This window comes from Echeneis naucrates, chromosome 9, assembly GCF_900963305.1.
Source record: "Echeneis naucrates chromosome 9, fEcheNa1.1, whole genome shotgun sequence".
NCBI classification, from domain to species: Eukaryota; Metazoa; Chordata; class Actinopteri; order Carangiformes; family Echeneidae; genus Echeneis; species Echeneis naucrates.
Window position 1 is genome coordinate 1,690,260 of NC_042519.1, and position 106,796 is coordinate 1,797,055.

The window sequence follows — 106,796 nt, forward strand, 5'->3', positions numbered from 1 at the left end:
TCTCCATAAGCCTGAAATGGTTTTCTTGAAGGATCTGTTCAAAGGTGTCCAATGACTCACAGGATGAATGGATGATTACCCTAAATTCCCCATAGTGATGAATGTGAATGAATTCTGTCTCACTGTGTATGCCCTGTGACTAACTGGCAACCTGAACAGGGTATACTACCTTGTATCATCTCTGACACCCAATTGACCCTTAAAGCCCAAAGGAGAGGAGCATTGTAGCTGTAATGGATGGTACAAAGGAGTTGTTCAAGTGTGATCTCAAAGAGTGCTGTCACCAGATAAAAGCTGGTCCTGCTAAGACATTGATCAAATCAAATCAAATCAAATCAAATCAGATTTATTTATATAGCGCCAAATCATAACAAAGTCACATCAATGCACTTTACGTATAGAGCAGGTCTAGACCAAACTCTTTATAAATGTATTTAAAGAGACCCAACAGATCCCCCGATGAGCAAGCACTTGGCAACAGTGGCAAGGAAAAACCTCCTTTTTAGAGGCTGAAACCTCGGGCAGAACCAGGCTCGAGGGGGGGTGGGGCTATCTGCCTTGACCGGTTGGGTTGAGAGTGAGAGAGAGAGAGAGAGTGAGATAGACATAGGCAACTATGTTTACATAGTTGTCAAGCTTGCTCACTAACTAGCCTAGCATGCTAGAGAATTAGCAAACTATCCTATTATTGTCAGTTGCAACTTAATGTAAAAAAACAAACAAACAAAATGTAGAATTTGACAGGAGTTTTGATATCATAATTGAAAATCAAAAGTTTGTAATTATGGGTTTAAAAGAAAATTTTCCCATATTAATTGCACAAGTAAAATTCAAGATAAACTATTTCTTTTTAGGTAAAATTCTACAGCCATTTTGAAAAATGGTGTCCATTTTAGAATAGGTTACTAAATTCTTCAAATACGTGGCCTCACAGCTATGATCATACTTAGTTATGTGCTTGTATCCATTTCGCAAATGAATCTGCTGCACAGATTCAATGTTTGTCTTTGTCTCCATGTTCTCTGTTTTTTTTTTTTTCCAAATGGTTTTTGACCATATTTGACCATATGTGACTTAAAAATTGCTTCAGTGGTTTGATATCTACCAACATTCCAGCAAATACTTTCTAGTCTTTTCTATCCAAGTCCTGTGTATTATTCACACATTCGGTAACAATTATAGCCATGAGTAATACCGAAGAGTATTAGGGCCAGGCAGGAGAAAAATATTTGAGAAAAAGATATTTTAGTTCATTATGCACTTTGAGAAAAAAGTCAAAATGTTGAGATTAATGTTTAAGTACAATTTCAAAAATAGAGTTGAAATACAATTTCGAAAATAATATTAAAATACAATTTTGTGAATAAAGCAGCTGTAACTACATCCTTGGAGTGCAACTGCATAATTGATATCTAGACATTTTGACTTTTCTCTCGAAGTGCATAATGGAAATAAAATCTTCCTCCTCTCAAATATTTTTCTCCTGTCTGGCCCTGATACTCTTCAGTATGAGTAATGACTCCAAAAGAACGTTGATGATAACTTCAGCACCAGTGAAATGGATAAAACCAATTAAAAAAATAAAATAATGATAAAGAAAATATGACACATAAAATCTACGTCCATTCAAACAACTAAATCAAAAAGTGAGTGTACCTACAAATGATGGATAACAGGTGTAAAATATGGCAAAAACCTGTGATTACATTAAGTAGGATAAAGGAAAATAATGAGTGTACTTCAGAAAGATGTTTTTTGAAGAATCTACTTATTTTCTAAGAAATACAGCAGTTCTTTCAAGAAACCTTTGGATTTTCTCGTTGTCTTCTGTTTGCTAAACATGTACTTTTGTATCAAGAGTGTGAATTATTATGCATACATGCATTAAAAATGAAAAGCGAAAAAAAACTAATGTTTTGTGGGGCATTTTCCATTGTCAGGGAAGCAGCAAACACAACATATTACACAACAGCTGGGTTTTAGAGCTGACAGGAACCAGAGCAAGGCATCCATCAGTATCCGTAGTGATAGATATTTCCTGAAAATGGCGCATATATCCCACAATGTTCTTGTTTATTCATGCCCACTCCTAGAAAATCACAGCTCTGACAGTGGCTCACTGTGAAAAGATACTCTGTACTTCCAGCTTTCATCAAATGATTAGGCACATTTTTCAAATTACTCTTAAACTCTTAAGTGCAATTGCCACAGCAGTTCCATTGTACATCAAATTCTGTTGCAATGTAGCAATTCACCTAAATCATTTCATTCTCATTTCAAAACCTAGTTTGTGTGTCAGTTAATTGGCCAGAAAAAAGTTTTTTAGTTCTTTTTTGAGCAAAACTGTCCAAAAGGTTGACAAACTCTTTCACTATGATGTAGACCCCAAGAAATGCATCTCATACCAATTCTATATTTTGTTCTACATTTTGACACCATCCTTTATTGTACAATACAAAAGAGACTTTTTATATCTAGCTGAATTCTATTATATATTGTACAGACAGAATTTTTCAGTGCATAATCTTACGCCTTTTCTTACCTGTCCATGAGTATGTAGCTGCTGTTCAGGTTCTTCCATGTTCAAAGAACAGTAGTCATTGTTCTGCGGGCGAGTTGCATATACACATATTCATACACACACTCATTTTCTACTGCTTATCCTTTTCCAGGTCACAGGGGGATGCTGGGACCAATCCCAGCTCACACTAGGTGAGAGTGGGGTGCACCCTGGACAGGTCTCCCTTCCACACAGAGACAGACAGAGAGAGTCAAACAACCACTCAAGCTCATACTCATACTCACACTCGTAATATGCTTCCAAAATTGTGATTGGTTGATTGTGACTCCTAGTACATGACTCTAACCTAACAGGTCCTTACTCAATTTTGCAGACATTTCAAACGCTCAACAGGTCACAGATATTTGTAGTATAGACATGTATACCTGACAGATTTTGATAACTGAATGGATTATTTTGCTTGTGATGGTTCAAATAATGAAAGAATGTCTAAAAGTTGTGAAGAGTTTGACATTTTAATTGAGAATTAAGTCAGTAGTTTTCATCAGTGAAACGTACAAATGGTCTCTGTACAGATTTGTGCACAACTGTTCTGACTCTTTTGCCCACATGTACAGAAGCATGTGGAAAATGTGCAATTATCTTGAATAAATTAGAAATACTAAACAATGCTAAGTGTTGAGAGATTTGGGCCTATTGTTTTGAAAAATGCTTTTCCTATTCAAGAATTGAGCAGAAATGTATGAGAACAACTGCTGCAAATCTGGTTACTGTTTTACCACAATCACTGATTCTCTAACACAACTATTTACAGCCTCTTACCACCTGAAGGAAGCAGATTTACTCTGCCTTGACTTTCAAATCAGCCTCGAACAAGCTGCCAAATTTGATTCGATTTTGCAATGCAAACAATCACAGAGTTAGAAAACTATATTCGAATGATTGTATGGTCATAATAAACAAAAAAATTTGTGTTAGATAGATAGATAGAATACAGAAGGCATTGACAGGCTCAATTCAATTATAATCACTATTTTTTTATTTTTCAGTCTATTATATTTTATGTATTTATTTATTTAATTTGTTTTTAGTTTAGTTTAGTTTGTTTAATTATTATTTAAGATTCAAGATTCATTTAAGAAATGTGATTGGCTTGCGTTAGTCATAAATATGGAGAAACAGGATGGTATGCTAAGGGAAAGTAAAACAACCATAAGGCATGTCAGAGCCTAATGAGAAAGGAAGTATAAAGTAAAGAAGGAAGGAAGACATTTCTTCCAGCTGAGAGGGAACACATTCCACAGCAAATTGTCAACTTGGCCATGAAGAGTGTGAGAATTCAATGTGATAAAAGGTTTTTGACGTCACTTGAAGTCAACAGATGTGGATGGATAATGTCCAAATCGACATCATAGACTGTCTGATAGGGTAGTAGGGAAATGGCCAAAATTAGATTTCTTTGTTGAGGCTAACGCTGAGTGGCTCCTTTTTGTGATGTTTAAAACATTGATGCCAATCAAACCTCAGGCATCACTTCAAACATGCCGCCTGGATGCCACTGTTTGTCAACCTCACATGCAACTGTATAATGTCAACACAATGTTCTGTCTTTCCACGCAAAATTGGGGGCTGAATTCAGTCTTCATGAAACAACCAATATTATCAAAACTAGTGTGATTAATGCGATTTGAAAAGGTTCCTCATTCCTAAAATGATAAATGATTCTCCCAACATTAGTAACTTCATTTGTTCAGTACATTCTTGTTCAGTTTAGTCTAGCCTGTGCCACACACAACTCAGTGTGGTCAGGGAAGACAGGCAGACTGGTTTACAGAAACCAACAAGTCAGGAGGTGTTGTATTTTTACCCCACTTCTCTATCTTGCAGAGACAGTAGCTAATTCAGTTTCAGATTTAGATATTACATTAAATAGTTGACAAAGTACAGCACAATTAAGCAATGATTCATATTATTTTATGGTTTTGGCTGTAAGCAGAGCCAACCAAATCAAATTTGAATTAACTTTCCACAATTTAAATAATCAATTTTAAACATAAAACTATAGAAAAGAAAATAAAGAAATAAAGAAAATAAAAGCTTTGCCATACTTAAGTTATTATGAGATAAGACATTAAATAAACAGTAGATTGCACTAATATACATGCAAAAATGCGTAATCATAATATTGATTAAAAAGGAACTCTTGTTGCAGTTGCAGATGTGTGTGTCACAGCTTATATTAAGATCAAAAAGTCATTCATAAACAAATGCTAATAGGTGTGTAATTTGCCTATCTCTGTAAATTCTTTTCAAGTTTCAAAATTTCAGACTACTTTTAAGTCAATGATTGGTATTTTAGTCAAACAGCTTTATAATAAGTTATCTTCCAAATTAGTTTTGTTATGATCTGTCAGAACTTGTTTTTGTACCCAGGAGCAGGGACTGACATAGAAACCAGAGCATGGTGCAAGGAGCTTTTAATATAGTTTGGAGGGGAAAGGAATGAGGAGAGGATGTTGGTGAAGGTGTTCAGGCAAGTGGAGTGGCTCTTGATAGGGAAGAAATTGAATACTGGAGCATGGGAGAACGGAGATGCAGCAAAGAAAGACTCTTTCACAAGCATACAACCTGCATTACAAGAACAGACAATGAATCTAATCTGAGGATTTGTTGAACAAAACATGAAACAGGACCGTTAACAGCTGTGGAGACAGAGAAATAAAAAGAAAATACAAATTTTAGTTTGAATTGTAGTAATTTGTTTGCTCTGTTTTTTATAAAATTGTGTCAATCTTAGCTAATCACACACATTGAAGAGGTTAAATTGCTCCAGATTTTCGCCTGTTCTCTAAAACTGTACACACTAGAAGCTGTGGTTGAAATTCTACAATGTTACTCTGGTCTGCAGATACTGTTAATGGATGAACATTTATTTGAAACATTTGGTTTGCCCAAATGCTTTGACTTCTTTTCACTGAGACTTTCAGACAGTTTTGTTTTATTTTTGATTTTATTCATTTAATCATGTCACTGAACCAGTAACAGTCATTTTCTGTGTCAGAGTATAACAATGAAAATAGGTACAAATAAAGACTGAGCAGTGGTATCAAACTGAATTTTGTCTCCTGGGGAGGAATACATGGTGGAGATGACCACCATGACCATGACCACAAAGACCTGAACGCGAACATCACACAGCGTTATTGATTTCGCTCTCCCACTCTCTCTCTCTTTTTAAAATATTTTCAGATTTTTTTTCCATGTTGATCAACCAAATAAAAGCTGTTGTTTGATACTGTTACTGATTACAACATGTTTGCAGCTAATCCTACAGTTTATGAAACAAACCTAACGTGACAAACCAACAACCAGTCTGCCATGTCTGGAGTCATCCCACACTCTCTAAGCTGGCTGGGCTGCTGAACTCAATCAAAATGAAGTCATTGGCCCTAACCACCTTAGAAAAGCATTATCTGATCATGTAACCACTCTGGATGGCTTTAGTTTGGCCTCTAGTTCCAAAGAGTTCCTTTGTCCTGCATATAAAACAAGTCTCTAGGACAGCCTTCTTTCACCTACACAATAATTTGGAGATCAGAAACATCCGGTCTCAAGAGGATGTAGAAAAACTAGTCAGTGCATTTGTTACCCTCTGGACTAGACTATTGTATCAGGATGTCCCAACAATTCTCTGAAAAGCCTTCAGTTGATTCAGAACGCTGCTGCACAAATATGAACAGGAAAAGAGATCACATTCCTCCTGTGCTAGTTGCTCTTCCTAGTAAAATTCAGAATAGGATTTAAAATCCTCCTCCTCATGTACAAAGCTCATAATGACTAAGCTCCATCGTGTCTCAGAGCGGTTCCTTGGAGTCCCACTTCACTCTCTGGATGTAGGTTTACTTCTGGTTCTCAGAGTCTCCAAGAGTAAATCAGGAGGTCCTCTTTTATGGAACCAAGTCCTAGTATCGGTCTGGTGGTCCAGCTGTCAAGATCAGGCTTTGAACCTTCCTTTATGGTAAAGCCTACAGTTAGAAGTTTAAGGTTTAATTAGTTTTTTCTTTTAGTTTAGTTTTAGTTGTGCTGCTTTAGGCCTAGACTGCTGGGAGATGCACTGAGCACCTCTCTGATTCTCTTGATTTGATTTTTTTTAATCTCCACTGCTTTTTGATTAACAAAAAGCTGAACAGCCCTTTTCTTTGTGTATTTGCTACAATGACAATAAATCTATTCATCTATCTATCAAAAATGATAATGAGCTTGATTAGGATCGGACAGGAATTCTTTTTTGCACTTTGCCCGTGCTCCCTGGGTGCAGGATCAGAAAAGGAATCATCTACATATTATCCATGTAAGTATAAATATATAAGTGGCAACACATTAAGGCATGACCAACTGGTTTGAAAATTGCTGCCTTAAAGCCTGCAGTTCATAGATTTGCCATTGCCATGTAGTTTCTTTGAAACCAGAAGAAACCATGTTTGTTGTTAACATCTTTAACAACAAGAGAAGAATTAATTTTTATAAAACTAAAATAAAAAGTGACTTTGACTCAAAATTGGCATCTGTCCTCTACAAAACCTATGTATTTTAACATGTTGCAACCATCCCCAGTGTTAGAGAAAGTCACATTTTTCAATAACGGAGATTTTAGAAAGCTTTCCAGTTGCCCTCAGTCAGTTTATTTCACCACAAATGCTGGTTAGGTTAAAGTGAGGTAATCTGGTGGTTGCTTACCAAGAGAAAAATAAGTGTCCCTCACATTTTGAAACCAGCAGTAAGTGCTTTTTCTGTTTGTGTGCATCATTAGCTCGTGTTTACATGCACAGAAAGAGTGAAATCCAATGTTAGAAGACTAAATCATTCAGTCATTTAGCAGCATGACAGACATTATGACACATTTACTTCATTATTTTTTTGTTGTTTAAGTGGACAATTGTGACAGAGGGATTTCATCTTATATATATATTTTCATTTCATAGTCTTACAAGCCTTACAAGAATAGACAAGTGTGGCTTCTCCAATTTCTGGAAACAGAGTGAATAAATACTACTTTTTCTTACATGACACAAAACTGGCAATTGGACCCTTTCTCCTCAAATACAGGCTGCACGTGTGCACCTGTTATAAGTGATGTCAGCAATCTTTTGTACAACTTGCACACTTTTCTAAGCATATTTTTGATGTTCACTACTTCCAAAAAAATGCAATTTTAGCTGACTAAAGCCATCCTCCATGGACACAGAAGATCGATTGCTCAGGGGCACTTCCACTAGCTCCACGTTGTGTTATCTTAACAGGTGTTTCTGGAGATTAGAAGTCATATTCATAGCTGTCAAGTTTTGGATTTGAAAATAAGGGATATTTTCTGGGGCCACGAGCCATCGCACCACCCCAACTAAGCTCCAGTATCCCTTACAATTTAAGACAGATGGACAAGAAAGCTAAAATCAACACTGCAATTGGCTTTATGCTTTAAGCTCCACTATGTCCTGAACTTCAGACAGCTCCTTTGTTTCCTGTATTTCATTATTGGACATATTGATTAATCCAGGTGTGTCTGACCATTGTTGTTATGACTACTGAGGTCAGTCACACCTGGATTAATCAGTTTGTTCAATAATGGCAGACAGGAAACAAAGGAGCTAGTTGCCTGCCTTCTCTTTATTTTTCCCTGCCGTTATTTTTTTCTCTTGCGTTGTTGTCACTCTTCTCTGACAATGTCACACTAACTTCGCGACAACTGCCACCTACAGTACATGCAGTAGGTTTTTGAAGACTAAGTTTCAATCCATGGACCCAACCTGACTTATGTCTACAGTGGTGGTGTTATGGTGCAAGGGATGTTTTATGTTTATGTTTTATGTTTGCAAGGGAGACAACATAAAGTTGTCTCAGACTGATCAGTTTAGTTTTCAAGCCTGGATCCATTAGAACACCTTTGGAATGTGATAGAACTGAAAAGCTTACAAATCTGCAGAAATTAAGTGATGCAATCATTTCAATGTGGAGCAAGGTACTTTATCCAGAATTATCTATGATCAGAATCAACACTGAAAACAGTGTCTCAATTTTAGTTTTACCTTCGTCACTTCGGTTCCACTACATCACATTTGTGTTCGGCGTATATTGTTCCCATTTGCAGAGTCAGGACAATATGCGTTTGTATCATATCATTAATATGTGAAAGTTAGAAGTGAAGCATTTACTGTGTTAATCTCAGAGTGCATCAAGGATAAATTGCTCCCTTATGTTTTCCAGATCTGACCATCAACACAACAGCACTGACTACTCATTTCCCTGCACTTAACATCTCCTGGGAGGAGTGAGGAAAGGGAAAACAAGCAGTGCTCTGAAGCCCTTATCAGTGATTGCCTGACTAAAGCAGGCAGCAAATAAGTAGAGTTTGGCAGTGAAAACAGAGAGCTGGAGAATCAAGTGTTGGTACAAACTTTCTCAGCCTTTCGTTTCTCATCATTCCACACTACTTTTAATATAATAATGATAAATTAAATGACAACATGAGAATAAAGAAATGGAATCTGCGTTGACATAGATGTCCTGAGTACAATTTATATTACCTCTCGCTCAAACTTCAGATCAAATGGTTAGATGCAGGAAGCCACTTTACGGCAACTGTTTTCTGTAACTTTCCAAAAACCTATCCTCCAACGTTCACACTGAGAACACACTGTGGTTGGCCATTCCTCTCTAACTTGACCATCTGAACTGACTGAAATGACTATCTGAACATTTGTAATGTTATCCCCATGTTTTAAGAAAATACTATAAAATCAAATCAAACTTATTTATACAGCGCCAAATTATAACCCTTTACACACAGAGCAGGTCAACACCAAACTTTTTATGGAGTTGTTCAACACAGTCACTCCTAGAGCACTTGGTATCAGTGGCAACGAAAAATGTCCTTATAGAGGCAGAAACCTTGGGCAGAACCAGGCTCAGGGGCGACCATCTGCCTCGAGCGGTTGGGTTGAGAGAGAGAGAGAGAGAGAGAGAAAGAGAGGGTGAAGGAGAGAAAAGGTTGGAGGGACGAGAGCAGGACGAGAGAAGATTCAATAAAAAATGCAGGCAAAACATACAGATGTAAATAATGATTGAAGCCTGGTCCCTGCAAGCGTAAATATTAACAACAATAACTGAGAGAGCCAAGAGAGATCCAGCTCCTTGTAAGTCACAAGGCTCCCCCAAAAAATCTGCACAGTAGGGGGCCTTGTGCTGTGGGACAGACCATTTGGAAAGACAGCTGCTGGCACCCATCCTGAGCTGTTTGAAGACTTTGCAATATTGGCCCACACATCTTGAACGCACTTTGCATGGCCTGTAAGAACTGCTCCTGCAAAGTAACACACTTGTGTGGTCCCAATTCCCCCTCCACAAAATCAGCAAGCCCCAGTAAGCATCCAACCCCAGAAATCCAGCTAAGCAGCTCCTACCTCTAACTTCCTCGAGTGGTGGAAATGGTATAGCATTGGTGCTGGTTGCATCCCGAGATGCGGGGTCTGTTGCTATGGAAACCGCCATCCAGGTGGCAAAGAAATGACCCTCTAGAGAACTGGAGGTGGTGAGGTGTGGGCTCACACATACAGCTGCAGGTCAAGTACACCTGGGTAGAAGATCAAGCCACATTACCAAGCAACAGGCACACAGTTGAAGCCACATTGATGAGGACTGAGAGGCAGCTGGCCCAGGAGCCAGAGTGGAAGGCCACCTACACTGCTCAAGTTCAGGAGATGATCAGCTGCCAGGCCACAATGAAGTTGTGCAAAGACGTCCTACATGCATGGACTGGTCCAGTATGGTACATCAGTCACCTCATCGGACCAAACCCACACTTGTTACAACTCAGATGAGACCTTTCTGGAACAATAGTTAGAAGTTCAGAGGTGCGAATGCTAATGATCTCCTGCTAAAAGGCCCAGACATCCTTAATTCCTCCTCACGCTCCAGAGGGGAGTGTTTGCTGCTTTTGGAGACATAAAGAAAATGTACAATTAAGTGTGGCTTGAAGGCCAGGAGCTATATTTGCATATGTTCCTGTGACATGACTCTGAACAGGGGGAGCTAGATGAAAATGCAGTCACTAGAGTTAACATTGGAGACAAGCCAGCAGGTTGTATTGCTCAGCTGCCCATGAGAGAGACAGCTGATCTTTCCCAGTTCAGCCATCTTGAGCAAGAGCGTTGAGTGTTACAAGAAGATAGCTCTTAACCTCTCAAAACAACTTGGACCAACTTAAAGTCATCACAGCAAATGTTGTGCAGATCCTGGAAGCAATGGGATTCAAGTTGAAACCATAGGTCTTCTCTGGTCAAAGTAGGAGGGAGTCAGGAGAAAACAGGAAAACAGGAATGGGCAGATGCTCCAAAGACTGTGGTCCTGCCAAACAAGCTCAAACAGGAAAACAACAAAGCTTGGAATACACCTTGGAAGATGACAAGCTTCATGTCATAGTGGGATAAACTTCTTTATCGTTTTCCGCCACAACAGACCAGCTGGTAGTCTATAAAGAGCAAGAAACCAGGCTACTGGTTTCTGGTGGGAGAGTTCAGGCTTTTGACGAAGAAGGGTCTCCTGAAGTTGAGAAAGAGAAGATGGGTCATCAATGGAAGAATTTCTGAAAATGTCATTGAAAACTGTATGATCTGCCAGGAGATGTCAGCAAACAATGGGTGATCTGCCTCAAGAGAGGAACAGGCCTGTTGCCCCATCTGAGTTCACCCCTGTTTGGACCTTATTAGGTCAAAGATGATGTGAGTCACAATGCTCTGCAAGAGGACTGTCTGATATATTTCCAGCAAGATAAGAAATTCCAGCTGTAAATTCCAGTCTGAAATGCAACTTGCAACATGAGCCATATGGAAATGTTTATTTTTAGTATGGAAATGGAAAAACTGTTTATTATACTATTTAAAACTATTTAAGCCAGTCTAAACCAGAGATCAATAAAAGGTGGAGCATGGTCCAGATCCAAAACCTCATACACCTGGACGTAGAAATGTTTAAGAATTCCAACGTTTTATCAGTTAATTTTATTTAAACTAGCACAGCTTTTTGGGCCTTTTACAATATTGGTCCAATGATATTACTCAGCCAATCATAGTGACTGAAGATAAACAAGACGCTGTCCTCCACTCTGCTTTTGGCCACCTGAGGAGCTAGGATTCCTTTGTCAGGCTGCTCCTCCTCGACTTTAGCTGTGCTTTTAACATACTTAAGTCAGCAAAGAGCCATAGCATTTCATTTCCCAACATCATACTAAACACTGGTTCCCCACAGAGATATGTTGTGAGCCCCCAGCTGTACACCCTGCTCACATATGATTGCTCTGCAAGGTAACTGAACAATCATACAGTGAAGTTTGCAGATGATACAGCTGTGATTGGACTGATCTTCAACAATGGTAAGTCCATGTAGGGACAGAAGGTAGATTCATTTGTGAACAGGTGCAGAGCAAACAATCTCTGCATCAGTGTGAGGAAGACTAGGGAGATGGTTGTGGACTTCAGTTGGAGAAGGTGCACACTCCCTCACCTTTTTATTGGAGGAGCAGATGGTGTCCACACCACCAAAAATACCTGGACCTACACACCTCCAACAACCTCACATCGGCCACCAACACAGCTAACATTATTAACAAGGCCCACCAACGCCTGTTCCGATGCTGAAGCAGGCCAGCTTCAGCCCTGCTGTATCTCTTTTCAAGGGTCTGTGGTGGAGCTTCAAAGCCAGAAAAAGGCAAATGTGTTTCTACCAAAAAGCAATTTGGCTAATGAACTCTGTTTTATTCTGTATTTGGTAACAAATTTCATTCACTCATGTTTTAACATGGTTTGAACAACGATAAAATGAACCTTGAACCACCAAGACTGACCACCAAAATAGTGTTAGGATTAGATTGTCTCACTTCAAATTGGAGCCAAGTGATTCATGCTTCTTTTCCTTGTCAAGGAAAGCTCCTATAAATATAAAGTCTCAAGTTTTTCTTAAAAAAAATATTGAATAAAATTTGCTGGGCCACTGGAGCCATGGTTTGGACGCAATGGTAGGGGCGAGTGTTACGGTCTGATTTTATTATTCTGCCTTCATGATCTCTGATAGTACCAAAGGGAAGTGGATATAAGAGAAAAAGAAAGAGAAAATGACACGTAAGTTACTCAGTTGTTCAAAAATTAGATGAAAATGGTCAACTGCTAGTTAATTATGAGGAAGAAAAATTAATGGTTGAACTCCACTTTTCATTTAGTTTTGTTCATTTCTAATTTCCCAAAGCTGTCTGCATTTTATTTTAAATATTCAAATAAAAATTTAAGAGTCAGAAAAGATGTCAATTCTATGGACAATGTGTATTTCACCATCTTTTAATACTTCCTCTCACTTATTCACACCCAGAAACACACAGAGACAAGTTCTCTTAAGTCATGAGACTGTAGTGGATTGATTTTCGGCTTAGGACCGTACACTAGACCTTTTAATGTATATTGGTTTTATTGTGTCTATGGAAGAAATGCTCTCAGTCTAGATGCAAAAACAGTTCACTCATAACCAGTTTGAACATTTGCCTTCTGGCTGTTGTTAATTGCCTACAGCTGCCTCCACAAGAACAGTTACCACGGAAACAGCACATTAAGCTTACTAGCGTAGTAATTTCCGTTTAATTTGTTACTTTGACAACAGGAATGCCAATTAGCTGTGTTCACAGAGGAAAGGTTTGACCAGTCTTTGTCTGCCCATCAGATTTTTTCTAAGGGTGATTGGAAGCTGAAGTAACTAAAAACCGTTAACAGTTACTATAAATCAACATGGTTTCTTATTAACACAGTTCAACTGGCCCCTTTAGACATGCATTCCAACCTGATGCTATGGCATGTCTACACATCTGCTTATTTGTAATGGATCTCTTATGTACATCTCATTTTGACTAACCAAAAGGAAAACATTTGTTGTAGCTTGTTTAGTCCGTAGTTGTTGTCCCTGTCTTAATATATTCTTAAAACAACGGAGGAAAAACCTCAGAGCATATTTTTTTAAACATAGATTACAGCCTTGCTGTTTCTGGTCACTGTGTGGTGGGAACCAGTTATAACACAGGACGGTTGTAATACCTTGAATTTCTCCAATCACAAACAAGCTAGAGAGAAACCATTCATTGTGCAAATGCTCGATTAGTCATCTTGCAATCATAAAAGGAGCCACATTTGAAACCACCAGAAAAAGCTTTCACCAACACTTTTTTGTGAAATAAAAATGGAACTTTTCCATCAGAAGCATTTTTAGTACTGTCCTGAGATCAGAAGTCAAGAAATCCAAACAAGTATTATCAGAATCACTGTTACATAAAAACTGAATGGAAAAACAGAAATGACTAAAATGTGTCAAGCTGGCAGTCAAGCAAGTTCTCTCTCATTCACTCATCTTCTACCCCTTATTCATGTCTGGGTCCAGGGGGTGCTGGAGCCAGTCCCAGCTGACATAGGTTGACGGCAGGGCACACCCTGGACAGGTCGCCTGATAGGAGGTCTAACAAAACAAACAATCACTGACACCTACACTCATACACCTAGAGTTACCAATTAACCTAAACATTCATAAGAGGAAATCCACACAAACATAGAAACTCCACATAGATTCCAGGTCCAGGAATCTATCTAATGACCCTCTTGCTGTGAGGCAACGGCACTAACCACTATGTGTATAAGACATTTTTTATGAGGTAAAAACAGGGTTAATGATACAGGGATGGCTTTAAAGCCTTGCTACAACCATCCCTGAGCCAACTAGTCATTGACTTTCTTTTTAATTATTTCTCTAATTTTTTCATTCTTTCATTTTAGAAGCATGGATCATCAACAGCACCAATGTTAATGATTAAATTTTTTTCCGTTGCATTGTTTGATCACCAAATATTGCATAGCTTTAAGAGGTCACAGTTCTCTCTCATGGAAGTTCTTGTTCATTATAATAAAAATAATATAATAATAATTATAATAAAAAACAAATAAGAGCAATGTTAGATATATAAATATATATACAGTAAGGTTATGTATTAGGTCTGTATAAACTAGATTAAGTTAATGATGATCAGTTGCATGCCAATAGTCAGTGGAAATGCATGTTATTTTGTAGCATGCCAAATATCAGAGAGGAAGACGGTCAAGGGAGTGTTACTTCCTTTGCTGGAAAAGGCTTCAAATGAAATAAAACAAGGAAAATCAGTCAGGGGTGTAGCCAAATCATATGACAATAATCACCATAACATGAATGAAAAATAAACTTTTTCATTTGGGGTATTTCATTGATTAATTATTTATATTTTAGACATTTTACAACTTTCCCTGTCATGTGTTACAATTTTCTGTACTCTGGGAGGGTTGTAACAGAGGAGTGGCTGGTTTAAAATAAATTTTGCAACCTGAACATATTTTATAAATCCCCTTTAATACATTCTTTCAGTAGTTGACAAACTGAAGTTTTTAATATAGCAATTTGGCTTTACACTTGCAAACAAATTTTGATAAATTGGAAAAAAATCACAAAAAATTTTACAACTGTCCCTTGTCAGTTGGAATAAAGATTCCTTTATCAATTGCCTTTCATGGCTTGTCATGGACTCTTGATAGCAGCATCACTGAGCTGTAGCCTGCTGAGAATAATACGTGCTTCACTGTTTGTAAAGGTCTGTAAGAGTCCTGGTCAGAGTCTCAAGCTTCCTGTTTTGGATGTATATTATGGTGCAGCTTGTGAAGGATAGGCATGGGGTGTATATGAAACAATAGATCCATATGTTAGAAAGCTGGCCCAGGTTTATTAACACTGTGAATGTATCAAAGCCTTGTAGGATTTGTTTACATTAATCAACTTTTAAAAGAATCACTCAGAAAAGAGCCAGCCTGTCATGAAGGAGCATTAGTTTCACATCTGTATAGCTCACCAAACTATGATGAGAGATAAGCTTGAGAGAATAAACAACAATAAGATGGTTTTTCGTTCTTATGGAGATTAACACTTCAAATATGACACAAAATAGATCAAATATGGAACCTTAATGTAAGGTTGGAGTTTATGTGTTGTCTGCTTGCATCTGCATTGAGCTCTCAGTTTTCTTCAAATTAATTTCATCATTTTGGGGGCATTCTGCTGCATAATGTTTACAGCAAGACAAAAAGGATTGTTTATTATTTGGAAGTTTGTCAAAGAAAAATGAGCCATAGGTCATTCTCCTGCCAACTTTTGGAGCTCAGCCTCTCACTGGTTTTAACAAACAATATCACCCAAATCTTCACTTTTCATTGAGTACACACCCTATTATAAATCTGCTGTACCCCAGTGTAATCTCAACTTTGAACCTCTGAATCCTATGATCCATGGGTAGAGAAAATAGAGAAGAGATGGTTTTGCATGTGGCTTACTTGTTAAAATCACTGTGTAATGTAAATGTTTTGTTACTTGAAAAAACAGTGTAGGCCTCAGTTAATCACTTTAACTGAGGCCTTTTCATGGACAACAAACTATCAGAACAAAAATTTCTTCTGTTGAGAAAAAACACAATTTACAGCCGCAGTTGGGTTTTATCTGAAGTGTGAGGAATTCTAAACACAACACCCCCTGGAGAGTCTGCTGATAAAATGCGGAACATTTACATATTTGGTAAAAGTGTATATATAGCACACATATTGGCCACTTAAAGTCAGCACATAATATATGATACCCGAATTAAAGCATCAAATACAGGTTAAACAATTTATAGATATAATATTACACTGGGAATAAATCACAAGTTGTCAATGTCATTAAACCTATGGCAACCAGTTTGTTGGTCATTGAGCATAAATTATGATGATATATGTTTACATGCACACAACACATTTTTATTTGCAATGAAGCAATTAAAGCAGTACTGATGAAAACGACAGATGCTGCTCCATTTTTATCGTATCTCCAGAAACACTGGTCCATAATAGACTACAATTATTGAATTTATTGAAATGACTCAGTCATTTATTCTGATAAAAAGCAAATTGATCATTTACACTTGACACTTGACAGTTATTTTATAGCCAAGTCTGTAATATTCATCTCAATATATGTAATTTTCTTGGAGTGTTTGTTTTGCTGAGTACATGTTAAACAAACATGTACTGTATTGAAACAAACAGCATAAATAAATAAAGATTTGTTTGTAAATACACGGATATTTGGAATGGTCTCAGCAATTTTCTGTATTTATACAAAAGATTTTTGTCTTCAACAATCTGCATCGCTGTAAGGACCTTCCTTCCTTGTAAAAATCTGGAAGAAGCAAATGCACATGTGCACATCTGCACCCGCGAGAGTTTTAAAATACCAAGAACCAGCAATTAACACAAAACTGAAGATGCCATCCACCCATTAGTCTCATCCTAAGCTCTTAAGCCACCCAGATAACTTAGTTTAATAATATATATTTATTTGTTTATTTTTCTGGAACACTGTATGTTAAGGAACATCAGTATAAAATACAATGTAAAATATAACAAAATACATGATTTTTGATTGCTCAATTTTCACTCAGATGAATCGGCTATGGCCCTACAAAATATCATATGGTGCAACACTGATTTATTTTAAAATTAAACATGCTTAACATCTTTATTAGCAAATAATCAACCTCTGCTCTACACAGTCTCAGTCAACAGCTGAAATGTACAAAGCTGGCTTATTTTCCTGAGAGGTTGAAGTGAAAAGCCCTACATATATAGAATTTTGCTCATACAAAATACAAATACAAATGCTTTGAAATGGTCATACTTCAGCACAAATCACTTTGTGAATTATGTCAAACAGGTAAAAAAAAAAAAAGGATTATATATGGTTCATATATGGAGTAAACATTTTTACTCAAAAAAATGCACTTCGACAGAAAATGCAGGCACCGCATCATTGACCGAAATATAGAAAACACAGTTTTACATTTCCTTTTAAAACTACAGCTTCAGGTACTTCTTTAGTACGCCCAAGTCATTTGTAAGAAAAGGTAAAGAGCAGACAGAGCAGAGCAGAGCAAACACTGGCGAGGTGATACAACTGCTTGAAGAACATGGTTTCCAGTCTGGCTTTGTAAGCTGTCTCTCTTTGTTTGAGAAATATGTCCACACAGCAGCAAGTGCCTGGGAAATGTCAACAGATGCTCCCATGTCCTTACTTGACAGGCTACCGGTCAACTATAAATTCAGTTCAAACAGTTACTGTCACATTTCTCTTCTTAGCAGGCATTAAGATGATGTGAACTTTACAGTGTGATGGGAAACCCTGATGTTTCAGGGAAATAGTCCTTTCCTAGATTGTTTAGCTGGCAACTGTCTGCGTGAGAAGCTTATGTGCCACAAAGCAGCATGTCAGTGTGCATGTAAGCATGTAAGCTTAATGCTGCTGGGATGTTGCTGAAATAAAAAGAATATAACAAAATAGACAGTATACAGCAGTATAAACACACTTTTAACACATTTTCAATATTCAAAATCATTAATTCATCCATCTTCTATCGCTTATCTGTTTCGGGTCCTGGGGTGCTGGAGTCAATCCCAGCTCACACTGGGTGAGGGAGGGGTACACCATGGACAGGTTGCCAGTCTACGCAGGGCCAACACACAGAGACAGACAGAGACAAACAAGCATCTACACCTATAGGCAATTTAGACTGAGTCAGAGTTTGTCTGAGTTTGTCTCTGAGAAAAAGAAGATCCCCTCCTCCAATGTTCATGCGTGGCACTCTCCACCTCTGTCTTTGTTGCAAAGCTGGTTTATGGCCACCTATATTTGTCTCCACTGTTCCATGTAAAGTTTCTTGTCTGAGAAAGTTTGTCAGAAAAACCAAAGGGGAACTCTTGATTTCTACATTAGGACACACAAATAAAGGTTTGTCTGGGCAAGTAATCAGATTGCTAAGTCTTTTTCAGAATCACTAAGATCAAATTCGCACTGGTTGTGTCAGCTTAGCAGATAGTTTACAGAAATAAGGGCCCATTGAACTAAGAACTCTGTACATGGTGGTCATGGTGTTCCAGGCTTTCCTCTTTACATACATAATTGTTCTGATGTGCAAGATTGATGGATACGTAGGATTCTCTTGTGGACATATGAATACAATCATCATTTTGTTGCAGCTGCACCAGAACAACTTTGTCTGTATAGACTTTGATTGCATCAAACTTAAAGTCAAGTTTGTCATAGATGGCATCTGCCATCTCTACTGCGAGAACAGCACCAAAGAGCTTGCACCTTGGACTGGGTTGCTAACTTTGTTATGCCTAAGACAAGCCCTACTTCTGTTTTCCCATCCTCCTGAACTGCTTTCAGATAAGGCACAGAACCTGATAAGGCACAGAACATACCCATAGACAACCGCAAGTCTATGGGTATGTGGGCCAGAAGTGATTATGCTGCACAGTCCTAAATGACTGGATTAAGGAAGAGATTTTTTGTTAGTGTGAGACTTTAATCTACCATTCAACATCAATAAAAACACTTTCTATAAAAAAATCTATATGCCCCTTAATAATACTTTTTCTTTGTACCTTTACCTCTTGACAACCACAATTCTCCTCCATTCATACAATATACATCTCACATTCTGAGTCTTCTCTAAGCTTCCTCTGACTGGCAATCAAGTCGTTACCCTACCAGTATCTGAGCATTAACAATAATGCATTCATACAAATGTTTATTTTATTATTTTAATTTAACCAAAAATGTCCCATTGGGATACAAGATTTCTTCTTCCAGGCCAAGATGTCACACAAATGCATACACAAAATCCTTCACAATAATTACACAAAATAAATAAGGTCATCATAAACACAGCAAAAGAGACAGTAGGAAGCGGTAAAGAGGTCATATCCAATTCACAATTTCACATCAGGTTGAAACTGCTGCATGAGAGCGCATATTTTAAAATAGTTTATTTACTTATATTTACTTTGTCTTTCCCACCAGTACCACCCAGGCAGTTAACATGAAGAAGCAGCACATGCTGGCTGCTGTAGAAAAAATAAAAAAAACAACAAAAACCTGCTGCCACTGCTACCACCCATATCCCCTTCATTCCTTTCAGGTTTTCACCCATAACTTGTGACCTCATAATTAATATTTTTCCCCTGACACTCGCCTGCACATTTTTATCTTCAGGATATAAACAGAGCACAACAAATATTTTTTTCACGCTCTTGTGTCTTAGTCATTTCAAGTTATGCAGTGTAAACAATAGGTGCTAGCTTAAAGTACAGTCATAACAAAATTACATCCCAGAAGGTTTTCATCCACCAATTTTGCCAACAGATCCAACAAGATGCTTATTTAAAACCAACGTAAGTATTTAAACCCAGTTTGAGTTGTTTTACAGCATATTTTATATATCTGTGGAGCAGTAAGGAACAAGCAGTTCGTCAGTCTATGACCAGTGGCTCATTTCATGAAAGAGGTTCGACAAACTCTGACTCAGTCTAAATTGCCTATAGGTGTAGATGCTTGTTTGTCTCTGTCTGTCTCTGTGTGTTGGCCCTGCGTAGACTGGCAACCTGTCCCTCCGTCACCCAGAATGAACTGGGATTGGCTCCAGCACCCCCTGTGACGGAAATGGAAAAAGCATGTGAATGAATTAATGAATTAATGAATTCAAGTATACAGTATATCTATTGGGCTCTGCAACAGATAAACCTGGATTTTTATTCAGATAGACAGTCTTAAATGTGCTTGAGACAGACTGAATGAATGAGAGAATGAGGCAGTGAAACAGAGTTTCTGGCTCTGCAAAGATGAGGTGTCAGGAAAACTCCATGTTTCATGAAGAAAACCTGCTCCTGACCAGGTTAGGTTCACAGACTCAGTTACCATAGAAAATGAGTCAGAGTAGAAGTTACCTCCCTTTCTGAAGCAGAAAACGCAGTGTTTCCCTTAGATCAGGGTTAACCAACTCAGTTTTTACTAAACCCACTTTTTGAAATGGGCCCCAATTCAAGCACTAATTTGTTCTACCTTGATGTGACCAACATGGGTTGCTGTTCGTCACTGGACCTGGTATTATAGCAACACCTAGTGTCACAAAAAGATAACATTTAAATAAACTGCGTAATAAGAGTCCAGTTTATATGTTCTTTACGAAAAACAGGTTGTTAGCTTTTAATGTAATTTTGATCAAGAGTATTTTTCCATCCTCTGTACACCAGGAGCCTTACTTTCAGGCATCTGAGACAACACACAATTTTGTGTAGACTGCTTTAGTCATTGAGGTTAATATCTAATGTATGGAGCTTTTTCAGGACTAGAAAACAATCTCACGAGGCTTCCGATTTCACTGCCATTGTTCTGGTGCGATAAAAAGAAAGTTGCGTTTGTCTATCTGGAAGCATAGAAAGACACAGAGGAAGGAATAAACTTTGGTTGTAGGGATGCCAACTGCTTTACCACCTGCTCTACTCTACTGGTAAATGCTGGAGTTGTTTGAACCACAGCTCTGGCTGTCTAGAACTGCCTACTACCTAAAACACAATGTTCTGTGCAGCTCGTTCTAATATCACTCACATTAGAGTGAGCTGTGGTGTCCAGGGCGCGTTGACATGTTGATGAGATGGGCCTGGATGAATGGATGCATCGTTACTGGTGCCCTGTGATGGACTGGCGACCTGTCCAAGGTGTACCCTGCCACTCGCTCTCGAACATTGACTGGGATTGGCTGAAGCAGCCCCGCGACCCGGAAACGGAAAAGTGGTAGATAATGGGTGGATGGATGAATAATTACTGGTGCTTTCACACTCAGGGAACTTGACAGAAATTTTCATTTGTTCTTGGGTTGCTGTGAGGTGAAAGTCAGGCACTGCAGTGGTAAATGAAGGCTGTCATGCATGTAAATTCTCTGGCTTATCATTGAATTGGTATAGTCCTGTAGTATAAGACCTCATCTTGCTAAAAGGGCTGTGGGAGAGGAGGTGTATTACTTAGAGGTACACATTGAATCATTGCTGATTCATGATGGATTTCACCTTTTTGACCTAAGACTTTGGCTTATCTCTGGTTGGCTCAGGTAGGTTTACTACAGGTAGTTGTTTTTCATAACCTATATATAACCTATAACCTATATATATATATATATATATATATATACACATACATATACACACACACACACACACACATATATGTATATACACATATGTAAGTATGTATGTGTATATTTCCTATGTAACTTCGTAAAGAAGAAAAAAGAAAAGAGAAGATTTCAGTCATTTAATCATATTGGAAAAATTATATGCATCATAATTTATAAAAACCATTGTTCATTTTAATAAATTAACTCCAATTTGTTTAACAGTGGCTTTTATTTTTAAACCCCAACCCACGAAATACTTCCCCACAGATACAATGTGACAGTCTGGGTTTGGCTTTCGAAAGTGAAGATTGGGTACAATGCAATATAAAGGTAAGATGAAGGAAAGTCTTAACATTTCTATACAGGTAAAAGTCAAACTGTTAATACAAACTTAAACATTAACTCAACTGAATATTAAGCTAAGGCCTAATTTATTAGTATTTAATACAAAAACATCACTGCGTTGATGCACCCTATCCACTGACTCTGATACAGTCACATACTTATCCACCCATATCTTCATGACAACAACTTAGACACAATTTTCATAGAAAAAACTGGAGTATGCAGACAACACTAGAGCTATACAACTACAAATTAAACAAGTAGAAAAAAATCCCACACTTTTTACAAAACTGATGAGCTGCTAGATAATTAAGATCATTGACAGGAATGCTTATATTCTTTTAATGGCATCGTCAATTTCTGAAATCTGGTCCTTCAGTTGGTTCCATTGTTCAGGGTTGAGGGAGATACCTACAGGAGATTTAAAATTACTTCAACGTAATTGCAACCCACCAAAATATCAACATCTCCAAAAACTTCTATTATACATCACTTACACTAATTTAAACATTACCTTTCTTCCCTGGTTTCATTTCACCACTCGGGTTCATCCAGTATTCTCTGATGTCAATCAGGACTTTACCTTTGAAGTCCCTGACGCTGACGTACCTCATTTTTCCAATCTGTAAGAAGCAAACTCAGTCATTGGATTCTCTTCCTGAAGTTAAAATGACACTGAAATCCAGAGAAATACACATATTCTATATTCAGAATTTGGCCCTTTAATTAGAAATGGAAATCTGCTATGTTTTCATTTATTCATTACTCAGAAAATTGTCAGTTGATAAAGAGAGACTGAGAGCCTCTGTTATGATTGGTTCATTAACATGTTGCTACATAAGCTTCATTGAGCAGCTAGAGAAATACTAAACAATCCTGTGATGGTTTTGACTCTTAAAACCACCATGATATCTTATAGATATAAGCCATTTTAGGTCATTGGGGGATATTTCTGATTTCAAATTTAAGTTTGAACTCAGCTCTGATTAATTGTCTGTCATAACTGTGTTGTCCTATAAAAATGCACAGCTTCTATGTTCCCCAGGATTGTATCTGTTTGATATGACTTGAGATTGTGGCCCAAAAAAGTAAAACTGACTGGACTTTCATCACACAAAACCTTATGGTACAATCTTTTAGTTATTAACTTCCTGAGTGAGCAATCATTATTTGTTTTAGTCAGAGTGAATAACATTTTACTTTAACCTTAAACCGAGTGAGCTGCCTGCGGCACATTTACAGAACAGCATTTCGAATTACTGTAAGTTAACGAATATTTCCTCTATCTGAGACATTTCAGCTGTTTCTGAAAGATAAGAGGTAGCGCTTCACTGGCAATATAGGGTCAGAACAGTAATTCCACCTGTGCTGTGGCCAGAAGTCGGCAAATCAGCTGGAAAATGGGCAAAAGCACTTACTGACAGGATACTTTCTGGCCCTTTAATGGCTAATATAAGCAAAAAGTCAAGGTGGGCTATATGAATCTCAGGTGTTAAAGGGTAAAGTAAATAAACTTCATGAAAGAAATATCTATTATACATTTATGCTGCATTATTGCCAAAATAATTTGAAACTAAATGTAATTTTTGGAGAAGTTATATATACCCCTTCCAATATACGGATGAAATTTATATAAACTATAGCACACTGGTCATGGGGATGTAGCTCAGTGGTACAATGCATGCTTTGCATGCAGTGACCTGGGTTCAAACCCCAGCCACAAAGCTAAGCAGTGGTAGGCTCGTGCCGGTCCCAAGCCTAGAAAAATTAGTAACGGTTTCGGCAGATAGGGTGTCCAGCATAGCCAAATCACTCAAGCACAGAGCTGACTTGCTGTGGTGGCCCCAAATAGAGAAAAGGCAAAAGAGAGGAAAAATAAAATTGAAAACACACAGTAGAGCACTCCTGTGACTAACCTGGAACATGTTATCATCACCATTACTGCTGCCCTTGGATGAGCCACCTTGTTTGGAGGTCTCTCCAGTCTTTGGTTTCTTGGTTGGTTTCTCTGGCACACTAGACTTCTTTCTCTTTGCCTAAAAAAAAACAAAACATATATATAGGAATAAATTCTAATTCCTGCACACACTACATCCTCGCCTAAAATTATAAACATACATGGGTTATATTCTGGGTTTCTGATACAGAAAACAAATTATGAAAGAAAAAACATTTAAAGATAACAGTTGTACTTAGCTAGCACAATCAGCTAATGTCCTTTACCTCAAGAGTGCATTAAGAGATTTGAAGGAAAAAAGGAGAAAATGACACAAACCTTGGTCTCCACTTCACTGTCAGAGTCACTTTCAGATGTGGAAGATAGCATTTCCTTTGACTTTGGCATTCTGCTGAGAGAGTCAGATGAGGCATCACTGGACATGAGGCTGTTAATTCATGTGTGCGCCCTATAGATTTTAGCCTTAAAGAATCATTTGTCTCTATGTATAGGAGAAACAAAACACCTACAGTGACCTATAACTCTGTTAAAGTACTTACGGATATGTTAATATCTTTGTCTAACAAGAAAGACTTCTTCAGATATCAGAATGGCAAGAAGCTTTTTACTGTGAAACAAACCATACATTTAATATAGTTTTATTTTATTTATTTGAATACAAAAAAATCTGAAATCAGACGTGACTTCCTTTAAACGACCCTGGACGTTTTGCCAAGATCACTCAGGGCTTACTGATAACGTGATGTCCAACCCTTAGGGAACACCTGGAGCATTTTAGATCTACAGCAGTGAGAAGCTGTTCACGTGATCAAGTTTAGCTTGGGGCAGCACAAAAAACGTCATAATGAGGTTTTATGGCACTTCTATTTGCGTTCCACTGACTCCAGACAGTTGCAAAATAGACTCACTAACATCCCATCGAACAAACTCCCAACAGATTTACCAGCGCCTTGCAATACGACTGTACTCGACTACACCACGGACGTTGACTAGCTAAACGCCATTTGGACAGTTGAGTTAGCTTGGAGCTAACATTAGCAGCTGTATGCCTTGTGGTTGGACACAGGCCACCCTGGTTTTCTCTAACCAGTGTATCGTTCAGTAACAGCTGTGGGGTTAGTCACCGACTTGTTTCTATATAAGTACAAACCATCATAAACACATACTTTCACTTTTTAAATTGTAAATGCTTACATGGCGTGATGTAGCGAGTCTCTGTACAGGAAGCGGAAGGGTGACCAAATATCCGGCGCCACTTCCGCCAATTTTTTTAAACACTTTATTGAAAACAAAAGTTCAACCAATCTGCAAGACTGGAAGAATTTTTTGCACTCCCCAGTCAGCTTTCTGTTTAGTTTGTTTGGATTTGTACTTGTTTTTGTTGCTGCAACAATTTGTCACTAAAAATTTACGTGAGAATGTGACAATCTTGAATCTATAAAACATATCAGACACTCACACATTGCAAAGTTATATGTTCTACTTAAATTATAAATAATTGAAAAAGTGAATTAAGAAATAAACAAAGTAATTACTTTTTTGGCATGACAGCAAGAGTTTAACTTTTTTGAACCAGAATTTCTAGAGAGGTTCTCACATCTCAACTTGAGTGCACAACCTACATTTTGGTTATCAACTAAAGATATAATAAAGAAATAATACAAAACAACAAGACACTGAATGATGATATATTTTGTTTTGACGGTGCATGCAGCATCATGGTAGGTGTTTGCCTTTTTGGAGTCAATGAGCTGTGGCCAGTGGTTTCCACTGCTTTTGCTTTCGGACTTTTTATCTTGAACTCTGTTCAGTGGTGCAGTCTCAAGTCCTTCTTACCTTTAGCTTCCTCATCTTCATAGCCCTCATTCACAAATCCATCCTACTAATTATCCTTGGCTCCCTCAGCCAAACTGTTGCTTAACTAATCCTTTTTTTTTTCTGGAAACCATTCATCATTGGCATTTGTTCTACTATTGTGTAGATCTTTCAATTACACTCTGCTCTTATGCACTACAAAATGTATTCAAAATCCAATACAAAAAACAGACAATTGCATTCGAAACACAATTAAAAAAAAAAAAATCAGCCAAAAAAGTTACTGAGGACAAAGTATTTTTAAGCACAACAACAGAGTATAGAATTAGTAGCAGTAAAATTATAGCTCTTGACACATAGTGTGCTTGGTTCTTACATACATCTTTCGATGCACTTGGAGGCATCTTCAGTGAAGAACCTGGGGTCATAGGGGTTTTAGGTCTCTCAACTTCATACCCCCTCAACCAGGCAAATTCCCGGCCTGTGTCCAAATGGCATTAGCCCACTCCTTGTCCCTCCTACTCCACAGCCATCTTGAGGCCTTTTCTGCAGCTGTGATCAAAGTGATCTTCTTGCAAAGCCCCTGCTCCCCACTTCAATGGGCAAACGCCAGGTACGCCACCCCCGTCTGCAACAATCTTCTGTCAGTTCCCCTTCTTTCTTTTGCTGGCTTCCTCCTTCCTCTCCTCCCAGGGTACCGTAAGCTCAAGCATGACCCCCTGCTTTGATTTTTCTGAGAACACAACAATGTCTGGTCTGGGTGTTTTCCTGCTCAAATGAATGTAATCTGGCATCTTGATGGATGGAAGTGTTTGCTCTTGTCGATAGTGCTGCAGATGGACTCTGCGGCCACCTTCAGCACCTGTTCGTTGTGCCACCAATATCGACCTTCACCAAGTGCTTTGGGTCAGCTGCTGAGTATGTGCGCAAGAGTTCCTCTCCCTTGGCAAAAGGTGCATGCTGGTGTTTAATTTTAGCAGACAGATGTTTAATTTGAATTTCCTTCCAATCCAAAATCAATATTAGGAAATTTTAATGATGACATGAATCATTAGATGTTACCTGCTGTTTTTTTCCTAGAATAGCTAATCTGATTGACAGATATTCCAAAGGAACTTGAATTTCCTCACCGTCTGTCACCCATCTTGGTATGGACAAGGGTGAAAGCCCATACAATTAGCTATTGTCACACTACGTGAGGTCAAGTTGGGTCTTTGTCCTGTCTCCATGTTTTGTTTTGTTTTTTTTTTTGCCATTTCCTCTTTTATTTTGAAAAGTAACTCTCAGGTCACTTTCCCTTCTTCATGTGTCTCGGTCTGATTGCTTTCTGAGAGTTTCCACCTGTTCCCCTTTACCTTCTTCTTCTTCTTCTTCTTCTTCAAAGTGAGAGTTTTCTGTTGTAAGTTTTCATACCTTAGTTTACTCCATAGTTAACATTTTCATAACCTTTTGTTTTTTTTTGTTGTTTATGCCTTCTTATTTCGAGTTCTTGCTTCCTCCATACCTGGAGAGATTTTCATTTACTGATGAGCCTTTAATAGCCAATTGTGTGTTTTCCCAATTTTAGTGGAGTGATTATTATTTTGATATTTTTCATAGTAAGACTTCATTGTTATACCTGAAGCCTGCACCTGTGTCCTGAGTCCTAGCCTGGTCGTGACAGTTATAAGAACCTCCCTTAATTTAGTTTATAGATTTGGAAAATTTTTTTAGACAACCCAGTAAACTTTTTGGTCAAAAAGCACCTAGCAAACAAATGTATGTACTTCAAAAATGTATTTTTAAACTCAATGCACTTTTGAAAAGTGACTCAAACTCTGCAATTCATGCATGTTCTCTGTCACACGCTCAGTCACACCAATCTGTCTGCTTGGCTGCAAGTGATGTCAGCAATAATGATGGCTGAGGAAAAATGTAATTGTGTTTGTTTAGAAAAAAAAATGAGGTTAATTTTTTTTTATTTTCATGCTACTTTTACAAATAAAAGTATGTGATAGTACACAAGCAAATCTAATTTAATTTCAAATCACATTTCTAACCAAGATTGCTAGTCAATTTGAGTAACCCCAATGTGTAATCTATGTAATGGTGCAGTTTACACATTTATTTTAGCAACAAATTGACCTGCTTTTTGCAACTTCCCCTGAAAATAAGCTTACAATAATGCATCCAATGGCTTGCCCAGGTGTAACAGTGTAAAGGATGATCCAAATGTGTTAATTTTAGTGGCTGATGTGCAACTATTTATAATACTGGTAAATACAATCACAGGATCTGTTTGGGTCATAGGTATTGTATAAAGAGCATATGCAACACCTTTAATGTCAAATTACATTTGATCCATTTCACTCCTCAACTGACATAGAAAAACAAATGGGCTTGCTAGCGGTTATTTAATATAAGGATGCTAAGCTAAAAAAAGGCAGTAAAAAGATGTTGCACAGGTAATAAAAGAGCAGGTAGACAAACAGGCAAAAAGAAAGAACTAGAAATTGGGGAAATTAGGGAATAGCTTCTCCATGAATGGTGCAAGTGAACTTGGTCTGCAACATTTTTTTGTTGGCATTGTGTGTTAAAGTAACATCCATAAGAATGACAGGAACCAACTCTCCCTGCAAAGCATTGCTCAAAGCATTGCACTACCTCCACCAGCTTATCTACTTCCCATAATACATCCTGGTGTCATGTCTCTCAGTGATAAGTGTGTCTGAAAATCCACATGATTTGACAAATTATGTTTCATCAGAGCCAGCCACTGATCGGAATCCACGGTGTCTCATCACAACGCATTCGTAACACCATTTATTTTAGTGTTATTTCCACCCCTGGTGGCCACATGGCATGATCTGACACCTTTCTTTCAGAACCACCATTAACTCTTTCAGCATTTTGAGCTACAGCAGTTATATATCACTAACGTTGTCTCTACCTGTAGTAGTTGTTTTATCCCTCCAGTCTTTTCTCCTCCTGTCTGCATCCTTAAGGTCCCGAATAATTTCTGCTCCATGTTCCTGCTCAGTACCTGCTGCTGCAATAGCTGCCATTAGTTAACCATTAGAAAACACAATACTAACCAATTCCCATTGTTACTTCTTCAGTAAAAATACAATTTTCACTTACTGCTAATAATAGCACATTAGTAAATAAAATTAGTCATTAGTAAATAAAAGCATATTTAGAGTGACCAGCTTTCAATCTGTCCTTACATACCTCCTCTCTATGTTTTGCTTTCATTTTTATTGCATTTTCTCTCCTCCTGCTCTTGCCACTATATAAATGCATTTGATTTAATTTGATTTGATAATTGATATTTTGGCAGTGAGGCAGCATAGTGCTTAGCGTTGTTGCCCAACAATAAGAGGGCCACTGGTTCGGTTCCCGGGCCTGGATCCTTTTTGTGTGGAGTTTGCATGTTCTCTCTGTGCCTGCATGGGTTTCCTCCCACCAAATTGTATATTTCAGTTTTATTGCACCTAAACTGCATGGTGCTACATAATTTGCATTGCCACAACAAGAAGGCTGTGGGTTTAAGTATGAGGAGTTTGTATGTTCTTCATGTGCTTGTGTGGTTTCCCTCTATGTACTCAGCTTCCTCCTTTTATTCAAACACAGTACATCACATTTAGTCATATGGCAGACACTGTAGTAATTTATAACAAGAACATCAGAAAATCTTCATGTTACAATTTGAAGGTGTTTTTTAATGATCAACTATGATACACATTCCAAAAGTATGGCTAGTTGGAAACAAGGGAATCTTGGATGGTGAAACTTGTGATTAAGTGACAACAGCCAGACCCATATTTTACCTGTTATTGAGCCTTAGGCTTGAGAGTATTTTTAGACACCCCCAAAACTCACAATAAAAACAATAAAAATGTGTTATACACACATTAATAACAGTCCTGGACCTACCAAAAATTTATAGCCAGCAGATTGTTTTGGGAGACACAATGGTGATGTGTTCCTCCATAAGCCAGAAAGAAAAACGACCAGAGGTCAGCTACTGTGTTCTGACACAATGCCTTTTCACCTAATAAGTATGTGCCGGTTTGTCCATGCTATTGTTGCCTCAGAGATCTGGGTCCACGCTGTAGGGTCTTCTTGCTTGGCTGCTGCCTGGGCTTGGTGTGCTCTGGCCCACTTGTCTCTTCCACTTGTTGTTGAGTCCCCTTTGGATGGATTTACCTTTACATCTATATACTTGTATGCATATATAAGTTTAAAGAATCCTGACAGTTTGGGAATCTTTCTTTGATAATTCGTTGTCACAAAGTGCCTTCTCTTCTATTTTTCACTCTGACAAATTACAAAATCTACACATTCCTCCATATTTTAATAGGTTGTTGGTCATGCAGGTGAAGGGTGGGTGGATCGATCCAAATATTGATAGCATTGTTACCAAAGTTAGTATCAGTATCTAAGGCCTAAGGCCCTGCAATAGTGGCACAGGCCACCACTATCACAAGGCCAACACATAGAGACATGCATACTAAAAGAAAAAAGCAGGTATGGTGAATATTTGTGGTCTGTTCGAAGGCCAGGTGCATGTAATTTGTTAATCACGTTAAGTGCAAACATGTTCGCAAAGCCCCACAAAAGCGTTTGGCTTGCTAGATCAGCTTGGGGGCCAGCACATGCAGGTGACTTTTTGCATTATCTGTTGTCAGGGAATGCAGAAGTCAGTTGATGTAACACAACAGCAAGAAGCTTGTTCTAAATTAAAACAATTTGCAATAAACTTAAGAATTAGGCCTACATAAATCAGATGACATTAAACTGATAATAATCATTTACATTTTAAAAGCCAGTGAAAATACATGTTTGTTTACACCATGGCAAACATGAGACAGGACAGGAGAATCCAATTTCCTTTGCTGGAGAGGGTTCAGATTAAATAAAACAGGGTAAATCTGATTAATTATGTGTGTTACAAATTATGTAGGTACACCTGTCCCTTTACGTGCGTGATAACCGTCCCTCTGCACTGACATGGTTGTAACAGTGGAGTGACTGTTTGTAAATCAATTTTGCAACCTGCACATATCTCATAAAACCACTGAAATATATTGTTTCAGTAAACAGTTTGATTTATTGGAAAAGTAACAAAATGTTTTACAACCATTCTTGGTCCCCACTAGTTCTAACTGTCCATTTTGATATAACAGGTTTTTCCATGGCTGTGTCTTTTACCACAGTCAGACTGTGGTCTTTTCATCATAATTGGTACTGTCAAAGTCCACTCCTGGTTTTCCCCTCCACCTGCCTGCTTACCTCTCCTAATCAGGATCATCAGACTCACCTGTTCCTCCCAGTCTCCTCTTAACCAGTTCCTCCCCACACGTTCTCTGCCAGATTGTCATTGCCTCATGTGTTACTCTTCAGCACTCTTTTCCTGATGGACCACCTGGTGCCTGACCTGCTTTCTGGGCAGGTCAGGTACCAGGCTAAGTGCAGCCCCTTAGACAGGCAGATGGGAATCATAAGGGTGATATTGTTTGAGGACAGAAGGCAGGGATCAGGCAGAGGAGATAAATGGAGGAATTGATGGAGACCACTGACAAGTGGCTAGGTTGGGAAGATCTATTGTCATAGTAAATCTCATTTGTGCTGAGGTTTCTTTCATTGGTGAAAAGAAATATAGCCCAATATTAGAACTTTTTTTTTTTGTTTTTTATAGATTTTTGTTCCAAATGAAATCCATATCCATGTTCACTGGGTTGGAGGAAAAAGGAGAATTTTGAGAAATATGTATTTATTTAATAAAATTTGACGTAATTGAGTGGAATTAACACAATTAGTAATGTGGAAACAGACATAATCTTCATAAATTTTCCAATGCAGAGTGGGCCTACTAATTACTAGCCTAATAAATCTAAATAGTCATAAACTATGTTGATGACGATGTTTTCCATCCTAACTTTGTTTTAGATATAATCTCAAATTACGGTTGTTTTCCAAATGATTTGACATGCACGGAAAAGCAGGCATCGCATCGGACCGCACCCGACGACCCCACCATCAGTTTGTGAGCATGCGCCGACCCGAAATTTCCGGGTACGACATGTAATATAAATAAGCTGGTGTTGTAGTCTGGCGTCGGTAGAACAAACGAAACCAATGATTCCTATATGTCCTGTTGTCTCCTTCACCTATGGTAAGTCTCGTTAAAGACGTGCAAATTGCATTACAGCCAGATAGACAGGCTTGAGTGCTCTCCCAATGTAGAAATAACGTTAATACAGTGAGGTGAACGGACTGTCCGCGGACCACGGCTAACCGTTAGCTTAGCGCTATTCTGTATGTCTGTCCTCCGCAGTGCCCAGCCGGCTTGGTGAAGATGCCAAAATGGCTACGGGTAATTACTTTGGATTTACCCATGGCGCTGCCGCACAGTACAGGTAAGGGTACCCAATACGTTTGTCATTATCTATGGCTACGGCACGCTTATTGGATTCTGCTTTAGAGTTAAATAACAGCAGAGCGTGTAAGCTGTGCAGGTTATCCAGCCTGCCGCCATTGTTTAGGCTGGGGGAGGGGCCGGTTGTCCCTTTGCCGCAGCTGTCCCACATCCGTTGGTTTTTACACTGTTACTGGCACTTCTTTGTCAGATCCTCTGAATTTGGTGATCTTTGCACATTGTAAGGCTTACAAGTTTGTGACAATACTACGTTTAACGCAGAGTTCACGCCCATTAACAGCTCAAGGAGCAAGGACCACGTTATACTAAAAATAAGCAATTAATAGAACTCGTAGTACGAGGTCAGATGGAAGAAAGCCGTATGCTTGCAGACGAATTGTAGCGATCTACACAGCGGCAACAAGCAGTAACTTGGAGCGCAAACATTAATACTATTGCACATATGGGCTGCATACACGTAACTTCACTAACATAGCATTATAATGAACATGGGGAAAACTGCATGAACATTCGTGGAATTAAGGTGACCACCGAAGTGCAAAACACAACATTAAACCCCAAAGCACAGTGTCAAGTCAGAACCACAACGAAAAAACAGAACACAACTGAAAAAGTAGGCAGACGTTGCTGATTGGCACTTGTCGCTATTGAACCTGAAGGACATCAAGCTTTCACATGTTTTCAAAACATGAGTGCTCCTGAGGGGTATTCCAGAAAGCGGGTTATGTGAAAGCTCTGAGTATGCTAACCCTGAGATGAGGGAAACACGTGAGTTATCGATTCCAGAAAGAGGGGTATCTGAAACTCCTGAGTCAATCACCATGGTAACAGACTCTGTGAACATACCTGCTCGCTGGCAGGTTATCTTTAAGAACCCTGAGTTTCTCCCTGTCTCCTCCCACACAAAGACAGCTGTTGGACATGGATTGCCCATTCATTCCCAATCCGATGGATATCGAAGGCCAAGTAATTCGAAATGCATTACATTCTTTTGCAATTTTCTTTACAACATCGGTGCTGCAGAACACTTTGGAAAGGCAACTGTGTGTAGAGCTGTGAGAAAAGGAACTTTTGCACTTAAACCGCTGTTCTCAATGTTTGGAGTGTTCCAGAGACACAAACCTAGAAGAACCATCAAAGAGGAATTCAACAGAATTCACAGAATCATATATTCTATTATTTTAAATGATATAGATTCTGCTGCTCTCCCTGTGGCAGCAGACAGGGTTTCTTCTTCATCACCACCATCATCATCCTCCTGTGATGCAGGAAAAGATTCTGTTTCAGAATACTTTGACCAGCCACCTGAGGCAAGATCTGAGTCTGGAATACTTGCAGCTTATTTTTTTTATTTTTTTTTTAAGTTTTATTTTTTTAAAAAGCACCAGTTTATACTTACATCTGATGTAAGTATAAACTTATGATGTCGTGGGGGGTTTCCCTGGGATGTCCTCAGCTCCTCTGGTGGTGGCGGTGGCTCCATTCGTCTGCCTTCTTTCTGTTGGCTAAGCAGAATGCAAATGTTAATTTTTTTTTTTTTTTTTTTTTTTTTTTTTTTTTTGTGGATTTTATTTTGTTCTGGCATACATCACTCTTTGAATTGCTTAAATAAAAATGGGTAAACATTGTATGATGTGTTCATCTACTCAGTGGGCTATTAAATGAGATGACGTGAAAACATTTTGTTAGGGGCTTAAATGAATATTTACTTTGTTAAATACCTTTTTAAGTCAATTTAAAAAAAAAAAAAAAAGTTAAAATCAAAGTGAGGTACGATCATAGCCCAGCAAAATATCCTTTACCTTTTTGAATGAGGTTTTGATATTTTAATTTTTTGCTGCTTCCAGGTACGCTTCTCTCCTGGTCGACTGCACCTAAATGAAAATCTGATTTTATTCCCATTTATATTTATAACTGTAAGCCATGATCTTACGGTTAAATGTAAAATCAATTCAAGAGTACATCCAAACTTATGCGTTGACTCGGGTAGTGATTTTTTTCTCCTGCTATTTCTCCTTCGCTGCTGCAGTGGTGTTACATTTACGGCAAAACGTGCTTATGCTCTCCAGAGTCCTACATTAAGACCTCCAACTCCATTGGGTTGAAATAACTGGACCCCCCTCCCCTCTCCTCGGTTGTCATGGTGACTCATGGTGGGGCTCCATTGATGATGGCTTTTTGTAGCACTTGTGCACGCACGCAACTCAAAGTGAACATACTCAGAGTTGATTGAACCAACTATCAGCTGTTCTGGAACCAGATACTTCGAGTTTCCCCATCTCAAGTCATCTCAAGAGTTCAGGGATAGTTCAGGGATCCTACCTGGAATATCCTTCTGGTGAGTCGCTGCTATCAAAGAAGCAAGGCATGCATACAAGAAGATGGGCTACTTTGTGGCACATCTTCTCAGTCTCACAGCTATTTGAAGCATGTTCCTCTCTTCCAATAGCAGGAGCATTGGCTTTGTGCTGGTGTTGTGTTATGTCTTGAGTTGAGTCCACTCACATAAGCCAAACTACTGCAATCAGCCAGTTGCACACCAGAGATTTAATGCATGTCTTTCTTAAAACTCCTCTTGAAAAGTGGGCCATGAATATGGTTTTGTGGTTAGAGAGCTAACTTCAGGTTCAACCGTTGGTGTCAAGGGTAATGATGAACGTCAGAGGCTCAGATCAAAACCTGTCAACTACAGACCAATCAGGTCTGTTCTTTACTATTAAAAAAAAAAAAAAAGCAATAGAGAACCATGCTGACGATGCAAGGTGGGTACTCAGAGTCAAGTAGAGCAGTTGACTAGCCTTGTGATACAAGTCATTCAGGACAGCTTAAGTTGGGTTAATTGAAGCCAGAATGAAAAAGTTTTTTTTATGTTCCAGATGCAAGTGAGAGTAGGATGGTAAGTGAGCAATATGTTTCAAGTTTCATTAAACAGTTTATTTGTAACATAACTAAATCATGTTTATCTATATAGCGCCAAATCATAACACAGTTCTTATGGAGTTGCTAAAGAGACCCAGTATATCCCTACAAGGGTAAGAACTTGGCCACAGTAGCAACAAAAAATTTCCTTTTTAAGAGGCAGAAACACAGAACCAGGTTCAAGGAGGGCAGAAGTTAAAATGGGAAGTGATTAGTAGTGTCTAATGCTAATCCTCAAAGCTGTGGCAGATTCCGACACCCTGACCAATACTGGGAGTTGGTTCCATAAAAGAGGAGCCTGATAGCTGAAAGATCTGCCTCCTGATTTACTCTTGGAGACTCTGAGAACCAGAAGTAAACCTTCATCCAGAGAGTGAAGTGACCTCTCCTTGTAGTTAACAGTAAAGGGGGGGGGTTCAGGATGAATACATGCATGTACCAAACGTACTGAGAATATTAGCACACTAGAGAAAAGTGTAGCTACTCACCACTCCTTGTTTCCTCTGGGAGAAAACATAATATAATTTTTGTTGAGCCTTCCTAGCTCAAACTAATTTGAGTTAATTGATCTAACGACCCAGTCTAACATTATGAAAATTGTGCCATGCAGAGCAATCTGAAAACTAGTTACCTAGCGTTAGGATAGGGGATTATGAGGCTTGTATTTTCTGTTTTCTAAATTGAAAAAAATAAAATAATTAAAAAACGTAATCCTAATTCTTCAAGTTGTATAGTATTGCCAAAGAGCTTTGTTATTTGAGGAAATTAAAATGCTTATAGTATTTCTTTCTTAAATTGATCTCTATTTTTATTTTCCTACTTAGGCATGTTTTAATTAAAGAAAAAACTAATTTTGTTCAGGGAATAGTGTTATGTTTAGTTTTTCACTTTCTTATGTTTTCAATTTGATGATAAATGGAAAAACAAGATCACTTTTTGGCTGGGGGAATTTTTCTGTACCAAAAATTTACCAAAACATGATTTCAAAACCTAGATGCATATTGAACCGTGACTTTGGTGTACCATTACACCCCTATTTAACAGCAACTTAGTACATGGTTATGTCATGCACAGTGTTTAACCAAAAAGCAGGACCCATTTTCGCAGGTTTCAGGTTGCTTCACCATCTGCGGTTAGGGGCTCCAGCAGATGTACCTTGTCTCCCTTCCCAAGCACCTTGGGAAATTAACTGCAATGATGTATTTCCCTCTATTCCCTCAATCTGTGGCTGTCGCTTATTATAGCTCTAAGTTTGTCATAAAGCTCTATCAGCAGCGTTTTTCTGGCCTGTCCGTCCAGAATAAAAAGGCACTCTAACTTTTGCCTCACTGTGCATCATTTAATTGGTTTTTTACCTATCCATCCATTTATTAGGGCTTCTTATAAATTGCGCACAGATCCAGTCAATGTCACCTGGCCTTGAATCAGCCTTGCTTAAATTAGGCTGGGTTGCATTAGTGGACTGACTTGAGGCCTAGTATGTACTACTTTCAGTCTGGCTTTGCTAGATAAATGTGGCTTTATTTAGCAAAGTTGATGGAATACTCCCATGGTGAAAATGACAAGGGAAATGTCTGCCTCAGTGTTACATGTCACTGTAACTGGTGTAGACCCAACATACCTGTCACTGCCAGTCTTCTTAAAGTATTGTTTTTGGGGGGCTTTTTTCCAAAATTAAGAAGCTATCCCAACCTGCAAAAACTAATTTCAGGGAAGTGAACCAAAGGGATCAGCTGTCTTGCTAGTGTCTTTGACTGTGTAACTGTTACAAGTTCCTGTGGATTTTTCTTTATTTTCTTGCAACCAACCAATCAAGATTTTCTCATTGATTGGCATGTGGTTGACTAGCTCTGGTTCAAAAATATTCTATGTGTCTGTGGCAGGTGGGGTCACTGGAGTGTGTTTTTGGGTTGTCCAGTCGTCCAACCACCGATTCTTGTGAATTCATAACTCAAAAACATCCTAAGCGAACTTGACACAAACATTGATTCGGATTTTAGATTGATTTGATTTTTAGTGATCAAAGGCCAGCAAGACTGCACTTCACACAGCAATTCTGGAAAAATGTCCACAATATTCTCTATGCACAAAGAAAAATTATTTTGTATTTCTTTGTCAAGCATCTTTGAGTATACAGATAGCACTACAAGTTCATTTGCACTAATGTTGAATCACTTGCCAAGCGATGGACAGCAAATGACTTTAATTTTATTATGCATGTACATTATCTCTGCTTTCTGACAGAAGTGGTTTTACAGTTGCATCGTAAAGATGCTAAATAAAATCCAGTTCAACTTGTCATGCCTCCCACTATATATGTATTAGCTGCAGACCACCAACAATAGTAGTGACATTACCAAGTCATAAATGGTATGTTAACCTTTTGATATTTCATGTCATTTCGTTGCCATACCAGTCAGCAGCCAGCTGCCGGGGTAGCATACACACATCCCACCACTGTGGCCAGTTATACAGTTCATCAAGCTCCTGTGGCAGCACATACTGTGGCTGCAGCCTATGCTCCCACTGCAGCCACTGTAGCTGTAGCAAGGCCAGCTCCTGTGGCTGTTGCAGCTGCTACTGCTGCAGCATATGGAGGATATCAGCCAGCACATGCCGCCACTGACTATGGGTACCCTCAACGGCAGCCTGAGGTCCCTCCGCCACCTCCACCAGTGACCTCGCAGAACTACCAGGTATTACTGAGCCATTCAATTTACACAATTTAATTTATATATTTATCCCTGAATGTGTTGTGAGGATTTGATCTGCCTTTTCCAATCTGTGCTAAGGTGAAGTCTATTGTTATCCGTCTCTGTTTTTAATAAGCAGTGCAAGTCCCCACCCCCCCCCACCCAAAGCCTGATCTGAATAATTTTTACCTTGCTTTACAATAGATAGGTGTTATTTAAATGGTACATCAAGAAAGAAAAGTAGCAGAATTCGTCTTTCCATTTTATAATTTTTTCCCAATCTAAAGCCAAGAAGTTGTTAGGTAGGATTTGTTTTTTTGTCGATTTGCCTACTGACTATGTAATGACCTTTACTTTTGCAGGACTCCTATTCCTATGTCCGTTCCACAGCTCCAGCTGTAGCCTATGATAGCAAGCAGTATTACCAACAGCCCACTGCTACAGCTGCTGTTGCTGCTGCGCAGCCACAACCCAGTGTGGCAGATTCGTACTATCAGACAGGTATGTCAAGTACACTCAGTTGCTGTATTACACTCCATTATTTTATTGGGCCTGTCTAATAAGTTGACTGTCACGGAGCCCTCTCCATGAAGTTTATAATATTCAGTTAGTCTTGAAACTGTACTTGGAGGAGCTAATGCACGCTGAACAAACTTCATAAACTGTCTTGCCTATGAGGGACATTGAACACTGACAATATTGTGACTGCAATCCTTGGATTAATGATGGGAATTCTCATTTTTGCATGATTTTAAATTCAAGAGATTGCCTTGTTCCAAGACTTAGAAATGTTAATCTTTGACATTTGTCCTCTAGCTCCCAAACCAGGATATAGCCAAGGGGTAACATCATACACCCAGAGCCAGCAGACCCGACAGGTGACTGTGATAAAACCAGCTGCTCCCAGTCCAGCTTCATCCACCTTCTCCATCTACCCAGTTACGTCTTCAGTCCAGCCTGTGGCTGCTGCTGCATCAGTGGTCCCTTCGTACTCCCAAAGTCCGACATACAGCACAAATGCTGTCACCTATTCTGGTAAATTTATACCTTTAATTGGCAGCTGCCAGGAATGGTACAAAAGATAGGGCTGGGCGATATGGAACAAAATCCTATCAAGATATTTCATATATCACACACAAATCAAATAACTTCTTGTCGGACTTTAAATAGCCAAAGTATCCCCACACTACCAAATTCCTCTGACCTTTCTTTTCAACAGTGTCCCTGTCTTTTGAGCCTTGGGTTGTGTCAGTTGAGGTGCCTTCTTCTGGGATGCTGTCGCTCGTGTTAACATTTTCTGCCATTTTCACAAATTTCGCTCCCACTCCTTACTTACTTTGGTGGCCAAAGCACAAGCACATGGGCTTGCATTTAAGCTGACTGCATCACCTGCTATCTCTGTGTGTCAACCTAGCCTGACTGTAACTCTATTCCAGCTGCGTGATTGTCTCGGTACAGCGTTATTCTCTTTATCATTGGCTGTTCTTGTCTGTCAAAACATGGATGGAATGAGTTCTATCAATCTGGTCTTATATTTATATGTAAATATAACGACTAACTTGTTTTATGTGAGGGCCAAAGGGTATTGAGGAAAAGTTATTTTGTGATAATTATTATCGTTTTATCACCCAGCCCTAACAAAAGATTATTCTTAGTAACTGAAAGAAGAGCAAATGCTACAAGAACAGTTATCCCTGCTTCCCTAACAATACAACTAATTTTCTTCAATATTTAATAAAAGTTTGCTGAAATTAGCAGCTTATCAAAATGTTAGGGATAAAAAAATTCTTTGGTTACTTTGTATCCAATTAAAATTACAAAAACTTGATGCATGACCAGAGAGTATGTGTTGGTTTACCTTTTTTCAGGAACCTCATATTCAGGCTATGAAGCAGCGGTTTACTCGGCAGCCTCCAGTTACTACCAACAGCAACAGCAGCAGAAACAGGCAGTGGCAGCTGTGGCAGCAACTGCAGCTTGGACAGGAAACGCTTTCACCAAGAAACCCCCTTTTCAGAGTAAACAGCTTCGACCCAAACAGCCACCCAAACCCCCTCAGATTCACTACTGTGATGTCTGTAAGATCAGCTGTGCTGGCCCACAGGTGAGACCAGTGTGCTCAGCTTCAGCCACAATTATTTTTAAATATAAAATGATTTGTTCCTTTTTTAAAGTGTTCATACAGGTTGTAAAGGTCATCCTCCCTTCAAACATCTAACAGAATATGATATGATATATATGATCAATACCGACTTGGATCCATTACTTCCCATTTTTATATTTGATGTTGCACCACAGAATGTGCATGTAAACAATTAGAAGTTTTGCATGCATTGGTTCAAAGATGTGCTTCTTTGAGTATCTTACTTTTAATTCCACAATTTTAGCAGCCAAAAACATATTTAGAAAATACTGAGAATTGGGCTATAGTTTGTGAAAATCTTATCAATAAATACATGGACCTTTTACCAAATAAACCCCCTTAATTTTTTTCTTTTTTTTTTTTAATACAGAGAGGTTTTTTCTACTTCAGTGTGCTTAGTGAACAGAAGCATGAGAAAATAAAGGCAATTTCTTTTAAGCACAAAAACAGAACTGGTAGTGACTTGCACAATACATGGAGTCTGTCAAATAAATACTTGTCAATCAGTCTAACTAATCTCTGTCTCCCAAACATATAATACACAAGACTTACAAGGAACACCTGGAGGGACAAAAGCACAAGAAGAAAGAAGCGGCCCTTAAGGTTTCCCAGAGCAGCAGCAGCAGCGGTACTGGTGGAGGGGTTTTGGCCCGCAATACTCAGAACCAACTCCGCTGTGAACTCTGTGACGTTTCCTGCACAGGTGCTGACGCCTATGCTGCTCATATCCGAGGAGCCAAGCACCAGAAGGTATGGATAGTTGGATATCATTAGTAAAGCTGAAGTCTGCCTATGAAAGACAACACTCCCCTGGTGCAGATCTACCTCTTTGAGTTCTTGGGGTAGTGCATTGATTTTTCTATTAAATAGACTTTCAAGACTTCAATGTGTGATCTTTTTGACTGTGCTTATGTTTCTATAACCCCCTTATTTATTTATATTATTATTTATATGAGAGAGAGAGAGAGAGACACACACACAGACACACTATTTCCATATAGGATAATGTGTTGTCTTTGGACTGACTAAATACTTTATTTACACTGAATTCTCTTCTCCAGGTTGTGAAGCTCCATACTAAACTTGGTAAACCCATTCCATCTACTGAGCCCAGTATGGTCACTCAGACATCATCCTCCACCACAGCTGCTCCCTGCAAGACCACCACAGCGACCCTGAGCAGTTCCAGCACCACCGGCAGCCTCTGTGTGACTGCTTCTTCCTCCCCTGCCTCCACCTCCAGCAGCCCCCCTTACCTGAAACCTGTCAACATAGTCAGCAGTGGTGCTGCAGGAACCAAGAGCCTGTTAGCCAATAATCTCTCTACAGTGAGCTCCTTCTCAGCTGGCAAGAAAGTAACTGCACCGAAGATCAATTTTGTTGGTCAGTATGTTGAGGGTACATGCAATGTCAGTTTTACTATTGGTGCTGTAGAAGACACATAATGTGGCTGTTGATGAATAATAATTGGTCTTCTTAAGAAGTTGTTAGTTATGAAGAAGTTATGTCCAGTGTTAAGAAGCATGTCCAGTCAACACATCAGGTTTAAATAATGCAGAAACAGTTTAAACTGTACTTGGTGGTGGGTTGTTTTTTATTTATTTTTATTTATTTTTTTTATTTTTTTTTTTGGGGGGGGGTTGATGGCAGTCAGTTTAATACAATTTTAAATTAAATACCCATTTCTAATAATACAAAGTCAACTATGATGTTGCGTATGAAAGGAGGGGTTGTGCCTGTGCTTTAAAATTTTATGCATTTTCTCAAAGAATTTCTCTTCAGGGGCCTCCCAACAAATATGTCACATTTGTTATTTAGGATGAGGATTATTTAAGATGAGGCTTCACAATCGTACTAATGTACTAATTGTGAAATTCAGGTGGAAATAAATTGCAGACTACAGTGAAGATGGAAGACAATCGAGTGGAGGCCAAAGTGGAACTTTCCAAACCTGCAACATCCTCTTCTGGTAATCAGGATCCCAAGTCTGAAGTGTTAGACTCTCTGTCCACATCGGCCCTGGCTGGACTGCAGAGTGACGTCCAGCCTGTCGGTCATGACTATGTAGAAGAAGTAAGTATTGATATGCCATGTACACCTGTGACATGCTGGAGCAGATGCATTTATATCTTTTAATATTTGAAATTGATTTTTAGGTCAGAAATGATGAAGGCAAAGTCATCCGCTTCCACTGCAAGCTGTGTGAATGTAGTTTCAATGATCCAAATGCAAAAGAAATGCATCTTAAAGGTCGGAGGCATCGCTTGCAATACAAGGTTTGTAGCCAACAGATGAAACTATCCACTCAATATTAAAGCAATGCAGTGTATTTATCTGGTGCTCAGCAAAGGAAGCATAACAGTAAAGACTTAGTGTTGCAGCAGCTTTGAGTCTACTTTCTATGTGATGTTGATTTTTAGAAAAAGGTGAACCCAGATCTTCAGGTGGAGGTCAAGCCCAGCATTCGAGCTAGAAAGATTCAGGAGGAAAAGATGAGAAAACAGATGCAAAAAGAGGAGTACTGGAGAAGAAGAGAGGAGGAAGAGCGCTGGAGGATGGAGATGCGGTATGGTTGTTCATACTTTTATAATCAATGGTTTAGTCTATGATGTATCCAAAAAAGAATATGGGCATGGACTGCACTTTATATTTACAGACGTTATGAAGAAGACATGTACTGGAGACGTATGGAGGAGGAGCAGCACCACTGGGACGAACGACGCCGTTTACCAGACGGAGGGTACCCACAGGGGCCTCCTGGCCCCCCTGGTCTCCTGGGAGTCCGGCCTGGCATCCCTGGCCTGCAGCCTCAGGGTCCTGTGGTACGAATTTATGATAGTGCTACTCAGTAGACTGGTAGGAATCTGGAATTCTTCACATTTCACTGTAGGAAATGTATTCCTCCTTAAGGGTTTTGTTTGTTTGTCCTTTGGTTTATTTTGCAGTTGTCGTTGAAGATGAAGGGCTGTCTGTTACATGTTGGGTAGCTTGTCATGAAATTTTGTCTTTCAGCCTCCCCGTCGCCCTGACTCCTCAGATGATCGCTATGTAATGACCAAGCATGCAGCCATCTACCCTTCAGAAGATGAGCTCCAGTCTATCCAGAAGATTGTGTCAATCACAGAACGGGCCCTAAAACTGGTATCGGACATAATCACAGACCAAGATAAGGCCAAGGAAGAGGACAAAGAGAAGAAAGAAACCTGTAAAGATAGGTGTGATGTTTTGGCTGCCCTTTCATTTCAGGTTGTCAGAATATCAGAAGCCTTTTCTTGCAAAAAAGAAATTTTCTTGGCCTCAAGCAAAGGTTGTTCTCATAGGATGAGTCCTGCAACAATCCTGCTTTGCAAATTTCACTCTGTATAGCTGCAACTAGAACTCGCCCATCATTTAAGGATTTACCACCTCAAACTAAGAACCCGTATTAGAAAAGTGTACGGTCTTTTCCATTTGAAGAATTACAGTAACTTTCCAAGAGACCACACATCTGCAGGCAGGATAAGCTATCACATTCAGTGAGTTTTATCACTGACTGATCCATGCTAGTTTTAGCAGGTTTATTTTATAGCAGGACAAACTACATTAGAGCTGTATCCTGCGCACACACTATATTTACATGATGAACCATGACTGAATATTTAAAAAAAAAAAGGTTTAATCATAATAAAGTCTATCAGAAGCTACTTTGAGTGGCAGATAGCATTTTGAGTTTGAATGTGATTACATGTTTATCACAGTGGTTTCTATTGTCATCTTTCTTCAACTTTTTAGAACCCTGAAGGGAGTGATGAGGGTTGGTGTCCTGGCAAAAGGTCTTCTCCTTCGTGGGGACAAAAATGTCAACCTGGTCCTGCTCTGCTCAGAGAAGCCAACCAAGGGCCTCCTCATCCGCATTGTCGAGCACCTCCCCAAACAACTATCAGTACTATCTTTATTATGCCGCAATATATTCTATTTCTCCATGGGCTATTTCAATGTATACATACTTCAGTCAGTCAAACACCTTTCTTTGTAGTCTAACTGTGGATTTTTAATCAATTTGAAATAAGTGAAATAGAGTAGAAATGTTTCAACAATGAAGAATTTTGATTATATTTATGCATACTAGACATTATGGAGAAATGGCAAAGGCTGTGGCTTTGTGAAAGCTTTTTCATCTTGGGCTTCAAACCTGTGGTCACATAGTGTAGAACAGAAAGGCAAAAAAACAAACATTATTGTGTATGCCTGCATTTGTGCTGTGTTAGCTACCTACACAAAAACGTATCACAGTTCTGTAATGGTGCTTAGCTATTATTATGGGTCCTCTTTAAATTCCTCAGGTACCTCTTTGTATTTCTCACCTCTGTCACCATTGTCCACTTGAACTAATTAATTTGTCAACGAAACCAAGAGGCTACCTCAAATGGCAACCCAGTATGCTCCATAGTTAGGAAAAGACAAACTGTAAATAAAATGCGCCTTGAAGTATCAGTCATTTTTCACCTTTATCTTTCAGATGGTAACATCAGAAAAATATGAGGTGAGGGGATCCGCCCAGGAAGCGGCCATCATCCTAACATCCTGTGCTGAGCCAATGATGCAAGTGACGATCACGCTGACTTCACCTGTCATCAGAGAGGAAAATAGCAGGGATGGAGGTTGGAAAACCATCACAGTTTCTCTTTGCACCCTTTTTCATGTCTTTCTGCTCTTTCTATGAAATCAATTTCACTGTTAGTTGACACCCTGAAGAGCACAGCCCTGCTGGCACATCACAGGGATTGTTCTGGGCATCAGATTACTCTGGACACTTGCACTTCATGTATGATTATTTGAAATCAAATAAGACAGTATGACCAGGAAGTGCAAGCTCATTTTTAATAACTTGTCTATTTCCTTCAAGTTTTGTTTTTTCTGGAATGGCAATCAATTGCTTTGTTTAAACTCAAACTTAAACAAGACTTCAGACTAAATCTGCTTTGACTGGTCAAAGTTGGGAGCCCATTAGAACAACTTTAACGTTTTTCGTCCTTAAATTAATTCTTTCTAATTATGCGCACCAGTTAGCTTCTTACAAAAAATGAAAGGGGCATGTGCCAGCAGTATTGCTCTTGTGCCTATTGCTCTGTAACTCTTACCTCTCAGATGCTATCTTTATCCTTTCAAACAAAGCATGATCAGTGTTTGCATTGTGTTAAGTCTATTAAGTTATTCCCAGATGAGATTCAATTTTGTTTCCTGTGTTCCAGGGGATTCTGTTTCCATTTTACTGTTGGCCATAATCAATGGGAGATGTGCATTTCAGTATCTTCTCTCCAAATTTTCTTTGAGATGAGGTGACAAAAGACAGCTCCTGCACAGGATGAACAACAGGAGGCACTTCAAACTTAATTTGGAATTAATATAAGATGTTTGGACTTTCAGACACTCTACACCAAGATTTGGCCGAAGACAGAGGAAATTGGATGTTGTTTTCCCACAGGAAACAAATCTTCCTTTTTGTGTACTGGTGATACAGCCATGCTGAGGTCCCCTGTTAAGTGCTCCCCTGAGTTTGATACCTCCTTTATACACATAGGACTCAAAATTGGCCTCAATAGGGCAACCTAAGTCTGAGTCATCTTAAATCAAAGCTTTATTTCAAGGTTCTTTTTTTTTCTCCTTTTTTTGAGTTTAGTTTTTAACACTTGCAATCGAAAGATGAGACAAAAGATTTTATAGTTTTTCATTTTTGAATTGATTGACAGCAGAAAGATAAACCATATTATGCATTTTTTTTTTAAATGAAATATTATTTGAAAGTATTCTTAACAGAGGAATCTATAGTTCGACCTGAGGACAGCCTTTGGTATAAAATGATTGTTGGGGTCTTAGTCCAACCTATTGATGCTAGGTATGCATGCAGTGATATCCTAACCCCTTTTGTTTTGCTGTTGTTTTTGTTTTTGTTTTGTTTTTTTTCTTTTTTCTTCTTCAACACCCATTGCTTTCTCCTTTTTAGATTTGTGGTAATGTAAGCCCAGCACATAGGCTCCTTTATTTCTCTGAACAAAAAAAGAAAAACATCCAGTACACTGTCTCCCATCAGAGGTTTAGCAAGGCCCAACAGCTTTGGAAGGATTTTTGACCAAGGTTTTCTCACATCCCAAAAACTTTGCCACACCTACTATTGCAATGCCGCTTTTTTTATCAGGTTAGTCACTTAGCCATTTGCCCCTTCTTTCCCCCTGTACCAAGTTTATACCAATCCATTAGCCACAGAATACCACCTCTGTCCCAGTGAGGGGGAGGGGAAGCAAAAAATCCAAAATTGCCTTGGTACTCAAGGTAATGGCAACACAATTACCTGATAAAATGGTATGGGCTTCAAAAACATTTGTGACCCTAAACCCATAAACCTTACATATTTTATTTGTCCTCTGAGTCACTAAATGCATACTTTTAGAGAATATGACTAAGCATTTTGCACGTTCTCAATTTGTACCTCTTGATGTAATTTGACAACGCAATGGTTTGTTCAGTCAGTATATTTGTAAGCAACCAATTGTAGGTTGTCATGGAAAAGAACATTGGTATGTGTGGCATTGTTTGTTCTTTGCCAGCCCTGCTGACCTGGTCAAACACCCATTCCTCATCACCATTTTGACACTTCAAATCCATTTTTAGATGTAACCTCGGGTATGGTGAAAGACCCAGCGGACGTCTTGGACAGGCAAAAATGCCTTGACGCTCTGGCTGCTCTGCGCCACGCTAAGTGGTTCCAGGTTCGGAACATCATTTTACTTTCTTTTTGTAGCCTTATGAGATGCATTTATTTATTTGTGTTCTGCACATTTGGTTTTTGGTTTTATAATTATGAGGAAAAAATATCTTAAAATATTTTAAACAAGAAACATATTCAAGGATGCCACTTATCAGAAGGATTTGGTCCATTTAGTGTATTGACTATGTATATATGACATAAAGTTAATCTGATGCTCTTGTATTAAAAAAAAAAAAAAAAAAAAAAAAAAAAAAAATCAGCAAAGGACTGGCATCCTTGTATTCCATTTTCAATTATCCAAGTACTGCATTACGGTTACAAGTGATTCCATAAGGCTGCACAATAACTTGCACACAGTTGTGCAATCAAGAAGTGCTTTCATGATCAACATTTGTATTGTTTTTATTCTATATATTTTTGTAGAATGGGGATTGAGAGACAAAGGAATATCTGAGTAGTTTCCTGTGATTCAGCAAGCACACGGGCAAAGTAAAGCAGATTTCCTTAGCTCTTTCAGTCCCTATACTCTCCTCTAAGGTGGCCTCTTGTACTTTTAAGTACCTGTTTGCGAGATACCAGGATAAACCTGGGGTCAGGGTTTAGAAGATGGCAAGGGAAGTTCTCATTTCTTGTGCATCTTGCAAACTTTGAACTCCTTTTACTAACTATGAGGTACAAGACTACTGGGAATGGCAGCTGATTGAAAATTCATTTACACTTGAAGCCATACTCAAGCTTCCATTATGCACAGTAGTGTTTGGACCTCTGGCAGAACTGGTTCATCTGTCTGATTCATCCTTTTGTCACTCTTGGTCACTCCATAAACCTGACTTTTATTACATCAAAAGGCTAGAGCTAATGGACTGCAGTCCTGCGTGATCATCATTCGAATCCTGCGAGACCTCTGTCAGCGAGTTCCTACGTGGTCGCCCTTCCCTGGATGGGTCAGTATAATATTTGAATAAACTAATGAAGGACCTTTTTGAACTGTACTTTGTTGTCCTTGTCAAGAGACAACATAAATGTGGCAGTTCATGGGGTCATACTTTTTGATGACTCTGCAACTATTTATATGGCAGTCAAAACGGCTTTTACATAAACATGGAACCATCTGACCTGTTATAGGCCTGCCGCCTAAATCTAGCCTACACACCCTCACATCTGGGCTAATTCCAGCTTTTATATTCTAGCAATTTTAGCAGGTTTTTTTTTGTGGTCATCAGAATTCTACACAATGTGGACATAACATTTGAAACGTTTGACTGGATTTTTTTAATGCTATTTGGTGAGGGATAGGGTTCCCATTCAGGGTAAACCAGTTTCTCTGTCGTGGAAAAAATTCTTGGTATGCAGTGTGTGCGCTGATCATACAGGCAGTCAACCACACTGTGTGGTTGCTACCTGCTGACTGGGTGATGAGTGTCAACCACATTCTGTGGCTACACACAACCATAGAACTGGAGCTACTCCTACCAGCGAGTGAAAGGAAGTCATGCCACCTCAGGGGTATGGAAATTGTCTGAATTTTTTTCTTGTGTTGAAGAGACCACAATGTTGTGTACAGTTTGTAAACATTGTTTTCTCTTTGGCCAGTTTCTACCATCAACATAGATAAAATGATGTGGTTTGAAGTCTGGTAATATGCCTGAGTTCACTCTTCTTAAACCAATCAATTTTTAGCTCTGCTGTCCACAAATATTGTTTTCCTCGTTAATATTCATGTATGATTTTATAATTTAAACTCACTTATTAATGCTTATTAAACAAGTCCATGTAAACATAGTTTATAATAATCACTTAGGGTTTCACTACAATTGAAACAGATGACACTTGTGTGTAAAACCATCCTCACCATCAACTTTGTTCAGGCCATGGAGCTCCTAGTTGAGAAGGCCATCAGCAGTGCCTCAACCCCCCTCAGTCCAGGTGATGCACTGAGACGGGTCTTTGAATGTATTTCTTCTGGGATTTTACTCCCTGGTAAGTTATTGCAAGCTTTATTATTCGGGTCTTAAAAAATGCAATTTCTGGACCAAGGTTAGCTTTAACAGCATTAGCTTTAACAGCTTTTAAAACTCAATGCTCCCTTCTAAATATTTAAAAATGGCTCAATGTTGGCTTTGCTGGAAGCTGCGGTGTTTTAATGTGTGCCTGTAAAATTAAAGTACAGACAGAGGATGTTGGCTTACCAAAAGGGAAGCAGGGAAATGGCAGTTTTATGGGCTGGTGAATACTGAAGAAGTGAATAATCAGAAATGTTTTTCCCGACATGAACAGCCACATTCAAAGATGGAGTTAATTTGAAAAGCACATATAATTGAGGGGTAGGGGGATAAAAATGAAATAACTTAATTTTCAGACATTGTGTGCTGCTCAGCTGGCCAATCATTGCATGAATGGTATGAATGCCAGATATACAGTGTTGAAAAATTACTGAAATTAAAGTTAGAAAGATGCTGGGAGCTTACAATAAAGCAAGACATTCTGTAATCCTTCACTTTGTTTATCAATGATCTCAAAATGACAAAATGAGTCTGATATCACTAATAAAAGCATGCCTCGTATGTGAAGTACATATTTAAACCACCTGCTGCACGGACACATGAATGAATTTTAACTTATCAAAGGGTTTTCTTCTAACAGGGGGGCCAGGACTGGTGGATCCTTGTGAGAAGAAGCTGGTGGATACCCTAACATCAATGGGAGAACAGCAGAGAGAGGACATCACCTCAAGTGCCCAAGTATAAGCTCTAACATTTATAAACTATCAAACAAATATCGACATTTACTAACTCAGAAATCACAGAGCTGGATTTTTGCTTACATGACAAATAGTTACCAATGCGTAAGTACCAGCTTTCACTCCTACGGGGTGGCATCATCACATATTACAGTTGTAGTGAAAATAATAGGTTTGTAGAGGGGGGTGGGGGGTTGGTTTTATTTATTTTTTTCTTTTTTTTCCCCACTTAAACTCAAGATCATTTTAGCTGCACAGCCTGTCATTTTCTGTACTTCTTTGGTTTGCCCCTCAAATCAGCTTTTTCATTCAAAGTATTTTGTTCTTGCGACCAGTGTGTGAAACAAACTATTTGACTTTCAGAGAGAAAACCATTTTAACCAACACTAACATTTGCTGTCTTCATCCATTGGCCACTTGATTTTTTTTTTTTTTTTTTTCTCTCCACGGAATGAATGCCTTACCAATTGAACTCCACACTGCTATTATTTTGAACATGTCCCTTTTAATTTATGTGTCCTTTTGTTTCATTGCTTGTCTACCTACTCTTTTGTATTAACTTTGCATGTCTGCATTCTTTTTTCTTAGCTTTTTAAGGCTTCTTATGTTAAATAACTGCTAGCTAGCCTTATTTTTTCTCTCTCTCGCTCTACATTGCTTGTTGGCCATGTTGGCCTGTGAAAAGTAATTTGATGTCATAGCTGTTGTATGTTCTTAATACACAATACCTATGAACCAATTATAACTTGATTTGAGCTACCCATTCAGTAATAAAAATTCTGATTCTGTCTCTACAGTTTGCCCTGAGGCTGCTGGCATTCCGTCAGATCCACAAGGTTTTGGGCATGGATCCTTTGCCACAGATAAACCCTCGCTTTAACATCCGCAATAGCCGCAAGCGCCGCCGGGACAATAGTGATGGCACCGACAGCTTTGAGGGTGAAGGGAAAAAAGACAAGAAAGATTATGACAGTTTCTAAGCTCCAGAGTTTATTTAATGTAATCTAAATACAAATATTGTGTTGTGTGCACTGTCGGCTGTGTATTGGCATATTTTTCTTTCAAAACGACAGATGTACCAGTGTAACTGCAGTCTCACTTGGTATTACACAAGAGAAATGTCTGTGTACTGTTTTAGTTGTAGATTTTTGTCAGATGCTGAGTGTTAGACCTCAGTGCTAGATAAGGCAGTTTTAACCTGATGTGCTTCTTTTATAGAAGTGTTGATGAATGCTATTGCTTACCTCCCTGATTTTTTTACATAGCAGGGAAAGGTAAAACCATAGCATCAAAACTGAAGCCAGACATCTGTGTTGAATAAGGATGGAGAATAATGATAAATGTTAATGCCTTGATTCATCTGTGTAGTAGCTTTCAGAGGTGGATTGTGTTGTTGTTGCTATTGTGAAACATTCATTTTGCCAACTGAATGTGACAGATTTGCTTTTGAATACGTATTACTGTACTTGATACTATGGTCTTGTTACGTCCCAGTGCTACACTTGAGATAAGACAGAAAGAAAAGTAAAAAATATAAGGGGATTAACATACCTGGTAGGTTTCAAACTGTGTAGACCTTGTCCCAATACTATACACAAGAATTCCGATTAAAGATGTCTGCACAAAGAGTCAGAAGGTCTGTTACTGTTAATAGATTTTTTTTGTTTGTTGTGAAATAGTTAGCCCAAAAAGTGTTTTTTTTTTTTTTTTTTTTTTTTAATATATATATATAGTTTAGATAAAGGAGCTTTTGGTTTGAGCTTTGTGGAAAACACCACCATTTTCACATTGTGTAGAGTATGGGCTTTAAATTTTAGTTTCCCTGGTTCAACTAAATTGCGTTGCTTGTCTTTTAGCTTAGCTTGGTTTGGTGCTCTAAATCTTAGTTCAACATTGGAAGGAAGAACAAAAATCATGACTGGAAATTGAAGTAATACTAACGTAACTGCCCTTCAGCTTAGTTCTTGTTGTGAGTGACTGCTGTGCTCCCCAATAACAGAATAAATACATTTCCAGAAGAGGAATTGTGTTGTGTTTTCACAGTGGAGCTCCCGTCTCACGCAAGGGTAGTATCAAACTAGCGTTTTACGTTTTCAGTTTCTTTTGTAAATTGCAGTTTAGTTACTTTGCACAGAGTAAATTACCAACCACAGTGGATGCCAGCGTGCATCAGCTGCATTCAAATGACTACTCATACCAAATGATAAATGCAACAGAGGGCAACTGGAAACTCCTGGTGTTTGAAACGAGTTGGACACAGATATAAGTATGTAGGAGTACATTTTGCACACTGTTACTGTAGACTGTGTCTACAGTCGTAACTCATACTTTATGAGCAGCCAATCGCCATTATCAGAAGCAAATCAAATCCCAGAAGTGGACAAACGCAAATTTTCTTCAATAGTATTACACACATACGCCCAGCTTCGCAGCTCAAATCTGCTTCGTGCACAGTATACCTCAGAGGAAACCATTCTGCCTGCAATGGCAGATGAATGGCAGTCTGCAGGCATGGGCCAGAATTGGGCCGAGGACCCTGGTACGGTGCATTGGCTATTTGGGATGCTGCACTCTAGAAACTGCCGTGCAAAAAAAATGCAAATTTTCCGTAGTCATTCTTGGGCTACAGACCATAAAATGCACGGGTGTGTCCAGACGATACAGATTGAACTGAATTACTATATAATCACGATACATTGCTCGACAGGGTACCACGGCGCCATTTAAAGGCTCCACAGGACAAACACAGCAGCATGAACTCTTCCGGTAGATATTCAAAATAAAGTAGAAATAACGCCTCTCAGTTTTGGCGAACAAGAGGGGTCGTACAACAGACAATCGCTTACAGAGAGCGGACACACATTATTATGTGATTTTGGTTCGGTGCTTTGCATATTCGTTAATAGAAAACAGTATAGTTTGATTGCAATGGTGTTGTTTCAATGCATCAGCGTGAAAAAGTGAATATTAGAATATCATAATGAGAAAACACCTAAAATATTATAATGTTGATAAAGTACAAAGACGTAGCTATTTTCACATTGAGTATAAAGCTATTCTTTTAAAATATTTTTTCGGCGGTACCCGGATGACATAGCGAACCTTTAGCTTCAACCGTAGTGGTCACGTGATTCGTGACGTATGCCGTAACAGCTGGTGTCGAGTAGTCTTTATCCAGTGTCACATCTAAAGCTAGGAGGTAGATACAAGATGGATTTTAACGTGAAGAAATTGGCCTCCGGTGCCGGGCTTTTTTTCACACGAGCCGTCCAGGTAACGAAGCACTTGTGCTAATATCTTGTACTGTGCTGACCCGTTCTTAATTTTCATAGCCCATTGACGCTGCGGTACAGTGTTTGAGCTAATGTTAAGGTACATGGTAGCAAAGAAAACACAGTGACATTTAATATTCTTCTACATCCCCACTCAAAAAAGAAGCTTGACGACATTGTGACTACATACAACGCAAAATGCAGTAACTGCCAATTTTGTTTAGTATGTCTAATTCAAGTCAAGATAACGCATCCGTCGTTAGGGTGTGTTATTGAAGGTGTCAAGTGGGGAGGGAGCGGAAGAAGATGTCATCTGAACTGTACCCATCATGATGACACTCCGTACTCCTTAAGGGTTTTAATAATTATCAATGGGAAGTCAGACAGGAGTATTGACTTGTCAGTCTGTATTGTGTCTCTGTTTGGCCTCAGTTCACAGAGGAAAAGCTAGGCCAGGCGGAGAAGACTGAGCTGGATGCTCACTTTGAGAACCTGATAAGCCGCGCAGACTGCACCAAAAACTGGACCGAGAAAATCTACAGACAGACAGAGGTCCTGCTGCAGCCCAACCCAAGTACGACACGCATACACTGATCCTGCCATTATCCAAAAGCATATGTTGCCATCTAGCAGAGCCACTGCTTTGTTCTAAAATACAGGTTACAGATTTTACTGAAAAAGAGAGGACCTAATACTTGAGATTTTTGCCATGTACCATAAATATCAATTATGTACAGCACAAGGAAGTCCAGAGTAAAGCAAGACTTGGTCACAATGATGGGAAAATTAAACATTTTCTGGATTGATAAAATATTATTTTTATCTGTTTGACAAACTACATAGTGAGACATAGTAAGTTTTAAAAAGAAATCAAACTTAAGGAGGGAGTCACAATTATAATGAGGAGATAATACAGCATTTCACCTGTTATCAAGCAGTCTAAGTAATGGTCACATTAAAGGTTTATAGAATCAAAATGTGTTAATCCTTTTTTTTCTACAAATTTCTATTCATGAAATTTCTTTAAAGTGAATTTTTGCATTCATTTTTGCCACTAGGGCCATTGTTAGATAATTAGACAACACAATTGCCAAAATACAATCTTGATAGGATCACATTGGTGCCATTGCTAGTTTTGACCCATAAAATAGATGTAGTGTGTGTACTGTTACTTTTGACCTTGTTGGAAGAGTAGCTCACAACTGAACTTTACTTTGTCATGTCTCATGGTAAATAGGTTGCATTCAGGTATGATTTTTTTTATTTTTTTTATTTTTTATTTTTTTTGCCGCCTTGTTGTAAACATTTTAATGATTCACCTGGTTAAAAAAAGTTATTTGTTTAGATTCAACAAATTAAGGTGTTTACTCCGTGTAAATTTCCTTATCTGTAAACACCTATTCTTTTTATTTTTTATTTTTTTAAATGGCCTGAGTACACTTAAACTATCACCTGCTGAACACTGTTGTTATACAAGCAGTTGGCCCCTGCATGCGTCTGCCAGGACCTCATCTTCATTCCATTTGAAAAGTTTGAGTCAAAGTTTGAATGTTAAATTCCATCAACATATTGTAACCGATTACAGATATTTTAAACATGCGTGCCCTGTGGAGTTTTCTTGTTAACATTCTGTGTTACAAAAATGCAGTAACTGAATCCTTGAATTCAGAAAAATGTGCTGAATGTACAGAGGTGCCAAAAAGAAATCAGACCTCTTGACGTTTGGCCCGTTTGTTGTAGATTTTATTTTAAATGGAAATTAAATATTTCACTTTGGATGAGGGTGTCGTACACCTTGGACAGATCACCATATAGAGACCAACAACCATTCATGCTCAGTCACACTTACAAGCAGTATAGAGTCTCCAGATAAAATAAGGCAGAGGGAGAACAGAGAGAGTCTGCATGTGTTGTATGATAAGTTATATCCTTAGGTATCAGGTATTTTTCAGTCAGTTGTTCTTTGACAAACAGTAGTCATTACATTTCCATGCACAATATTCTCTAGTTTTTCATCATATTCTGAAAAGGACAATATTCTTTCCAAACTGTATATATGGCTGATGAAAATTAATAGTATTTTTTCTATAATAAATATAAAATTTTGCACTTCTATAAAAGCCTGAGACAAATATTTTTAATCAACAGTATGTCCAAAGTCTGCCCTTGAAACAATTTATGAATAATAACTTTATTTGATTTCTTTATTAATACCTTATTTAACAATTACAAACAAGTTGGCAAGCAATTTAAGAACATTGATAGTCAGAGGCAGGAGACAATTAAAGTACAGTTACTGTCTGATGAAGTTGAATCTAGGACACCTGGACTTAGTTGTAGATTCTTAAAGATTTTTCTTTAAATGCTCATCTGGTTTTGGGTTGAGGGGGTAGTAGCCTCAGAAGGGAACCCCAGACACTCTTCACCCTGGCCACTTCCACCAGCTTCTCTGGATCTTGAGGCTTTCCCATGTCAGCCAAGATTTGCAAACTCTGCAGCAGGTCTTGGGTCTGCCCTGGGGTCTCCTGCAAGATGGGTGTGCTCGGCAGCATCCTGGCCAATTGTCCAAACCACCTCAGGTAACTCCCTCTTAATTCCCCCCTTTTTTTTTTTTTAAAGGGGGCAGCCAGTCCACACACACTGTCCCTGGTGTCCAACCAATGTTGCAGAGGGTTGTCACCCAAGAAAGCCTATACAACATCCAGAGTTTTGAGAAACTTAGAGCAGACCTCATTTATCCTTTAAATGCTGGTACCGTGGAGCTATTTGACAGCTGCAGCAACCTCAGCCCCAGTGACGAGAGCCCACGTCCAAGACACAGAGTTCTTTCCTTTTCCAAATACATGTTGGTGTACTGCATGACTCAGGCCACCTGGCACTTCAGTTGAGGTCAGCACCTCCCCATTCACCCTGTGGATAGTGTGGGCACAGATTTTCTTCCCGTCTGAATTAAGTTCTTCCTCCATGGTCTTACTGAACTCTTACTGAACTCTGCTCTGTAGTGCTCATCCCCTACCTCCACCACCAGCTTCAGTGAGTACCGCCATGACAATCACTGGCAGTCTGGCGATCAATGGTTCAAAAATCTTCTTTGACAATGGCAGCGCTCAGATTCCATGCCACCTGCCACCCCCAGGGTGCAGTCAGTCTCTGCTGAAGGTAGCAATTGGAGACCATCCATAGTTGGTGGAGGCCTCCTGCTCTGTTGAGGGATGGTTGCTCAACTTTTTAGGTTTCTGTTGTAGTGTGTTGCTAGGTTTGAAGAACACAAAGTTAATGCTTGCTGATAATCCTCCTGAGTTTCACTGATACTCCAAGCATATAAAGGATAACATGGTTCTAAGAATATTAAGTGACTCGACTATCGATTATATGCCAATTAAAAAAAATTTCTTGACGAAATTAACTCTCAATGAATTGACCATTCTGTAAACCCAACGTACAACTCATGCAAGAACACACAAATATTATTCACTCAAAATGGAGTGCAGTGTGGGATCATTTCAAGCTAATAAATGATGACAGAGAATCCATATTTACACATTGTGGTTCTACGTTTGAGTAGATTTATATAAGTTACCACCAAAAAAAAAAAAACCCTCATATTTATCCGCACTCTAAGTAGTGAGTGCTTCAGCCTCACAAGCTGCAATCACCACAGTGTTAGGGAAGCAGGTTTATGATTTTAGGAAAGTAGATGGCATTACATTTCAGGAATCAATACAAGTGAGCCAGTATGCAATTTAAATCCATTTTAAAACATGTTATATTTTCTTTGTAATTTCATTTTCAACTTCTTATCTGTTCGGGTCAGTGGGGGGTGCGGGAGACTATCCCCGCTGGCATCTATTGTGAGGTGGAATTCACCCTGGACAGGGTGTCCTTACAGAGACGAACAACCATTCACACTCAAAGTCACACCCACCAATATTTTATGGTCAACAATCTACCAAGACGTGCATGCCTTGGGATTATAGGAAGAACCCACCTAGAAACAAGGAGAACATCCAAACTTCACGCAGAAAGCCCCCAGACCTGGGAATCGAACCCATAGCTATGTTTCTGCTTCAGGACCAAGCTTTCGTTTTCTATGTATACCACAAAAACGGATATTGTCTGTAGCTACTGTATCCAAAATGATGATAAATCATTGATTTAAGAAAAATTTTTGGGGGGGTTTTTTTGTTGTTTTTTTTTTTTTTTTTTTGCATTTTGGGACTCTGACTAATCAGAACTAATGAAGCATTTTAGATGAGAGGTCATCTTCACAAATCTATAATTAAGTCCAGTTGCCCTTGGTTAAACTTTCTCAGGAAAATATGACCTGGATGACTGAGAATCTACACAGATTTCCAACAGATACAAGAGGGAAGACAAACTATATAAGTAAGGACAACTACAGGAAGCAGGTGCTGTATAAATATGATCACATAAAAAAACAAAGGAAAAGCAAAATATTTTTTCTAACACAAAAGCAAATTTAAAAAATATTTTGAAGCAGAGATTCAAAAGCAGTCAGATCAATGGGACCACACAGCATAAGTTTGGTCACCTTCTTGCCTCAAGGATAATCAGAAGTGATTGAATTGAGATCTATTTGAAAACAGCTGATTAGGGGAAGCACCTATTTCAGTGACATCTTCTGTAAAAACAAACGACAAATACCAGAGAAACATTGATGGGAACTTTCAGTTCATGGCAAAATCTACAACACAATATAGGGTCTGATTAATTCTGTGGCATTTACACATTTTCTGAAAATATCTTTGACTGTGCACTGTTGTTACTTTTTAGTTGTTGCCCCCCCCCAAAAAAAAAATAAAATAAAAAAAAAATCGAATTTTCCCTATTTGGGGTTGCCCCAGCAAGTCAGCTCTGTGACTTGGATGATTGATTTGGCTACAGTTTTTACGCCGGATAGCACACTCAACCCCCACCATTTATCTGGGCTAGGGACTGGCACAAGTCTACCACTGGTTTGCCTTGTGGCTGGCATTTGAACCTGGGATCTATGCATGCAAAGCACGTGCTCTACCACTGAGCCATTTCCCTGGGTGAAAATTTTGCTTTATAGTACTAGTCACAAACTCCACAGAAATCCATTAATGTTTCAGCTCCTGAATGCAACCTCGAAGAAAAATAAAGGCAAATGAAATTTATCTTTGAAGGATGAAACATACCCAAAGGTATGGTCCTGGATTAGTAAAACAATAACTTTTACACAATGTAGTATAATTAGCGTTACTTATAGGTTTATATGGGATAACAAACTGGAGAGTGGGGAGTGCTAACGTCTTACTTTTTGATTCCTCATGCTACAGTTGATCACACTGGTAAGTATCCTGTCTCCCGAGTCTGGTCTTCTCCTTTGGAAACCTTTCATGTCATAGAATTTGTCGTAGAAAATAAGTCATTGATTAAAATTAAAATGATAAATTATCGTGCAAGATTAAAGCTGCTTGTTCAACACATTTTTTTAAGGATTATTTTTGGGTTGATATCCCTCAGTAGGATGTAACCAACCCTTAAAAAAACCATATCTTGGCTCTCAGCTGAATGTGAGATGACGACGTATAATAAAATGGGTTAATGATAGCTTATGCTAAACTAGTACCTTTTTAATTAAACCTCTTTTACGGGCCCTGACAGTTTAATATTTCTTATTATGGAACAGACTTGTCATTCTTTCTTGTCTTGCTATGAAACTGTATGGCGATGAGGAAACTTGAGGTTTTAAAGTAAAATTAGTATTGTGCCCTGGTAGAGGACATGTCATTAAGGCTTAGTCCTTACCGAAGCAGCCTTAGTTAAAGAGACAGGAAATTTATGGGTTGAGCTCAGTCACTGAACAAAGCAAAGAGAGGTGGTGACAGCAGAATCTTTATGAGAAGCTCACCTTAAAGATCATGTCTCTAAGACAATATAGACTTCTGTTTAAAAACAGCGATTGGAATTAACATAGATAAAGAGGAGACAACATACAAGAATATCAAAATAAACAATTCATATCATACAGTGTAATCCATTCACTTTCCCATCAATTAAAGCAATTAGTTGTCTTGCTGTCTCTGAATAGCATTTGTAGCTGTTTACTTACAAGTCTAGAAGTGAGTTCAGCATTACATGTCAAATCATTTTCTCACAAGTACAGTGTACACTGTTGGCCGGTTGAGTCTTTTTTTTAACTGAGCAATAACTTATGAAAAAAAAAAAAACAAAACACAAACTTAAATCATCAAATAACACAAACAATGTCAGTAAGGATGCTCTGATCATTCGTCTTCACCATTACATGAGGAAAAATTACTACTGTGTAGAAATATAATTGCCACAAAAAATCTTTTGTAGTTTATGCTTGGTGACCATCAGATTAAAGTCACAGATTTTCTAAAAGGAAACGGGCAGGATTTTCCCACACTGAAGTATGGTCAAGTATAGACAAGCAGTCAACAAAATGGAGAATAACCTAATTATGTCTTATGTGACTTTATTGACAGTCATTTGCTTCATGAAGCATGTTGATGGCAAGCCTTTTTTGAAGTCCATAGGCAGCAATCCACAAGAAATAAGTACCACGGTTATGACTATGAATCAGTCAGTGACAGTGAAGCCCTTGTTAGCAATTGACAAAATAAAAATAACTGAACAAATGGAATAAATGAAAAACAAAATAAGAGAATGCTTTAAAGGGAGTAAAATATTTAGGCAACAAGAAACCTTTGAAATTTAAAAAAATATTAAATGTTAAAACATTTTGAGAGATCAGTGACACGTGCTACATAGACCAGACATAGACCAGAAAAATCTTTCTGGTATAGATTGCATGGACTAGGTGGCTGGCTGGGTTATTATATGCAGGATGGAGCTAACAAATTTGGTCTGGGAGTTCCATTACTTGCATTTAACTATGTTTTACTCTGTTTAATGCAGCTTTAATTTTACACCATAAAAATTAGGAAATAGTGGACTTCCTGTATGAGTTTCTCTGTAGATAAAATTTCATATAGAAAACAAACTACTTGGTGAAAATGCAGAAGAGTATAATTAGGCTCAACAGCACTGCAACTGCTGCTTTTAAGTAAATGTCTAAATAATTTAAAACAAAGTGATGCAGTGGCTTTAAAGAGAAATTAAACTTTTTGTGCTTCCAAAAATCCAAAAACTAAGCCTTCAGACCCTCAGTTCACTTGTTTGTAGAAGCAGCTGTGGTATACCTTCGTGTCTCCCTGTCGCTGCTACTGAGAAACCTGGGTGTATGTCGGACATGATGTTTAAAATTCTGCCCAAGGAATTCTGCAGACGACTTCTGGTTTCTGTGATCACTGGATTGTTGGTTCTCTCCCTGACCACGGTTCTTCTTGTGTGGTTACATAGCTTGTCTGGACTCAGAGTCTTGAGGAGTCCTGGTTCCAGGTTCCAGTATTAACTCTGGCCACTGTTCTTCTTCTTGGAATACTTAAATACATTGCCATAGTCTTCTGTGTTCAAATTTGTTTCAATCCCAAAGGTGCTAAATAGCATGTATGATTTTCTCCATGTAAAACATAAAATATGTAATTGAAACAATATCGCTGAACAATTATTTATGGAATTAAAATTGTTTATTTTATTATATAACTGCTATATTTAATGCACATGATTTTTTTTTTTTTTTTGTGTTTTTATGTAATTTGTAAGGAGTAAAAGAAGCAAATGTTTCTTCACCATCTGGGCTGAAAATGTAACTCTTGACTTTCTATGCAGGTTCCAGAATTGAGGAGTTTCTCTATGAAAAGTTGGACAGAAAAGCACCAGCCAGAGATACTAATGCAGAGCTGCTGGGCCAATATATGCAGGAGGCAGCTAACGAGTTTGGTCCGAACGCTCCATATGGTGAGATTTCAAGCAGTTCAATGCAAGTTTGTATACATTATAGGGATGCAACGGTACAATTTTCCCAAGTATAATATACAAGTTTGGTATGCATCACGGTCTTTGGGCCACAGTAACAGTATGGTTTCAATAGCTTAAAATAAAACTACACACTGGAAAAGGCAATATATTGCATGTAAAAATGATAAAAAAAACACTTTATTCTAAAAATTTAACACCCTTCCACAAAAAAACTGAGCAGTATCCAATAAAAAATAAACAGCTGCTACAAACCGAAAATCAGAGAGTAGCACAGATATAGTGAAACCACAAAATGAGCACTTATCTTACTTGCTCGTGATTTAAAAATAGGCAATATCAAAGGGGTAGTATCTTTAAAAAAAAAAAAAAAGAAATTAACCCACTCATAGAAACTGAAATCAAATATGAGAGAGAGAGAGAAGCCTAGGCCTATAGCAGCATAGCTAAAGAGTTGAGGACTTTAACTTTTTAACTATAAGCTCTGTCATACAGGAAAGTTTTAAGCCTGGTCTTGAAAATTACTAAAGAGTCCGCCCCCCCGAACCGATGTTGGAAGTTGGCTCCATAGAAGAGGAGCCTGATAACTGAACGATCTTCCTCCACTCTATGAACCACAAGTAAACCTCCATCCAGAGAGCGGAGTGGCCTGCTAGGACAGTAAGGAACTATGAGCTCTCTGAGATATGATGGAGCTTGGCCATTAAGAGCTTTATACGTTAAAAGAAGGATTTTGAATTCTACTCTATATTTTACTGGCAGCCAATGAAGAGCAGCTAACACAGGAGAGATATGATCTCTTTTCCTAGTTCTTGTTAATATTCGTGCAGCAGCGTTCTGAATTGACTGAAGGCCTTTTAGAGATTTGTTTGGACATCCAGATAGTAATGAGTTACAGTAGTCCAGCCTAGAAGTTACAAATGCATGGACTAGTTTTTCTGCATGCTCATGAGAGAAGATGTTTCTGATTTTCCTAATGTTTCTCAGGTGGAAGAAAGCTGCCCTACTAACTTGTTTTATGTGAGGGACAAAGGACATGTCCTGGTCAGAAATTACTCCAAGGTTTCTTATAGTGGAGCTGGAAGCCAAAGTAATGCCGTCCAGACTGATGAGATGATTAGATAGTATTTTTCGGAGGTGCTTAGAACCGAGTACAATAACTTCTGTTTTGTCAGAGTTGAGAAGTAAAAAATTTCCAGTCATCCAGACTTTTATTTCTTCAAGACATGCCTGCTACTTAACTGCTACAAATACAATCAAAAAATGTGAACATGATACAAAGTTCAGCATCAGTTCAAAATATTTAAACTGCAAAGCAATGCTTGCACACCGTGCTTTGTTTGTTGACCATTTTTCCGTTGTCATAGTGGACACTAAATCCAAAATGGTCTGTTTTAATAGGTGATTGCTGTTTAAATCAGGAATGCCAACTCAAGGTTAAGTGATAACACAAGCTGTACGTGATACCATATTTTTATGAAAGATTTAAGCAGCTTGTTCTACAGTTTTTTTTTATGCTTAGAGACTCATCAGTTTGATTTCATTGGTCAGACTTCACAACCAACAGTGCACCCCCTCCTCCCAATAAACATTGTGCAGTTCAATTGGCAGTTCTTTGTTTGTTTTACATAATTATTTATACTGTGCTTTTATTCTCTTTTACATGTCTGCTGTAATGTGCTAATAAAGGGGTAACTTACGGTTGATCCCCTCCAGTAGGATGTAGCCAACCCTGATATATGTGAATTACAGTTGTGTTGAAAATAATAGCAGTCCCACATCACTAGCAAGATAAATCGCTGTTTTTGTTAGAATTTCAACTTCTACACTGCAAGTACAGGTGGCCCTTATTTAACGATCAAGGCAACTGACCCTGCATATGCGGGCTGTGCATTTGTCCTTGAAAAACAGAGTAAAATGGGTCGTTCAAGACACTGTTCAGAAGAAGAGCATTCTTTGATTAAGAAATTAATAAAAGAAGGGAAAACCTGTAAAGAAGTGCAAAAAAGGCTGTACAGCTAAAATGATATCAAATGCTTTAAAATGGCAGCCAAAACAAGAAGGCAAGGAAGACAAGTAAAAACGACTATCCGAATGGATTGGAGAATAACCAAAATGGCAAAGGCTACGCCAATGATCAGCTCCAGGAGGATCAAAGAAGATCTAAGATTGCTTGTGAGTACTGTGATAATCAGACAACGTCTATGTGAAGCCAAGCTACCAGCAAGAAGCCCCTGCAAAGTCCCATTGTTAGAAAAAGACATGTGCTGAAGAGGTTAGAATTTGCCAAAGAACACATTGACTGGCCTAAAAAGAAATGGCATAATATTTTGTGGACTGATGAGAGTAAGATTGGTCTTTTTGTGTCTAAGGGCCACAGACAGTTTGTCAGACGTCCTGAAAACACTGAATTCAAGCCACAGTACACAGTGAAGACGGTGAAGCATGGTGGTGCAAGCATCATGATATGGGGATATTTCTCCAACTATGGTGTTGGTCCTATTTATCGCATACCAGGGATCATGGATCAGTTTGAGTACATCAGAACACTGGAAGAAGTCATGTTGCTGTATGCTGAAGAGGACATGCCCTTGAAATGGGTGTTTCAACAAGACGATGACCCCAAACACACCAGCAAGCGAGCAAAATCATGGTTCCAAACAAACAGAATTCAAGTAATGGAGTGGCCAGCACGATCCCCGGACCTTAATCCCATCGAAAACTTGTGGGTTGACATAAAAAGTGCTGTTCATGAGGCTAAACCAAGAAATGCAGAGGAATTGTGGAACATAGTACAATTGTCCTGGGCTTCAATACCTGTTGACCGGTGCCAGAAGTTGGTCGACTCCATGTACCACAGATGTGAAGCAGTCATCAGAAACCGTGGTTATGCAACTAAATATTAGGTTATGATTCTCAGGAAAGTTGAACCTTCAAGTATTTGTTTTAGTTTATACAGTAAATTTTTGAGTTTGTAAAGAAAGATGTCAACATTTATGTCAACATTATATTTCTTGACTTTTTTTTTTTTTTTTTTCAAATCCAATTACTTTTTCCAATTTTCTTGCTTTGATATAGAATGTGCAGTGTCCCCAGTGCATTTGTGTTCATTAAAATACAATTTATTTGATGAATTTTTACATTTACTCACCTTTTTAAAGACACTGCTATTATTATGAACGTAACTGTGTATATATATATTGGGTTGTTGTCATTGTTTTTTTTTTTTTCCCTCCCCCCCCACAATTATGACTCTTGTGCATTGTCTTATTATCTTTTGGAAGAAGCCTGTGTCATTTTCAGTCAAAAAACAACCAAAAATCTGTTTTAATTTTGTGCATGCATGCGCCAATCTAATATTTGATTGGATCTAATCAGTTTTAATCTGTTTTTGCAGGGAGCACTTTGATCAAAGTGGGTGAATGTGAAAGGAGATTAGGAGCGGCAGAGAGGGAGTTCCTCCAGACGTCAGCTATCAGCTTCTTGACACCCCTCAGGAACTTCTTGGAGGGAGACTGGAAAACCATTTCAGTGAGTTCAACTAGTACACCAGCATTTTAGGGTTGTCATCCTCATAGAAAACAAACTTTCCCCTTCATTTCACATCTTCTGGATCATTCCAAAGAATTTGTCTTCACATCGTTTCATTTAGTAATCAACACTGGATCATGACTACAGTTACAGAGATAGATTTGGGCCAGAGAAAGCTAGGTCATTCTGCCCGTTCAAATCACGTTGTGAAGATTTTAAAAGGCTTTAAAAAAGTCATGTCACACCACTTACATTGTCTTACATTATCATCCACACACCGTTAAGACCTTTGTCTCTGGTTAGTGAAATTGTAATTCGAACAAGGTCAAGCCACTCAAGCCCGCACTGTTTAAGCAGTATATCCAAGACAGTATTTCACAAACATAGGAGGTCAGAGGGTTAGGGAATAACAGCAAGAGTTTAGACCTTATTGTGGAGTGCAGAGTGACAGAATACAACAGCATTTAACATGCCAAACATGTCCTCTCCATTTATTGATGACCCTGTGGCAGAAGATGCTCATATAATCCAGAGAGTGTTTAGACTACCACCCCCAAGGCTCTTCAGAGACAGAAGGAACCCTCTTGCATTCCCAGATGAGTATCTGCGGAAGAGATATTGGTTCAGCAGGCCTAGCATAGTCTACCAGCAGACTATGGGTAGGTGGAGCTACATGTGGAGGGAACTTGGTGGAAAATACCTGCAACATACTGGTCTCGAGCACCTTGGGAAATTAATCGTTAAGACGTACGCCCCTCAAGCTCAATCTGTGGCTGTCCCCTGTTGGAGCTGAATACTACTTGTTATGCTGATGTTAGTTCTTCTGTTGGAATGCCTCCATCGGTAGCAGTGGCCTGTTGTGGTGGTTGTTTTTTTGATGGCTTAAAATTGAATAAAAATATGCAGAAATACTCATATTTCATTACTGGCTGTTTTTAGATTTTGTCTTATCCTGATGCCATGTTCTTTTTTGGCCTCTGAGTTTGCTCCTGTGGCTTTAGTCAAGGGTCACTAGGTAAGTTGGGTTCCGAAGCCCACACAACTCATGGAATAGCACAAATTAAAAACCTTAATTGTATTGTAAATATGCTGGTTACAAGCCATCATATACCTGTATTTTAAAAAATACATTACACTGCTGATAATATTTCCACTCTCAGTGTAGTGATCTGAATGTTCATTCAAGTTTACTTATGCAGAAAATGCCATATAAATGCATAGAAAGTGCTTTATGGAATACAAAAGAGCATAGAGTTGTAATTGATATTACAAAGTACAGTACACATGCAGTATAAACTGGCACAACATTTGCATGTATCTCACTCAGATGTCTTGCACCGCAATGGTTTTTGGCATTAAAAAAAAACACTGCCCATGTGTCTCTTTTTGTATATGAAAACGTCCCATAAAACAGATTATAAATAAAGAACCTTTAATGGTAGTCTTGATAATGACATTTTGTGTACTTCAGAAAGAGCGACGCCTTCTGGAGAATCTTCGCCTCGACCTGGATGCCTCTAAAGCTCGTCTGAAGAAGGCCAAGGTGGCTGAGGCAAAAGCTGCGGTGAGCATTTTATTGCCTCCATCCCTTGACGTCTCCATATTGATAATAAAGAGATCAAACCTTTAGTGGTGCTGACTAACCGTTTTTTTGTATCTGCAACCTTTTCAGTGTGAGGGTGAAGTAAGTATTGCACATTTTTAAAGACTTTCAGTTTGGTGCACACATCGTCTTTTTCTACGCTATCACTTGTTTTGAATTTATTTTCTGTTCCTATCATTTACTGGTAAATTATTGGAAGAAAAACATTAAAAACATAACTGATAATGACTGGAAGAAAAACATGTTTGACCTGAAACTGACTCTTTGCAGAGAGAGTTTGAAAGAGCATTATGGGAAATTAACACTAATGACTGACTGGCTTTGTCCACTGGTAATTATTTATTCAAAAAATGAGGGAACCTGGATTAATTTAACCATGTGAGCAATTTACATAACATCTGAATGCTCATTAGAATTTAGATAAAACTAATTCTATATGATGAACTCTCTGCTGAAGGATTCATGTTCAAATCACTGTTCTCTCTTTACAATGATTGATTTATTCATGAATGTCTTTTACATTGAGAATTGACTTCATGACAATATTTGTTGCACTCCATCACCTAACATGCATGGTTCACCAGAGCATTTATAAAGTGGACCTGTAAATTAAACAGGTTAATTGAACAGTTTTATAGTTTGATGTTGTAATGCAGGGCTCAGAGATCTGATTTTACCTGAAGTCACCCCACCAGACAGTCAGGAGAAATCTGGTGCTGGACCTCAGTCGGTTCTGATAATCTGATAATAATAGCACTTTACCGATATGGTTTTAAACCCTCTGAATTGCCTGTGGCGTCATCTGGATTGCCACAATTAAATTGAGATGATCACAATTTAATGTATGCCCCAAAGCTAATGACTTATTTTTCACAGGATGCTTTGAAGGCTAACATTGATTTATTGATAAAATCAGAATCAGAAGTTAAAATCACACCTTCAGTTCTGGCTGGGAAAGAGACAACCTTTGTGGACCTTGTCTCACCAATTTCTCTCATCCAGATTTGCTTATCCTTCTGCTTTTGTTTTTCTCACATTACATCTTTTACTCATAAGCAGACAATAATCTCCTGTTGTTTGTACATGGTTCCTTGTGATATCATGTAAGGAAGTGCATTGCTCCCTGAAGTTCACACAGGATTTGGGGTTGTTATTTTGTTGTTGTTGTTTTGTTTTTGTTTGTTTTACATTGAAAGTTCTCAGCGTGTGGCATGACCCCTAATTGAAGGGGAGGACTTTATTTGTGGGCCAGTAGATCAATCAGTAGATCAATCAATAGATCAATATAAACAGCTCCTACCCAGTTGTCAGCCAGTAATGACATCAATTTCTGTTGTTTCTGGAAAATTTACACAAATCCTCAAAGAATCCCACAAGGAGACAAACCACAATCATTTTATTTCTTTTGTTTCAATGTCTTTGAAAATCACCACCAGCTGATTTACGACCCAAGATCTTGTACTTGAACCTGACATCTGTCATTCAGGAGAAAGAGCAGGCTGGCTTTTCCCCCAAAGTTGCCTGAATTGAAAATGTACCTTCATCATTTCACATGATCTAGGAGTGAATGAAGGTTTAGAACCCCTGATTTTCCTGAAGCTTTTTTTTTTCTTTCACTGTTTCACTGAGTTTTATCAGTGCAATGTTGACAGCCATTATGCATGTTAGCATGTGCATGGTGATCGACTGCTGACAGCCCCAGATGATTAGTCAGGTCCATGAATAAGACAAATGAGTCATGGGTTTTACAGGTGTTGGAAAGGATGTTTACACACAGCTGTGTTGTATCAGCTCTCTGCACCTTTTATTAAATCAGGTGAGACATATCTAACATGAAAGTGCAGACATCTGTAGATATTTGCCACTTCAGCATTTTCTTCTGTATAATGTCTCCAAATCTTTTGAATTCTTTTCTGCTCTCTGGTTGTTTTGTTTGCACTTCCTACATGTTTGCTTATGTGTGGTTGCCATATAAAGCGGATCATTGTTGAACAACTTTACTGTTTCTGTAGATGGCACCAGATTTTCAGGAAACCAGACCTCGCAACTATGTGCTTTCCGCCAGTGCCTCTGCGGTAAGGTGACAGTCATTTGTAATCATTTTAAAGAAATCAGAAATCAAAGAAATTTAAATGAGTTTATATATATATATATATATATTGATAGTGTGTGTTAATTTACAGAACTTGGATTTTGAATATAGGGATGTTCATGAATAATGACAGAGAGGCAAAGTTTGCAAGTTGTGGTTGTATGTTTAAGTACACCTCAAAAGGTTTGCATCAGCCTCACAACCTACAATCCACACAATATTTCGGAGATGGGTTTAGATAATTGAAAAGTGGAGGTCATTATGTTTCGAGAGCAAATAAACTGAACAGATGAGCCAGTACACAATTTGTTTCCATTTCATAGTAGCTTACATTTTCTTCTTTTTATTTCATTTACCACCGCTTATCTATCAGGGTCTAGGGTGCTAGAGTCTATCCTAGCGGGCATCTCAGCCAAGGCAGGTTGTCTATTGTAGGGTCGACATAAAGAGACAAGCATTTTGAGACAAAAAAGCATTCAGATGCATAATCACACTCACACCTACACAAATCATCAATCAAACTACACAGGACTGTCTTGTGGACTGTCTTGAGGCAATGGAACACAACATAACAAACTTCACATAGAAAGGCCTCAGGACCAGGAATCAAACCCAGAGCATTCTGGCTGTGTATACTTTAATATTCTATATACAATTTAGTTTTTTGTATTGGGGAAAAATGCCATTATCTGTATGCTACCGTATCCCAAACGGGAATTGAGTAATTGATTAAGGAATATGAGATTTTTTTTGTTTGTTTGTTTACATCTTACTTACATCTGTAATTATTATTTTGAAATTATAAAATTCTCAGTCCACAGAGAAATGCGCAAAGCCTGTGTTAAAAAACTGAGCTTATAAATAAATAATGAATACGCTCTTAGGACTTCTATAAAGACAAAGCAGCTACTTCCTTCATCCATGCCATGTAAACAGTCAGTCAGAAGAGAGGCCGAAAGTATCACCTTCTTATTGACTCACACAGCTGTTTTTACTATCTCTCTAGAAAGGGGCATTAGAGAGGAGCAGCTGTTGGTGGTGGTGGGTTTTTTATATATTTGTATTTTTTTGTTATTATTATTATTATTATTATTATTATTAGTATTATTATTATTATTTTATTTATTTATTTATTTTACTGTTTGTTTTATCATGAAAAGAAACAGCTACTCTCTGATGGACAGAGATTACCTCAAACCATTCTTCTTCATTATTGACTAACACACTAATACCAGTATGTCAGCAGTCAGTTCATATTGTCCTGGCTGATTTATCTGAGTATTTAAAGACAATACAGATGCCTCCAAATGTCCGAGACCAGGTTCAGACTATGCTTTTCAAACATTTACAAAGATTAGGAGTGAGTTTTGGTACCAGAAGGAGAACTCCTTGTAACAAAGATTTTTCTCTTTATTTGTATCCTCTCAGCTGTGGAGTGAAGAAGTGGAAAAGGTGAGTGCAGCAATGTTTTGGTTCTGAACTTTGATTTAACCTTCAGCTTCAAATTAGCCTTTTTTTTTTTTTTGACTATGTCAAAAAGGAAGTGTTTTGATTTGGCACATTCACACATATATATATATACAGTTGTGTTCAAAATAATTGCAGTCTGTTTAAAAAATTGAGTAAAGCCCAAAATCCTTATAATGGTTTTTATTTCCATGCATTGGGGACACTGCACATTATATTCTAAATCAAAACATGAAGAAAAAAGCAGAAATTCTTTACTCACTTTACAGAAAATGAAGAAAAATGAACATTGGGCTGTTCAAAAAAATAGCAGTGTCTGCATTTTACTTTACAAACTCAAATATTTACTGTATAAACTGAAAAATATCCAGGATTCAGCATTCCTATGAATCACTAAACTAATATTTAGTTGTATAGCCACTGTTTCTGAGAACCGCTTCATATCTGTGTTGCATGGAGTCGACCAACTTCTGGCATCTGTGAACAGGTATTCCAGCCCAGGATGATTTGACAACGTTCCATAATTCCTATCGGATTAAGGTCCGGGGATTGGGCTGGCCACTCCTTGACTTTAATTTTGTTGGTCTGGAACCAAGAAGCTGCTCGCTTACTGGTGTGTTTGGGGTTGTTGTCTTGTTGAAACACCCATTTCAAGGGCATTTCCTCTTCAGCATAAGGCAACATGACCTCTTCAAGTATTTTGATGTATCCAAACTGATCCATGATCCCTGGTATGCGATAAATAGGCCCGACACCATAGTAAGAGAAGCATCCCCATTTCATGATGCTTGCACCACCATGCTTCACTGTCTTCAGAGTGTACTGTGGCTTGAATTCAGTGTTTGGGGGTCGTCTGACAAACTGTCTGTGGCCCTTAGACCCAAAGAGAACAATCTTACTCTCATCCGTCCACAAAATGTTTCTCCATTTCTCTTTTGGCCAGCCAATGTGTTCTTTGGCAAATTGTATCCTCTTCAGCACATGTCTTTTTTTTAACAGTGGGACTTTGCGGGGGCTTCTTGCTGATAGATTAGCTTCACACAGGCGTCTTCTAATTGTCACAGTACTCACAGGTAACTTCAGACTGTCTTTGATCATCCTGGAGCTGATCATTGGCTGAGTTTTCACCATTCTGGCTATTCTTCGATCCATTCGAATGGTAGTCTTCCGTTTTCTTCCACGTCTCTCTGGTTTTGCTTTCCATTTTAAAGCATTGGAGATCATTTTAGCCGAGCAGCCCATCATTTTCTGCACTTCTTTATACGTTTTCCCTTCATTAATCAACATTTTAATCAAAGTACGTTTTTCTTCTGAACAATGTCTGGAACGACCAATTTTTCTCAGGTTTTCAGAGAGAAATGCATGAGCAACATGTGCTGGCTTCATCCTTAAATAAGGGCCACCTGATTGACACCTGTTTTTTCACAGATTGAATGACTTCACTAATTGAACTCCACACTGCTATTTTTTTGAACACGCAACTTCAATTCATTATTCAATTACACAGACTGAGGAGCATACATATCATGAATGTTGGCTCTGTTGGTTTTCTATGACCCTACTACAGCAACTGGTAAATTATTTGCCATGCAGTAATATAATTTCTACCAAAAACAGGTTATTCATGTTGGACTGCTATTATTTTGAACACAAATGTGTATATATATATATATATGTTTTGTTTTTTTTTTTCTTTAACATATGTCTGTCAAATTGCATCATGTAGAAACACTGGCTTTTTCTTACATTGTTCCTCTTCTTTCAGGCTGAACAAGAGCTGCGAATGGCACAAACAGAGTTTGATCGGCAAGCAGAGGTCACACGGCTCCTTTTGGAAGGCATCAGTAGTACACATGTATGTCAGCAACAATTTTTTTTACTTTCAGCTCATATCACATTTCTTTCCACATCAACATTTAAAATTTTTTTTTTTTTTTTTTTTTTTTAAATAATCTCTCTTATTACCTTTTGTGTGTGAGTTGTTTCCATCCGTTCCACTAACTACTGTAGTTTATACAGTCCAGGCCAAAGGTTTGGCCACACTTTCCCATTCATTTAAAAAGAGATAGTGTGTCCAAACCTTTGGCCTGAACTGTATACCTTTGGGTTGTTTGAAAACTTCAGTCACACCTTACACCACACACTATATATGCATAATATACCTCGTCAACTTTTCCACCTGAATATAGTTGCAGAGAAAGGCCTTAGTTTGTATTGGTCTTATTCCTCAAAGAGATTTGCTTTAAAGACTAATTAGTTCTGTTATGTCGTTGCTTCCATCCAGGTGAATCACCTGCGCTGTCTGCATGAGTTTGTGGAAGCCCAGGCAACTTATTATAAGCAGTGTCACCTTCATATGCAAGAACTTCAGAAGGAGTTGGGCAGGTGAGACAGTAAAAGTCACTCTGTCAACTTTGTGCTGATTGTACTTTAATTAGAGCCAGAGCACTCAACAGTGGAGGAGCCCTGTTATATCTTCTCAAGACCTTGAAGATGAGAAGACATCAAAATCCTTTTCATCTGTCATACCTGCTGGGGGTGGAGATGCGGCAGGTTCTCAAGGCTTCTCCATAAAACAGGAAGACCTCAAAATTGCAGGATACATTGTCCAGTCGGCCCCAAATTTTGCACACATAAGAATAAGAGCCCTGAACACATGCATTGGTCAATATTGACTCAGAGCCCCACCAACTGGAAACAGGAAGTTAGTTTCATATTGCAAACATCTTTTTTATTTATTTATTTATTTATTTTTTATTTAAGGGTATTATCAAATAAGTGGTGATTGGTTAGTTACAGTTGCTGTTGGATCAACATGCATCTATTGAAAGTTGTGATAGTTGACAGAGCAGAAAATGTATTGCAGGGGCATCTGTTTCCAGAGTCAGTATACACACTCTTCAACAACTTACCACTGTGGCTGCATCTCATAGCATCATCCAACTTCTTGTTTCACATACACTATATTGCCGAAAGTATTCGCTCGCCTGTCTTGACTGGCATATGAATTTAAGTAACATCCCATTCTAAATTCACGGGGTTTAATAGGACGTTGGTCCACCCTTTGCAGCTATAACAACTTCAACTCCTCTGGCAAGGCTTTCCACAAGGTTTAGGATTGTGTTTATGGGAACTTATTTGACACTGATGTTGGAAGAGAAGGCCTGGCTCCCAGTTTCCACTCTAATTCATCCCAAAGGTCTTCTATCAGGTTGAGGTCAGGACTCATACAGACGCATACAGGACTTAACCCACTTTTCAGAATAATTACACAATACTGGAAAACTTGAACACTGTGGACAAACCTCAATATTACAATATAGACATGCATTCTCCACATTATATGCACCCAACCGGTCGAGGCAGATGGCCGCCCCCCCTGAGCCTGGTTTCTGCCTCTTAAAGGAAGTTTTTCCTTGCCACTGTTGCCAAGTGCTTGCTCATTGGGGGATCTGTTGGGTCTCTTTAAATAAATTTATAAAGAGTTTGGTCTAGACCTGCTCTATATGTAAAGTGCCTTGATGTAACTTTGTTATGATTTGGCACTATGCAAATAAATCTGATCTGATTTGATTTGATATGCTACCACATGACATAAAGTTGATGGATGTTCTTTGGTGCCACATGGTGGACATTCCCCCGAACATTGTGCGCAAGCGGCTTGCAAGCAAATGTCAGGGCTCTGTGCAGGCCAGTCAAGTTCATCCACACCAAACTCTCTCATCCATGTCTTTATGGACATGGAATTGTGCATGGAATTGTCCAAAATATCTTGGTAGGCCACCATACCATACCATACCATCTAGTAGGGTGGAATACCAAGAGATTTTTGACAATTCCATGCTCCCACATTTGTGGGAACAGTTTGGGGATGGCTTCTTCCTGTTCCAACATGACTGTGCACCAATGCACAAAGAAAGATCCATGAAGACATGGACGAGAGAGTTTGTTGTGGATGAATTTGACTGCCTTGCCCAGAGCCCTGACATTTGCTTGTGAGTGGCTTGCGCACAATGTTCTGGGGAATGTCCACTATGTGGCGCCAAAGAACATCTATCAGTTTTATGTCATGTGGTCGCATACAACGTGGAGAATACATCCTATAAGTATCATGTAAATCAAACTATCTGTGAGTAATAATGCTGACTTCCTTTGTCCAGTGGGTTGCACTCTGAACTATGACTTCTTCTTTAATTGTGACACATCCAAAATTGTCGCAGCAGGTATGACGAAAAAGATTCTAGGGTCTTCAGATGATACTGAGTGCATGAATTAAAATTGTTGGAGGGGTTTGTTTGCAAGGCATTGATTGAAATTTCAAGCTTTCCTGACAAGCTTCAAAATTTCCAAATTTCATTATACTTTTGGGGATGCTGAAGTCCCCAAATTAAGGAAAGACAGCAGAGGCAGTGGGAAGAACACAATTCCATAGAATTTGGAAGTAGAAGAAATGAGATGTGCAAGAAGGAACAGAGGACATGAAAGTCTGACATCATGACTCTGATTTGGGCACACAGGACTTAACCCACTTTTCAGAATAATTACACAATACTGGAAAACTTGAACACTGTGGACAAACCTCAATATTACAATATAGACATGCATTCTCCACATTATGTTACCACATGACATAAAGCTGATGGATGTTGGTGCCACATGGTGGACATTCCCCAGAACATTGTGCGCAAGCCACTCACAAGCAAATGTCAGGGCTCTGTGCAGGCCAGTCACGCTCATCCACAACAAACTCTCTCGTCCATGTCTTCATGGATCTTCCTTTGTGCACTGGTGCACAGTCTTGTTGGAACAGGAAGGAGCCATCCCCAAACTGTTCCCACAAATGTGGGAGCATGGATTTGGTATTCCACCCTACTTTATGGTATGGTGGCCTACCAAGATATTTTGGACAATTTATGCACAAAGGAAGGTGTTATTTTGCAGAAATGCAATGAAATAAGGCAAATGATCGAAAGGTAAAGGTGCGATTGGCAACTTGATAATTTTACGATTAGATTACGGTGTGAGTAGTATAGATTCTCATATATATTCAGATAAGTCATTTTAGAAATTTGTATCAATATGCTTTTGTTATAAACATTAAAACAATGTGGCAATGTCCTCAGAAGCAGCTTGTCTTACACTTTGTCTTTTCTGAACTATATTTGCTTTCTGATGCTTGAAATCATTGCATGATGTCCAATCAGGAACAGATATTATTTAGAAAAGTGTGATTAAGCTCAGGTTTAGTTTTTCTTGATGTTTTCTTTAGCTGGTGAGAGCTCAACGTGTGCAGGTGCAAATTCAGACATAATGTTCATTCATTTTGGGCATCTTAAGTCAGTTATTGATATTTTGGTGGAATCAGGTCTTCATTGGTACACATGAGGTTTAAAGAACCATGTCTGTCTCTGGCCCAACGTCACTCCACTGACAACAAGAGCAAACAAAGGAACAATATTATTCAAGTCAGACATGGCAAGCATTGAAGTTTTCATTTAAATCCTTGGAGTAATGTGAAGGCAGAAGAACAGATATGTTGATATATGTAACATCTTATTGTAGAAGAGCGTACATTAGTGTGTTTACCTCCACCAAATTACATGCAAATTATGTCAAGCTTCTACTAAATAACTGAAGCACTTGATTACTTCAGTAAAATTTCAGGGCAGTTATGTTTGTAAATTCTATCTGGTGTAAACTGGAGTGTCACTTTTTATGGCATGATGTGGCAATTTATAGCATTAGGAGGACTTAAAAAGCATTGGAATGATCCAGTTGTATAAATTTAATTTAATTTTTTGAAGAATTTGTACATTGAATAAAAACTGTTGCAAACAACATTAATACTTTTAGACCACTGATATGAGATGTAATTATTCATTTCCACACCTTCTGGAATATTTTACACCTAGCACTCCTACACAAATGCCTGACAGCAGTCACATAGACCTAAAATTATGCTGAATCTCCAGTCTTGTTTTTTTCCTTAGAATAATTTTCTCATAATATACTTGGCTTCCTGTGGTGCACTGAACCTTTGGAATAAAATGGAATGCTTTGTCACTGTATGTCAACATACAGAAAAAGTACCTCTCTCTTGCTGTGCATGTGTGCGTGCGTGCGTATATGCTGTATTTTCTGACACCATCACATATGTCTCTTTTACTTCAGGCTTCCCAATGCTTTTACTCTGAATACCACTCCGTCAAATGCTGTTACTGGTCCTGCAGCAGAAGGCATTGACACCGTGGAAACAGACACACTGACAATTGAGGAAGTTCAGGCACCAGCTACAGGAACCCGGAAGGCCAAAGTCCTGTATGATTACGATGCTGCTGATTCGAGTGAGCTCTCCCTTCTAGCTGATGAGGTGAGGTTTCCATTCTCTGAGTCAATGTGTCTGTCTGTTTCAGGGAAAAATTATTAATCATGAATGCATCTTGAGTTTTAGAAAAGTCTGTAAAAGAAACCACAGTGCATTGTGGGCTTATTTGAGAAACAGCTGTTAGCCCACTAGGTACTGATTGTGTTCTGTAAGTACAATGGAGGTATTTCTCTGGCGCACTTGAACTTAGCAAAGTATCGGGAATTTAGGGATGCATTAATTAATAATAATTATTCATTTATCGATGATCCCTGACATTAATCACTAATCATTAATTTATCTCAGGTTCCCTTTCATCTTCAAAAGCAGCTTGAAAATCTCTCTCTCCCATGTTTTTGTTGTCTTTGGTGCTGGGGCACACTGTTGATGTAAGAATCAGTATAATTTTTAACATTTATTCATTATTAATAGTGCTAAAAATACACCCACATAAAGTTTATTAGCTAGTGAAGTAATTCACTATCTACCTATTGCTGCTCATTAATAATAAAGTGAGGTCTTAGCCACTACATTTTAGCAAAAACTGCTTTCAGTCAGTCAATTCAAATGTTTGGTAACTTGACATGGGTGGACCTTGTAGCGCTAGTTTGTCTTATGATCATCATTTTGTTCCTTTTTCATGGGCAACAAAAGGTACATTTGGAAGAAAAATATGTGAACCTCTTGGCATTACCTGGATTTCTGCATATATTAGTCATAAAATGTCACAGCATGTCACATTTAAGTCATAGCAATAGACAATAAGTTTTATTAAACTAATACCACAACAAAACAAAACAATTATGTTTTTATGTTTTTACTGAACACAACATGTAAACATTCACAGTGCATGGTGAAGTATGGGAGCCTTTGGATATACTAACTCGTTAACCTTCCTTTGGCAGCAATAATCTCAACCAAATGATCATTGTGCAGGTCTTATCTGTAGTTGCAGATCAGACCTGCACAATGATCAGGAGGAAATTCTGACCATTCCTTCTTACAAAACTGTTTCAATTCAGTCATCTTTGCAGGATGGCCACTCCCATTGTAAGTAGCAACAGTGCTGAACCCTCTCCATTTATAAACAGTCTGTCTTAAACTTGGACTGATGAACATCAAGGCTTGTAGAGATGCTTGAGTAACAATCTCTAGCTTCATGCAAGTCAACAATTCCTAATCATTGGTCTTCTGGCAATGGCTCTTGAGAATGGCAAACTCAAAACTGGTATATATGTGTATATGGCAAGGCAGCTTTAACTAACACCTCCAATCTCATCACATTGATTGGAATCCAGGTTGGATGACTTGACTCTGATTAACTCTTGGAGAATTTATTAGCCTAGGGGTTTGCATGCTTTTACTGCCCTGCACTTGCATGTTGTGTCCAATATAAACATGAAAACATGTAGTTAGATTAAGAAGACTTTGTCTATTGTTGTGAATTAGATGAAGATCAAATCCCATTTTATGACCAATTTATGCAGAAATGCAGTTAATTCCAAAGGGTTTGCATACTTTTTCTTGCAACTGTAGGTGCTTCCACTACCCATGCAACTTATACTTGGAGTTGAACAGAATTTAAAGTACCGATTCTGAGCAATTGCCAGTGTTCAGCCAGAAATGCCCCCTGCCCCTCAACCCCAAACCCCACCGCCGAACCCCACCAAAATACAAACACAGGAATATATTATATTATTTATGTTATTTGAATACAGGCTGTATACATGACTCTCAGCGGCAAGTTGACGTGATAGTAGGGGCGCCCCAGCGCCCACTCCACTAACTTGACATGAAAATGAGCGTTACTAGTCTGGCAAACAAAAAGTGTTAGCCCTGGTTCAGAACTGGATTTAAATGTGTTAAAGCTCATGGTTTTTCTTGCTCAGTGCTCTTGGCTTTAAGGTTCCAGACCAAAAACCTGACTGTAATCAGTTGCCCACAATGAGACTAGTTATACTTTGTACAGTAATTTTCTAATGGAAATCTACTCAAGCAATGAACACCATTTTTCCAAAAGATATTTCCTCATTTGGTGTTTGCATAATGCGGGTGGTGAGAACGTGGGCTCATGCTTGCGTCCAATAAATTTTGATACATGTTAGTTAATTCCACTCTTTTAGTCTCTAGGTCCTGAGTCATCAGACTCAGTGCAACATTTGTCCTTTGTTAGAACCCCTTTGTGACGGAGGAGAACGGCGACTTCCTTCCTCAGTAGAATCAGGCTGTCATTCAGGCCATTATACTTGCGCAGATGTTTTTTACCAGATTTTGGTTCCCCCCTTTTTTTTTCTTTTTTTTTCACTTCATTCACATTTTCTTCGTTACTCCCAGCTAATAAAGACACAAGTGAAAGTGTGACAAAAGGTGAAAAGGTTGGACATCTGGTATATCTAGTTCTCAAAATGATGAAAGTGAAGATGATTTTCATCCAAACTTAAAAAATACTGCATGTATTTTTGATGCATGTCCCCCTTGAGGTAAATTTGGGTTTACAGTTATTTTATACAGAGCTTCTTTGAAAGGAATCAAAATAAATCTGAGGGGGTCATGTTGTAAGACTGGGATGAAAAAGGAAAGGAAAGTGTTCAGCTGAATGTTCCCTGCTCAATGAGCTGGTCAGAAAATCTAAAACTACTGAACCATTCAGAGAGATGTCGACAGGACTGCTCTATTCTCATCAGGTGATATGATCCAATCAGTTGATGTTTCTGTTGAGTCACTTCTCTCTTGGTCACCCTCCATTTGATGGTTTTTTTTTTTTTTTTTCAGGTCACTTACAGGTCACCACCCACTCAAAGGAAATGGAGTCAGAGATTTGTGGGGAAATTGTAATCTCTATTGTTGAAGGGGGTCAGAAAATATTTGGAAAGCAGGAAGAAGAACAGCTAATTTTAGGTTTGATCATTTAGGCCAAATTTACCTTCACTCAGCGCCTCAGTGCTGTGATCAATTATGACTTTGCTTAGCTAATCCTTAAAGTTTAGATGCAGCAGCAGTGGCAAGTAAATGAGCAAATGACACAAATTCATCTCTGATGAGCAGCAGTAAGTCTAACTAGTCAAAACAAATCAAATTTATTTATATAGCCTCAAATCACAACAGAGTTACAACAAGGCGTTTTATGCACTAGTAAGTATAAGCAGTAGCTGAAAGTTGCTAAAAGTTAGGGCTTTTAGCACAAGTAGCAATGGAAATTGCTATTTCTGCTTTGGAAAAAAGAAATTGGAAAAATAAGGTGAATTGATAATGTAGGGAAGTGATAGGGTTCAAGGGCCTTCTCGCTGTTCAGGCGTCACCATGACCTGTATTTACGCAGAACAGGTCAGAGCAACAAGTAGAAAACATCTGGCGTGTCGGGAAGAGAGAGTGCACCACATACACACACACACACACACACACAAACACACACACAGTGTTGCGTAACCAACATGCTCAAAGTTCAAGATCAGTCAAATTGAGAAATGTTTCCCCCCCTTCCATGGAAGCTGGGATTGCCTAAATAAAACAGGATGAACCCTATTCACCCAATACACACACACAGCCTGTCTTTAGTGTAAAAAGGCATGTCACGTTCTGTAATCTTGCATTTGTCTCTGACTAGATTGTTAGTAGGGCCGCTGTGAATAGAGATTTGTCATTTGACACCTGTGTCTCAACACAGGACAAGGGGAATATGCACAGTGTGAAGTTGTTTTGTCCCTCATGTCCTCTCTCTTCCTGTCCCCATCCTACAGACGCTGAATCATCTCTGCTACATGTTCCTGCTCAGTACCTGCTGCTGCAATAGCTACCATTATCATTACACATTACAACTCACTTCCCATTTTAACCTCTTCTGCTAATATTTACAAGTGCACAAGTCCCCCACCATCTCGCCCTCTCTCAACCCAACCAGTCAAGGCAAATTCCACTATCCAGTAATCTCCTCCACTTCTCAACACGCATACTTATAATGAAGTATTAGGTATATTGAAAATGTGTGCAGTAACATGGAGACATTGTTACAAGTAAAGCAACAACCTTACCAAGATGATGATATTTTTTTTCCACTTCGTTTTTTTATTTATTGGCCTGTGTCCCAAAGCTTCAAATGTCACCTATTTCATAGCTGAATGAAGTCAAGCTATGACAAACTGGGACTAGCTGTCTTCAGAAGGATTTCCAGCCAAAAAAGTGTCAATCGTGATATAAAGGCATCAAATCAATCAGAAATTTTGGATTTTGTGCAAACATAACAATTATAAATATATGTGATTACAGAGTGTTTATGTATGTCTGTGAAGAACTAGCTGATGTTTTTGTTTTAGCTATACACATAAACCAAAGTCCCTGTCTCTGTGTTGCAGTTGATCACAGTCTACACAGTTCCTGGGATGGACTCTGACTGGCTGATCGGAGAGAGAGGAAACCAGAAAGGAAAAGTGCCTGTCACATACTTGGAGTTGCTTAGCTAAAGTAGACAGACAGACATACACATAAATTCTTTGCATTTTGTGGGGAACTATCACTTACATTATGTGTTTCCTTGTCTTACTGCAGCCTGAAACATCACAATGAAATACCTAACCGAAATCTTTAACTGGATTAATTAACCTTTTAAACTTGTTTAAGTTTTCCAACCCTGTAATGATAATAAACAAAACACACACACACATACACAGGTATCACTAAAGCCATGAATATATCATTCACTTAGATTAATTCTGACACTAATCTATCATCTCTTTCCACTCATTTTCTTAAATATAATGTAACACAGTTACAGTGAGTGAGGGAACAACCCCATAGAGGATGGACAACTTCATCAACTTATCAGGATGATAGGGTTATTTTTTCCACTTTTATTTTTATTTATTGTTATTTATCCTTAATGTTCAAAGGTCAGTGGTTGGATCAAGTTAATCTGTAAGAAACTGGCACCCACTATCTTCAAAAGGGTTTCCAGCCGAAAAATTTGTGATTTGATTTTATTGCACATCTCCATGGAGATGTATTTCTTGCTTAAAAATAATGTATACAGCTATGCAGTACCTTCAGCAGTAATGATAATAAATACCTCTACTTTACCTAAGACGATACAACAGGCATGATGTGTAAAAATGAGTGGCGTCCACTAATTAGTCTTTCTGCACTGTTGAAAAGGCACAACTCAGATTTGCCAGCAGTGTGATAAATGACAAGTTATTTCTTCAGATTAAAAAAAAAAAACAAGGATTTGGGATTCAAAATTGTAATCAATCTTTATTTTAGATGTTTAGTGGAGTCAAGTAATACTGTATTTTGTCCCACAGGACAAGGGGAATATGCACAGTGTGAAGCCATCATGAGGTTGAGGACAATTCATATCTATGTGGCATAAACTCACTGATCACCGAACACACCATTCATTCAAATAGATTTTTCTTTTTAAAAATCAGTGAGTAAAAATTAAAAAAAAATGTCAGTTCTTCCTCTTTTTTTCTGATATGACCAGCATTACATTTCTTGTTTTGTGTATTCTTTCTTTAACTTACATTGAAGAACAATAACTACTGCAAATAAAGTTTCTCACTGATGTAAGGCTAAGGCTACAAACCAGAGAATCAATGTCAAGAGACTCCCCGTACAACACATATGGCATGCAAAACTTGAACACCCTCTAATAATGCGTGTGTGTTTGTGTGATTTTTGGTTTGCCCTTCAGTGGTTGTTAGAGTTGCAGTGTTCCATTTTGTCTGTTAATACTTCGAAGTGTATTCAGTCTGTGTGCTGCATGTGCTAAAGTTTCTGATGGACATGTACAGTTGTGGTCAGAAGTTTGCATACACTTATCAGGGTGTACATGTCATTAACTTTGGTTTATTTGAACTGTTCTTTTTTCAGCGTGGAATGATTGTACAATGTAGATCTTCATGTTGCTTATCAAGATTCACCTCAAAAAGACAGTTTTAGTAGCCATCAACAAGCTTCTGGCATAATTCTGGCTGGATATTTGACCACTCTTCTCAGTTGAATTGGTAGAGGTGATTTAAATTGCTTGCTTTCCTGGCATGAGCTTTTAAGTTTAGTTCCCAAATGTTCAATAGGGCTTAGGTTGGGGCTTTGTGACTGCCATACCAAAAGCTAAATATTTGCTTGCTTTATCCATTCCAAAACCAGTTTTGATGCGCTTTGTGGTCATTGTCCTGTTGGGACACCCAAATCTCCCAATCTAGCTGGTGATTTGAGGAGAATTTAAAGAATTTGGAAGTAGACCTTCTTCGTTATTCCTAATACATCCTTGTGTTTTCGAGAAAATCAAAATAAATGTAAACTTGTGCATCCAATTCTTGTTTTTTAAAATCATTGAAAGTCTACATTGTATAATCCTTCCACCCTGGAAAAAGAATGGCCCAAAATTAATGAGACATTCATGCTTATAAGTGTATGTAAACTTCTGACCACAACTGTATGTCTATATGATTTACCTACTTCTGTTAACGTGAGATCTGGAACACAAGAATGCTTGCACAAAACAATCTGTACATGCATGCATTCTGAGTTTTTGTGAAATGAGCAAAATGGTCAAAGAGCAACAATTAGCAGAAGAAAACTTGTGTACTTTATCAGGATGATGTTTTTTCCACTTAATTTATTGTTCTGTATCCCAAAGGTTCCATGGTCAGCCATTCTATGGTTGGATGAAGTCAGGCTGTAAGAAACTGGCATTCACTATCTTTAAAAGGGGTCTCCAGCCAAAAATATGATTGATTTGTTTTAATTTCTACAAGTGTAGCAACAACAGGTTCAAGAGTTGTGATATACAGAAATACTTAATTTCTGTTTAATTCTGTGTTTTGGTTTTTTGTTTTTTTTTGCCACTCGATTGATCTGTCTCTATTTCACAGATCACAGATGCTTTTGTTGTATATTCAGCTAAGTGAGACACATGAGAGCAGGTGGCAGAGTGTAATCCAATTATGTGTCCTGTTCTCTACTCTTGTGCTCATTTCACAAATTTTAGGGGATTTTCTTCAAAAATGTTTTGAATTAATTTTTTAATTAAATGCTGCTGTGTTTGTGTTATGCGTCATCTTTTGTTATAATAATTTTCGTCAAAACATGTATTGCCTGTTCCCTAACCATCCTGAATGAAGAAAATGTATAGAATTTAATAAAAAGCCTGATTTATTTGAATTCTGTGACTTCCATATGAATATTTTAAAGCAACCAAGTAAGAATTGCTCTGGTCAAAAGTAGACATATGACAGTACACTTCCTCTAAATGGCTGTAAAATGCAACTCCAAGTGGAAAAAAACTATCTTTCACTTCAAGAGCATCACGATTTCAGTTGCTCAACAATGTAGTGGTGGTTTTGAGTCATTGCCTCATTAAGGAATCAGTCAAAGGTCCCTTTTAGAATGTCTTAGTTGTCAAATACCACAAGCATCTTGGTTTCCTTGTCCACCATAAGCATTGAAACAGTTTTTAGACAAGCTACCAGTATGGATGCAGAATTCACCTTTTGGTTTCAAATATCTCTAGTTTCCATGAAGCATTGAGCAGAGATTCTAATGTTGAGAATTAATCCTAATCTAAGTTGTGAGATCATTTCAGACTAGTATTAATGTGAAAAGGTCACTGTGACATAGTCTGCAAAAACATCTGGCCATGTACATGTCTCTAGAGATTATGATCACATTTCCTGTAGGATAATTAGTTAATGGGGAAAGCAAACGCAAGAATCTAATTCATTCTTGAAATGCATTACCCTGTATCATAAATTTGACAGGTCATTCAGATCACAGCAAAAAAAGAAGGCCCAGAATAACTATGTATTTGTGATAACGCAGAATAAAACATGACAAGCCTTGATCTATAATCAAGCACTGCTCAAGCATTCTAGCCACCTTCTTCTGGTCATACTGCAAATTCCACAATACATGTGCTTAGAAACACCCACACAGTTAACCTTGTGCTTATCGTAGTGCTTGTGCAATTAAAAGCAAGACCTTTAGTCTTTAGTCCATAACATAATCAAGTAAGGTTTACTGTGGCTTCAAGGAACAAGTAGTTCTTGACTGGTTCCATACTTAGCCCTGATCAAAGTCAGTGTCAGACAGATGCATGGAATGACATGAATGAAGAAAATATATTGAAAGGATATCTAGTAGTATCTAGAAGTATCTAACCCTGTCTTACAGAGTAAGAAGCCAAAGCAAATACACGAACAAATGAAAAATAAGCCTGGAGCACAGCAGAGAGAAGTAAGGTTTATCTTGTGATATAATACGAGCACTTCCATATCACACTCTGACAGGCCTGAAATGCTGTGGCTGTAACAAGCATCTGGTGCCGACAGGGTGAGGAAGCATGAGTGAACAAAGATGTTTGTGAGTAATATGGATTCCAGACCCAAGAGTCAGTGAAGGGCAACTCATGTGTGGTTACAGCAGTGACAGCAATGCAAGAGCTTGAAATGTAGTATGATAAAAGTGATAAAAATAATCAGTTGCTTGGACTGAGACATTCCTGGTGTGCCCTGGATCTGGTTTAGGGCCATGAAACAGTATAAAAATCCTCCCAGACAGACTAAGAAACATTTACTAAACAATTACCTTAGGTGACAAACTCTCTGACTCATTAGTGGCACACAATTCAATCTCTGTCCAGCAGCTTCAGACCTTCTCCACTTCCAGGCCAGCTGGGAGAACTAAATGGTCTGCCCCATGGCATAGCCTAACCCTGTGGTTTTGGCCATTGACGTCTGAGAACAACCTCAGATTTCCCCTCTCTGCCAATGGCAAGCTCCAGAGCATGAGTGTTTCTGTATCATTCAGCAGGGATTTTCCTTGTGTCGGCACCTTGACTTTATTTTTTGACTTTATTGCTGCCATGCGGTATGGCCAGTAAATCAAGTTTTGTCTTGTCTGTGCAGATTCCAGGTTTGAATGTGTCTAGTGTACCAACTGAGAGCGCATAGCTGGCATTGTGCCTCTGTCAGGCCTACTCACAAGCATGGTGCTTCACCAAAAGTCCTACTCCCATTGTATGAAGTGCAAAAAAAATAATATTCCATATTCAAAAGTGGCCATGTCAGGAAGCTATATTAACCTATATATAAATATGATTTATCCTTCCCTTGCTTTTTCATTCATTTATATGCTTATCCATTTCCGAGTCACGGGGGGTGCTGGAGCCAATCCTAGCTGGCATTGGGTGACATTGGACAGGTTGCCAGTCCATCGCAGGGCCAACAAGCAGAGACAGATAGCCACTCACACTACACACACCTACAGACAATTTAGAGTCACCAGTTAGCCCAAATATGCATGTCTTTGGGGGGAAACCGGAGTACCAGGAGGAGACCCACGCAGGCAAGAGGAGAACATGCAAACTCCACACAGAACCCACACAGGTCCAAGACCCGCTACTTTCTTGTTGTGAGGCAAGACCGCAAACCACTGTGCTGCCGTGCTGCCCCCTTTGCTTTTTATCTAATTATTTTAATGCCTTCTACTTCTACTTTTTTCCTTTGATATGATTTTAACATTTTAATTCTTTATGTGACTGGGGAAAGAGTATTTGTTGTCTATGTTCCAAATAGAGTCAGTTAAACAAAACAACCTGTAGTCAGATTCTTTTTGAATCATGGTTGTCTATTTCTCAAGCATGCCCTTTCAGCTCTCAATGTCTTCAACTGCAGTTGAAGAAAAGTTGTTAGGGAAGGTCATGGGAATATCATCACCAAATTCTGAATGAATCTTATAAAAATGTGTCTACTATTAGACAATTACTTGTGTGCGTATGTATATTCTCAAAAGTCCCACTGTTTCCTGTAAAACACACAATGACTCACTCACACGTGACTAGAGTTGCCAAACTTCCTGAAGGCGAAATAAGGGACAATAGTTTTGTGTCTTAAACCCACATGACTGAATTATTACACTTAATGTGTATCTGAATATGTGGAGGGCAGACCGTAGCAACAGCTGATTGCTCTGTATTGGTCAAAGTGAACCAAAGAATTTTCATTGCTATACTAGTGCTGTTTCACTGGTCAATAAGAAGCTCATTCCAGACAGGCAGTGGTGGTGAGAGCCACAATTTCATTGTAATAAAAGTCCAACATGGATTTTTAAAATACAAAACAAAGTGCATCCCTTATCAGTTCAATAAGGAATGCATCTTTCCAAATACAGGACGATTCTGTATATTAAGGAATGATTGGCAATCATGCGTGAATCTATGCGTGATATGTTCCTTCATCACTGTGAACACACTCATATTCACAACCCTCAGGGAATTCTTTCTGTTAGTCATTTTGATATATATATATATATATATATATATATATATACATTTTTTTTTTTTTGGATTATTGTTGGATAGTTTTTAAAACGATTCAAAAAAAAGAAGAAGTGGGTGGCTGGTGTCGCCACACTCTGAGACTGCACTTCAAAGAGTGACAAATGACATACAGGTTTTAGCACAGTTAATTACACTCATCAGCTGATTGCAACACTGCAACAAAGGGTTGGTCTATCTGAGACATCCTTTATCATCACTTCCTATCTAAACTCAAATGTTTATGTATCATTGCAACAGGGTTACATTTTGAGACCAGTACTTTGTTTTTTTAATTCCCTCTTGGTGAAATAATTTGCTGGATTATTACCTTTTTGCTGTTGAGAAACAAATATATATCCCAGAAATGCTTTTAAAAAAGCAAACTGGCTTGTTCATCATAAAAAAGGAAAAAGTGAGAATCTTTTGTGGTTGGGAACTCTCTGCAGCATGAATAACCAAGTACCCACATGATTTCCAAAACCACACAAAGGAAGTTTCTCACTAACAAAGCCAGATCAACAGTGTTCTGAGTTTCAAAATCAAAGCTGTTGGCTTTAATAGCAATAGCAAAGAAAACTGTAAACAGAATTTTATACAATACTTACAAATATAAATATATTTTCATACACTAAAAACATAATAAGATGTACCCTGAAATCCAGGGGAAACTTAGCTGCGCCATTCCCACTCAGTGCAATCAATGTGGAGATAGCCTTTGTATTGATGGTGAAGTCATTTCCCATGTCTTCATCATTGGCTACAACACATCTAAAAACCTGGGGACAAGTATAAAGCAAAAAGCGCAACATTGTTAGTCTGATGAGATTCCGGTTTGGTAGTGTATCTCAAGCATTGTGCAAGGAATTGTCAGTTTAGGGTAATATTACTGAAAAATACAGTGCAACTATTGTGTTAATTTGTTCCCTCGTGAGCCATTTTTATGAATTGCTGCTCTTTTCTAGGTGGTTAGCACTGTGGCATCACAGCGAGAAAGTTCTGGGTTTGAAGCTTACATGGGTTAGCTCAACCAGTGTGTTAGATGTCTTGGTCAGGCTGGGTAGTGGTGGTTGCTGGTTTAGCAGTTAATTTCTGTCTGTTCTGTTAGCATTGGCTTGGTGTCATGCTCTGAGTATAATGAATTGCTGTTCTGATGAATATAAAAACATTGACGTACTTTATTGTAAATAGCTCTGAAGCTGTAGGGGTGAGCTGATATATTTTTTAAACACTTTCTTCAGAGGGAGCCAGGTTTAGTCCATGGCTTTTGCTTCCATGATTTTTGGAAAGGGTTAATTAGCTTTTTCTTTTGTTGATGTTTCTGGTCTTGTCTCACGTAAAGTTGTTCCTTCTACCACTCGTTTTATTTTTGGGCAATAACAATTTCCATTACAAATTACATTGTAATTTTAGGATTAAGGACTTTCATTTAAAGGATCAGGCTTAATTGGAAACCTCCTCGTATTTTATGTGTGCTTCTATTTGCTTTTCACCAGTGGGTGAGAGAATTCAAGCTTGTAAGGTACCCAAAAGTACATCTTTGCTTATAACTGTTAAACTGATTACAGACAAACATAGAAGAAGCAGAGGCTCTACTGTGAGAACCAAAATATTAAGGCATCAAAACAATATCTCCCACATTGTTAAAGTCAACTGAACTACATAGTGACAGCTAGTCAGACATGTTTAGGTATTTCATACAGATTCTAAAAGATATAGACACCCCTGCTCTCACAGACTTCATTAGTTTTTTCTCCCATCAGAAACCACAGCTGTGGTTAAATAGATGGTGCAGAGCCACAAGTTAATCTGAAACAGCATTTATTCCTTAGACTGCACCATTGCAGGGGAGTGAGCGATTTATTACCCATCCCCAGGCAGCAGGGCAGCATAGTGGTTAGTGCTCTTGCCACACAACAAGATCGCAAGTTTTGTTCCCAGGCCTGGGGCCTTTCTGTGCAGTTTAAATTTTCTCCCCATGCTTGTGTGGGTTTCCTCCAGGTAATCTGATATCCTACCACAGTCTATGCATGCATATTTAGGTTAACTTGTGACTCTAAATTTCCTGTAGGTCTGAGTGTGAGTGTGAATGGTTGTTTGCCTCTGTCTGTCTGTGTTTTGGCCCTGTGATGGACTTTGCCCTCACCCAGTGTGACCTGAAATTGGCTCCGGCACCCCCCTGACCCAGAAACCGATAAGCGGTAGAAGATGAAAGAATACCCATATCCATTATCCTGCACAACACTTGCTGCAGTTTTTAAAATATAAATAATATTTTTATATGAATAATAACCTTATTATTAAATATATTAATTAATTCTTAGAATAATGTTACTACTCTTTTTCTTATTAGACTTCTATCTTTATACTATGTAGACCTTTAACATTTAATTCAGAACTTTTATTGAGCCCAATATACATATGTTTGTGTGTGTGTGTTTTTATTACACTTCTGTGTTTTATATGCAAGAAAACAGCACCAAATTTTGGCTGGCACTGTATATATAAATATATACAACAGCAATTCCAGCAATAAGCTTTATCCACATATATGTTTTATTTAAATGAAAAAAAGAAAAAAAGCCAAATTCAACACACTAATTCAGCATTTTTCATGCATCACATGTGCAGAAGAAAAGTCAGACATGTACTGTAACCAGCTCTTTGTTAGTCAGTGTTCCAGAAATCCAATTTTCTATTTATTTTTTACAAAAAAGAGTATAATCACAATTATACTGAGTCTCAACAATTCTGTCAGGGTTTCATCCATATGTACCTTAACATTGAAGAAGTCCGCTTCCTTCAAGCATCTTTTCAGTCTGTGTCTGAGGCTAGTCTTGTGCAGTCTTATGAGTGGTACCTTCCTGAGAATGCTCTCTGCGTTTAAGTCATTTTCTCAGCTTGTCAACTTTTTTTTTTTTTTGCCACTTATCAAGTTTGTCTTTCAATGCTTTAGTCTCTCTGAATTATCTTTTTCTAGTTTTAGCTCTCTTCCTCAAACCAGCAAGCAGCTGAGGCAGAGTATGTAATTCTTTCTGGCCATCCTCTGCTTTTCTTTCCTTCGTTTGATTCTTTCTGTGCCTGTTTCCAATACTTTGTCTTTCGCCTCTTTTCTCTCCCTTCCAAATTGTTAATCTTTTTAATTGTCCCCTCATTCACCCTGTTTCTCAATCTCTCCCTTTCCTTTGACAGGAACTCCTCCGTCAACTGGCTATTAATTTTTTCTCTGTTTCTTTCAATATCCTCTGTTCCTTCTCCATTTCCTTCCTCAACAGACAACTTCTGTCTAGCCATTCTAACCTGAAATGCATACCATTCTGCAATCAGGCCTTTATTATGGATAAGCATGCAACACTTCATTACATATCAGGCTGAGCGGCAGATTTTTGAAAATATTCAAGCACTGTATGTCATAACTAGTTTTAATTAGACACATGAAACTGCAATAGCAATAAAAATGCATAGGAAGTGATATTATTTGTATAAACAATATTAAAATGCTAAAAATAAACACTAAAAGGGCATTCATCACCACCATCAGACACAAATTCTGATGGTGTTGACAAAAAAGCACATTTCTCCTATCACACAGCATTCTCACAGGAGCCATCTTGTTCATCATTTGGTCATGGTCCAGCCAATCGATATAAATAAATGCTAGATTACAGAAAATTCAAATGTTGCCTTTTAGTCATTTTGGAGTTGATATACTATGGTTGTGAAGTGTGCATATTAGTAAATAGAATAGAAAATAGAATACAAAGTATTATTATGAACTTAACAGAGCTAAAATGTTCTCATGTCACCAGGGAGACCAAAGAGGAAGGAAAGGGGACCTTTGAGTTATAGCTGCCCTAAATTATTTCCGATTTTGTCCCCAATTTAAAAAAGTCTGATGGTGTTGACAAAAACTCCGGACACAGTTTCAATTGAACAGAAAGTGCATTAAAAACATTTCAAAGTTTTTATTTTTTTAATGTTTGTGACATAAATACTACTTATTTTAAAAGTTCAATTTTATATTACTTTTAACACTTATTAAATTATTGGAGTGTAATGAGACCTGCTCCCGGACATGGGTTTCTGTAGGCGCTGGTCACATATTATATCATTTAGAATAAAAACAAAACCATCAAAACACACTTTGTGGTACTACCCTTGTCCTGTTTATGATTTTGTTTACATTTTTTTAAAATATATTATGCACATTTTAAGTTAATAAACTGTGATTTATGTCACAGACATGTTTTGTCCCAGCTCTCAAGAATCACTGACATATACTGTATTGCATATTGGCAATATTGCCAATATGCTGGCAAAAATCTATCCAACTTTGAGCTTCTCCCTCACATCTGCTTTCCCACATTCATCCAAATATTTATCATCACATCTGGTCAATGACCCATCTGTCCATATCCCTCTGCTCTGTAAATATTAATGCACTTTTGCCATTAAGCCTTTGGATTCACGTTAACTGTGTTTGAACAGTTTTACAGTTTAAAGTCTTATTTAATTTTCTCTGTTTCTTACAAGAGCTATCCCCTTACCAAGTAGATAGTTTTTCATCTCAGAAGTTTGTTTTCTTTGTGTTAACAAGGTGGTTATTACACATGTACACTGGCAGATACTTAAAATGGGAACTGGTTACAAACACACAAAACCACCAAATTTTGCACTCAACAGAATCAAATTTGCAGCTGCTAACACTAAGGGTATGTGCAATTACATGGATGTCATCATTGGACACAGGGCAACAATGGTTTCATCACTGCATTTTGAGTTATTTTTCCCCTAGATTCCCTCCTAAAAAGTCAAGGCATTAGTCTTTAGAGGTGGGGGAAACTCAAGTAAGGTGGAAGACACAAACAAGACATTGGTCTTAGCAGAATTAATGTGACAGTGGGAATTGGCAACAGGGAATAAAAAGACTGCTACATCTATAGCCACTTTCAAAATCACATTCAGTTGCAGAATTATAGTATTTTGACAAAAAAAGAAAACAGAACTGATCCTCAAGTATTGGACAGTTCAATTTTTTTGAGTAACAAAGACTTTTTCTAAGAAGATTCAGTTCCAAGATTTTTACAAAATGTGTTATAAACACTTGAGTGAGATTAAATGAGCCTGCAGTATATCAGATACCTGTGACATCTTAAACCCATGCTGAATTCCCCCTTCAGTTATCATGGGTTGGATTCTGATTATTGAGACAGTTCGGCACCAAAGAAAACTTGGGATTCTCTCTGAACAATGAGTTCAGTATATGTTGATGTCACGTGCAATGTGCTATTAGTCTCAAGGAAAAATGAGCCAGCAGTATACAGGGTTTTAGTCCACGTCTTCAGTTCACAACTTACTGTGTCAACTGCTTCCAGCAGAGTTATACTGCCAGGGTAACTGTTTGCCTTATAACCCACAGAGATTAAGAGATTCAGCTCGTCATCCACGCACTCCTTGCCTCCATGGTTATAGGTGATCTGGAGGAAGACTCTGTAGAAGCCTTCCCTCGGCACCACAAGCTCTCCTTGGGAGTAGATAAAACCTCCACGACAGTGTGCATTTCCTTCTTCACTTTCCCAATGAAGGTATTTCCCAGCAGTGTTATTGCCGTTTGGAGCTGAGGAGGAGAGCAGAAAAAAAAAAAAAAACAAGGTTATGAATGTTCTAAGTGTAGCCTGCTGCCAAGCCCAAAGCCATTCTGTTGCTCCTATCTGTAGTCTGTTGGATGAACTATTAAAATCTACTAAAAATGTAAAATTTTTTCTCAATTTTTAAAAACTTTATGGACATATTTTGCTTTGTTTTTCCTTTCACGGTTGGCGTGAGAGAAGCCCTTGAGCAGACCATCACATCCCCTCTGAACTTCACTGTTGCAGAGTTTCCTAACCCTTAATAAAAAATGTATTTAATAAGGTCAGAGTCAAACTTCCTGTTTCCAAGTGCTTATAGTGTATAGAGTTTGAAAACAAGTATATCTCACAATGCTCACTGTAGTGCTTCACAGCTTCTCTAGTTTCCTTCAGGCAATTGTTATATATTATCATTGTGGTTAACAATATTGTTATATCACTATTGTTGCTGTATGACTACAATCTGAATAGTCAAAATAATAGATTCATTAACAATCAGAATAAACACATCTGGAAAATGTATAGATGGCATAGGTATAGATGGTATAGAAGAGCAAGATACGACAGTTTACTGTTGAACTATCGTAGGTGTTAGTTATTTCAACGATGTATCATACAATGGCAGTTGTACTGGGAACATTAAAGGGGTAAGAAAAAAATACTTAAACGAGAGACACAAAAAAAGAACTAATTCCAGCTTATCGAAATCTATCATTTAACAGCAGTAATGCTAAAGACAACAGACGTGCAGCAGAATGGGATCAGGACTACAGCTAATAGTACAGCAATTACAGAATAAGCAGTAGACAAAATGCAACAGGACTTAATTATCAGGATAATAATACAGGTTAATGAGCCAGTTGTTGTCTCTCATGCATTGTTCAACAAATCATAAGATTTAATTAATCCTCTGTTTACTTCTCTCTGAGTGACACGGGTTCATATAAAAAGGTTTCTCCTGTAGGTCCAGTCTATCCCTGTCTCTGTTTAAGACATGGCCTTATGGAGAAAAGCAAAAAATAAATAAATAAATAAAATCATGAATCCAGAGATGTTCACAAGGCTTGTTTTGCAAGTCCAAGTCAAGTCTCAAGTCTTTCTGGGGCATGAATTGGTCAAGTCTCAAGTCTTTGGTCACATGTCCAAGTCTCAAGTCTCTAAAAAAATAATAATATCACATTTCTTCTGGTTGTAATAAGCGTTCTATCATCTGCTCCTATTTGGTCTGTTAAAGAATACTGCACAGCTATATCCAAGAAATTCAAAGCATTTACTGTATTATTATCATCACTACTTTATCTATGAGCATACAGTATCGGTAACATTACAGAAGCAGCAGCAGGTGTGCCGGTCGCCATAGTTACCGTTATCTGAAGTACGAGTGCGAGAGGCGCGCCCGATGCCGAATATGATTTATTACCATGACAAAAGGGACGTAGTGACTTTAAGCTCGTCAAACATTTCAAAGTTTCCTCAATGTTAATACGCCAAAAAAGAAAACATAATGATTGTTCACAAGTCCCAAAACACGAGTCCGAGTGGAGACTGAAGTCTTTTCAGTACGAGTCCATGTCAAGTCTGAAGTCTCTGAAGTGTGTGACTTAGGTGTGTGCGACAAACTCAAATCCCCATCTCTTGATGAATCACAGTGTACATTGCTGAAAATCAAATGAAAGATGAGTCAAAACTCTTACTGGAGCATGTTGTTTACATATTCTGCAACAGACCAATTTATGGATCATTACACTGCATGTTGTCCGTATACATTTTCATTTATCCAGGCCATATTCATATCCGGCCAACAACTGAATCGAAAGCAACTGGTCTTAGGACTTAGGTTTGTCAATGACGTTTCGCCTCCTTATCCCAGAGGCTTCGTCAGTTTGGAACACATCGGTCTGACGAAACCTCACTAGTCTGACAAACAATGGAGTTGAACCCAGGTATTTAACCTCTGTGGGAGTGTCCACACAGCTCCTGGTGAACAATAGCTCATTAGTGCTGACCACTGATTGTCACCACTGATTGTTAGGAGCCATGTGAGCCCACTGGTGAACAACAGTCGTGGTCGTTGGAGTCGCATGAGCTTTGTGAACACCCCCACAGAGGTTAATTACCTGGGTCCAACTCCACTGTTTTGTCAGACTGGTGAGGACTACTCAGACTGATGTGTTACAAACTGATGAAGCCCCTTGGGTAAGAGGCGAAATGTCTTTGACAAACCTAAGTCCAGTTGCTTTCAATTCAATTTCTGGCGGTATACACTCCATGTTGTAATTGTTATATACGCATATAAACGCACCAATTTTCAAGTCTATTTTTATCCTGTGGAACAAAACATTTGTGTCTTTCTAGGAAAGAACAGTGAAGTTTTTTAATGCTCAAAGGTTTTACCTGTTAGCAAGGAGCTTGGATTCTCTGCAGGTCGCTGCTGTTTGTCGTCGTTGCCTATGAGAGAGATTAAAAAATTAATATTTAAGACAGGCTTTTCTCTTTGCTAACCAGAATCAAGACATGACTGAACAAGACATTTACCTTGTGAATTTTTGCTGGGCTGATTCATGAGCTGAAAGTAAACAAACACAGCCTTAGCAACATTTCTTAAAAGGTACTTAAGATAACAGGCTAAAAAACAAAGCATTCAGACATGCACCATTTTTACATCACATTATGATTCATGTTTTCTCTCATTGGTCTTCACTTAATTTCCTTTTATGAAGTGAAACTACAATTTCAAAAATACATTGCAAAAGAAAAATGTTAAGACCCTTTATTATGATTCCTGAAATTTAAAAGTCAGGTTTTAACTGTCAGGATCATCCATGAGATGTTTCTACATCTTGACTGAGGTCTATCATAAACTCTGATCAGACCTGATGCAGACAGACAAATGCCAGTTTCTGTGAGGCTTTGCAGATGGTAGTGCAGATAACAGCAGAAATCATGAAGAGGAAGGAGCTGCTGTTGAGTTTGAGACAGAATAGTGTCAAAGATAATTGCATGTGAGGTCATGACACGTCAAAGAACCTTGGTGATGGAAGACCAAGAACCTGATGGTGATAGCCTGAGAGCTACAGTGCTCAGCATAAATGAGTACACCCTATTTGAATATTTGATCCCCTTTAATCAATTTCTCAGTGAGTGAGAACAACTCACTGCAATGCAGTTTTATGAAGCATTATTTTCTAAACATTAAGGTGTGTTCTTTACATTTTATAACTTGAATAGAATTACAATACATTTTACACAAATGAGGGGTTACAAAAATGATTACATCCTACAACAAATTCTACAAAGCTAATAATTTGTATGGCCTCCTTGATTTTAACAAACAGAACCAACTCTTCTCTGAATTAAGTTACACCTATCTTGCTCCATTAGTGCAGAATGAACTCCTCCAGATGGCAGGTGCTGAATTGAGAATGACACCCAAGCTGTCTTTTTAGAATGCTCCACAAGTTCATTTTTGGCTGATATTTGGTGACATGCTTAGCCAGTAAATCACTTTCATTATGTTTCATTATTGTTATGAACATGCTGGAAGTATTCCCAGTGGCACGAAGTGATGGATCTTTTTTGGATGAATACTATTTAACACTACAGATGTAAATTAATGATACTGCCAATGAAATGCTTCTTCTGCGGCATCTCATGCAAATACAAACATTGTCGCCAACATCCTTTATTCTACCTATTATCTCTTTTCCTCCTCGCCGTAGTGAGGTCATAGCCTTTGGAATAAATAAGTGCCAAAAAAATGTATCTTTCACTCATTTCGCCAAAGTGTAGAGTCTCAACAGTCATCAGCTTTGTCAACAGCAAAGACAACGTTTCTGAGGTAATGATCTGCAGTATATTGTGGGATATTAAGCAAATAGAAATACATGCTGGGATGGTAGCATGGGGGAGTGTGGTGCTGATAGATCTGATGACTAACACAAGGGCAGCACCAGAAGGAAAACCTGCCACAAATTCTTAACATTAGCAGACATCTTATTAGCAACGAGCCAACACCCCTAGTCGCTATTCTAAAATGTGCTTAACACAATTAAGAAGACACCGTGGCTGGATAAACAAGTTTTCCCTGCTTCCCCCATCCTCCCCCATGAAACGCCGCAGATTTGTTCCCAAACAACACGCCTCCAGGTAGACACCTTCTTCGCTTTAACACATGGCGAACACACTCTTTCACAAACGGATCCAACTGTTAGCTAACGTTAGCAAACTCAGCAGTGGAAATAAACCTCGACATGCGCTATAAACTGAAACACTTCACCCAGCAGCACCTGGGGCGAGCTATCCACAAGTTGCGCAGTTGCATAGAGTGAACATGCCACTATGCGCTGTACTAACTTTGAATTGTGATCCATTTGTTCCTCCAAGCTGTAAAAAGCAGATGTGTTTTACCTGGCTGTCCGGTGACTCGTAGCTTCGCCCTCCCAGTCCAGCCAGCAAAGCCACAGCTGTTGAGATGAAGAGCAGGGTCGCCACGGCTGTTAAGAGAAGTGTGCGCTGAGTTCGCGTGTTGTTATGGCGGAAAAGTTGAAATGAAGTGTTCTGCAGATAGAGTGTTGCCTCCACTTCTGAGTAGCCGTCTTCCTCCATGCCACTGATTTTCTTATTCAAGGGTCAGCCACTCCATTTATCGGCGTTGGTACCGCCCAGGTGGAAAACCGCAAGTCTGGCGAGGAGTCTTGATTTAACCGAGTTTCACCGGATTTCTGGACTCAAACACAAGCTTCCTTCTCTGTGAGTTTTGTTCAAAATTCAGCAAATAACTTCGTTTGGCCTGCAACAACTGTTAAACTGCACGTCGAATCAGTTTCCACTGTCCCATAAGAGATCATGGTTTGACAGAGCACACCCTTTCAGATCTGAGCCTCGGTGAAGGAGAGCCACAGATCAGCCCAGGATGACATCGAACTGCCAAAGAGCCGTTTCCTGGAGTCACGCTGTAGTGTCCGCAGACTCCAAAGCGGTTAATGAGATTCAATCATTCAAATCACAACGACCCGAGAACTGCAAAGACTCACTGTCATTTAGACCTCTCTTTGTTGTTCAGAGCATTTTCACACACGGCGCTTGCATGTAATGTTCTCCAACGATCGCTGAATAAAGAAGTGTCACCCGGTTTACTTGTCTTTATTTATTTTAGTCACTCATTCGGACTTTGGGACAGCAACCATGAGAGGAGCATAGCAAGTGCGGTTGCAACACTAACTTAACTTGAAAACACGATGGCAGCCATGGCTTTCTCACGACAGATAATTCTCAAGAAAAATATACATTATTAAGATCAAATTACATTAGTCGCAAAAAAAAAAAAACAAAACCAAAAACTAAAACCATTACCTACGCAGTTAGTATCGCTGCTTCCTGTTTAAAAAAGTATTTATCACCAAACAAGACAGTCCATAGTAAATATGAAGTCAAATAGCATCCTCTTAATATCTGTTGCAACCGCACTTGCCATGCTTCTCTCATGGTTGCTGTCCAAATGTTTAGATTACATAGGCTGTTCTGCTTTGCTCGAGCAGCTCCTCAAGGTCATGATTACGTAAGCTGTTCTGCTTTACTGTTACACTACCAGATTATGATTCAAACATTTTATATGAATTCCTCACATATCTGATAAAAGTGTACACATTCTGTTGAATCAATCTCAATGACGGACGTTTAGAATATGAGGTATAAAATGTCACGATAAAATCATTTTAATAAAACAGCAACAACAACAAAAAAGCCACACCTGTGAATAACCAGCATTGTCAGTAGCCAGAAAGTTTGGAGTACTTTCCACTGGCTATTTTTGTAACTACACAAAATAGAGGTTAAAGCAGGAGCTCAAATAACTGTTGACTTTTTTTTTTTTTTTTTACATTCACCTGTTGAGATGAAAAGTCACCTGTGATCATTTTACATTTTAATTGTGTGAATGGACAAGCATCAAACACTAGGGTTTGAAAATTAAATCTACACAGGTTGCATAAATCAATGATGATTAAGATAATACAGGGTCATGCTTTATTAGTTATTCACTGGGGGTATTTGTACATTACAGCATCAGACATATAAGAGGGAGAATATAAGAGCACAAGAATAACTAGATTAGATGAGGTAGTAAAAATAAATATATATAAAACAAACATTTTGCAGAGAGATATGAAGAATGAATTGGCAGGCAACTTGCACAGCTCAGCTGTTATTGCAAATAAGATATGATAACCTGAGGTGTCGTTGTCATTGATATATTTCTAAAGAAAAAATCACTTATCTTTCATAGGTTTTTCTTTCAACCCAATAAATTCAAATGGTAATATCTGCTTTGTGAAGGCTCATTCAAGATCTTTATTCAAGATTCAAGATTCAAGATTTATTTGTCACATGTGGTGCACCCACAGTGAATTGTGTATGTGTACAGCAACCCTGTGAAAACTGTGCACATGGGAGAAAGAATAGAATAAGATAAAATAATAAAATAAAGTATGTATAAGAAAAGAATATAAATATAAAAAATTAAATACAAAATATAAAATATACAATTTAAATAAGGGAGGAGTGAGAATGGTGTGTGTTTGGGGGGATGGGGGAGCAGGGGGGCTGAGTGTTATGTGGGGGATTGAAGGTTCAGTGTCCTGGTGGCTGATCTGTTTTGGCCATGCAGGAGCAGAGTGTTTTACCAGATGGCAGCCAGTGAAAGAGTTTGTGGTTGGTGTGGTGAGGGTCGTCCAGGATCTTCCAGGCTCTGGTGGTGCAGTGCCTGGTGTAGATCTCTTGCAGGGTGGGCAGTGCTGTCCTGGTGGTGCGTTCAGCACAGTGGATCACTCTGTGCAGAGCTTTCCTGTCTGTGGCTGTACAGCTGCTGTACCAGGCGGAGATGCTCCTGATGAGCACAGGCTCGACTGCTGCGGTGTAGATGGTCCTCTGCAGTGCTGTGGAGATCTTAAATTTCCTCAGCCGTCTAATGGTACAGGGTGGAGATGTGCGCTGTCCATGTCAGGTCCTCTGAGATGTGGACGCCGAGGTATTTGTAGGTCTGCACTCTCTCAACCGGGGTCCCATAGATCCTGAGAGGGGTGTGATGGTTCCTCTGCTTCTCCCTCCTGAAGTCCACGATCATCTCCTGGACGTTCAGGTCCAAGTTGTTCTTCTGGCACCATGACGACAGTGATTCCACCTCCTCCAGATAGGCCGTCTCTCTGCTGTTGGAGATAGAGGGGTGATTGGCCTTGCAGTCATGGGTGTAGGGGGAGTAGAGCAGGACATGATTGATGGCGTCATCAGTGCTCCTATTTGGGCGGTAGGAAAACCAGAGGGGGTCAAGTGAGGAGGGCAGTGATGTGCAGATGGAGTCCTTGATCAGCCAACACTACTGGGCGGTAGTCATTGGGACAGGTATGATTATGGACTTTTTGAAGCAGGAAGGTACAACAGAGAGCGCCAGGGACAGGTTGAAGAGTGCTAAGCAGGACTGGAGGCAGTTATGTAAATTATTTACTAATAAGCAATAAATATAGCAACTTCTGATCAACCCATATCAGTTTCATGCTTAAAACAACCCACTTCCGGTTTAAGCCCCCAATATCAGGATGCTGACATAATGTTTGCAATTTTAGTCAGAATTGTTTGTATATGGTTGTCCCATGATAATGTTTGATCAATGATCAATCATTATTCCCAACAATTTGAGGCCATTAACTTGTCTAATTGGTTCATTGTTAATGAAAAGGTCAAGCTTTGGATTAGAGCACAATGTTCATGGTTATTGTTTGTTCCAATAACCATGTAATAGGTCTTTGACACGTTCAAAATAAATTCATTGCTATTAATCCACTCCAAAATTGATGTCATTTCCTTATTTAAATTATCATTCAAATCACCAATTGCAGCTTCAGCTAAATAAAATGCGGTCTTATCCACCTATATTGCCATCTGAGCTTTATTTAAAACTGAGGGGAAATCATTTGTAAAAATGGAATATAGAAGAGGTCCAAAACAGCTCCTTTGAGGTACTTTTTAACATGTTTAATTTCAGACTCACTTCCGTTAATCATTTGCTGTCTGTCACTCAATTGCCTTCAATTGATCGCAAAAAAGAAGAAGAAAAACCATAGTATTTAACCCTATCCCTAATTTTTCCAGTACTAATTTGTGATCAAGTATATCAAAAGCTGCAGGAAAATCAAGAACAATAGTTCCAATAATTTTCTTTTGTTCAAAATCATTATACCAGTCATCGACCATTTGGGTCAAGGCTGTCGCTGTGGAGTATTTTTCCCTGTAAGCATGTTGGAAAATGGTAAATAAGTTATTATTTGAAAAATATGACTTATTGGTCAACAGTGTGACTCAGAAAATTGCATCTTTGTATTTTTGTATTGGTATCATTTTTGCAATTTTTCATCCCTTGTGGCCATTTCTTTTTATTAAAGCTTAGATTAATTATATGTGTGATCAACCCCTGGAGGTTTATTCTTACCAGTCATTAACATCAACTCCACATTTGATACAGTAACATTTACAGACTACATTTTTTACTCTCCATAATCTGATTTATTAATTTAAATGCAAGATTAGTGTTATTAGTGTTGTCCTTAGATTTAGTTAAGAACTCCCTTCTGGTTTTAAGTAAGATGGCATGGACTTTACTTTGCCTTTCACTAAGTGATTTAAAGCAATCCATAATCTTTTGCTATCGTGTTTAATTTCCTGAATTACCCTAACCCTAACCCTTTTCTTTTTCTGATTTAATTTTGTCACAAAATTTCTTAACTTACAAAAAACTTGTGAATCTGATTTAATACCAGATGATAAAGTTATCTGTTTTGCTTGGCCCCTTTATTTCAAGATGCAAGATGATTTGTAACATTTGATAAAGTTTCATCAAAAACCTGAAGGGAAGCCTCTGGATCATCTAATAGCAAACTATTTGATAACTTGGCATTTTTTAAACATCTATCACATATTTATCTTGTTTGAGTTTTGATTTTTAAAAGTCTCTTTTGAACTATCTTAGAAGCCTCTTTTGGCACTTTTGTTTTCTTAACAAAGTTGTGTACTGCATAACTCCAACTTACCGTCCATGATTACCTGCAGCTAAAGACAATAGAGAACTAAATCTGAAACCCTACCTGCTTAACATAATCAACAAACACTGTTACTATGGGCCTCACAATTCAAACTTTACCAACATGTGAGCTTTTCAGGTTCAAAACCAGACGAGCCCCCATTTGTTATGCTCTGTGGAGAGCATAACAAAGGAAAGGAGTCCACACAATAACAGCATTTAAACAAATAATGAATTTATTTAAGGTATAGCAACATAGAAAACCCAAGTAATAAGTAAGAAATCAGTAGTGTAATGAAGGTGTTGGGTGCTGTGGATGTGTGTGCTAACATAAGCTATGTGTAGAAGGAAACCCAGACTAAACTAAATAAGGTCAAACCAAACAGACAATAGGTGCCTGAAAGGCACCAGCCCTCCAGGAGGGAGAGAGAGCCATCTTGGATTCTCCCAAGCTTTTAAGGGTTTTGCCCAGGTGCAAGCAATCCCCAACGAGGAGGGAGGAGCAATCAGGGAGGGAACCTGCAAAAAGAGAGCAGAGGCAGGAGCAGGAACTGATCTGAGGCCTGAGGCCATCACAATTGCAATTAAATGATGATCACTACATCCTGCTGGTGTAGTTAGAGCTTTGTTGTATAGCTATGTTGCCACTTGCTTGCCATTACTATTAAAACCGATTCTTCTTGTCTTATCAATTGCTTGAGATAATCCAGAAGCTGCACATGTATCTGCTATTTTTCTTCTCATGGGACGAGACAGACTTCCAATCTACATTCATATCAGCCATGAAGTATAATTCTGGTTTAGTGCTACAAGCAGAGTCAAGCATATCACACATTTTATCTAAATATTCATAATCAGCCTTGGGGGGTCTGTAACCACATCCTACAAGTATACAAGATGTTTCAACCAGAGAACTTGGTATAATTACCAAATCCGTGCCTTAAAGCAGACATCAAGGAAATTAGAAAGAAATTGGCATTCCAGTAAGTCAGAAGAGTCTCACAGGCCTGGAAAATGTATAAAAAAGCTCTCTGCAGTGCTAGAAGTTCATATTACTCAGCACTCATAGAGGAAAACAAGATCAACCCCAGGTTCCTCTTCAGCACTGTAGCCAGGCTAGCAGAGAGCCATAGCTCAGCTGAACCAGTGATCCCCTTAGCTCTAAGCAGTGATGATTTTATTAACTTTTTTACAGATAAGGTTCTCACGATCAGAGAAAGAATTTATCAGCTCTTGCCTACATTAGATAAAAATCTCCTACTGAATACAGCTCCTCCTCATGTACTGTAGTCAGTTATGGAGTCCCGCAGGGTTCGGTACTTGGACCAATCCTCTTTACGCTTTATCTGCTTCCTCTAGGCAACATTATCAGGAAACACAGCATCAACTTCCACTGCTATGCAGACGATACTCGGCTGTACCTATCAATGAAGCCAAATGAAGTCACTCAGATAGTCAGAGTGCAGGCATGTCTTGAAGACCTAAAAGTCTGGATGACTGGAATTTTTTTACTTCTCAACTCTGACAAAACAGAAGTTATTGTACTTGGTCCTAAGCATCTCACAAAAATACTATCTAATCATCTCATCAGTCTGGACGGCATCACCTTGGCTTCCAGCTCCACTGTAAGAAACCTTGGAGTAATTTTTGACCAGGACATGTCCTTTGTCCCTCACATAAAACAAGTTAGTAGGGCAGCTTTCTTCCACCTGAGAAACATTAGGAAAATCAGAAACATCCTTTCTCAGGATGATGCAGAAAAACTAGTCCATGCATTTGTAACTTCTAGGCTGGACTGCTGTAACTCATTACTATCTGGATGTCCAAACAAATCTCTAAAAGGCCTTCAGTTAATTCAGAACGCTGCTGCACGAATATTAACAAGAACTAGGAAAAGAGATCATATCTCTCCTGTGTTAGCTACTCTTCATTGGCTGCCAGTAAAATATAGAGTAGAATTCAAAATCCTTCTTTTAACATATAAAGCTCTTAATGGCCAAGCTCCATCGTATCTCAGAGAGCTCATAGTTCCTTACTGTCCTAGCAGGCCACTCCGCTTTCTAGATGGAGGTTTACTTGTGGCTCCTAGAGTCTCCATGAGTAAATCTGGAGGCAGATCGTTCAGTTATCAGGCTCCTCTTCTATGGAACCAATTTCCAGCCTCGGTCCGGGGGGCGGACTCTTTAGTAATTTTCAAGACCAGGCTTCAAACTTTCCTGTATGACAGAGCTTATAGTTAAAAAGTTAAAGTCAACTACTCTACTCTTTAGCTATGCTGCTGTAGGCCTAGGCTGCTGGGGGAAGGACTGAGTCTCTCTCTCTCTCTCTCTCTCTCTTTCTCTCTCTCCCCCTCTTTCTCCCTCTCTCCCTCCCTCCCCCCTGCATGTGCTGAACCATGCTTCTTAAAAAACACAGTTTCACCCAGTTCTAAGCATTTATACTGCATTTACTAACCATGTTCTGCCAAAGTCTCTGTCTCTCCCAGTTCCTCTCCTTTCTCTCCCTGTCCTCATCCTGCAGGTGGTGACTCATCACCATCCCATGTTCCTGCAACACCTGCTGGTCTCATATTTCATGAATTCTGTATTACAGCTCAACTCCATGAACTTCATGCAGCAACATGTTCCTGCCCACACCCCCCCCAATGCCTCTCTCTCTCTCTCTCTCTCTCTCTCTCTCCCACTCTCAACCCAACCGGTCGAGGCAGATGGCCGCCCACCCTGAGCCTGGTTTTGCTCGAGGTTTCTACCTCTTAAAGGAAGTTTTTCCTTGCCACTGTTGCAAAGTATCTGTTGAGTCTCTTTAAATAATTTTATAAAGAGTTTGGTCTAGACCTGCTCTATATGTAAAGCGCCTTGATGTAACTTTGTCATGATTTGGCGCTATACAAATAAATCTGATTTGATTTGATTTGATTTGAGAACTTCATTGTCATGTTGCATTAGATCATGCCTTACTCTAACAGGTAGGTGATGCTGGACATAAAAACAAATCCCTCCTCCGAAAGCAATTCTATCCTTCCAATAAATATAAATTCCATCTATCATCAAGGACGTGTCCTCAAAAGTAGAGTCTAAATGTATCTCAGAGACCGCTAAGATATGAATATTATTAGATAATAGTATGGTTTACACTTCCTTTAATTTGTTTCTAATACTGCATATGTTTATATGGGCCATTTTTAGACCTTTCCTTGGTAGTTTATGTGACATTTGACAAAATATACATTTCCTTCAATCTTATTTTCCTAGATTCAGATTTGGAGCAGCATACAATGCACAAATACTGACTTAATATTACCCTCATGTTGTCATTTATTGTATTTAACTGATTTAACTGAAGAGGAATATCCATGCATCCATGCACTACTATTATAGGACAGACTATACAGGTTGTCCGGGACTGTCACTGATAACTAATTGAAATTTGAAGCCAACTGTGGAGCGAAGGGTCAATGGGGTTGCAATGTTTAAAGAAACTCTTGCACTTTACCAATCACACTATCACACTATCATGACCATATTTTATTGTGCCTCTATTGAGTCAGTGTTATCTGTTTCTTTGGTGCCATGTTTCAGTCACTCGTCCTTAAAAGAGAGGAATGATTTGAACCAAATAGTCAAATGGTCCACTCGATTGATCGGTGAGTCTCAGCTTTTCCCAGCATCCCCATATTCCAGACAGTTACAGAGGATTGACTCCTTTTGAGTCCTTTGAATTGATAATATCAACTTTCAACCCATCCAGACAGAGGTACTTGGTCCCTAAATGTAAGACCAAATGTTATGAGAACATGTTTTGTTCCCGTTGCTACTATAGAGCTCAACAAGCTGTAACTGCATAATGTGAAGTAACCAGCTCGACCCTAGTACAGGAAGAGGTTCCCTTGGCATCATCGCTGGTGTTAACTGGTTCCGCTTACCTGCATGGGCTCAGGCTGGTCTCTGAGGCGCAGCCATTTAGTCCCCTGAGGAAGGAGGTGTCTGAGTAAGAAAGCGCTGGTCAAATAACTGTCTTCTTCTCACGTTTGGCCTGGATACGTTGACCCCTGTGTTGTCAGCTCAATCAGCCAATCCAACAACATGGGAATATCATAGGGGACCAGCTGGTCATATCATCTTGACATATCTCTCCAGGCCCAGCAGGTAAGCATCACATTGTGCTTTGATGTTCCAACGGATTGCGAAAGCCTATGGAGTAGTCTGCCGCAGACCGGCTCCCCTGGCATAGACTCAGCAGACCTCTGGTGGAATCTGGGCCCCAGGAGACTTCCCCAGATTCCTTGTAGAGCAGCAGAGCTTTGGAAGGAGGTGCAGACTGGAGTCTCACAGATGGGCCCATCCAATGCAATGAGTAATGGAAAAGAAGGCAAAAACGAATGATGAGGTGCGGCCAACTGCAAAAATAATAATAAAGCCAATCTTATTTGTTTGAATAAAATATTAAAAATCTATTTGCATGTTATAGGGCCGCACAGTGGCTGAGAGCTTAGCACTGTTGCCTGACAGCATAAAGCTGGGTTTGATTTCCTGGACTGAGGACTTTCTGTTTGGAGTTTGCATGTTCTCCCCATTTCCTGCATGTACTCCGGTTTCCTACCACAGTCCAAAGACATGCATGTCGAGGTTGATTGGTGAAATTGCCCATAGGTCTGAACGGTTGATTGTTTCTATGTGTTGCTACTGCAATGGGTGGAAATGCTAACTGTCCAGGGTGCAGCCTGCCCTGGCCTGGAATGTTGGCTGGGAGTGGCTCCAGCACCCCACCTGACTCTAAATGGCCGTCCACACCAAGAACTGTAACGATAAAATGCCAGCATCAACACCAATGAACGATATCGTTGTGTTGCTAGGTTACGCTAAATAACCGGCAATTTTAAAATAAAACTCTTATTAATACTGAGATACACCTTGTGGTGCAACCTGGACACATCTTCAGTAATGTAACCAGGGTCACGTGGTGTTTCGGGTCTGACATCAGACACCCTCACCCAGGTGACCCAGCCAGGGGTAATAATGCCCCGACTTGTGTCCAGATTATGCACTACACCACATCAAGATGTCTGTTATGCTGTTGGTAATTTCTGTTGAACAAAGTATGTTTGATAATGTATTTCATGCCTGAGGTAGAAAGATGTATTTTCCCAGAGGTTTAACAAGTCAATTATCAGAGGTGTTCAGAAATACCATTATTTGTGATACATAAAAAAAAAAAAAATCACACAGTGCAAACTGTAATGAACTCAGAGAATTGCCCATTTATTAAATACATATGTTGATTGTCATGCCTCATAACAGTTCTATAAAAGCAATAGCAGATGAAAGGCACTTGGGTCATATAAGGGGGGGTCGAGCAACGCCCCTTATCTGTGATATTATAAATGCGTTCCACATGAGCTATTGCTGAAATAACTAACCTGTTTACATTCCCTCAAGGATAGAGGTTATGTAGAATTGTATTTGTGGCTTTAAGTGACAGGCATTTGAGCGAAACAGAGTTTGTATAGAATGTGATTCAATTTGCTGAAATTACCATGATTTTTTGTTTAGTCATCTGGTTTTAGTGGATCAAGGGCTCCTTCCTTTAGAGGTAGTAGATATTTACCACTGGAAGCTATGAGTCATGTAATCATTAAATCTACAATGGGCAAATTGCAGGCTTGTGTAAAATGTGCCAATAATGTGTAATAATGTACATGTGCACATATATGTAACAATAAATGTGCTTTGACTTATAGAAATGTTCATGAAAAGAGTAATGTGTGTAGCTCTTCTTTTGTTCAATGCTGAATGAAAGCCACCCATATGACTGACCAGTACATATTCAGTGCCTTACAAATAACGATGGGACACAAAGTAAAGAAAGCCTTCCACTCCTCATTCACTACAGTGCCCACTTAGTGCCCTAAGTGCCCAGATTGCCTGAATCCACCAGTTCCAGTGAAGAGCAGCTGAGCAGTGATGTGAACTAAAGCCTTAACTCCACCTGTTTGCACATTTTCAGACTATCTGGGAATCAGGGCTGGAGTCAAAATATTTCAAGATGGTGATGGTGGAGTAGCTTCCTTTAATTTTGAACGCAGCTCTTCAGAAACGTTTGGGTAATTTCATAACAGCTACTGCCATCTGTAG

The 106,796-nt window shown here is 38.6% G+C and overlaps 4 protein-coding genes across 13 annotated transcripts; 2 read left to right on the forward strand and 2 right to left on the reverse strand.

Moving 5' to 3' along the window:
• Positions 1 to 21,784: 21,784 nt before the first annotated feature.
• On the reverse strand, positions 21,785 to 25,203 carry sub1b (SUB1 regulator of transcription b). Of its 2 annotated transcripts, none has more exons than XM_029510792.1 (5): positions 25,159 to 25,203; positions 24,283 to 24,352; positions 23,924 to 24,043; positions 22,522 to 22,630; positions 21,785 to 22,418 (listed from the first exon to the last, which is right to left on the reverse strand). In XM_029510792.1, exons 2-5 carry the CDS (start codon positions 24,349 to 24,351, stop codon positions 22,339 to 22,341), a joined length of 378 nt encoding a protein of 125 aa, XP_029366652.1. In that variant the 5' UTR covers position 24,352; positions 25,159 to 25,203; the 3' UTR covers positions 21,785 to 22,338. The 2 variants fall into 2 exon arrangements, with proteins under 2 accessions (XP_029366652.1, XP_029366651.1); XM_029510791.1 differs by having other exon boundaries at positions 24,283 to 24,355; positions 25,159 to 25,201.
• A 6,622-nt stretch (positions 25,204 to 31,825) lies between these two features.
• Positions 31,826 to 51,452, forward strand: zfr (zinc finger RNA binding protein). Of its 3 annotated transcripts, XM_029510421.1 has the most exons (20): positions 31,826 to 31,936; positions 32,099 to 32,180; positions 37,536 to 37,815; positions 38,175 to 38,313; positions 38,629 to 38,847; positions 39,681 to 39,916; positions 40,502 to 40,705; positions 41,017 to 41,338; positions 41,835 to 42,028; positions 42,112 to 42,231; positions 42,376 to 42,521; positions 42,612 to 42,777; positions 42,968 to 43,170; positions 43,727 to 43,877; positions 44,454 to 44,595; positions 46,604 to 46,701; positions 47,549 to 47,644; positions 48,569 to 48,680; positions 49,344 to 49,441; positions 50,238 to 51,452. In XM_029510421.1, exons 1-20 carry the CDS (start codon positions 31,900 to 31,902, stop codon positions 50,418 to 50,420), a joined length of 3,228 nt encoding a protein of 1,075 aa, XP_029366281.1. In that variant the 5' UTR covers positions 31,826 to 31,899; the 3' UTR covers positions 50,421 to 51,452. The 3 variants fall into 3 exon arrangements, 2 of the variants coding, with proteins under 2 accessions (XP_029366281.1, XP_029366282.1); XR_003841091.1 differs by lacking the exons at positions 46,604 to 46,701; positions 49,344 to 49,441; positions 50,238 to 51,452 and having other exon boundaries at positions 48,569 to 48,607; XM_029510422.1 differs by lacking the exons at positions 46,604 to 46,701; positions 48,569 to 48,680; positions 49,344 to 49,441; positions 50,238 to 51,452 and having other exon boundaries at positions 47,549 to 47,678.
• Positions 51,453 to 52,591: 1,139 nt separating this feature from the next.
• Positions 52,592 to 82,817, forward strand: LOC115048679 (endophilin-B2). Of its 5 annotated transcripts, XM_029510358.1 has the most exons (13): positions 52,592 to 52,713; positions 53,145 to 53,286; positions 60,456 to 60,584; positions 64,000 to 64,133; positions 65,605 to 65,697; positions 65,806 to 65,817; positions 67,749 to 67,811; positions 69,257 to 69,280; positions 71,061 to 71,150; positions 71,580 to 71,680; positions 72,495 to 72,512; positions 75,467 to 75,665; positions 80,009 to 82,817. In XM_029510358.1, the coding sequence occupies exons 1-13, from the start codon at positions 52,651 to 52,653 to the stop codon at positions 80,114 to 80,116; spliced, it is 1,176 nt and encodes a 391-aa protein (XP_029366218.1). In that variant the 5' UTR covers positions 52,592 to 52,650; the 3' UTR covers positions 80,117 to 82,817. The 5 variants fall into 5 exon arrangements, with proteins under 5 accessions (XP_029366218.1, XP_029366216.1, XP_029366215.1 ...); XM_029510356.1 differs by lacking the exon at positions 72,495 to 72,512 and having other exon boundaries at positions 79,397 to 82,817; XM_029510355.1 differs by lacking the exon at positions 72,495 to 72,512.
• A 6,029-nt stretch (positions 82,818 to 88,846) lies between these two features.
• On the reverse strand, positions 88,847 to 97,080 carry LOC115049280 (lymphotoxin-alpha-like). Of its 3 annotated transcripts, XM_029511359.1 has the most exons (5): positions 96,006 to 97,080; positions 94,134 to 94,164; positions 93,993 to 94,046; positions 93,186 to 93,256; positions 92,550 to 93,152 (listed from the first exon to the last, which is right to left on the reverse strand). In XM_029511359.1, the coding sequence occupies exons 1-4, from the start codon at positions 96,201 to 96,203 to the stop codon at positions 93,219 to 93,221; spliced, it is 321 nt and encodes a 106-aa protein (XP_029367219.1). In that variant the 5' UTR covers positions 96,204 to 97,080; the 3' UTR covers positions 92,550 to 93,152; positions 93,186 to 93,218. The 3 variants fall into 3 exon arrangements, with proteins under 3 accessions (XP_029367217.1, XP_029367219.1, XP_029367218.1); XM_029511357.1 differs by lacking the exons at positions 92,550 to 93,152; positions 93,186 to 93,256 and adding an exon at positions 88,847 to 91,585 and having other exon boundaries at positions 96,006 to 97,068; XM_029511358.1 differs by having other exon boundaries at positions 92,550 to 93,256; positions 96,006 to 97,079.
• Positions 97,081 to 106,796: the final 9,716 nt, after the last annotated feature.

What these genes read in the sequence shown, in the direction of transcription:
- LOC115049280 (XM_029511357.1), bottom strand. Translation starts at nt 96,203, where the DNA reads ATGGAGGAAGACGGCTACTCAGAAGTGGAGGCAACACTCTATCTGCAG. An exon ending in ACGAGTCACCGGACAGCCAG is followed by an intron (nt 94,165 to 96,005) that starts GTAAAACACATC and finishes GTTTACTTTCAG; the next exon opens with CTCATGAATCAGCCCAGCAA. An exon ending in GCCCAGCAAAAATTCACAAG is followed by an intron (nt 94,047 to 94,133) that starts GTAAATGTCTTG and finishes TCTCTCTCATAG; the next exon opens with GCAACGACGACAAACAGCAG.
- zfr (XM_029510421.1), top strand. Translation starts at nt 31,900, where the DNA reads ATGATTCCTATATGTCCTGTTGTCTCCTTCACCTATG. An exon ending in TGACCTCGCAGAACTACCAG is followed by an intron (nt 37,816 to 38,174) that starts GTATTACTGAGC and finishes TTACTTTTGCAG; the next exon opens with GACTCCTATTCCTATGTCCG. An exon ending in GAGGAGCCAAGCACCAGAAG is followed by an intron (nt 40,706 to 41,016) that starts GTATGGATAGTT and finishes TCTCTTCTCCAG; the next exon opens with GTTGTGAAGCTCCATACTAA.
- LOC115048679 (XM_029510358.1), top strand. Translation starts at nt 52,651, where the DNA reads ATGGATTTTAACGTGAAGAAATTGGCCTCCGGTGCCGGGCTTTTTTTC. An exon ending in GAGACTGGAAAACCATTTCA is followed by an intron (nt 64,134 to 65,604) that starts GTGAGTTCAACT and finishes TGTGTACTTCAG; the next exon opens with AAAGAGCGACGCCTTCTGGA. An exon ending in GGAGTGAAGAAGTGGAAAAG is followed by an intron (nt 69,281 to 71,060) that starts GTGAGTGCAGCA and finishes CTCTTCTTTCAG; the next exon opens with GCTGAACAAGAGCTGCGAAT.
- sub1b (XM_029510792.1), bottom strand. Translation starts at nt 24,351, where the DNA reads ATGCCAAAGTCAAAGGAAATGCTATCTTCCACATCTGAAAGTGACTCT. An exon ending in ACAGTGAAGTGGAGACCAAG is followed by an intron (nt 24,044 to 24,282) that starts GTTTGTGTCATT and finishes GTTTTTTTTTAG; the next exon opens with GCAAAGAGAAAGAAGTCTAG. An exon ending in AATGAAACCAGGGAAGAAAG is followed by an intron (nt 22,419 to 22,521) that starts GTAATGTTTAAA and finishes AATCTCCTGTAG; the next exon opens with GTATCTCCCTCAACCCTGAA.